This window comes from Colossoma macropomum, unplaced genomic scaffold (genome assembly GCF_904425465.1).
Source record: "Colossoma macropomum unplaced genomic scaffold, Colossoma_macropomum, whole genome shotgun sequence".
Taxonomy (NCBI): Eukaryota; Metazoa; Chordata; class Actinopteri; order Characiformes; family Serrasalmidae; genus Colossoma; species Colossoma macropomum.
Genome location: NW_023494785.1, coordinates 38,093,269 through 38,233,574, shown reverse-complemented (window position 1 = coordinate 38,233,574; position 140,306 = coordinate 38,093,269). Strand labels below are relative to the sequence as shown.

General features: G+C 38.7%; 5 protein-coding genes across 9 annotated transcripts in view; 2 read left to right on the top strand and 3 right to left on the bottom strand.

The window, feature by feature from the left end:
* LOC118823703 (NF-kappa-B inhibitor delta) overlaps positions 1 to 21,506 on the top strand; it is a 24,192-nt gene extending 2,686 nt beyond the window's left edge. The window contains exons 2-12 of the mRNA XM_036593461.1: positions 4,081 to 4,217; positions 6,193 to 6,217; positions 8,800 to 9,044; positions 10,412 to 10,638; positions 12,026 to 12,131; positions 12,469 to 12,615; positions 12,700 to 12,751; positions 13,808 to 13,980; positions 14,958 to 15,074; positions 16,801 to 16,965; positions 18,140 to 21,506. Coding sequence (XP_036449354.1) covers positions 4,081 to 4,217; positions 6,193 to 6,217; positions 8,800 to 9,044; positions 10,412 to 10,638; positions 12,026 to 12,131; positions 12,469 to 12,615; positions 12,700 to 12,751; positions 13,808 to 13,980; positions 14,958 to 15,074; positions 16,801 to 16,965; positions 18,140 to 18,211 — 1,466 coding nt within the window. The 3' untranslated portion in view covers positions 18,212 to 21,506. The remainder of the gene's footprint in view (positions 1 to 4,080; positions 4,218 to 6,192; positions 6,218 to 8,799; positions 9,045 to 10,411; positions 10,639 to 12,025; positions 12,132 to 12,468; positions 12,616 to 12,699; positions 12,752 to 13,807; positions 13,981 to 14,957; positions 15,075 to 16,800; positions 16,966 to 18,139) is intronic.
* A 3,200-nt stretch (positions 21,507 to 24,706) lies between these two features.
* fxyd7 (FXYD domain containing ion transport regulator 7) lies at positions 24,707 to 41,625 on the bottom strand. Its single transcript, XM_036593449.1, has 6 exons — positions 41,426 to 41,625; positions 38,267 to 38,302; positions 34,606 to 34,680; positions 31,040 to 31,070; positions 28,604 to 28,644; positions 24,707 to 26,253 (listed from the first exon to the last, which is right to left on the bottom strand). The coding sequence occupies exons 1-6, from the start codon at positions 41,439 to 41,441 to the stop codon at positions 26,234 to 26,236; spliced, it is 219 nt and encodes a 72-aa protein (XP_036449342.1). The 5' UTR covers positions 41,442 to 41,625; the 3' UTR covers positions 24,707 to 26,233.
* A 6,776-nt stretch (positions 41,626 to 48,401) lies between these two features.
* fxyd6l (FXYD domain containing ion transport regulator 6 like) lies at positions 48,402 to 80,374 on the bottom strand. Of its 4 annotated transcripts, XM_036593411.1 has the most exons (11): positions 80,236 to 80,370; positions 80,011 to 80,060; positions 75,292 to 75,354; positions 72,597 to 72,623; positions 61,896 to 61,919; positions 58,377 to 58,400; positions 55,314 to 55,388; positions 52,255 to 52,291; positions 52,045 to 52,088; positions 51,298 to 51,337; positions 48,402 to 48,855 (listed from the first exon to the last, which is right to left on the bottom strand). In XM_036593411.1, exons 3-10 carry the CDS (start codon positions 75,347 to 75,349, stop codon positions 51,327 to 51,329), a joined length of 300 nt encoding a protein of 99 aa, XP_036449304.1. In that variant the 5' UTR covers positions 75,350 to 75,354; positions 80,011 to 80,060; positions 80,236 to 80,370; the 3' UTR covers positions 48,402 to 48,855; positions 51,298 to 51,326. The 4 variants fall into 4 exon arrangements, with proteins under 4 accessions (XP_036449304.1, XP_036449312.1, XP_036449321.1 ...); XM_036593419.1 differs by lacking the exon at positions 58,377 to 58,400 and having other exon boundaries at positions 80,236 to 80,372; XM_036593428.1 differs by lacking the exon at positions 72,597 to 72,623.
* Positions 80,375 to 94,453: 14,079 nt separating this feature from the next.
* On the top strand, positions 94,454 to 118,399 carry si:dkey-56f14.7 (engulfment and cell motility protein 1). Of its 2 annotated transcripts, none has more exons than XM_036579798.1 (7): positions 94,454 to 94,650; positions 103,781 to 103,907; positions 105,466 to 105,578; positions 109,073 to 109,180; positions 111,231 to 111,310; positions 115,454 to 115,531; positions 118,130 to 118,399. In XM_036579798.1, the coding sequence occupies exons 2-7, from the start codon at positions 103,870 to 103,872 to the stop codon at positions 118,349 to 118,351; spliced, it is 639 nt and encodes a 212-aa protein (XP_036435691.1). In that variant the 5' UTR covers positions 94,454 to 94,650; positions 103,781 to 103,869; the 3' UTR covers positions 118,352 to 118,399. The 2 variants fall into 2 exon arrangements, with proteins under 2 accessions (XP_036435691.1, XP_036435689.1); XM_036579796.1 differs by having other exon boundaries at positions 111,228 to 111,310.
* A 4,913-nt stretch (positions 118,400 to 123,312) lies between these two features.
* Positions 123,313 to 139,912, bottom strand: LOC118823663 (serum paraoxonase/arylesterase 2-like). Its single transcript, XM_036593398.1, has 9 exons — positions 139,795 to 139,912; positions 138,290 to 138,360; positions 135,439 to 135,494; positions 134,712 to 134,874; positions 134,494 to 134,620; positions 132,621 to 132,821; positions 130,991 to 131,072; positions 130,754 to 130,882; positions 123,313 to 127,699 (listed from the first exon to the last, which is right to left on the bottom strand). The coding sequence occupies exons 1-9, from the start codon at positions 139,869 to 139,871 to the stop codon at positions 127,538 to 127,540; spliced, it is 1,068 nt and encodes a 355-aa protein (XP_036449291.1). The 5' UTR covers positions 139,872 to 139,912; the 3' UTR covers positions 123,313 to 127,537.
* Between the last annotated feature and the right edge of the window lie 394 nt (positions 139,913 to 140,306).

The window sequence follows — 140,306 nt, the reverse complement described above, 5'->3', positions numbered from 1 at the left end:
TGCCACAGTTGGCTTGGTCTCTCTCAGTACTAGCTAAGGATGGTAAACCCCTTACAAAGCCTGATTACGACTCAAGAATTACGGGATGTGACGTAGCAGATGAATATTTTTATGACTGAGTGAATTCAAGGAAAACAGAAGACACTGAAAATGTATTGCTTTGAATTGACTGGATTGAAATGTATACTCTGGTTAAACAAGGATAAAATGGGTAAGATTGCATCAACACAGTTGCTGTTCCCTCAAATCTCATGTATAATAGGGAGAAAGTAGTGTGCTGATGTGGTATATTACTGTGCAGAAGTCAGAGCCCACCCTTCATTGATTTCATTTCCAGCCAGAATGGCTGTTATGAACAAGTCGTTGGTTTTGGGATCACCAAAAATGTCCCCGTTGGATGAACAGAATCAAGCTCCACTCTTGCTTCAGATCCAAAACAATCCACGGATGTTTCTGTCCATCCTTCCACTGCGAGAGAACAACGCTATGGGTCTGAAAGGAAGTGTAGCTGTCAAGAAGCCTCACTGAGAAAAAGAAATTGATAAAAATAGAAGTAAAATTGTTTCTCAGAGCACATGAACATCAATGTGAATGTGTTTGGGATTATTAGGATCTCAAGAAGCAAAAACTTCAACCAACTTCAACAACTGAACTTTGGAGGTGGAAAAACATCCCTTGCAGATTTCTTTGAAAAAAGAAAGCTTCCAAAAAAACAAAAGCTGTAATAAAAGTAAAGGGTGACAAGAATATTAGATGGTTAGTTGATGCTTCTGTGTAACTTTCTGTTACATATATATATTTTCCTGATGCTAAAAAAGAAATGTTTTATCCTTTTTCAGCCATCTGTGTAGATCGTCAAACTACCAGAATACTAGTGCCCTCCTTTGCCTGTACATTTACGTTGGGGCTGAGTAGGCGTCTGATTGCACTTCGCTGCCTCGAGAGGTAGTGGGGGTGAGGCGCGTGAAAGGCGGGTTTTAGGAAGGTAGGAGTAAAATGAAACCAAAGCGAACGGAGAACAAACACAAGGGCTGATAGGAAAGGGAATTCTCCAAGCCAGGCACAATGGAGTTTCCATGCCGGTTGAACTTGCGCTGTCTTCCTCTTTTGAATCCTCGGCCATGAGGGTTTGTTCACTTCAGTGGTTTTCGCAGAAACTGCCGTTTTTTTTCCCCACACTTTGTGAGTGCATATGGAAAGCGAAAAGGCAACATTCATCTCTTACCTAATTCTCTGCTGGCACGGGTAAGTACATTTAAATGACATCACTGAAGGAATGTACTGTGCAGGCACAATGAAAGAGTTCTTTGGAACAGTGCTATTGAAGAACCACGTTTGGTTTCCTGAAGAAGAGTGAGTGAGGGACCTTTTTTAAGGTCTGAAAAACATCTGTATATTAGAACTACATGTCCAAACTAAGAACTGTGTGGGCATAGAGTAAAAGGTCAATACCAGCGGTTACGATGAGACAATGAAATTTGGCTACGTCTAAAATGTCAGGTTGAGATGGATATGCTTATCCATCACTGAGTCATCTCTTTTGTTCTAAATGCCCTTTGACTGACTTCTGCTTAACCTATGCAGGTCTAGGCTTATTATCCAGTAGCTACTATGAAATATATGAATTATTATGAAACTAATATGTATGTAGTCTTGAAACTGAAGCGTGGGCCCACACACAGGTTTAAAGGGTTAAGACTCAGACATCTAGGAGCTTTAAATGGTCAGCTGTTGGCAGCGTGGCGCTAAGTCTTACTGTAAGAGACTTTGCTTAGGCTTGCTTTTGAATACGTCACAGAGACAGGAGGATGTGGTTGGCCGCGGGAGCGTAACGGAGCAAAGGAAACAGAACAAACACTCTCATACTTTACAAGCCGAACTCGTTTCTGTCAAAAAGCAGGTAGACGTGACCTCACCGCCTCTCTTCCAAATGGAATACCTTCCTCAGCGTTTGACGTGATGAGCGCGACGCTCCTCCAGCGGAAACTTCAGCCTTATCTCACGTTTGGGGTTGAGGCTTTGAAGAAAGAGAGAAAGAAAGAAAGAAAAAACTTTCCTCCGTCTGCTCCAGAAAACATGTCACTGACGATGACCACTGGAAACCGTCTGATGTTTGCATTATATGTCAGCTCTTCTGCTTTTTTTTTTCCTCTGGTGACTAACAAAAGGAAAGGACAATGCTGAACACGCGACAAAAAACGGCTAGCACAACAGATGGCACGAGGGAAAGCACAGAGCTGGGAGAAAACCAATGTTCAAAAAAACAATAACAGTAGCTGCACATGGAACACTTTAGTGTTGCGATGTCTAGACATATGAAATTACTAATGAAGAGTGATGACTACGATTTAATCATAGAGCTGTTTTGGTCTTTATTCAGAGATGGTATATTTGTTGTTCACTCATGTTCACTGTTCATGGTTTTGTGGGCATATGTCCAAAGGCGGTCTTCCAGCTGAGGTCTGACAGATGTGTTGTTTAGCCGGTATAAAAAAAGTTGATATTTCTATAAGAACAGATATTTGTAGCAAATATGCAAGAGAGAGTTGTAAGAGAGTTGCTCATTTCTAAGAACTTAAATGGTCTTTAAATAGTCTCATGCTTTTAGTCATTGCAGAGAGATTGTTTATCAAACAGGTACCAGTTGCTTATATTTTTTTTTTTAATACCAATGGCTGAACTGGTAAACCTGAAGATGAAACAGTATCATGGTTAAAGTCAGAAAAACACATAAAATGCATCTAAACCTACCTTTAGCATGAGTTTAACATGGTAACCCAACATAAAAACAGCTGTTTCTGTCGTTTAATCTACTGTTTCCATTAATAATGTTGTTCCTTAGTTCTGCTGTTGCATTTACTTTGATAGGTAAAGGACAACATCTAACTATGGTGAAAATTTGGATGTATTTTTTTTTTTTCACAAACCTTTTTGAGCACATGAATAGGAATGCAAACTATACATCAGATGCTCGCTCTGATTAAACAAGCTAAAAATGAGCACTTACTGATCCGAACTGTGTTTACTCTTTCATTCAGAAAGAGTAACAATAGAGGAAACCTTGTACATCATGTATACAGTGATGGAAAACACTGTATCGCACAAGAAGCTCTGATTCTATGCGCTTATTCATTTTGCTGTGGCCAGTGTGGACATTGTAAACTACTTTAGCAGTAGAGTTGAACTAGTAGAAGAGAAAGTCACCAAAGTCTCTGAATATATCGCTTGGTAGATGTTTGGTTTCTTGGGGTTTAAATACAAAAATCGGTATGTTGAAGAGAACTTGTAAAAAATAGGAAAAATAAGAAGTACGTAACAGAAACCAACAAAAACCCTAAGAATTCTGATGAGCTCCCAACACTACAGTACTCATATTATTTAAGGCTTTGCTGCTTGTTTGGGTTTAAGAAATGTGATAATTAAGAACTCGCAGTCCTATTTAACACTTCACAGTCTATGTAGGACAATACATATCAGGTTTGGAATCATTTTGCTCACCACATGGTGTGATAGCAGTGATTTTCAACAATCCCATTCATTTTTTCCATAGAGAAATCCAGCTTAGATCTGGAGTTCCTAATATAGGCATGGCGCCGACTACAAAATGATGTAGGACTTGATTGGAATGATGACTGACAATTATATTAGTCAGTAAAGCACTGTTTAACTAAAACTATTAGTTTATTAGTTTGACCATAGAAAATTATATAGAACTATATCACCTGTTATTGAAATATTTAGCTCCTTAAATCAGAATCAGGCAGATTCTACTCCAGAAAACTTCTCTACACTACTTCTACTCCTCTGCTGAATTTGATGGTCTATAATCTGAAAACCTGATACTGCAATGTTATTGTCCAGTATGCTTAAACATGGTGACCAAAAGTTGCAAGAGCAGTACAAACATACATAAATACTTAGAAGTAAAACTGGACTGGAACTTCCTTATTACTCTTAGTTTTCTACTAATGACGTCCACTGTCACATTTAAAAATTCACAGGTAAATGTTTTACTAGAAGTTACTTTCAATTCCTGTATCCTCTGAGAGTCTCTGGACATTTTTATTTTTGTGTTCACAGCGCCAAAGGAGAAGTCGTGTTACACTCTGCCCACAGTGAAGAAACTCCTGGAGCAGAAGAGAAAGAGAGAGACTTCTTCAGCACCTCCGGCCTGTGCTGCTGCATCCAGTTCCGCTGGTGCCGTCGCACCCGTCCCAGTGAGTATCAACAGACCTTGCAGTATATCATGTGTGGTAACACTCTGCTGAAGGGTAGCATTCGTAAGACTACATGACATCTACGTAAGCCTTTCATGCCATAAACCTACATAAACATGCATAACAGTTTATTTCAACAAGCATCAGGCTGCAGTTTTAATGCCATTTCTGAAAACTGAGGCTTGTTTGAATAAGCCTTTACGAATGTCTATGTCATTTTTATGTAAGTTATCGTGAAAGGAATAGGTAGGTGTTGTGTAGCCTTATGAACGCTGCACTTAATTGAAGTGTTACCTCGGCTGTTGCTCATTATTGTGATATTCTGATATCACAAAAGGCTTTAATATGAGCTCACCCTAATTGCAGTATGTTTTTAACCAATGACAGGCGGAGTGTTTTGTTGATGTTTGGATAAATCAAGGCATTTGTGCAGTCCAACAAATTAAAATAATGTTCAGACTAATGCAGACCAGCCTGTGTCACACTGAGGTTCAAAATATATTGCAAAGAATATCATAATCACAGTATGGTATTTTGACCATATTGTGCAGCTCTGGGGTAGTCAGGGACTGCTGAACGGGGCGGGGCACTCAGGGACACTTTTTGTTTAAATTAGCCCACTAGCCTGCCATTGAATAAAACCCAGATCTGTCCCACACATAGAGTATTGAGTAAAATTCAGAGACCACCTTTTTGTTTATTCAATTTCTACTTAAGTTGGCCACTAAGTGCAAGTTATTTATTTTTGGGAGTTGTTTCTGAAAAGATTAGTTAATCTACTTGTGTAAGGAAGGAGAAAGTAAGAAGAAAACAGTCTCCAAAACTAGAGCTCAAATTACTGAACATGCGAAAAGATAATAACAACCATTCAAAACCTGGTAGACCACCAAGACTATCCCCTTCAGATAAACAGTCTATAAAGCTTTCACCTTTTAGAGAGAGGAGAAAATCAAGCTGCTTCAGATCTGAAAACATCCACAGCTGTTTCTGTCCATCCCTCCACTGTGAGAGGACAACTCAGCGCTATGGGTCTGAAAGGACATGTAGCTGTCAAGAAGCCTTACTGAGAAAAAGAAATAGACAAAAAAGAAGAAACTCTCAAACAAGTCAGTTGTTCTCAGAACAATGCACTGTCCAGACCTCAACATCACTGAATGTGTTTGGGATTGCTTGGATAGTGAGAAGCAAAAAATGCAACCAACTTCTGAGACTGAACTTTGGAGGTATGGAAAAATATCCCTGCAGATTTCTTTAAAAAACTGGAGCAGGTCTTCCGAAAAGAATGGAAAATTTAATAAAGGGAAGAGGTGGATTCACTAAATACTGAAAAAATATGTTTTTTTTTTTGTAATTTTCAGATAAATATATGTTTTCTGCTTTTTTTTACGCTTTGGCTGGATATGAAATAGATGAAAGGGTGCTCTCTGACACACAGTACTGCATATTCTTGGTATGAGCTTATTGTCCTAAGTATTCTGTTGCATGAGAATACTCAGGCCTAACCTATAGGCCTGCTGAAGGTCCACCAGTAAACTGTACTTGCCACGTGTTTATTCATAAGTGACTTAATTTTAATTTATCTCATCAGGCTGCACTCTGCAAGCTGTGTCAGACTATTATAGGATTCTAGGAGCAGATTAAACAAACTATGTGCCTTAAGAGCCAAATAATATATAATGAGCAACCCCTGTGAAACAAAAACATGAATGCTTGGCCCCACCTATACCAAAATACGTTCCGCAGTCCATGAGTCAGTAGTACTTACCATAGGGTTGGTGCTTACAGCGCATTCATGCCAGCTCAGACTTTACAAGAAAGCCACTCTGAATGAGTTTGTTTACATCTTGACCATATAATTATGCATAAATTGTGAAAATTCCCCTTTAATATTAGTGTTTCACATCACTGCCTGATTAATTATGACACATTTTGTCTAAACTGATGACAAATAATGACTAAACTTTTTCTCCAACAGGTGTCACCATCAGCTCCCTCTGCCGGTAAGTGAAACATGATCATATAACCATCTTTAGAGGGAAGCTACATGCACAATGAATTAATGTTGATGTCTGTCTGTCACTTCTGTAGTGAACCTGTAGACTCAGAATGCACTTATAACAAAAGCCAATGAGCAGCTGCTGAATTCTACAGATTAACTGTGAAATATGTAAATACTTTATTTTTCACTTTACCGCAATGGCCTTGTTCAGTCAGCTCTTTTTCAACATATCTGATTTGACCAGGACAGATTTTCTTGAGCACCAAAAAAATGAAATCTGACTTTTGCCAAACGGATTCAAGATGCATTTGTAGGTGGTTTTGAATTTCGGAGTTCTGGGCATGTGACCAGTCAGATCGGGATCCATGCATTTATGTTGTCATTCAGCGGTTTGTACTCACAAATTACAGCTTTAACACAGAGTAGATGATTTTAACAGATGTTTAGATAACATATTGTTTACTTTGTGTGTTGTAGTTTACAATGACTGCTTCTTTAAAAGATTTGAGCTTAAAGCCTGTCTCTGAATATTACTGGTACAGCCTATAGCTTGTTAGCAGTCTGGTGACCAGGTCATCCTATAATAATGTCATGTTCTGTTCATGCTGTAACTCATAAAAAGGGAAACCCTTTTGTAAAACTGGCAAATGATGACAGGTGACTAATGTTTCAACACATTTTACCGTCAGCGTGTATCATCACATAATGAGGGGTGAGGGGAAGGTGAGAGTGATATAGTGAGAAAATCAATACTGCAGTCAATAATCTTTAAAAAAAGGAACCAGCTTTTCATTCCAGAGCAGTTGGGTGTTACCTTGTTCCTCTTTTTAAGAGGCTGAGGTTGGCTTTGTATTCACCAGCTTCTTATTCAACTTTTCCGTTCCACCTTAAATGATGCAGCAGTTACCTTAAAGAATGTAACTTCAGCACCATTTAGCATGGAACGGAAAATTTGAACAAGAAGCTGCCAAATAAGAGGCCAATTTCAGCTTCATTCTCTTTTCCACAACTTTCAGTGAAAAATATTTTTGGTTTTTTTTTGGTTTTCGTTCCTTGTACTGTTTCTGATCATTGTTTATTGGAACCCTAATCATGAAGAACATCTAGAGTGGAGTGCAGGGCGGTGCAGGATATACCGAAAATGCTTTTGCAAGCAGAGTTTGTGCTTACAGTGGCTGTTGAGCAGTGCTGGCATTGTTTAAAGCCTGACAATTAAACAAACTTGTGCTGCTCAAACTTAAGACTCTGTTCCAATTTACCCACACCTTCATCAAAATGTTCCTCCTTCCAAAAAAACCTAGTCGACAGTGTCGGAGTTGACTCCAAGCATTTAGACTCTCAGTCATTGGCCAGACATATTGGAGTCGACGAATCAATTCCTTTACCGTGCGCTCACACCGGCAGCGACTTTTCGCCTCTTGTCGCCCAAATCGTTGGTCGCTCATCGCCTGTGGACTCCAGCAGCACTGCTGTGTCTGATCCACTCGTACCAGCACAACACACAAACACACCACCACGTCAGTGTTACTGCAGTGCTAAGAATGATCCACCACCCAAATAGTACCTGCTCTGTGAGGGTCCATGGGGGTCCTGACCACTGAAGCACAGGGTAATAGGGGGCTAACAAAGTATGCAGAGAAACAGATGGACTACAGTCTGTAACTGTAGAACTACAAAGTGCACCTATGTAGTAAGTGGAGCTGATAAAATGGACAATGAGTGTAGAAACAAGGAGGTGGTCATAATGTTATGCCTGATCGGTGTGTATAATCTTTGCGATAACTGTCTATTTGCGGCGAAAGCACCACTGCCATTATTCAATCTCTAGTAGGAACAATTACCTAGGAACCAAAATAGGAGAGTACAGCTTCACAGTGGCGGAGATAAAGCGTGTACTATGCTGCTCAATGCTCAATTCAGGAGTGGTAGGCAGCCCTAGCCGCAGCACCTGGGGAGGAGTTGGGGGTTAGGTGCCTTGCTCAAGAGCACTTCAGTCACCTACTGTTGGCTCAGGGGTTCGAACCGGCCGCAAGGCTGGTTCCCCAACCTCCAGCCCACGACTGCCCCCTATTCGAGTGTGTTATACAGACTAAATGATATTACTTACACACTGACTGGATGATTTAGGCTATCAAAATATTCTTCCCCCAGTTTTAATGCTGGTATCGTTTTCTGATAGGGTGATTTAGGCTATTAAAATATCCTCCTTACAGTTTTATGAACAGCACTACCTATGAACATATGCTAAGGACATTTTGACAAGGTAGCAGAATTTGTCAGAACTCTGGGGAACTAGTCTCTAAAAGAACAAATATACAGATTTATGTCTTAATTTACAAACACGTCAGACTAAAAAATCCTTTAAGGTGTTCTACAGAAACGTGTTTCACATAAATGTTTGCAAACAGAATTCAGCAGCTGCCCAGTGGCTTCAGTTGTAAGCTTGTTTAGTTCCTTTTTGAGTACAGAGAAAAGTGTTGAAACTATTGTCCATGCTAATTGGCCATACGATACAGATTTGGCAGATTAGACTGAAAAATGGCGAAGAATTCCTTTAAGCTAAAAGTCTTTCTTTCTCTACAGGTACCAGCAGTAGTTACTTCGACATGGCAGCAATGAGTTATGACCGGTGGGATGGATTAGTGCACCAGCATTCTTCAGCCTTGCCGCCGTGTAACCCCTTCTCTGCTGTGGCGCTCAGTTACGCCCCAAGCTTTTCACCGACTGGTGTCTACAGCCACAGCCTGCCCTCTTCTGAGCCACAGGCCTCCAGCTACAGCCCACATCAGCTGCAGGACTGTCCGGACGGACAGATACCACAGCACTTCGTAAGAGCCTAGAAAATCATACTTCATACCCATCCATGTTCTATCAGACTTCACTGTTTTGCTGCAGGGTGTTAAAGTTACATGCACTAACCTGCAATGATTTTGGAACGTTAGATTTGATTATAATCAATCATAAAATATGCTACTTTTTGGCCAAAAATGATTGTGATATTTTTAAAGGTAAAAATAAGAGAAAAAGAAAAAAGGCTTGGTTTCTTGTAGAGACAGTACTTCTTTCTTTCTATCTTGAGTATCTGACAAGTAGAGGAGAACAAAAAATGGCTAACGTTTCTCACATAAAATAGCAAAGAACTTTTGCTTTTCATCGTCTGCGGTACATAATGTCATTAAAAGATTCAGAGAATCTGGAGAAATCTCTGTATGCAAGGGCCAAGACCCAAAACCATTTGCTGGCCATGATCTTCGGGCCCTCAGGTTACACTGCATTAAAAACAGACACGATTCTCTAGTGGAAATCACTTCTGAAAACCACTGTCTGTGAAAACAGTTCGTCGCTGCATCCACAAATGCAAGTTAAAACTCTAAAAGGCAAAGAAGAAATCATATATAAACAGGATCCAGAAATGCCGCCGCCTTTTCTGGGCCCGAGCTCATTTAAAATGGACAGAGGTGAAGTGGAAAGTGTCTCGTGGTTCGACAGATCAACATTTGAATTTTTTTTTAAATCGTGGACACTGTGTCCTCCAGGCTAAAGACCACTCAGCTTGTTATCAGTGCACAGTTCAAAAGCCAGTATTCATGTTGGTGTAGGGGGTGCATCAGTGCACATGGTATGAGTGACGTGCACATCTGTGAAGGCACCATTAATGCTGAACAATGGATACATGTTTTGGCAACATATGCTGCCATCCAGATGACGTCTTTTTCAATACAACAAAGGAGAGTCTGAACTGTCGAGCAGCTGAAATCCTATATCAAACAAGAATGGAAAAACATTTAAATTTCATATATTTTTCAAAAAATAATGAAATTTCTCAGTTTCAACATTTGATATGTTGTCTTTTTAGTATTTTCCTTTAAAAATATGGTTTACTTGATTTGCATATCATTGCATTCTATTTTTATTGACATTTTGCACAGCAAAACATTTTCGGAAATGGAGTTATAAAAGGTCACAACTGATTGGGCAGATTTTATAATGTACAATAACTGTGATAATGTTCACTGAACTTTATGAACATCAGAAACTCCTTTTTTTTCATGTACCAACAAAGTTCTGCAGAGAGGAGATGATGTTTACTGTTTTAAAGAGGCCGTAATCGTACTTGGTTTCTGAAGTTATTAAAATTTGAAATGATGTGATTATCATCGTGTTTCCTTTCCTGTGCATTCTTTTTTCCACGTAGCCTGGAGCAGAGTGTCCAGTGACGGCAGCTTTGAGTGGTGCCAGTGCTGTGACTGTTCAGAGCTCATGTTACTCTTGGTCTTCGGGATCCAGGGCCCAGGCCCCTGCAGGACCCTGCAGCCTCCCGTTCAGGACCCAGATGGACATGGCCAAGCTGGAGGAGGCTCGAGTGTTCCTCCAGGGCATGGACTATAACAGAACCACCTGGCAAGACGATGACGGAGACACGTGAGTGAAAGAGTTATTTTCTTCCAGTTTAGTTTAGCTGCAGCAGGGTCATCCAGTGTGTTGTTGTAGATAGGCCAGCTGATCTGTCTCAAGTGTGACCTTTCACTCGAATACGAAATGATATTTGAAATGACACTTAAAATGTATGTAATTTGACAAAAGAGTTATTCTCTACAGTTTTTTTTTAGGTTAAGTGGGACCTTAACCTTCTGTAATGCTTGTCCAATATCCATGGCAGAGCATGGATAGGTCAATTGTAGTTTAATCCGAAGTTATGTAAATCTTAAGGACCATTTGAACCAGAAAGGAAGGTATTCTTATTTGAAGCTTGAGCAACATTTTCCTCCCTGACTGTTAAACACCACAATTAACATCTCTGACTCTGTTCCCAGTGCGAACGCTCAGGGCCTTTTAAGGCCTAATGAATTCAGAGAACCAAAAAATGTAGTATATAGACTAAAAATGTCTGTAATTGCTACTTTGTTTTTATTAATTGGACCATCATGCCTGTTTAGGCTCTGCAAGTATTGTAGCACAGCTTTTATTTTAAAATTTCAAGTTTTGGTTGGAAACAAAAGGGTTACAATTTTGAAACACCCAGTGCAAAACTGTCCAGTCAGATTTTTCTTATTTTCTCAAAGCATTGACATAGTATGTTGAAATAATGATGTATTTTCTGAAAATTTTTACTTAATATGTCGAAATAATGACTTATAATAATAATAATGACTTATATTCTAAAAATATTGACCAGTCATGTTTCGATATACAATGGGTTGGACCCGTTTTGTGACCAAAAAACATGAATCTAAAGTTTCTAGAAGTTCTAGATACTTCACTGACTCGTAACACAAGTCGTAATCTTACCAGGTTTCAGTCAGTTGTTAGAATTGGAAAACAGTGGCAACCCTGTGCCAGAACTCTACTGAAAACTCTGTAAAACTGCTACAAACAAGGAAAATATATGTTAATGTCTCTCACAAGCTTCAAATGAAATACAGAATGTCTTTTACAAGCATCCAAGGTCCATGTAAAATCTGACAGCTAAAAAATGTTCATGTGAATTGCTGTCAGCTCTCAGCTCAAACTTACTACTAGAATCCCATAGGGATGTTAGCATTACTGAGGTGTTTTTGTCATTTTTACATGTATGGCCTGAACTGAAGTTCTAGCTTTAATAGTCATGGTTTACCACTGGTGATATGAAGTTGATTTCCAGTAATAAAACCTATTATTATCTAGTGACTAAACTTTGTCATGAGCACTGCTGAACAGAACACTGAGTAACAGTAGATGCACATAGCCAATGTAGAGACCCAGCATGATGGAAAAGCCTTGCTTTCTGTGAAATAAGCATTTTTGTATGTTTTTTTTTTGTCTTTGCCAGGATTCTGCACATCTACACTGCTAAGGGCCAGAGGGAATATGCTTTTGCTGCAGCAGAGAAGCTGCAGGAACTTGGCAGGTTGGACTCAAAGGAGCACAAGGGCAAGGTGATCTACTAAAAATGAAAATATATTTGCAAAGAAATGCCCTGGCATTTATATTGCCAGGCATTTCATTCAGATTGTGCTGGTTTTTAGCCCTCTGTATTATGGGTACGATCAGTACCCAAAGACACCTTTAGACTAGAGCCTGTAAACAACAACCAGTATAAACTCCATAGTAACACGTGTATATACTCCATAGTAACATTTAGCTCATTGGATATCATCCCATTATGATATTATCTTATTTTATTCATTTATTTTTACCAATTATTTGATTGTTGGTGGTTTACATTGCTTCATGTGCTCAGTGTATTCATTCTTATGCCGTCCTGTATCCCAGACTGCTCTGCTGGTGGCTGTGACGGCCAATCAGCCGGAGATAGTCCAGGACCTGCTTTCTCTAGGAGCAGATATCAGCATCTGTGACAACAAGGGTCAGACAGCGCTGCACCTGGCGGCTACATATGGCTTCCCTCAGGTCATGCAGGTAAGAGAGAGTCCATCAACATGTCTGTCCACATTTTAGCAACATGGAAAAAAAACCTACATGTTCAAATCCCTCCATTCGCAGATGTTGCTGTCGATGGACCATGGACTGGACATGGAGGCCCGCAATTTTGAAGGTAAAAGATTGCACATTGTCTAATGTCACAAATGAAAAAGTTCTGGGGCCACATCTTAGCAAACCAACTTTTCCTTGCTTCTGAAAAAAATTCAATTCGTAAGCGACAGGCGTAAAAATTGTGTTGTATAAACATTCTGCTTAATTTGCCATTCTACTTAATTCTTCCTAATTTCTAGTGTAAAACAAGCTTCGGTTTGCCTAATCTGTTGGTATTTTATGTTCACTGATATGTGTCGCAACCAAACATTGCTGTGTCGAAAATTTCTCCCAAATGAAATCTTTACGTTTTTATTTGCATGTCAGCCTTCATGCTTTCTGTTGATAAACAGTTGGGCCTTGAGGTACAAAAGGTTGAGAACCTCTTGTCTATAAGCTGCCAGAACAGCCTGTTTTGAGAGTAATCATGAGCCACGAGCACATTTACATATGACCACCCGTTCAGCCCACAGCAGTTTGCTCTGCCCATTTACATTGCAGGGATGAGGAGTGTTGTTACTGCAAGCTGTCTGTAGCAATTATTGGCATGGAAGATGTGTAGAAATACAATGTTAGTCCAGATGAAGTTTTTTCCAGCCCAAACTGCTTTTTGAACCAGGCATGATACAGGACAGCCAATGACATCAGAGATAATTTACCTCTTAAATGCACAGTAACAAAAATTGCCTGCTTAATTTGAAAGAATATGATCATTAACAGAGAAAGTTTTAGTACATAAACTTACTCAAACAGATTTCAAGTAAACCAGGCCTTGTTATTGCATGTGCCTGATCGCATTTAAGACAATCAAATTCTAGTTTTCCTATAATCTTTGAACAGAGTGTAATGACTTTTACCCAACACTTCACCAATCATCAAGAGAATGCACCCAGCTAGCTCAGAGACCCTCCCCGATACTGTGTTTTACTCTGAAATACGTCACGGTACAGAATAAAAATGCCCTATGATTTCCAAGTTGCATTGACTTAAAAAAAAAAAAAAACATAAAGTAAAAGAAAATTGTACAATGTGGTACCTTTGCAATACACTGAGCTCTCTCTCTCTCTCTCTCTCTCAGGACTCACCCCACTCCACTGTGCAGTGATTTCCCACAGCACCACGATAAAGGCCCTTACTGCCTCCTCCTCATCCTCCACCTGGCTACCTGATAGTGGTCTGCAGTCTCAGGCCGAGAATAAGCTATATTGTCTGCAGCTGCTGCTTGATGCTGGGGCTTCCCCTCTCAGCCAGGTGTTTATTTCTACTAATCTATTGCATCAGCCGCAATGCTCTGTTCCTACATTGAGCTTTGTTCTCCACTATCTGCCCCAATCCAAATGATTTTTTGTGTAAATATATTAATTTTATTAAACTAAATCTGAATATTATTTTTTATCAGAACTTCATTCTGGATATCAAGTTTATTAGAACTTTGTTATCCATATTCACTATCAGTATTCATTTAATAAGAACTTTAAAAAAAGTACCTCTACAGGGGGTCACACTTAAATTACATTTTACTGTGTATTTTAATGTGCAATTTTGTTATTTCCTGAGTTTAACATATTAAGGTAACGGTTCATAATCGTGCATTACAATATACAGACATACAATAAACTACACAGTAGATCTAAATATTATAAACTAGATATTCTAAATTGAATGTTTTAATATTTTTAGTATTTTCTGTAGTTTCAGTTATTTATAAAATTGTAAATTATTTACCGTAATTACCTGTGGTCATTTTCAGTTACATCATCTGCCTCGAGATTTGGTCTCCACTTTTGAACTATGGGGCATTCTGAATATTAACTTAATTAGAACTTCATTCTCAGTGTTAATTTATTAGAACTTCATTCTCAGTTTTATTAGAACTTCATTCTGAATATAAATTTTTGGACACATCTGCCATTTCTTAATTTTTTACAGCTTCATATTAATTAGAAACCTGTTAAGTTGTAAAGTTGTTTAATACATTTATCTGCAGCTATGCTGGTTTTAGATTACTGGAAAAAAACATTGATTAGAATACTTCTGAAAGGTAGCATGCTTATGTAACGTTTTAAGATCACGCTGCATTTCCTGATGACATACAGAAAGTGAAACCCCCTTTTATACCTCTGCAGTTTCTGTACAATACTGAATACTACATGGAAAGGCTGCAGGTCTATGTTCTCACGCTCGCTTCAGTTTCACTTTGTGAAATCACATGTCCCTCTCTTTCTTAGGAAATCAAAAGCAACAAGACTGTTCTCCACTTGGCTGTTAAAGAGGGGAATATCCAGCTGGTGCATTTTTTCCTGAAATTCCAGCTGCCTGACATGCAGGCCTTTATCAACATGAAGGTATCACATGCTGATAGGAAAACAGACCTTTACAGTAATATACAGTGGCATCCAAACGTCTGAGATCACATTGAAAATCTGGGAAATGTTTTTATTATTCAAACATGGAAATAAACAACAGAAAGTTTTAGAATTTTGAAAAATCTAAACCAAGAAAAGTTTTGAGAAGTAAAATGAAGAGATTATGTGCTACTTCTACAAACCCAATTCCAAAAAAGTACAGCAGGTAAAATGCACATAAAAACAGAAAGTAAACTGCCTTTTACAGGTGTTTTATTGAAAATAACACCAAAAATAGATATTTAATATTTCAAATTTATTGATTTTTGTACTCTAATTTCAAAATTGATGCCTACAACATTTTCCAAAAAAGTTGGGGCAGGGCCAATATAAGACTGGGAAGTTTGTGGAACAATCAAAAACATCTGTTTTAGAACATTCCACAGGTAAACAGGTTTTCACAAAAGGCTCAGTTTGTGAAAAACTTTGTGAGCAAATAGTCCAACATTTTAGGAACATTTCTCAGTGCACAGTCGCAAGGAATTTAGGGATTTCACCATCTACAATCCGTAAAATTATTGAAAGATTCAGAGAATCTCGAGAAATCTCTGTGCATGTGGAGCAAGGCTAAAAACCACTATTGAATGCCTGTGGCCTTCGATCCATCAGATGGCACTGCATTAAAAACAGTTCTGCTTCTGTAATGAATATATTAGATGGGCTCAGAAATACTTCAGAAAACCCTGCGTCCCCGCCGTAAACAGTTTTGTCACTACATCTACAAATGCAAGTTAAGTTCTACGTAAAGCAGAACCAATATACCAACAGGATCCAGCAACGCCGCCTACTTCTCTGGGCTAAGCAAAGTAGAGGTGCGTGCTGTGGACTGAGGAGTCCACTTTTCAGATTATTTTTTGGAAATAATGAACGCCGTGTTTTTTGGGTCTTAGAGAAAAAGAATGATCCTGATTGTTAACAGCATAAAGTTCAAAAGCCTGTTTGTCATGGTATGAGGGTGTGCACTTCTTTTTTTTTTCTTATCTCTTCCATTGAAGGTAGTGTTCAGATGACTCCGCTTGTGTTCATATGAGGGGGATTTGATCTGCTCATCAGAGGCTTGGGGAAGTGTGGGGGGGACATACCAAATACTAAGAAATTCCAAAATTCAATATTTCAGAGATCTGTTCTCAGACTTTTGGACCCCACTGTTTTATGTTTTGAATTATGCAGTTGTGGTGTAAATTTATGTTAGATATTACTATAAAAGTTAGGTTATTATTGTTCTTTCACAAGACAGTCAATTTACACATTATATGTATTAATTGCATTGTCACATAATTAATTGAGATTTATATTCGATTTACATGTTGTATCAACAGCTCCTGACTTTCCATTTGTTTCAGTGTCATAGTAACAAAAACATGGGAAAAATGTAAAGGCTTTTTTGTCACTGTACACACAACTACAAATTATAATACAGCATCTCCTACTTACAAACACAAATCCTTTATTGTTTGAAACTAGAATCTATGCTTTTGACAGACTGTCTCAATGAAATATAAGTGAGAAATAACTAAACAAAATGTAAAAAAAGACCTTTTAAGGTGTAACTCCATTAGGGGACTTAGGAGGCTTACATTGTAGCTGTTAGGATGTTATCGTCATGACGCTGTTGTATTGATCTAAAGTGGTAGAGGTTCTTACATGTTGATTTGTGTTGCCTCAGGCCCACGGGCACACGGCCTTACACATGGCGGCAGGGCTGCACGGAAACCCACATCAGGAGGAGCTGATCCGGCTGCTGCTAGGCAGAGGTGCAGACCCCAGCATTCGCAACCTGGAGAATGACCAGCCTGCCCATCTGCTGCAGAGTGGTCAGCAAGGAGAGAAGGTGAGGAGACCCGCTTGCTGTTTTGATAGCTGTAAACTCTCTCTATGAGCCTATTACACTAACATCCAAAAACTGCACATCACCATATTTAAAACTAGAAAATCAACAAACCAATGACTTTGACCAGAGGCACCCAAACGTTTGCATACTCCAATGTGTGTGTGTGTGTGTGTGTGTGTGTGTGTGTGTGTATATATATATATATATATATATATATATATATATATATATATATATATATATACACACACACACCGATCAGGCATAACATTATGACCACCTCCTTGTTTCTACACTCATTGTCCATTTTATCAGCTCCACTTACTATATAGGTGCACTTTGTAGTTCTACAATTACAGACTGTAGTCCATCTGTTCCCTGCATACTTCGTTAGCCCCCTTTTAACCTGTTCTTCAGTGGTCAGGACCCCCATGGACCACCACAGAGCAGGTACTATTTGGGTGGTGGAGGTGTGTTAGAGTGTGTTGTGCTGATCTAGGTGGATCAGACACTATGGGAGGCAAATCCAGCCAAAAAAGAAATAAAAATTAAAACCATAAAATGTAAATGCAAACCTCTTTTTGCCATTTCTTTTTCCGAACATCTGCGCAAATATCCTGCCAAAATTGAAAATGAAATGAAATACCTACATTTGCGATTTCATTTTTCACATGAGCACGAGCCATTTGTGAAAACAATAAAAATAGATGTAAAACAGCTGTTTGTCATTTCATTTTAGTCGTTATTCTGGTTTTTCATGGCCAAATCTAAAATGAAAAAGCTAATAGAGAAAAGTCGTTTAGCTTGAGGAATGATGTCGTTCTGACTCGGAGGTCTAAGGATGTCCTAAAATGTACCTCGTAGCCCCGCCCCGTGCTAATTAACATATATTTGCATGTTGGTCAGTGTGAAAACGAAAACGAAAAGTGGAAAATGTAAAGTAAATGTCCAGCAGGTGGCGCCGACATTCGTTTGCATTTGCTTTTTCATTCTGACACCTAAAGCGCATCCGCGCCGAAAACTGAATCACAAACTGTCACTTTCGTTGATTTATCGGTTTGCATTTTCATTTTCATTTTGTCAGATATGCAGCCGATTGCTATGAAAAAGAAATAAGAACGTGAACACTGCATTTTGAGTTTAGTTTTGACACGTATTCTGCATTCATTTTCAGCTCAAGCTCATCTTGAAGAAGAGAAATGCCTCCTCTAGGCGGCGTATCGCATCCTTACAGGACCAAGAATGACCAGGACTGCTTCCAGTCCCACCATATCTCCCTTTACTTCTCATAGGGACATCAGAAGGTCTGCATTCATTCAAGGGGACACCGTAAAAGCACAGGCACTGTTTCAGATATTGAAGGAAATACAATCAGAGCAGAAAAGTGACAGATCATTTCTTATTTGAAATAAGAATAAAATCACTAGGGGTGGATAATGTGATAATCATTACCATGATAATTTGTCATTGAGAAATGAGCTGCTTAAGATTTCTAGGTGAGATTGTGAATTTGAATCCATAAATTCTCAGTGCCACGTGTAGAGGTGTCAGAAATATCTGTACTTTGGTGCAAAATCGATACCAAAGTTGAAAAAAATTAATAGAAAGATTTAAATAGAAATAGTTTAGTTCTTTCTATAAATCACACACTTAGCAGACAAACCCAAACCTACCCAATGTTGAGTAACTGGCTTACCAGTTACATCTCTAGACATTGTATAGACAACTTACTATGTTAGTAATTGTTTTAGAATGTGTGCTCTGGCCTGGATGGCTAGTTGTAATATAATATAGAAGAATGTTTCACCCAAAACCCTAATTTCCTACTTACATCAGATGTCGTCGATCACTAAGACACGTTCAGTGTCCAAATTTTACCTCTTTAGTTTAGCACTGGAGCTATGAGGCCAACATTGCTAACAAACACGATCAAACACTAGAAGTCAATAGTCACCCAAACCTTTCTGTAAACATATCTGCAAATTCTCTCTCTGTCTCTGCATCCAGGTCTTCATTGCAGACTCACTGTTTGGGGTTCAGGACACAGTATGAGCTATAAAAATGAACAGAACTTCACAGTGTAGCTGAATTGGGATGCCATTTTAGACAACAGGTGTTGTGGCAAATTCTAACTGTTGTCCTGTTGTCTGAAGTGGCTGAGCGCAGTATTCAGCTACACAGTGAAGTTTTGTTCAGTTTAATAGTTCACAGTAAGTCATACTATGCTCTAAAGCACATTGACAGATCTGTGCAAGTTTAAACTTTTTGGGGATGTATTTACAGAAAAGTTTTGGGTGTGACTTCGTGTTTCACAGCCTCATAGTTCTAGCGCTAAACTTAAGAAGCAAGATTTAGACTCCAAACATGTCTTTGCTGATCAACAGCATCTGAGGAAAGTGAAAAATTGTGGAAATTAGATTTTTGGATAAAGCGTTCTTCTTTGGCCATTCATGCTTTTGCTGTGATATCAAGAATTGACAAATTTCACTGGTATTCATATCGACTCCCAAACACCTGTGACTTTAGCCTTAATAGCATTCCAGTATGGCACAACTGTTGCAACTTATCCAACAACAGAAAATGAAACATCATGATAAATATGAAAATATCATGATATCATCATATTTGCCATATTGCCCACCCCTAGACCCCATGTGGAAGAGTATGGGAATTAGAAAAAGTGCCACCAAATCTAATTTAATGTCCCTTGAATGAATTCAGATCTTCACATAGGACGGATTTTTATCTACAGTATCCTCTTATGAGGGTTTTCACCAGTTGCTTCTCTAAATTGTTGTAGAGGGTCATCTAATGTTTCATGTGTACTTTCACAAGCTTTTTCTCATAAGTAACCGCTCTCATATAGCTCATTCATAAAATGAGTAGGCTCACATCACGAGCATGTGTGAGAGAAGAAGAGGCCTCTGCGGCTCCTTTTCTGAAGAAACGATTTCTGTAAAATCATCTAGAAGCACGGTTGGGTTCGCTAGTCGAATTTCCTGCATTTTTATAAACCACATTGGTTTGGAGAAGGGAGGAGCTGTCTTCGCTCTTTCCTCTGTACACTGCATCAGTGTTATAACCACATTTATTTATTTTTTTTCCAGTGTTACACTTATAATGCAAGTGTAATGTGGCTTTTTTTATATGTATGTGTATCCACTGTCCTAACAAAACCTCGTATCTCCATAATAGCGACTTAACATGAATGTATGTTTATGATTTTAAAGGAGAATTCCACTGATTTGTCAACATTTCTGTGTAATTAAATTAAGTAGTTCACAGTGGTGGTGATGGGAACCAGACGTCTGAATATGTTAGTGACTCTTAAACCTCCCTCACAGAAAGTCATTCCATGAAATGGTTCTGAGTGATGTCTGAGATGTTGTTTTATGATCATTTTGAGACGGTTTTGGCCTAAAATGTGTTTTTAGAAGTACATGCAGGGCATCATAAGGCAAAGAGAATGTATATGTTCTGATTTTGCACTTTTTTTTACCATTATGAAAATTATATATAGAACTTTGAAAACACATGTAGGTTCACTGGTGGTTTCAGATAGGAAATGAAAGGGCTTTGAGTCATAGACATCACGAGTGCTGGTTCCCATCACCATCACTGTAAAGAAATCCAAGTCAGAAAGTTTCTCTACAATGAACCACTTCACAGCAAACAACTCTGAATGACTGTTTACATCTCAGCCATTGAATTATGCAGAAATGTTGAGAAAGTTGTGGAATTCCCCTTAAATCCAAGTAATTCTGGACCATTTCTACTGGTTCAGTTTGCAACGTTCACAAAAACGGGTACTAGCTGTCAACACATATAATGTATGATGGTGTTTAACTCAGGCAAATAAACTATTTATATGCTGTACAACATGTACCAAGACAGTTCTCTGTATAACCTATAACCTATAAAACTGGGGAATCTGTAGCAATGTGTCATCGCTGAGTATGAGCACATTCTCATGAGTCATGTGAGTGAAAATGTCAAACGTCCATAGCAATGTTCTCTTATACACAATAAGCAATGTCATTCATATTGACTAAGATTTGAACCTAGAATGTCAAATGTGGTAAAGAGTTTGATTGTATGTTGTAGTATTTTTTAATGATTTCATTCGACTGTGATTTTTTTTGAGTCAGAATAGGCAAAATGAAGGAAGGGCCAAGGGATTTATCACCTGTGAATCACCACTGTGCCTCAAATACACTGGTAATTCAAATGAGTGGGGGAAAAAACATTATACAGTCACTTCCCTTGAAGGTGCAGTGAAATGATTATTGATTTAAAAGAATTGAAGCACTTCATGTAATCAAAAAGCAACAGTGTTTACTACTTTTCTCAGTTTTAAAATGGATTAACGCTGCAAACTACACAAACCGTTCCTGTAATGAATGTAATCCACTGACCAACTGAATTGTCTCAGGCTTCAGCAATGGCATTAAAATTTGCTGTTAAAGCAGCGTCTCCTCTGGGTATTGTGTTTTTAATACTGTGTCCAGTTATTTTATGTTTGAACAAGTGATTGTACTTCATTGCTCTATGTAGAAATTGGGAACTTTTTGTAGTGCAAAATGCATCACTTATAAAAATGTCCTGTTTTGTTTCATGATGCATGTTATTAGTGGTGGACTTTACACGTACAAGTAATATCAGTGCTATAATTACTAGAATTTACTAATACCACCTTGTCAGAGAGATAAAAATGTTTTATTTGCTAAAAAATTAATCCAAAAATTAGACAAATGGATATACATCATTGAAGAATGAAACTCTTCACTTACTAAAATTGAGGACTTGTACTTTTCACTTGTACGTTTTCTCATTTTTTGTTTACTGTAACTGCTGAATATTTATATTTTATTGCAAAAATAAAATCTAAATATAAGTTATGACATTTTATTTTATGTCTAATTTCTTTGTCATGTAAAATAGCAAATATATTAATAATTATGCTCAATAGAATTGGCTAATTTTTAAAAGAAATACAAGCTACATTTGCTGAAAAATGCCTTATTTTCAGCATGTTAACTTTTTTTCACTTAGAAAATTGTAACATACATTAACTGGGGTGTTCAAACTTTTATACGTGTTTATGGGCTTTTCTAGTCTAAAGAAAGGTCAATGTATGCAGACTGCAAAATGGAATCAAATGCTAAAGCTAAACAGAGACCACAACTGCACATCGGTAATTCAGAATCGTTTATTATTTTAATTTATTAACAGCTGTTCATATTTGTTATTGATATACATCGTTCAAAAGTTTAGAATCACATATTAATAACTACTGATTTTATTCAGTAGTAATGTATACACTATAGTCAGAAGTACTAAAAGACATATAGAACAGATTTTAAGATGTCTACTTACAGTATATCATTGACAGGCTATCTGCCTTAAGATTTGACTGCCATTGACTACCACAGAAAATTATCTGAGTCGTCGATATCTCCGCTCCTCATCAGGACACATCTTTTGTTACAGCTTTCCGTTTAATGTAATCTTTGAATTTAGGCATTTAAATAAAATCTTTTTCAACAAACTGGTTTAATAAAAAAGTCATTCTAAACTTTTGAACAGTAGTGCTGTCGTTTCACCTGACGTATAATATTGTAGTCATCAACACTAGGTTTAAAAACTAGGGCTGGTTCTGTAGACATGGATTAAGCCCAAGTCTTGGACTAAAATGCAATGCCATTTCATTTAGTCTTATCTGGAGAGGGGGAACGCTAATATTACTTCTGGCTAAGCATCTCACTGTTGCTAAGCAACAATAGCACTGTAACGGTCAATAAGCTGTGCAAGCTAGCTATCGTCGCAGAAACGCTATCACACCCTTTTAGAAAGTGATCTACTGGCAAGTGTGGCGCTGCTAACAAAAACAAGCTAAACTAAGGCTACGTTCAGACTGCCGGTAAGAGTAAAATCCTGTTTACCGCCCAAATGTGGTCGTTCATGTGGCCTATATCTGATATCAGTCTGAACATTTGCATGCCTCATATGCTAACTCATCCAATAAACACGTCTGTCTTTCCTTAAAATTAATTTCGGACGAACAGGAGACACTAAAACATCCGCACTGAAGTCTAACATTGATATTCTGATTGTAGCTATGCTACGCAACAATTTGCCTAAAACCCAGATTAAGCGGGTTTCTCAGCCCAGCACAGGCAAATGGAGCACACCCCTTGTACGATGTGTCGTCTTCAGGATTGTGCGCATAACCATAGTTGCTGGAAACGCTAATTAATCTGCATTTTCTTCTACCAACTTTTAGAAAATTCACTTAAAATTGGTGCTTGAATGGAACCCAGCTAGTGACTTCAGCACTAAGCCCTCCTCCATTACAACAGTCGCTGAAGACCTGCTTTAACCTTTGATCTGATTGGTCAGCTTCAGTGCATAAAACTACACAAACTACACCTCTCCTGTTGGAAACCATTAGAAATGAGCACTCTGGTCAGCCAAAATGTGCAGTATGATCCCCTGTCCCCCCCTTGGACTTAATCTGGGTCTGCGAAACCAGCCCTAAAGATAGACGACATTTCTCTGCATAAACTTTCCTGTTTGCGACAGTTTTACATGCTTGTACAAGCCTATGACGGAAGCATCGTGGCCTAAGAGGTTGTGCGTTCGCCGTTTGCGTAGTCATACATTCGTTGTTCATATAGTTTTCCAAGTGAGGCTGTTAGAATGACAAAATTATAGACTTTAAAATTACACTACAGTAAGCAATGATGACATATTCATGCTGCTGAAGAGGTAATGAAACAAATGAGAGTGGAAACGTCGAATAGACGTGTGAGGCTTCATTTACTCACCACTAGTGAGCTGAAACGCTGCTCAGACAGCGGACAGTGATTTTTGGCAACATTCAGTATATTTGAGTTGCATATGTGCAGCTATATATGCTCGTGGCCACTTTATCAGAAACCCTTTCCTTGTACCTCCACCTTGCTTGTCTACAGTCAGAACCTGTTTACACTTGGTCACTTGAATCTTGAGTATCAGGATTATATCCGGATATAGATTATCCACATAAAAACGCAGGTGTAAATGCACCCAAGACGAATTTAAAACAGATATAAATCCAAAAAGAAAACAGCATCATGTCTGTATTAGGAACTCCAGGTCAAAGCAGGTTTTATCTATGACAAAAACAAATGGTTTTTCCAAAGAAAATCACTGCTGTTGCGATCGTGGTAAACTAAAATGCCCCACAATCAATATGTTCTGTCCTGTGTACATTTTTTCCCCATGTATCGCTGAATCCTATGGATTACGGGGTCATTTAGCAGTCAAAATATGATTAATGCTACATGCTACCGCTAAGCTCCTGCATATTAAAGTAAGTCAACCTTCCACACTCTTATACAGCAACACCACCTACTCAAACTGCAGCCTAAAAGTGCCAGAGCAACTACCACATTTGACAAAGCTTGCTGGTTTGTGTGGCGTATTTTGGTAAGGTTGCCACAAACTAAGTGTCTCTGTTGGTTGTAATGCGTTTTGGCTTTTTTGATGGGTTGATATCACAATCTAAAGGTTTCTAATGGTTTAACAGGTGATCAGTGGCTGTTTCTAAATGCATTAGATGGTTTCCTAAACAAAACTAAAGGTGTTCTGCAGTAAACTAGAGGTCTCTATTGAAGCCATTTCCCATTTTGTAGGTTCAGACTGTGCCTTCAACATGGTGGTGGTAGTATGAGAGAAGACTGACTGAGGAAGTGACTCGGGATGGAGTTCTGGGCAGCTTCTGCCTGTAGCAGGACTGATGTAGGACTGAGGAACAGGGGGGGAGATGGGGTGGTGGTGGGGATTGCGAACCCTTCATCACAGGAACGAAAGGTGAGGATGTGAATTTATAGGGCATTAGATTGGAAGAAGGAGGGGTTTTAAGGCATGTTCCTCCCCCCAAAACTTTCATTATAACAGAACTACATAAAAAAGCAAACCCAGGTTTTAATCCTAATGCTCCTTTTTCAGCAGGGCAGTCTTAGGATGTCAGCTCAGTGCACAGCAGTGTTAGCTTGCATACATGAATGACCCCGCAATTCAGCGAATCCTGCAACGTCCAGAGGAATAATGTCTATACGGCAAAACGTATCAGCATTGGAACATTTCCGTTTACCATTTGACAGTGGCAATTTTCCAAAACGCCATTCGTTTCTGTCACCGAGAAAACCAGTTTAGGCCTAATATGGAATATAGAATGACTACATGATTTCAGAGGCCTATTTGACACCTGACACTGTAAAGATGCCTCCCCCCAGTTGCTACTTAGCTATAATAAAGTGCCAGTTTGGTTCTTCTTTCTTGGCCTTGTTGTTACTCACAGTTCAAAAACACCATGCACTGTGATTTTCAACCACATTTTGAATAGAACTGGAAAAAAATTAGGAACAACACAGGCGACTGGTTGATGCATATGAGCAGAATAGTACATTACTTGGCATATAATGATCGAATTTCAGTCTGGCTAACCGACACATTTGAGTAAAAATCATAAATGTGGTTAAAATCGTGAAAGCTTGCAATCCAGATACTAATTGCATGAAACAACCAGGTGTAAACAGGGTCTTAGAGGCTTAAGCCCATTTGTCAAAGCATAGTCTGTGTTAGCCAACTTTAGCCAGGGGTGTCCAGTCCTGGTCCTGGAGATCTACCACCCTGCAGAGTTTAGAGCAGGGCACCCCTACTCCAGCCCTTCATAACTGGTCAGTTTCTGGCTGTAGAGCCACTCCAGGCTGGATATTTTTGAGTGGCAGACCTCTCTCAACCTAGCAGTGACACTGGGGTGTGTCAAAACCCCAGCAACACGGCTGTGCTGAAAATGGTCCACCACCCAAGTAACATCTGATCAACAGTGGTCCTGTGATCAGAAACTATCAAATTGTAATTGTACGTCTATGTAGTGAAGCTGAAGTTGGCGGAGCTCATAAAGTGGCCGGTGAGTAGAACCATGATGTAAGGTCCTAATGAAGTGAATGGTGAGTGTACAGTCTCGGGTAAAATGACCCAAATAAATAACCCAAGGCCAACAATGACAGACCTGCAGAAAAGGTCTGAAAGCATAAAGACCCACCCGAACTGGACTTACAGGATGAGACCTACAAAGAAAACTGAAGGATGAAAATCTCAGAGTCCAGTGTAGAAAAAAGTGGACGTTCACATGCAGCTCTTCCACGTTCTTATAAGCAGTCGTGGGTATATCAGCTTCTTTTCTGTCTGCACTGGCTCCCTCCCTGGTAGGTGGATGCCTCTATACTGTCTGAGAAGGTACTGGAAGGAGAAAAAGGTTCATCAAGGTCCAATTAGAGGTCGATAAATATCAGAAACCACCCTTTATTCATGAAATTTCCAGTCAGAAAGACCATTAACCCCTTACATGGCCAGGACCCGCCAGCCAGCCCAAAGTTCTATAACCTAAGAATAGCTCAACCAGTTTTCACTGAAGTACCTGCAGTTACTAATTAATAAGCCTTAGTATGCAATAAGCCTGGGATTTTAAGTGGTTATGTAAAAAAAAAAACATATTTAACAGGAATCACCCAGAAGCCTCAACAAGTAAATATAATATCTTTTGTCATTTTGTATTTGTGTGTCCACTCTTGGCCTTTACAGCTTCCACTTTTTTCGACTTATTTTTCAGAATGTTGATATTTTTCCACACCTCCAAAGTTCAGTCTTAGAGGTTGATTGCAATTTCTGCTTCTCATGATCCAAGTAATCCTAAAGACACCCAGTGATGTTGAAGTCTGGACTGGGCAGTCCAGGGGTCGGCAACCCAAACGTTAAGAAGAGCCATTTTGTCATTTCAATAAAATTCAAACCACCTTGAGAGCCACAACATTTATGTCCATTTGACCCTCTTGGCTATAAATATGTCTCAGAATGTGCTGATGTACTACTATAAGATAAAAATAATGCAGACTACTTTAAGCTTTAGCTCAGGTATGGCTGCTTTTCTCACATCTCCAGCAGGAAACTTTTCCACAGAAGCAGAACAGTTTCTTGTAAAATGTCTCTCAATGTTCGATTTTTTTTATACGGCTGAAGTCGCTTCTTTTTTGAGTTTTGAGTTTTGAGTTTTTTCATTCCACCTTAAATGGTGCCTTAGGCGCCAGAATGAAAATGCTGGGGCATTTAAGGCGGAACGGGACAATTCGAATGAGAATCTGACTTCAGCTTTGTGACTTTTTCATGTTTGACAGTTTCTCGTTGCAGATTAAACGTATAAGGAAACCAGCTGGAGTGATTATAAATGCAAATAAGTCCATTCGTCTCCAAATTATCGATGTTCATCTTAAATCTCTCTCTTTGACCTTTCGTTAGCTACTTGCTAGGCGGGATGGTTGTCTGTATTGCTTTGGTGACTGGCAGTCTGCACGCCAACCTTCAGAGTTAAGGGTCAGTAAATTAGCAGTTGTAGGCTACAGGAACTTCAGTGTTTAAGACCATGTATTGTTAAAACTGTGTTTGAAAGATCAGCAGAGCTTTATTTTACTGCAAAGGAGGATCATTTTATTTTTACCTAAATATCTAATTCTGCTGTGGAGCCGCAACAGGGCAGTAAAAGAGTTGCTGGGTCAATCCATTGTTCACTAGCAGCTTCTTTTGTTTGATTTTCACTTTTTTTTTGCAAGTGGACTATGTTTCATCGAATATTCTCAGAGATACATCTTGAAAAATGGATAATTCGTGCTTCATAGTCGTTCTGACTGGAAATTAAATGAAGAACAGACAGTACAGTGCTGTATGACGATGTGATATGTGTTACCACATTTTTAAAATAAATTTAAAAGTATCTGAGCAAGATCAATCATTTTTGTATATAATCGACCCTCGTTTCCAGCACATACAGTGTGTGAGCAATTCGGACGAAAGTGGCAGGAATGCGAATGTTAAAACTGTAACAAACTGAGGGGCACTGGAAACTGGAACAGTCACTAAAAAGCCTGGTATATTAACCAAAAACACAATTACTTCAGCATAGAATTATTTTTATATTGTTTGACCCAAACAAGCTTTCTAGACTAAATACATAAAAACATATTCATCAAAATAAATATGACTAGTGAAAGCAGACGTGTGTCAATGATGAGTGTCAAACGTAGCAAAATTACTTTAGACCACAGAGTAGACAGCGCTAATATCAGCACAATAAAACTGAAATGTGTTGTATTTACAGAACAGCTGTAGTATGAATTTAAATTTATATATTGTCAACATTTACAGATGACAAACTTAGCGCTGCTGTCGGAACAAGACCTCATATCTCCAAAATGGTAACTTTACAGGAGAAGGAAAAAACACACTCTACTTCTAATGTAAGTCAATGGAACCAGACTTTTTTCTAAGTCATTTTGGTTCATTTCTATTGGTCCATTCATCACAAAATGTACATACAATGTCAAGAACAACGGATACTTTCAAATTATGTCAAAAACTGAAAAATGATACAAGGTTTTGTTCCGACAGCAGCGTTATGTTACAATGTACACTGCTCTCCCCTATAAAGGGTGTACAGTCCTATTATTAGCCGATCACAGAAATCCGGCGATGCCAGCAAGTACAAGAACGTGCCAAAAAGTTCTGAGTATGGTGGTAATATGTTTTTCCTGAGCTTTACCTTCTGTCTTTGGTGGCTGAGGACCTTCCACTGGACTTGAGCTGCAGAGAAGAGACCCAAGAAGTAGAGTTATCATGTTCTGACAGAGTAACAGAAGAACAAACTAAAACATTCCCAGAAACTTCATTCAGTCAGCAGGCATGCAGAACCACAATCATCTTCAAACATTTTGCACAGCAGGAACTTTCAAATACGGCAAATCGACTTGTAGATTATCACCACCATTCGCGCCACCACTACTTATATTTTTGTTTTTTTTTAAATCCATTTTCTCCCCAAATTTAGTCCAGTTCCTCCCACTCCCCCCATCACACGATGCCACCAAGCTGGGAGGGTGAAGGCTAACACATGCTTCCCTGAGACATATGAAGCACCACCGCATCTTCTCAAACTGCCACTAATGTAATGTAATTGGACAGCTCAATTTGGAGAACGCTAACTGCAAATTCTGTGACGTCGGCTAACAGATGCCCACATGAGCTAGCATCGTGCTGAGTGATGGGGGAGAGGGAGGGCCATCTTACCCACCCATAGAATTATGCTATCTTGGACTCCCAGCCACAGATGGCTACGGCATCACCGGAGATCAAACTCACGATCTCCTGATGGTAGGGTCAACGCTGAGACAGCTGAGCCTCTCAGGAGCCCCATCACGGCATGTTTCAGCCAACAATTTCCCCACTTTCCCCCCGTACCCCAAATGCAGTCAATCAGCCAAGACACATTTGTGTCTGAAGTTTATACTGGAGCTACAAGTCATGGAAACTTCTGTTAGCATAGTGCAAACACTTGCCTCAACCCTTGTCAATAGACTCACGTGGTCTCTGACATCATTTCACACACTGTTATCTGGTCGGATGCTAGCAGGTTGCTTTGAGGGGTAGAAACGGGCCAGAATGGACCAGAACACTGTTCAATCCTGGCTTTCACTCCCAGAGCGGTGTTCAGTGCGTTCCAGCCCATTTCAACCCTTGTAGCATCCTAACCCATCACATGTAAACCATGTTGAGTCAGATTTTGAAATCTATGCAACTGTTTACAGGGAAAACTGTATTGTATATGTTTGTTTTACGCTGTTTTTATAGCATGCGCACAAACTGAAGTGGTATTTGAATGCATCCCAAGGACGGCCTACAACCCACTCAAACAACTGAATTGTGTCTGTGGAATGTACAGCAAAACCAGCTAAGAAATTCCACAATGGATATTAGTAGTAGCTCTATGGCATCAAACCTAATTAGAAATTTGCGAGTGAGCAAAACCACTCTCGCGCGCGAAAATCACACCCGTGCGCGTGAAGACAACCACCCGTGCAAGAAAACTTACCCTGACACAGAACTGTTCTTTCTGCTCGCTATTAAGCTTCTGTTTGCGCAAGAGTTTAATTCATTTTTGACAGCTGTGGGCGGGTCCTGACATATGATTGGTTACTGCTGATTTCTGGAGCTGGAGTTGTGATTGGCTGGCTGTCAGTTGCTGCACATAAAAACCGGGAACAGGACTTTCACTCAGGTCAGACCACCTTCATAGTCCGCCAGTACAATGGCGTTAGCCTAAAAGCTGCCTGTAATTACTGAATTCTATCTTTATGAATGTTCAGTAATCATGATTAATCACTCTCAGCCAGCCTGAAACCAAATCATTATTTCAGGAACTCCTCTTCTATCAGATCCCTGTGAGTTTGACCGGCTCACATGGTCTAACCATATTATAACTATATTATTTTTAAAGCAGGAAATGCAGTAGATTCACATATCTATTGGTTAATGGAAAAATCATAAGGTATATGTCAATAAGGCAATTGGCTGGTAGCTTCCATTATTTGTTAGCTACATTAGCCTCTTAGCACCAAGACAAAACCCAGGTAGGTTTCTAAGCTTCAGGCACCAAATATGTCTTGGCTGGTCCACCACATTTGAGGTAAGAGGTAACAGTTTTAGTCCAGAGAGAACTGTGAGCAGCAGCTGTCGGCCACTTTGTCTGCCGAGGGAATAACATGCTCTGCATTTCCGCAATACAGATCCACACTGTCTATCCATATAAAGACATCTTAAGCTGTCCGAGCTGTTGATGCTACTTTCCGAAAAAGGATTTCTGGAAAACCAGAAGTTCCTGCTGGTAAACAGCTCACATTCAAAACAACAGCTTGGATAAACACATTTCTCTCCAAAACATGGTGTGTCTCCTTGTTTTTTTCTCTGTAACTTCTCATTTCAATGCAGTGCTCTCGGTTTAGATGGACAGACAGTGTTTGTGTGCAAAACCAAGCTGTTAGATGGTCTGGCAAGCCTTAAACCCCTGGGCTGCATTTGAACAGGTGGTATTTTTGCAGTGAGGTGAGTCTTCTGGGAGAAGGTCCTTTCGTTCCGTATGTCTCCTCATCTTTTCATTCCACATGCATAAGAGCAGGCTGCACACTCGTGCGCGTGGTCTTACTTGGACGATTTTGAGCATTTGAACTTTTTACCTGTACAAGGCAAGAAAACATGACAGGAAGAGAACAGATTAAAGAGAGTATGAGGTGTGAATATCAGGTTCAAGTGACACTGAGGGTTAAAAGCTCTGCATAGTTCAGTCGTCGTGATGTAAATAAAGTCATTCAGAGAGGTCTGATGCGAAATGGTACATTGTAGAGACTCCGATTTCGTTACAGTGGTGCTGATAGGAACCAGGGGTTTCGAAGTACAATGCAAATGTATTTTATTTACTATCCAAAACCACCTACATGTCTTCAGAGTTTTTATATGTAATGCTGACGATGGTAAACCAGTGGTGAACTCCAAAAAATAGGTTCTCTCCAGGTACTAATTTGATTACATGTAGAGCCACAGAACACTCTGCATGTAAAGTCCATGCAATTTTCCAAAATCTTCTCTCAAAACTATCCTAAAACAATGTCTCAGGCATCAGGCAGCAAAGTCATAACCATTTCATGTCATAACTTTGTCACACTTGGGTTCATTAGTAAAGAAAATGGTTCTATATCGAACCATGAACACTCAGAGAGCCCTTTGCATGATTAAAAGGTTCTTTGCATCATGAAATGGTTCTATACACCACCAAAAATGGTTCTGCTATTGTTACAAACTTGACATTGTAGCAATTAGGGGTGCGGGAAAAAACGGATTCTTAGATGCATCGCGATGCGGACGTGCACGATTCTGAATCGATTCATTCAACGTCAAAAATCGATTTTCTAAATATTTAATTTATAACGTAATGTTGACGGAACGCAAAGGGCGGAACTTGGAAGTGGGTAAGTGCAGCACCCGGACAGTCTGTGGCGGCACATAACAAAAACACTACTGGATGAGTGAGAAATCCGCCCGGCTCCCTCTGCATTAAAGCCAGGTTAGATCAGGAGTCACAACACAAATGATAAGAAGAGCCATTTTGTCCTTTCAACAAAAATCAAACCACCTTGGGAGCCACAACATTTAATGTCCAGTATGTCTCAGTATGTGTTAATGTCCTAGTATAGACTAAACAATATAAACGAAAACGCGGACTTACTCTACTCTGCTTTAAGCTTCAGCTACAGCCGCTTTTCTTCCATCTCCGCCAGAAAACTTTTCTTCAAAAGTTGAATAGTTTCTGGTAAAATGTCTTTCAGCTTTTTGCTGTTTTACGAGGCTGAAGTCGCTTCTCATTCGCCAGCTTCTTGCTGAACTTTCCCATTCCACCTTAAATTCTGACTGAGGCGCCGAAGATAAATGCGGCACCATTTAAGGTGGAACGGGAAAATTAGAAAGAGAAGCGACTTCATCTTTGCAACTTTATAGTGTTTGACAGTCTCTCGTTGCAGATTTAACGTATCAGGAAACCAACTGCGCTGCTTATGAATGCGAATAAGTCCGTTCATCTCCAAATGTTCGTCTGTCTTTCTCTTTTCCTTTTCGTTCGCTACTAGCCAGGCGAAACCTCGTTGCTAGGTGACCTGCAGTCTGCACGCCAATTCTCAGTCATTGAGAAACAGGGCTTGCGCACTATGTTACCCTTAACTGACCTGCAACACAACTTGGACATGTGCTTAACTGACTCGTGACTTGACTCGGGTACATGCTTAACTGTCTTGCAACTTGGATGGGCACTTCACTGACTTATGACACGGACTTGCATTTAACTGACTCATGACTCGACTCTCACTCCGGCTTAACTGTCTCAGGACTTGACTTGGACTCTGGCTTAACTGACTTGCGATTTAGACTTGTGCTTAACTGACTCGTGACTCGACTCAGACTTACACTTAACTCTCTCGTGATTTACCATGGACACGTACTTGACTAACTCGCAGTTCCTTTTGGACTTGAGCTTAACTGACTCGCGATTCAACTCAGACTCGTGCTTAACTGACTCACGACTCCACTTGCACTAGTCCTTAACTGACTCATGACAAGACTTAGATTCATGCTTAACTGACTTGCGACTCCACTCAGCCTCATGCTTAACTGTCTTGCGACTTCACTCAGCCTCATGCTTAACTTGTCTCGCGATTTCACTCTGACTCATATGCTTAAATGATTCACGACTCGACTCGGACTTGTGCTTACATGACTCATGATTCATCTCTGACTTGCTCCATTCAGACTGATTCTTGACTGATGCAAGACTACTCAGACTCATGTTTAACCGACTTACAACACCTTTCAGACTCGTGCTTAGCTTGTCTCGCGATTCCACTGGAACTCATCCTTAACTGACTTGCGACTTGACTCTGACTTGCAATTCAACTCAGACTTGTGGTTCCACTCGGACTTGTGCTTATTTGGCTCGCGATTCAACTCGGACTCACGCTTAACTGACACGCGACTGGACTCAGACTCGTGCTTAACTGATTTGTGTCTTAACTCAAGACTTAAAACTGGAGAGTCGCCAAATGTCAGCGGGAGGAAAAGAACATGATCAAAACTAACTGAATCAGAACCACTGATTGTGATTTTGACTTTCAGTTTTAATATAGTCATGCAGTAATGGGGGCTGATGGCACTGAATTATGGGTATTGTAGTGAATTTATATTGCTATTTGTTGAACCTGACAGGTGCAGCAAACAATGCGACTGAAATTCTCTACTAAAGACTTGAGACTCAACTTGGACTTGGATGGTGCCACAAATGGTTCCTTATGCCATAAACCCACTTTTGGTGAATGGTCAGGTGAATGAATCACGTGCATCATCAGCACAAACTAACGAGCAGAACGAGCTTCGCTGAGAGGATAATTAACTCTGATCAGCTCTCAGCTTCATTATTAGAGTGAGACGAAGGTGAAAAAGCTTAGATGTGTTGCTTTTCCACCGTTTACAGGCTTTAACTTCTGTTCAGCGCTGCTGCCATGGTAACGCTGAATGATGGCACAGCGCAGTGGGAAAAAAGCACATGAATTCCGATCTAAACGTCTCATGGGCACGAACTGGATATGTATCCAATCTAGGACCACATATGAAAGTGACTCAGGACAGATTTGAAAAGATCAGATTTGCGTGTCCACACAGCCCTGAAAACATCAGATCTGAGTCACATTAGGGCAAAAAATCGGATTTGTCCCACTTTAACCTGGTAATGTGAACGTAGCGAAAAAGAACCCTTTTTGGCACCTTGTGTTTTTTTAAGAGTGTACAGTGGTGCTGTGTGGAGTCTCCAGAGAAAGATTGGAGGAACTTCTGGCTTTGCAGGTTGGCTATTTGAATTTCTTTCCTTCTACTAGCTGGAAAAAGCAGAAAGAAGCCGGATTTCACTTCTGTACTTATTAGGCTCCACATCAGCAGCTAGGATAGCAGTCAGGACGTTTGTCATCATGTGCGGGATTCTCGGTTGTATGACACATTTGCATAATGCATGTCAGGTACCGTAGTGAAAGAACATTGATTGACCACAAAAATGACAGAAAATCAGGATTTCTGTCAAACTGATGAAGCTAAGGAACACAGTGCTACATAATCCTACATAACATGACACGTAACAAATGTTAAGGCTAGTTTTAGGCTGCAGGTCAATCAACTTACTCAGGGCTATGAGGATCCCGGCTACAAACATCACCACTGCCAGAATGACCCCCGTGGTTCGCAACGTCTCATAGTCTAGAGAAAAATCATTTACAAACACAGTGTGATCACTGGTCAACCATCAACTGAAGCTGGTGGAACTTGGCAGTGTTTTGATATGTACAGTCCTGCTCATCATTATTGGCACCCATGAAGTTTAAGTGCATATTGTGGAATATCCCCTGAAAAAATTAATCAACTGAAACAGTTTTTTGTATAGAGCACTCATATTTAAAACAAAAGAGCAAACTATAAACAACAATTTAAAACAAAAAACAATGTGAGGGAAAAACAGAAAAAACCTAAAGCTTGCTGTGACACTGGTATTGGCACCCTTTACATTAAATTAGTATGGAAACACATTTTCACTCACCTGTGGTAAATCGCAAATGATAATCACCTGTGACAAATTCAGTGCCCATGTGACATGAATTAGCCAATGAATGATGACTTCAGGGTTTTAAAAAGCCATACGTTGGGCCATGTTCATTTGTTACAATGGTGAAGACAAAGGAGCTGTCTGAGGACATCAGAAGTGCTATTATTAGCAAACACAAGACTTCCAAAGGGTATAAGGCCATCTCCAAAGACCTTGGTATCCCAGTTTCAACAGTGCGCAATGTTATTAAGAAGTTTGCCAAGCATGGAACTGTCAAGAACCTCCCTGGACGTGGGGGAAAGAGGAAAATTGACAAGAGAAGTCTTCGAAGGTTGGTGCGAATGGTGGAAAAAACACCAAGGCAAACATCCAAAGAACTGAAGGCCAACCTGGAACAGTCTGGGGTCATGGTTTCAACAAGTACCATACGCCGCACACTAAACCATGCAGAGCTTTATGGGCGAAGGCCAAGGAAGAAACCATTGCTAAAGAAAAGACATAAAAAGGAACGACTGATCTTTGCCAAAGAGTACCTTGACAAACCACAATCATTCTGGGACAATGTTTTGTGGACAGATGAAACAAAAATAGAGCTTTTTGGCAATGCAAAGCAACAGTTTGTTTACAGACGGCGCAATGGAGCTTATAAGGAAAAGAACACCCTACCAGCAGTTAAGCATGGTGGAGGATCCATAATGCTGTGGGGTTGCTTTGCTGCGTCTGGTACTGGAGGCCTTGACCGTATCACAGGAATCATGAAATCAGAGAATTATCAAGAGATTTTAGAGCGAAAATGTCCTACCCAGTGTAAGAAAACTTTGTTTGAGCCGAAGATCATGGGTATTCCATCAAGACAATGACCCAAAGCACACATCCAAAAGTACACGGGAATGGTTTAAAAGGAAAAAATAGACTGTTGTAAAATGGCCAGCAATGAGTCCTGACCTCAATCCCATTGAAAATCTTTGGGGTGAGTTGAAATCTGCCATTGGGAAAAAGAATCCTGCAAACATTCAAGAGCTTGAACAAACTGCAAAGGAAGAGTGGGAAAAAATACCAGCTGAGAAGTGAAAGAAGCTTATAGATGGCTACAAGAAACGTTTGGGGGCTGTCATCACAGCCAAAGGGTGTGCAACCAAATATTAACAAGGGGTGCCTTTATTGCTGCACATGCTGTTTATTCTGTTTCTTCTTTAAAATTGCAACATGCAAGTTGAAAAACAATGTTTTTTTTTGTTATATTACTTTGGACCTACAATTAAAAAATCCTGAAGATATAACTTTGGTACATTTACATTTATTTCTGAAGATATTGTACAGGTTATGCAAAAAAGGAAGGGGTGCCAATAATGGTGAGCAGGACTGTAACTAATGTACACAATTCAGTTACTACAGTACCTTATCTTATCATATTCATTGTGATTACTGTGTAATTCATAGCAGAACTCAATGTGTCTGTTAGGTCCCCTATGGCAGGAAACATCTAACACTTTAAAAATGAGACCAACCTTCATTTTTAACTTCCAGTCAAAACAATCAAATCAATCAGAAAGTCAACAGTTGAATGCAAGCTGTTTGTTTTTCAGCATCAGGAAAAGCAGAAAACATACATACACACCAATCAGGCATAACATTATGACCACCGCCTTGTTTCTACGCTTATTGTCCATTTTATCAGCTCCACTTACTATATAGGTGCACTTTGTAGTTCTACAGTTACAGACTGTAGTCCATCTGTTTCTCTGCATACTTTGTTACCCTGTTCTTCAGTGGTCAGAACCCCTATGGACCCTCACAGAGCAGGTACTATCTGGGTGGTGGATCATTCTCAGCACTGCAGTAACACTGACATGGTGGTGGTGTGCTAGTCTGTGTTGTGCTGGTACGAGTGGATCAGACATAGCAGTGCTGCTGGAGTTCTTAAACATTGTGTCCACTCGCTGTCCACTCTATTAGACACGACTACCTTGACGGTCCACCTTGTAGATGTAAAGTCAGAGATGATAGCTCATTTGTTGCTGCATAGTTTGTGTTGGTCATCCTCTAGTCCTTCATCAGTGGTCACAGGACGCTGCCCACAGGACGCTGTTGGCTGGATATTTTTGTTTGGTGGACTATTCTCAGTCCAGCAGTGACACTGAGGTGTTTAAAAACTCCAGCAGCACTGCTGTGTCTGATCCACTCGTACCAGCACAGCACACATTAACACACCACCACCACGTCAGTGTTACTGCAGTGCTGAGAATGATCCACCACCCAAATAGTACCTGCTCTGTGAGGGTCCATGGGGGTCCTGACCACTGAAGAACAGGTTAAAAGGGGGCTAACAAAGTATGCAGTGAAACAGATGGACTACAGTCTGTAATTGTAGAACTACAAAGTGCACCTATATAGTAAGTGGAGCTGATAAAATGGACAATGAGCGTAGAAACAAGGCGGTGGTCATAATGTTATGCCTGATTGGTGTATGTACATACATAGACGCCTCAACAGCTAAATATAATAACGTGCACAGTTCAAAAGCCAATATTCATGATGGTGTAGGGGGCATTAGTGCTTGGGGCATGGATGACGTGCACATCTGTGAAGGCACCATTAATGCTGTACGATATAAACATGTTTTGGCAACATGTGCTGCCATCCAGAAGACGTCTTTTTCAGAGAAGGCCTTGATTATTTCAGAAAGACAATGTCAAACCACATTCTGCATGTATTACAACAGCAAATTTCTCAGTTTCATCATCTGATATGTTGTCTTTGTAGTATTTTCCTTTAAAAATATGGTTTTCATGATTTGCAGATCATTGCACTCTATTTTTATTTACATTCTGGACAGCGCCCCAACTTTTTTGGAAATGGGGTTGTACTGAATGGCTGGTTTGACTGGAAATTAAATGAATCGTGGTCACACTTTTGCCAACATTGCAGCTCAAAAAAGGGAAAAATTCTCAACTTTCAACCCATACCACATTTGCTTTTGTCATGGCTTTGATTTTTCTTGACATCTAAACAAGCTGAAAATGTTAAGAGTTGTAGACAGAAAATGAAAATCAATTGTAAGTGTAATCTATTATGAAACTATATGATTAACTATGAATATATATCTACACATATATACCTGTTTCGCATAAATCAAATGTGTAGCAGAATAATAACATTAACTCTCAAAGACTTTTAGCATTAATTTTCTGAAGAATAAGCTTGAGGTTTAAGGTGTTTTTGCTTCTGTGCTTTGGTACTTACCATATTCAAAGGCACTCTGATCCACCCACAGTGACTCTGTGAAGACAGTATATTTATCAGCTTCTTTGTAGCACTAAAGACACTTTACAGCTTTCAGTGTTTCTTTGCCCCTTTTTCTGACACTGCTGCTCTCAGGGACACTCATTAGGGATCTGCAATGCTGCTTTGGGACAATGTCAGCACCACAGATAGACACTCTGGACTGTAATACATTACAGAGGACTTTTATTATGTAAATGTAATAAAAGACCTCTTTTATGAACGGTAGGGTGTAAATCGCTAGCCATGCAAAAGTTAGATTTAGCTATGAACTATTTTAAGCAACATACAATCTCAAATCTCCGTATATCCACCATCAGAACTGACCATGGAGCAATGGAAGGAGGTCAACTGGTCCAACAAGTCTTTCTTTTACATCATGTGGACGGCGGCTATCCTGGAGAAATGATGGCACACGGGATGCACTGTGTGAAAAAGACAAGCCGGTGGAGGGAGTGTGATGCTCTGCACAATGTCCTGCTGGGAAACCCGGGATCCAGGCATTCATGCGGACGTCAATTTGGCATGTGCCACCTACTTTAACATTGTTGTGGACCAGGTACACCGTAGCACAGTGGCCTCTTTCAGCAGGACAACGGGCCCTATCACACTGCACACTTTGTTCGGGAATGGTTTGAGGACCATGAAGAACAGTTCAAGGTGTTGCCCAGGCCTCCAAATTCCCCAGATCTCAATCCGAGGCAGCATCTGTGGGACGTGCTGGAACAAGGAGTCCGAGCTGCAGTGGCTCCACCTCGCAACTTAGAGGACTTAAAGGATCGGCTACTAACATCTTGCTGCGAGTTACCAGGGGGCACCTTCAGAGGTCTTGTACAGTCCATGTCTCCGCAGGTCAGAGCTGTTTTGGTGGCACGCATATTAGGCAGGGGGTCATAATATTTTGGTTCATGCATTTTCCCAAAATATTGTATCTTCAAATACTGACTTATTTACTCAAAAGACTGACTTAGTATATCAAAACAATGACTTAATTTCTAAAAATATTGACTTAGCATCTCAAAATAATTACTGGATTTCTCAAAATATTGACTTAGTATCTTAAAATAATGACTTAATTCCAAAAATTGTTGATGTTGCAACTCAGAATAATCACTCATTTTCTCAAAATATTGATGCAGTATCTCAAAATAATGTCTTAATTTTTTAAAAATATTGACTTAGCATCTCAAAATAATTACTTGATTTCTCAAAATATTGACTTGGTATCTTAAAATAATGACTTAATTCCAAAAATTGTTGATGTTGCAACTCGAAATAATCACTCATTTTCTCAAAATATTGATGTAGTATCTCAAAATAATGTCTTAATTTTTAAAAATATTGACTGTGTTTTGAAATACTGACTTATTTACTCAAAACTCTGACTTAGTATCTCAAAACAATGACTTAATTCCTAAAATTGTTGACCTAGCATCTCGAAATAATTACTTTTCTCAAAATATTGACATAGTACCTCCAAATAATGACTTAATTTTTACAAATATTGACTGTATTTTTCAATACTGACTTATTTACTCAAAGCACTGACTTAGTATCTCAAAACACTGACTTAAGTTCTAAAAAAATATTGACTTAGCATCTTAAAATAACGACTTATTTTCTCAAAATACTTACTAAATATCTGAAAACGACTTGATTCCTAAAACTGTTGACTTAGCATCTCGAAATAATTACTTATTTTCTCAAATTATTGACACAGTATCTCAAAATAATTACTTAATTTTTAAAAATATTGACAGCCATTTTGAAATACTGACTTATTTACTCAAAACACTGACTTAGTATCTCAAAACAATGACTTAATTTCTATAAATAGTGGTTTGTATCTCGAAAAGTTACTAATTTTCTCAAAATTCTGACTTATTATCTCAAAATAATGATTCTCTAGATACTGACTTACTGTAACAAAATAATTGCTTTCTCAAACTACTGGATTAATTGATAAATAATGACTTAATTTCTTAAAATGTAAACCCCACTATTTCCACTATATAGTTTCTCAAAGTCTGGAGAAAGTAAGTTATCCAATATTTCTTCTTTAAAACTACTAAGCTTTAAAATGGGCTCTTTTTAACTGAAGCACTTCACTGAGGGTGTGTTTACACACACATCTTGAATCTGATTTTTAGACTTGAGATTTCAAGATTCAAGTGATCCAATTTGACTGTTTCAGGACTGGATCGAAATGATGGTCCGACATCTGATCCAGGGTTTTCTGATCCCCATCCATACTCATATTTCATGTCAAGTTATTAGTGCACTACACTTTCCACTAAGCATATCAATAGTATATAATGTGGTGGGTGGAGGGTTAATCCATGTAGTAATTACTCTGGTAATAAACTGTAACTCAAATCAGCATAATGTCCTCAATGTACAGCCCTTTTTTCAGCAGTCTGGCAGATCGATGGGCTGCAGGGTCCAGGGGGACTTGCAAGCTCAGCGAAAAAGGATGCAGTGCTCTCTGCAGTGGCTTCACACAACAGCAAGGCAGAACACTCCAGCCTGTGAGGGTCCACTGATCAGCTGTACGTCTGATTAGTCAATGAGTTCATCGCCAGTGGTCGAGCAGAGGCTGAGAAACGGGTCAGTTTATGTAAGATGTGTAAGAAGTGCCCAAAATGGAGAGAACAGCTTCCCACTCGGCTGTTTCTTGCTGAACTTCGCATTTTAGTGAGCTCGGTTTGCTGCAGCCCAGCCCAGTTTCACCGCCCCCCCCCAAAATTGAGCTATTAGTAACTCAGTTAAACGATTTCAGCAGTAAGTGTTCGGTTTTGAACAGAACTAAGAAGATTTTACAAAGTAAAGGAAGAAATTTACAGCACACCTGCAGTGATTGCTGTTAACGTAGCTACAGTTTCGAATTTTTCCGTTCCACCTTAAATGGTGCAGCAGTTAGACAGGCGCCTCAATGTAACTGTGCACTGTTTAAGGTGGAACGGAAAGTTCCATATATATATATATATATATATATATATATATATATATATATATATATATATATATTAGTTCACATGGTTTAAATGCCTTTGCATGCGAATACAGGGATATTTTATAATAACACCAGTAACAAATACAGAGTCTTTAGCGTGTACAAACCTTCTGAAGTCGCCATGACCGCAGTGCTGTGTCTGGGACGGGCTTTTCCTCAGTTTCTCTCTCTTCTGTGTGACTCGGTGCTTTTCTGAGGAGTGGAGTGAAGGAGAAGCGCATCTGCTCTTCATATGCCATCAAAGCCCAGTCTTAACCTGCGCCCTCTAGCGGCAAAGTGTCAGAAGCGCCAGAAAACTGAAGAAACCTCCCCGTCCCAAGAGAAAAAAAACTGCAACTGCTACAAATAAGTGTTCAACTGCTAAACAAACATCTAAACAAACAAAAATATCTGAATTTGAAACGAATTTGAACGTAATAAAGACCTATATCTGCTTATTCTAGAGTGGAGCTTGTGTTTTTGTGTTTATACTATATTTTAAAAACTTGCAGTGGCAGCACTGTTTATATAAACAGTGTATTTTTTATCAGCGGTGGACGAAGTACACAAACCATGTACTTGAGTTAAAGTAGAGATACCCAAGGTAAAAAATTACTCCAGTAAAAGTAGAAGTTCCTCCCTTTAGACCTCCACTTGAGTAAAAGTATTTGCCTTCAAATGTACTTAAGTATCGGAAGTAAAAGTACTAAAAGATTAATTATGACTTTAATGTCCTATTACTGTTTTTGTAACAAGACTCACTGATGTCTATTAAAATTATCATAAGCACAAAACACTGAAGGTAAACAGTTTCCATTAGGTAGAACTGAGTGGCTCTGAAATAACCTTTTGCAAACAAGCAAAGTGTCAGTTTAAGATTTATTTGCAACTTAGTTACAAGTTTAAGTTTAATAAAAACTTGCTTTAAACTCAGATTCACAAATGAGTTTTACTTCACTAAACTGCATCTGTAGGTCTCTGTTCATAAACATAAACTAGCCAAAACTAATCTACAACAAATGAAATAATCTTTGTATAAATTCAGAAAAAAAGAAATGTCAGTCACAACTGCATATGTGTACATATTTCTATATTGTGGTCTATTTACACAAAGTTAGGTCAGTTCATAATTTAAGCTGGAATAGACTCTCCCATTGAACCGTGTGCTGCACTGGGTAGGTGTGTCCAACAGGTCAAAACAAGCTCAAAACTAAGTGCGCGCTGTGCCCTGATTGGTGTTTTTGCTTTACTCTTCTTTCGTTTTGACATGTTACGTTTTTATACACACATAAACCAAAAGGAACGACAGATTTCTCATAATGTAGTGGAGTAAAAAGTGAGCTATTTTGAAATGTAGTGGAGTGAAAGTAAAAAGTCGCCCAAAATGTAAATACTTCAGTAAAGTACAGATACACGAAAAAACTACTTAAGCCGATTTTGATTAAATCGAGCCGAATCGCTTTCCTCGCCCCCTGCTGGCCGCTTTGGGGCGCGTCAATAAAGCACACGCAGGTTGAGGTGCAAAGAGGGAGTGTGTGTGCAGAGCTGCTGGACATTTCTGAGCCCAAAAGCTTTTTCTTTAATTTAAGAAATGAACGTTAAATTCATTATTTTTATATCAGCCGTTATATCGACCTCTCGCTGGGTGTGCGTTACAGTGAGTGACTGTAGGAGTGACACCATTGGTTACCGCGCCTCACATCGACAATCTGATTGGACGTCACTCGACTCATTTGCATAAAATTCATACAGTAGAGAAAGAGTATGCACTTAATGGTTTCTATGTTTTTTTTCCAGTAGGGCTGTCGTCTCTCGCCATGTTATAGCACCTCATGACACGATCTGTTTAATGTAAATCATCAAAAAAATAAAAATAAAAAAGGCGTATTATTTTGCATGACGTCACCAGTCACGTCACGCATATACTGCTAAAATTTTCAGCACCTCTCAGCTTAAAAACACCTCGCCGCCTCCATGCCGTGGCCTGTGGAACGCAAACGAGCACTGCCCAACCTTTTTCCTCAAGAATTATATTTTTCACGTTTTTAAAATGATTAATTAAAAATAAATTTGGCGGATTTGTTTGCGAAACGTTGAAACTGAAGACATTACGATGTAAATAACTTTCTTTTCATAGGTCATAGAAGACGAAATCAAAGCTGCTTTTAAGAACTTTCACATGTGGAAGCACATGTTTTCACTTAGTATCTCGAAATAACGACTTGTTTTCTCAAAGTTTTGACTGTCTTACTATTTGAATAATGCCTTATCCCGAAATTATTACCCATTCTCTTGAAATGTAATAACATTGCAATGACGTATTTCTCGAGAAAAGTCATTATTTCGAGACAATACGTAATACAAATACATAGCCATTTTTTCTCCTCTACCAGAAATGCACTTCCATACATACTACTATGGTGTACAGTGGTGTAATCATCTCCAACAGCTCTGCCTTCACTCTTAGATTAAGACATGAGAAGGAACAGAAAACCTGTAATAATGTCATTTGTCTGGGACTATTTTACTGCGCCTCTTTGAATGTTGTGATAGTGATTCGGTTCTGTGTGCCACCCTTTTCCCGCCCTCTCAGGCGGAGGAACACAGGAACACGATAAACTAGAGCCGTTTCCTTTTTTTCAGAGTTATTTGTCGGATTTATTAGTCAAATGTGTGATTTTGAAGTGAGATATGACTAATTATATAATATTCTTTAAAAACTCACCACTAATGTTCTCAAACAGCGGCTACTATTTCCAGCTTACAGTGTGGAAGAAAGAGAATACATGTAATATTGTATTTAACCAGGGACTATTTTACTGCTTTGAATGTCGTGTGGCTGCATGTTTTTCTCAATATCGGCGGAGGAACATGAAATAATCTAAGTAAGTATGACCAGATTAGTAGCTATTAAAACATCAATACGAATAAAAAAAGTGCTCATTCGTAATTCGCACGATAATCTGAGTATGTGGTGCTGTTGAGTTGTGTTTATTCTGGTGGTTGTAAAAGCCCATATTCTGAAGCTGAAACTGAAGTTCTACACTCTGTGGATGTTTCTCTGCTAATATCTTATTTTGGAAGCCTGCATTTCACAACAAAGCACCAAAACTGTTTTTAAAAACGCTAAAACAAAAATGTTGGATTATTCTGGAGAGATAGTTGTACCCTGATAGCAAGAGCATAGCGGACCACTGTCGGCCCACTGATGGCAAAGCTGGCGGTCCGATGGCGTTTTGCTCATCGTTTTCTGGGCGGTCCACCGGTGGTTAATCATCACTCACTTTCCATTCAGAGTCCAAATTACTGATTTACTTTCTTTTCTTTAGTTATAGTTTATAAATTAGTAGTTTCGTGAGTAATTTTAATCCAGCACAGTGTCAACTACATTTTCTGTAAAATCATTTTATATCAGGCCAAGTCATTATTTTTTCTCTCTCAGTTGTGTGTAATATTTGTCTAAGTTTATTCTCTAAAATAAAAGTCTGTGCATTTAAAATCTGTTTGGGGAGATAAAAAAAGTTAGAGCTTGTATGCTGGACAGTAATCTGGGTGGTCAGAGGGTGGACCAGCAGTGTCGGGGTGCCGACCTTATCAAGCCATATATGCGGACCAATATATGCTATCTGGGTAGCCGTGCTCTAAATTGGAAAAAACAAAAACTTTGTCTAAATCCTATGATCTTTGGTGTCAAGGGAAAATTTTAAATCAGAAAAAATTGAGGGGAAAAAAAACTCTCCAAACCAAGACACTTAAATCAAAACGTCTTTAATGTACTGACATGTTCTAGCTGGACAAAAGAAGGCATGAGCCGTTACTCGTGGCCATTTTTTAACAGTCCAGCTATGACACGTCAGTACATTAAAGACGTTTTAATTTAAGGGATGCCTCGGTTTATTTTCTCTTTTTTCATATCTGATTACTCCTTTAACATTGACTGCGTATACATGCACTCAATAATCCGATCAAAATCAGATTTCTGCAGTTATCAGATTATTCAAATGGTAGTAATCAGTAATCAGATTTCTCAGTGCATGTGAACTCCGATTTCTATCGGATTTCTCAGTCTGCGCATGCGCGAGAACAGACGGTGGATGCGGATGGCAGCAAAATACTTTTGGAGCAGCGCTGAAACCAAACACGAAATAAAGGACTTAAATATTCTTCATCTTCTAGATGATGTTTGTTCATGTTTTCAGGTAAAGTGGTCTGAAGTTCGAGTTTTACGTTACGTTTACGTCACGTCTTCTTCTGTGAGTTTATTGGCTGGTTGCAAAACAGAAATCTGAGTACTGTCTGACTCATGTACACCCGGAGTTTCCCCATTATCTGATTACTCAAGTGCATGTAAACGTGTTGATCGTATAACTGACAAAATCTGATTTTCTGCATTTATCGGATTATTGAGTGCATGTAAACACACTCACTGATGTGTTTGAGGCAGGGACGGTTATTAATCCCCTTCAGCTATGGGCAGTGCTGGACTGTGCGGTTAGAGGGCGCTGTTGTGTAACAACGCACTTCAGGCGGGCTGCTTATGAGCGTAAACAACTAACAAATCACAGCGCAGGAGGCGGGATATGATCAGCCAATGAACGTTCAGGAAGCGGGGCTTTGACGGAATACGGTGGGAATACAAACAACGCAGCTGAATGCGGTGGTGCTGCCTGTGCTGAAAGCGCCCCTGGAAGGAAGCGGGGGAAACCCCACAGCTCAGTCTGCTGGAGATGTTGTGGATGGTTAGCTTATTATTAACTTAAACTACATATCTATTAACATGCCTTATAAACAAAAACTGGAGTAATTAAATAAGAAACTGTAAGATTTCTATTCCTGTATTAGTCTTTTATTACATTCTCCAATACCTGTGTAGTACACTATAGTAAACTAGAGTAATTGTCCTTGTTTAGTACAAGAGTCCTACAGGAATGTTACAGAAATTCTGGGGATCACCTTAAAGGGGAATTCAACCGATTTTTAGAAAAAAAAAATCTGTATAATTCTGTCATTGGGTCATTCATAGTGGTTTGATGTGAAATGATTTACTGTAGAAAAACTTGGCAACTTAGAATTCTTTACAGTGGTGATAGGAACCAGGGGTCTCACTGTCTACAGTGCAAAAACGCCCTTTTATTTACAAAATGGCCAGTGAACTATGTAATTTTGCTGGTGGTAAAATCGTGGTAACCCTCCACGATTAACACGGTAACGCTCCACCATGAATGGCTTATTGAAAATATAAGTTTTAGGCCAAACCTTTATCTCAAACCCTAGGTAAAGCAATGTCTCAGACATCAGGCATTGGCAACCATATAAATGTCCGTGAGGGAGCTTTTACAGGTGGACGTCTGGTTCCTATCACCACCACTGTAAACAATTCGGACTTGGTAAGTTTCTCTAGAACGGAGCATTTCACACTGAACCTTTCTGAATGACTTTGTTGACATCTTAACCATTTAATTATGCACATATTTTGAAAAACGTCAGTTGAATTCCCCTTTTAGTCTCACCTAAACTTAGTCCCACCAATCTCTAACCTTAAAAAGGGAACTTTACCCTTTTTAGGGTTAATTCTGTACCAACAACTTGTTAAGATGTAAACAAAGTCGTTCAGAGTGGTTTGATGTGAAATGGAGACATTCACTCCCACTGGCTCTTACAATGCTGATAGGATCCAGGGGTCGCAAAGTCTACAACGCACATATAGCCGTGTTATTTGCCAACCAATATGACCAAACTGTGTGTCTCTTTGTATTTAATGCTGATAATGCCAGTGGTGAACAGTTTTGCCTTATAATGCCTGCATGTACGTTTCCACCATAAATGTGGTTTATAAAATATGTTTTAGGCCAAAATCTTCCCTCAAACCCATCATAAAACAATGTTTTAGGAATCAAGTAAAATATTTATAACAATTTCATGTAATAACCTTCTGTTACGTAGTTTCAGAGGCATTAAATGCTTCAGATTATCACCACCACTGTGAACAATTCTGGCTGGGTTTCTCTAAAAGCATTTCACATCAAACCACTCTGAGTGACTGAGTGTACATCTAAAGCATTTAATTATGTTGAAAAAGTTTTCAAGCTATTCAAAATCGAGTTCAGAATCTGTCCTGGCATACAGTAGATTTTCACTAGTCTAGGCAGCTGAGACAAGTGAGGCCTTTTCTCTTTCCCTTAGTTTTCTTTAGTAATGCCACTGGGCCAAATTACTCAAAGCTAGACAAAGAATACACTATGTGCCACCCTTTTGGGCCTCATGTTGAATGTAGATTTGGTTAACACTTTGTAAATAGTGCAGTGTACATGGCTAATCACCTGATGGCCTGCAGTTGACCGCAGAAATCCCAAAACCTCTAGTGTTGGCGAGTATACATTCAAATATATTTAGTATACAGTACAAAAGTCAAAATCCACCATTCATGTATTAAATATTCAGCCATCAAGTGCAAGTTATTCATTTTTCAGGAGATATTTCTGAGGAAATTAGATATAAGATGATCTACTTATATATGTCAAATAAAAATAAGGGGAAAAACCAGGAGTTTCCAAAAAGACTTTTAAAAGATAAATAGAAAGTAAGTTCAGGGACTTTTAACTACCATGCAAAAGACCCGGTAGACCAACCAAAACTGTCCCCATCAGATAAACAGCACTTAAAGCTTTCATCTTTGAGAGAGAGGAGAAAATCAAGCTGCTTCAGATCTGAAAACATACACAGTTACTGTTACAGATAAGAAAAAAAAAAAAAAATGACATATCACGTAGCAAAAATTGTAACCAACTTCTGAGACTGAACTTTAGAGGCGGGGAAAAATATCCCTGCAGATTTCTTTGAAAAACTAAAAGCAAGTCTCCTGAAAAGAATGAAAGCTGTAAAACAAGAAAATAGTGGACGCACTAAATACTGGACAAGTTATCTTTCGTTGTCAAGGCTTCCAAGTGCTGTTTTTCCCTGACACTGAAAATAGCAACAAATCATTTCTGACTGGAAATTAAATAAATTACTTTTTGCAGTCCTTATTTTCAGTACCATAGACTAGACCATTTCTCATGCATAGGATTTGCACCACAATAAACCACTGCATATTCCTACTAAAGAAAATTTATTTGACAGGACAGCTGGTGTTCTCTACACTTAATGATTTAGCTCAACAGTGAATCATTGCAACAATGAAAAGACTTTACAAAATGTATAAAATGCTACAATTTAAAAGTGAATGCTGCCTGAACATTCTACATGCTACAGAAGTCTAAATAAGACGTTGTAGGTTTTAACAAAGACGTTTTGCCTCAATCTCTACTAAATCATAATCTCAACTAAACATAGCTAAAGATCACCTGCACATCTGTTCAGGATAACGTGTCTAGCAAATGCAGAGGTGAAGACAAGGCAGTGTCCGACAGTGAGGAAAAACAGGCAGTGTGGGAAAAGTGGGAAACACACAAGAAAAGAAGAAGAAGCAGATTGTTTATAGCCTTCAGTCATCCTGCTGCTGCTGCTGCTGATCACAAGGGTGCCAGTGTTGTAAGTCTCCCTCTGGTGGCAAGGTGTGCTATCACAAAAAGCCATAAATAAATTAGATTAATTAATAAAATGAAATGTTTCACAGCAAATAGATCAGGTATGTCAAACTGGGGACCTTTAGAGCCAAAGTGCTGCAGTGATTAGTGTTTACCCTCATCTAACGCTTTATTTATTTAGTTCATGAAGGCCTCGCTAATTAGCTGATGAGCTGAATGAGGCATCGTGCTGAAGTGTGCAGTGTTTTGGCCTGTGAGGACTGGAGCCTGACACATGTGAAATAGATCAACACTGTATCAACACAGCTGAAACTCCACTGGAGTGTTGAATGACATCAGTGGTCTCCAGCCCTGGTCCTGGAAAGCTACTGTTCTGCATAGCCTAGTTCCAACCACAATTTGCCACATCTGCTCCACCTATTCAACCTCTTCCCAAGTCCCTGATTAGCTGGAAGAGATGAATTAGACTTAAGTAAGAGGCGATGCAGCTTACTGGGTGCAGGCTGGTACTAAACTCTGCAGGAAGGTAGCTCTCCAAGACCAAGGTTGGAGACCACTAGCCACATTTACATGCAGCCTGATAATCTGTTAATAATCCGATTAATAGCTCAATCGGAATTGAATACATCCATGTATACACCTCAATCAGAACAGATTAGTCTGATGAGGCCATTCAGAATACAGTTTCTATCCGATTGAACGAGGTGGGTAATCCAATCTGTTAAACAGAAGAATAATATCTATTTAAACGCCTGTATCCGATTACATTCCCAATCGGAAAGTTTAAGTACGTTCTGCGCATGTTCGTTTGTGTCATAGTGAAAGTTTACAACATGGCGGGAGAAGAAACTGGTCTGCAGAGGAGACGAAGTTTATGCTCTGATCTTTAAAGGACGGCGGTGGGACGGACGTCCAGCTTATGTGTCTCAGAACACGACGTCTTCCTCTCGGCCTTCTTTAATAAGGACATGTGAAGGACGTTTTCCTGGGTGTGACATCATTTTAAAGTAATTAAAAACACAAGCACTGCTCACTGCTGCTCATCTCACTCTGACTGGACTCACATGATGCTCGTTGTCATGGTAACGTCTACACTAAGTGGTTCTCAACGCATGTGCGTAATTTTGGATCTGATTACTTGTAGTGAGCATGTAAGCAGAGGTTTTCCGTCATCTTGTTGAGTGGAGGGAGCAAATAAAGACCTCAGTCTTAATCTATAATCAAAATGCATTTAATAGGATTGGCAGGATTGGCTCCAGTTCTTGCAGGCCGAAACACTTCAGATTTCAGCATACTGCCTCATTAAACACACCTGATTCAGTTCATCAGCTAATTAGCAAGGCCTTCATGAACTGAATTCAGAGGAATGGAGAAGTGTAAACACTAATCTCTGCAGCACTTTGGCCCCGAAGGTCTCTGGTTTGACATGCCTGGTGTAGACACTAAAAGTTCATTCAGTACTGGGGATTTTGTGGCTAAACATGTAGAGTTAATTTGCCAGAAACTGAATGGTACTCTTCACAATGTGCATGAACTGCAGTTCCAAAAAAATTGGAGCAGTATGTGAAATAGAAATAAAAAACAGAAAGCAGTGATTTGTAGGTCAAATTTGAGCTGCATTTAAACAAAAACAGTATAAATACACTTACAGACAATGTTTTAAAGATATTTAATGTCTAACATCTTATTGTTTGTAAATGCACTCATTTTGAAATTGACGCCTGGAACACGTTCCAAAAAAGTTGCGACAGGGACAGTTTAAGACTAGGAACATTGTAAAATGTTCAAAAAACATCTTAAGCAGGTAATGCAATTGTGCTTGGGTATTAAAGGAGCATCCAGGAAAGTGCTTTATGAGCAAGGATGGTTGAGGCTTGCCAGTTTACAAAAAATGCGTCATCGAATAATCCAACGTTTAACCGTGTTCCTCAATCAAGCATTAAAAACCAGAATGCTGTGAGGAATTTCACCACATAAGCTTGTGAATTCTTTGACAAACCATTAGCAATACACACCATGCGTCGCTGCATGAACAAATGCAAGTTAAGACAGCAGAAGGCTTGTCAAGAACATCCAGAAACGCCACCTACTTCTCTGGGCTCAAACTCTTCTGAAATGGACTGATGCAGAGTGGGAATGTGTACTGTGGTCTGACGTGTCAACCTTTTAGATTGTTTACGGAAATACTGAACGTGTTCTCCAGGCCAAACAAGTAAAGGACCGTCCAGACTGTTATCAGCATAAAATGAAAGCACTTTTAACACTGATGTGTTGATATTTTGGAGCAACATATGCTGCCTTCTGGACAACATCTTTTTCAGGGACATCCAAGCTTATTTGAAAATAAAACGCTGAGCCATATTCTGCACGTGTTACAACAGCGTGGTTACATCACAAACTTTTTGGAAATGAGGTTTGTATTTAACATGCTGTTAAAGAGAATATATAATGTAAAATTAGTGGTAAATACTTACCTGCTCATCTGTTTTCTGCATGTTCAAGCTTAATTTCTACCTGCAATGAAGGAGTCATAACTTCACATTTATTGTCAGCAAATGGTTTGATGTGAAACGCTCTAGAGAATGTTCTAGAGAATCAGAATCAGTCAGAGTAGTAGTGATAGAAATCAGACATCTGAAGGGTTTAACGCTTCCAAAACCTCCACCACAGGAAGCTATTATGCAAAACGGTTACAGATATGTTGCCTGATATGTTTTTCTATGATAGTTTAGAGACAACTTTTAGGCCTAAAGCCTCTTGTGGCAAAGTGACGCATGCAAGATGCTGTAATGCAAAATCTTCCCCGAAGAATTTTTTTTTCAGATTTACCACATTTTACTATCATCAACATTACAAATTAGTACTCAAAAGACGTGTAGTTTCACTGGTGGTTTAGGATAGTAAATAAAATGGCTATTGTTGGTTCCTGATTCCTGTCACCACTGCTGTAAGGAAACCTAGTAAAATTCTCTAGAATGCACCACTCCACATCAAAACAGAAGATAAAAACAAAATAAATATCATGGGAATTCCCCTATAAGAAGTTTTCTTTCTTTTCGTATAAAGTTTCCATTTGGGAAATACAAAGTTACGTTACATCAATGATGAAAGCTATCAAATGTGCTTTGGTAATGTACACCGTCACGCATTTCTTCCCATCATGCTGATAGTGAATGAGTATGAGGTGTACACTCAATGACAACACAATGAAGACCTCTCACCCCTAGCTGCTTCTGGGTCAGAAACCCCCACTGGTCCCACTGGCCTTAAAAGGGGAAAAAGAAACAAGACAGTGCTAAGCTTTAGAATAATACACAGATACTGTTCATAAAATTATGACAAGCCATGCACTTCACACCGCCGTGTAGCACGTGAACAGAAGAAAAATGCTATCAGTTATGAAATAAGCTGCTTTTTCCTCCTCGACTCACTTTGACGACTGGCTTCCTCTGCAGCGGCACTTTCGGCCTACAGGAAACGCAAGAGAGTGAGAATGAGCAGGAACACAAGACAATAAAACCTGACACGGGATATACAAGTTTGAGAAGAGCAGAAATACAGCACTGCAAAAAACAGAAAACACCGTTCGGTAGCAATTAAGTTATAAGAAGATGTTTCTGAGGAGATTAGATATGACAATCCACTTGCATAAGGAAGGGAGAGGTCAGAGGAAAATAAGGGAAATGAAAAACAGAACTAGAGTTTGAAAATGATTAAAACGATACAGAGAAAATGAGGCTCCTAACAACCACCTGGAAGACGTGGTAGACCACTAGTCTGTCACCATCAGCTAAACAGTAAAGCTTTCATTTTTAAAAGAGAGGAGAAAATCAAGCTGCTGCAGATCTGAATCAAATCCACAGTCCATCCTTCCACTGTGAGAAGACAACTCTGTGCTATGGGTCTGAAAGGACATGTAGCTGTGAAGAGAAAAGGAAATAGACAAGAAAGCAAATCAAACAAAGAAGTTGCTGGTGTTCTCAGAACAATGGACTGACCACCCCTGAGTTCAGACCTCAACATCACTGAATGTGTTTGGGATTACTTGGATGGTGAGAAGCAGAAAATGCAACCAAACTCGAAGACTGAACTTTGGAGGTGTGGAAAAACATCCCTGCAGATTTCTTTGAAAAACTGAAAGCAAGCCTCCCGAAAAGAATGGAAGGTGTAATTGTATGTTTTCTGCTTTTTCCCTTATGCTGAAAAATGAATAACTAGCCATTTTGGCTGGAAATTAAATAAATGAAGGGTGTTGTCTGACTTGTGCACAGTACTGTATTTGTTTAATTTCAAAACACATACGCATTATTCGAATACCAGATTAAATAAACAAATACAAAGAAGAACCTAGATATTCGTATATTAAAAAAAGAAGAACCCATTGATCTTTCTAAAGCATTTGCCGAGATTAACCTCAGGCCGTTTGGGTTATTGGATCTCTTTATTGGCACTGCTTGCTGAGCCCATTCATCAGGAGCATGACTAATTTATGGGCTGGTGTGGGTTTCAGGACTGGGCTGTCTGCCTGGCCCCTGGTTACGGGCCTTGAGTGGGCCAAGGGTCTCTTAAGGTGGGGTATGGTATTAAGTATCTCATAAGGTGGTGAGAAGCTGTCTTGCAGTCCAGCTATTTCAAAGCATGTGCCTCATCTTGTTTTTCTCGACTCGATGCATGGGCGGCCAAGCCCTGCATAAGGATAAACCTCATTAGGAAGCCTTTCTATAGCGCTGGGCTACAGTGTATAGCGCCTATATATAATTTTTATTTTTTTTTTAATGAAATCACTTCACTTAAGAAAAGCATCTAAAACTAAGCTTTCAACTTCTCAAACCTTCTACTCACCCCACAGAAAGATCCACACAGCTAACACCACATATCACAGTGCGAGGGCAATTTCGATACAGATTTGTTACAGGACTGGATCAAATTTTTTCCCTACTATATCCAACCCAGTCTCTGCTGATATTGGCCGTTTGCTTTAATAAAGTTAATAAACTGAATAATGTTACCTCCATTCTAAAAGTATTACAAACCATATGTAGCTTGTACTGATTGAACAGACTTGTTCCATTTTCTCCTAAAATCACACGAGGATTTATAGTACACTAGTTTTTTTTAGTATTTTGAACTGTCCTTTCAACAATGACGTACAGAAGTCAGAGACCACCCTTCTTTTACTTAATTCGCAAACAGCCATTTAGTAGAAGTTTTTAATTTCACAGATAAACTTACCCAGAATCTCTTTTGTTCAGAAGACTTGCTTTCAGGTTTTCAAAGAAATCTGCAGGGATATTTTTCCACACCTCCAAAGTTCAGTCTTAGAAGTTGGGTGCATTTTCTGCTCCTCACAAGCAAAGTAATTAAATGCATTCAGTGATGCTGAGGTCTGGACTCTGGGGCAGTCAGTCCAACACCAGCAGCTTTTTTGTTTGATTTGCAAACGTTCTTCCTTTTTTTCTATTTCCTTCTATTTCCCTTTCTCAGTAACGTCTTCTTGACAGTGGACACAGTGGAAGGATGGACAGAAACAGCTGTGGATTTTTTCAGATATGAAGCAAGAGTGGAACTTCTCTGGTCTCTCAAAATGGAAGCTTTAAAACTGTTTTTCTTATGGGGACAGTTTTGGTGGTCTACCAAGTCTTGCAGGTGGTTATTAGGAATCCCATGTCCTTTATATCTTTTAAGAATTTTTTTTAACTCCAATTTTGGAAACCTTTTTCAGTTTTTTCCTTTAACTTTACCCTTCCTTATGCAACTGGAGTATCTTATGGTTTCAGACATTTCTACAGTACTGTACATTACAGTTAACTATGATTTTGTTCTCCATCAATACCTCTAAAACTAAAAATCAATAATGTTGTGTGACACCAATAACACTACACCGATGTACCAAGGCACTACGTGTGGTTTCAAAATAGTGTCACAAATGTACTTATAATAAGTAATTGGCCGTGTATTTATAACACCCTTCACTTTAGAATCTAAATCTAGAGCTATAATTACCTTGTGAGGCACACACCCTGTCCAACCAACAAGACTTGCATTTTGTCAGCTGGAAAATCGTTAAGATGCTCCAGGGAGAAACTTTAGCAGGTATATTTATGGAAAACACAATTGAGACTTATTTTATGCCTGAAAGTGTACCACTGTGCTAACCTCTCAAACTCTAAAGGCCAATATATGGATCTACATTTAAGTTCCTCACTGTAAATGATTTATAATGATTGAATAAATTGCCTTAAGATTAGTAACTTTCATGATGATTGTTTCAGATCATTATAAAAATCATTAGTTTCGGAAAAGAAAGGGTTTGAGAAATGGGAAAAACAGAATTTTGGCATACTCTAGGCAGAGGGATCCAAAAAACTGACCTAGACCTTCAGGCATCAGCCATTCAAGTGTATTGGGGCAGAATGTTTTGGCTACACATAGATCATCTATTCATATTTTTCAGAAAAGAAACCCTTCCAGTCATCCAACAAACACTCACTGATGACAATAAAGATCCCCATGAGGAAGAGCACGGCAGCGAAGATCAAACCCCCAATCCGCACAGATTCATAGTCTGAAAGGAGCAGACAGAGGAGTATTTTAACGTTACCACAGGAAAATGCATATGAAAAGTTAAGGACGTGGAAATTGTGCCATGTCTTTTTCAATGTTTGTTGCTCGAGAAAGCATGAAGGAAAGGAAAAGTGGAACTGGAGGTGATGCACATTACAGACAACAACATAACATGACATGTTATGCAAATATTCAGTTATATTTGCATATGTTGCAAATGATAAACTGACTTTAAAAGACTGAAATACAGTCTGTAATCAGTGTTTTCACAAAATGGACTACACTGTGTTTAAACATGGATAGTGAAAGAACACTCGCCAACTGTATGTTGCATTACAAAGAGAACATAATTAGTCTTGTTTAACTAGGTACCCAATTCCGAAAAAGTCTGAACATAAATAAAAACAGACAACTCATTTGCAAATCCTTTAGAATCTGCATTCAACAAAAAAATAGTACAAAAACAAGATATTTAGTGTTTAATACAATTTAATTTTACTGTTTTTGTGTATAGATGCTTATTCTAAATTTGATGCCTGCAACATGTTCTAAAAAAGTTGGGACAGGAGCTTGTTTACCACTGGATTACAGCACCTTTGAACATTGTTAAAAGCAGTAACCATTTGAGAACTGAGGACACCAACTGTTATAGTTTTGAAAGTGGAATTTCTCTCCCATTCTTTCTAAATATAACATTTCAGCTGCTCAACAGTCTGGGGTCTCTGTTGTTGTTTACTGTATTTCATGACGTGCCACACCTTTCCAAAAGTAGACAGGTCTGGGCTGCAAGCAGGCCAGTCCAGCACCTGCACTCTCTTACTATGAAGCCATGCTGTTGTAACATGTGCAGAATGTGTTTTGGCAGTGTTTTGCAGGGGAGTCCCTGAAAAAGACGTCATCTAGATGGCAGCATATGTTACTCCAAAACGCATATGTACCCCTCTGCATTAATGGTTCCTTCACAGATGTGCAAGTTACTCACTAACCCACCCTCATACCATGACAGATATTGGCTTTTGAACTTTGCGCTGGTAACAATCAGGATGGTTTCTTCATCTCATATGAGATGTCGATGGCATTCTGGGCTCATCAGCAGTGTCCAGAAACACAGCTGACTTCTCTACACGGCAAACACAACGTCTATTCTTTAAAAAAACAATTTGAAACGTGGACTCGTCAGACCACAGCACACATTTCCACCTTGCGTCAGTCCACTGCAGGTGAGCTTTAGCCCAGAGAAGTCGGCGGCGTTTCTGGATGCTGTTAATATGTGACTTCTATTTTGCATAATAGAGTCTTAACTTGCATTTGTAGATGCAGCTGCAAAAGGTTCACTGACAAAGGTTTTCTGAAGTATTCCCGAGCCCTGTGGTAATATTCATTACAGAAGCATGTAGGTTTTTGATGCATTGCCATCTGAAGGGTCGAAGATCACAAGCATTCAATACTGGTTTTCGGCCCAGAGATTTTTTGGATTCTTTGAATCTTTCAATAATGTTATGGTGTTGAATGCTCCATTTTTAACCAGTGACAGCATCACCTGTTACCTATTCACCTGTATCATCCCTAATAACTACCCCATGCCCCAAGTAACTCGCACATCTGTGAAGCCACCATTAACGTGGGAAGATATATATACACATATTGCAGGAAAATTGTAGACACTATCTTTTTCATTGATGGCCATGCTTATTTCAACATGACAACACCAAACCACATGTTGCAGGTGTTATAACAGTATGGTTATAGCACACATACATACATACATACATATATGTGTGTGTGTATTACATATACATATATATATATATATATATATATATATATATATATATATATATATATATATATATTCCCCCACATATGGCTGAAGTGTTATATCAAGCAAGAGTGGGGAAAAAAATTCTACAACAGCTGATGTCCTCCCTTCCTCAACACTCCTGTCCCAACTTGGTCTGGAACGTGTTGCAGGCATCAAATTTGGAATAAGCATATTAACATCAAAATATATTTTAGAACTGTTTTCAATTTAAATTTTACACGTCAAACAGAATTTAACAATCACTGCTTTCTGTTTTTATTAGCATTGTGTTCTAACCTTTTTAGGAACTGAGGTTCGTACATACATGTACACATGTACACATTTAAACAGCATGAGGAATAACGACCGGTTTCCTCCATTTTCACCTTTTCTCCACTCAAAGAATATGTTTACATGCACTTAATAATCCGATTAATCATATTTTGGAAGTTATCTGATTATTCAAGTGGTCATGTAAACAGCATACTCCACTTTCTTCGATCGGATTAGGCCATTATCGGATTTCTAGAAATCCAATTAAGAGAGCTGGATTTTAGTTCAGTAATTGGGATCTTCCAACTGGAAGACCACTTAAGGATGTATAATAAATCAATAATATATGAATTTAAATATAATTAATTGCAAACATTCTAGTGAATCTTACATACCACTCATACAAAAGTCAATATTTATATTTGTATGCAACATTTATGTGCATATGTGACACGGTTAAAGATGCTAAACTGAGGCCGCTGATGATGGAGTTTGGATTTCTTTAACAGGCTGTACGGAAGCATGGCCCTGGGGTGAGTGTTTTCCATCCACTTCAGAAAAACAGATGGAAAACACAAACCCTCACTGACCTCCCCAGATGTTTCCTGAGAGGGGTCCTTCATCGCAACCTCCACATGAGCACAACACCTCCCAATACAACAAACATGGTGTCCAAACAGAGTATTTGGTTTCCCCAAATCATACCCATCCATCAAGTTCATGAGTCATGCATACAACCAGCAAGTGACATTCACAGGAAGTACTTATGCATCAAAAATAGCAGGTGGAGAAAACTGTACTGAAACTGTGTGGTGCGAAGCCTCTGTCACCACACCCTGTCCATCAAAACACTGAATCTCCTCTTTCCGCTATACCTGAAGATTTTCTAAATAGATGTAATTTATCCCCACTTACCATAATGAAATGGGATGTCGTGCTCTGGTGGGAAAGAGAAACGAATAAAAAAAGACTTGAGTCTAAACGCTGAGACCCTGCACCATATTCACATGGCTACTAAAAGCAAGATGAGGTTCTACATACACACAGTATATCTCAAGTATTAGAAAGATACAGACTTCATGACTTCCAGACCTACACAAACGTGCAAAGACAATGTCAGAGATATAAAATTCACTTTTGGCTTTACATCGAGGCCTGATTTTCCAAAAGCGTCATGGCTATTAGACTTTAACTTGAACAAAAGTGTCCAGAGTGAACGTCATTCTGACATCTTAAAGGAATAATTCTGTAAAATAGTTTTGTTCACCTGTATTCCTAATTTTGCTTCTTTAGTTTTGCACTGGAGCTGTGAGGCTCATGTATTGAACTGTGCAAAAGTCAGAGACCCTGCTCCTCATTTGTTTAATTTCCAGTCAAAATGGCCATTGAAGATGTTATTCATTTTGCAGTGTCAGAGTAAAATCAATGAATCAACCATTATTTACACTCAGAGTACATTGAGGGTGACCCTCATTTACAATGTAGACGAGCCAATACAGAAATCTACATTAGATTGTAAAAACTTAGCTAAAGCTAAAAAAAAATAGCAGTAATAATAACTGTAATAGAAAATGTAAAAGTAAACAATCAAATGAGATCAAATAATCCATTAAAATTGCAAAAATAAACTAATAAATAACAGATTAAACAGGGATAATAAAAGCATTAAATAAAATAAAGAACAGAAAGTGTTAAACAATAACTCAGTAGTAACTAAAAAGTTAAAAGTTGATGAAATAATTAAAAAGAATAACAAATGTAAAACAATAACAAACATTCCAAAATCCAATTGAAAGTAAACTAAAAACATTTGCAGGCTGAGTCGAGATGGTTAGATACTAAAAGTTTTACGTTTTCATGTCATATGACACCAGAAAAAAAACAAAAAAACAAAACATATATAGCAGAAAATGTATATTTAGCAGAAAATTACAGATGCCTCAACAACGATATGTAATATCAAACTATTTATTATTTGGCCTGTCATATGTTTGCCTTTATTGCAGCGTCCATTATTTTTTTTAGAAAATTTGCCTTCTGTTTTTCAAAGAAATCTCGAGAATATTTTTCTACACTTCCAAAGTTCAGTCTATTTTCACAATCAAGGTAATCCCAAACACAGACAGTAATCTGGACTCTGGGTTGGTCAGATTATTTTTATGAGAACACCAGCAGCTTCTTTGTTCTCTTTGTTTTCTTGTCTATTTCCTTTTCTCAGTAACGACTTCTTGACAGCTACTCATCCTTTCAGACCCAAAGTGTTAAGTTGTCTTCTCACAGTGGAAGGACGGACAGAAACACCTGTGGAGTTTTTCAGTTCTGAAGTAAGCCTGACCTTCTTCTGACCCTCAAAGATCAAAGTTTTAAGGGCTGCTTATCTGATGGGTACAGTTTTGGTGGTCTCCGACTTTTGCACAGCACTGCGGCTAACGAGTCGTCCCTATGTTGCCAGGGACCTTTATTTGCTCTTTGAAATGTCTAGCAAACAGCCCTTTGTTCCCCCGGCCCCGTGTTCCCTCTTTGTAATTTTGGGAGCAGCCGTATGTTCCCATGGACTCCTGTTTCAGTCCCATGTGGCCTCAAATGTGCTCCCTCAACGTTAAAATAAGACTGACGTTGATATATTTTATGTATTTACAAATATTTCACTCACAATTGTATTTCACACATTACCAAAGTTGTCATTCGTGCTCTGAATACCTCCTCAATGACCCCATTTCATGTCAAATTGTCCTCAACATTTAGTTAGCAAAAGTGTAGACTTCAGGAACAGAACTTGCCCAGGTAGGTATCACTCATTCCATGACCATGGGGTTCCTGAATGTACTATATTGCGGTATTACATTGGAGGTATGGTATAAAGAGCTGAGGGCCCAGGAAACGTAGGTACATTTCCCTAGAAGCTTATAATCGCTATGTTAGCATCGTGCAAACTGCATGCATAAGTCATCCTGTAGCTCCAGTGCACACACTTGCCTAACACCATGTTCAGTTGTTAAGTAATTGCAAATAGACTTTAGGTTTTCAAAGACAGCAGCAGTGAGCTGTGACCGTTAGCGCTAGGCCTTCAATTTGGGCTATAAATGTCAAAAATTATAAAAGTCTCAAACAAGGGAAAATAATACTTCTACAATAATGCTAATTTCTGCTAGCGCCATAGGATTCTACTATGTTAGTGGCTGAGCTCTGTGTGGCATAGCTAAGCTGTTTTGCCTTTTTCAGATTAAACATAAATATTTGACGCATTCCATTTGTTTTATTTGAAGCTTATAAGTGACATTAACAAATTTTTTGCCTTGTATGTTGCAGTTTTACACTGAATGTGTTTACATGTACTCAATAATCCGATCATAATCAGATTTATCTAATAATTCAAACAGTCATGTAAACAGCATACCCTGACTTCTTAAATTAGAATAAGGTCCAGAAATCCGATAGAGAGCTGGATTTTAGCCCAGTAATCAGATTTCTCAGTGCATGTGTACTCTTACTCTGATTTCTTTCGTATTTTGGAGCAATGGTAAAACCAACTACGTGCTTGATGAAATTAAAGATTTAAATATCTTTCATCTTCTAGATGATGTATGTTCATAGTTTCAGATAAAGCTGGCATAATGTTTATTTAAAAAAAGCTGCAGCATGAAGTTTGAGCTGTACATTATGTTTACGTCACGTCTTATTCTGAGTATATTGGCCGTTTGCAAAGCAGAAATCCGATTACTGCCTGATTCATGTAGACCTAGAGAGTTTTCCCATTATCTGATTACTCAAGTGCATGTAAACGTGATGCTCGAGTTACTGACAAAATCTGATCTTCTGCAGTTATCAGATTATTAAGTGCTTGTAAACTCTTTTCTACCTAGATAAATAATCGCTCAATAATTGAATGTTTTGGTCTAAACTTAACAATGAATTAGGACAATAACTACAATGATGATTTAAGCATACAGTTTGCAAAATGCTGATGGATGGTGCTGTCTCTTACATTAGCTACATTAGCCCTGTAGCTCCAGTGCAAAACTAAAGCCACTTTAGTCACTAATCATGCTACATTTTGGATAATGAGGAAACTTGCATGCATGTTTTTTTCTACCAAACTATTCATTTGTGACGATTTGGCTACAACGCTTTCAGTAAAGCAGGCCTTAAGAACGCCTACCATCTAAGGAGTTTTCACATATTCTGCAGTGCCCCTGACAGTGCTGGGCCTAATGGAATGTACTTTAAGAGGATAACACCTCACTACAAAAGTGACCAACATTTTCCTTCACCTGCTGTGGCTCAAGCCCTGCCGTCTCAAACACTGACACATTCTGGTTCACATCAAACAGAGCTAGCGCTGGCCTGGCCTCGCAGGAACACACTTTCAATTGCTTCCGAAACCAGTGCTGAATTAGGTCAATGTAAATATATGTGATGTTAAAAGATTCTTACCATGGACGTCATCCATTGTGGAGGCTAGAAAGAGAGAGAGAGAGAGAGAGAGAGAAAACAGAGATCGTTATAGAAAAGCTGAAAGATTTTCACTGCAGTACAATAATCTAATGCTAAAGTTACACTATTCATAAACCTTTATGCTGGCAAAGCTAAATCTTTGCTGTGAATAGATGCGTCAGACCTGCATATCTGAGAATTACACAACAAAATGACATTTTCATGCACAAAATATGCACACACACATATATACATACATATGCACACATTTTTGCATTGCTATCATGTTTATGTATTGCGGTCAAGCGGTTCCAGGCATATTTTAAAGGGAAATTCCAAAATATCTGATTCAATGTTCAAGATAAGTCGTTCAGAGTAATTTGATGCAAAATGAGGTACAGTGGTGGTGATTGGAATCAGACGTCATATGAGTTTTATGGCTCTAAGAACTACATCACAGAAAAGTTGTTACATGAAATGGTAACAAATTTGCAGTATGATGCTCAAGACATTGTTTTACAAGACGGTTTTGGCCTAAATTGTGTTTTTCAAATCCATTCATGGTGGAGGAGTACATGCAGGCCATTCTAAGGCCAAAAAAACATGCATTTGTTCAGATTTACCAGTATTTTACCACTGTCAACACACAAGACGTATGTGGGGTCAGTTATTACTCGGGATAGCAAATTCAATGACTATATTTGTGTGGTAGACGTCGCAACCCCTGATTCCCATCACCACCATTGTTTAGAACTAAATTCTGAGTTGATAAGAGCCTCTACAAGGCACCATTTCACATCATATCACTGTGAAGGACTTTGTTTAATGGCTTGCTCAACCATTTAATTATGCAGAAATTCTGAAAACGTTTAGACTGGATATTTTAAAAAGTAGCCCAGCGTTTTGATTGTGCTTGATCTGGCCACAATTCATGTAAACTAGGGCATGTGGCTGGAAGCCCAGTGGTAAGAGAAGTGCGCCAGCAAACGGAAGGTGACACTGTACAGCTCCCAGACTGAGCACAATTAAAAAGCTAAATGATACAATTTTCTTGTATGATCAATGAAGTGCATAATATAATGTAAAATAAGAGCGCCGTTTACAGAAACATTCATTTCAATTCACTCTACACAAAACCAATTCCAAAAAAGTTGAAGGTAAAAAAGGACAGTAGGTTAAATGCAAATAAAACAAAAAGCAATGATTGGTAACCATTTTCTTAAAGGTATTTAATTGAAAACAGCATAAAGAGGAGATATTTAATATTCTACCCAATTGACTTTATTGATTTTTGTAAATATACGCTAAATTGGATGCCTGCAATGCGTTACAAAAAAGTCAGGACAGGGGCAATGCACAACCGGGGTGATCAAAAACACCTTTTTTGGAACTTTCTACAGGTAAACAAGTGAACAAGTAACAGGTGATGCTATCATGACTGGGTATAAAAGCATTCACAAAAGGCTCAGTTGCCACTTTGTGAAAAACTGCATGAGCAAATAGTCCAACAAAGAACAATGTTTCTCAAAACAGAACTGTAGGGATTTTAGGGATTCACTGTTGTAAAGGACAAGGACGAAAAACAATACTGAATGCCCATGACATTCAACTCCCTTGTACAGCACTACATCAAAAACGGACATGAGTGAACATTTCTAATTGTTTTTGGAAATACTGGACGTTGTGTTCTCCGGGCAAAACAGAAAAAAAGACCACCCAGATTGTTACCAAACAGCAAGTTCAAAAGCCAGCATCTTGGAAGGCACCATTAATGCTGAGGGGTACAAACGCATTTTGGAGCAGCATATGCTGCCATCTAGATGACGTCTTTTTCAGGGACATGGCTGCTTGTTTCTGCAAGACAATGTCAAAGCACATTTTGCACGTGTTACAACAGTGGGCTTTGTAGTAAGAGAGTACAGGTGCTAGACTGACCTGCTTGCTGTCCAGACTAGTCTCCCATTGAAAACGTGATATGAAATGCAATATACGACAACTGAGATCCTAGACTGTTGGGTAGCTGTGTTATATCAAGCAAGAACGGTAAAAAAAATTCCAGTTTCACAACTACAACAGTTGGCGTCCTCAGTTCATGAGCAATTATCGAACGCTGTTAAAAAGAAAGGTGATAAGGCTCCCGAGTGGCACAACCATCTAAGCGTTAGCCCCATCACCAGGAGGTTGCGAGTTCGATCCCTGGTGATGCTACAGCCATCCTTGGCTGGGAGTCCAAGAGAGCACAATTGGCCAAGCTCTCTGGGTGGGTAGGATGGCCCCACCTCTCTCCCCATCACTCAGTGTGATGCCAGTCAGCACCGGCGTCTGTTAGCTGACGTAACAGATCTGGCGGTTGGCACTTTCCTCCGAGCACGTTCGGCTGTCCAGTGACGTTGTGTGAGCGGCAGTTCAAAAAGATGCGGCGGTGCTTCACAGGTCTCAGATGAAGCCTGTGCTAGCCTTCGACCTCCTAGCGCTGGTAGTCCTAACTAGTGGGTGTCCTAACTAGGGGAGTCCTAACTAGTGGGTGGAACTGGAAATGACTACATTGGGGAGAAAATGGGGCCAAAAAAAAAATAATAATAATGTAATACAGTGGTAAACATGCTCTTGTCCCAACTTTTTTGGAATATGTTGCAGGTACCTATTACAAACACTAAGGCTAATTAGTTGAGGTATTAAATATCTTGTCTTTGTACTGTTTTCAGTTGAACATATGTCAGAAAGGACTTGCAAATCACTGCTGCTTTCACATTTTTTTCAACTCTTTCAACTTTTTAGGATTGGGTTTGTACGTAAGGGGGCAATATAACAGAACAGACTGAATGATGGTGGTGACTAAGTGAGGTAAACTCAAGAAAGCAACATCCACAAAAGTCACAACATGGTGCATTACACAATATACAACAGTGCAGGCAGCATTTCACAGCAGCATAACAACAACGCACAAATAAAACAAAACAAAAGCTCCTGAGTTCAACACATTTCCTGCACATGCTGGCAGTGAGTCAGCATTTGTAACCAACTAGCCTTAGTGGCTAATGTCAGCACGGTGAAGATAACATTAGATTACATGTTGGAAAACAGAACGTCTCTTGGAAGTGGAGAACATTTCAGTGAAGTCAAATACGGTGTAGTAAAATGAACGTCATACAAAGCGTGCAATTCTATTATGAAATGGCCCCAGCCGAACAGCGTCCAGTCATCTCAGGAAGGACAAAAATAGTGCATGGATTGATGTTAAATCTGTTTTCTGATGTTGTCGGGATAATGTAGTTGTAAAATATGTTGTAAAAGTCTGTAAAATATGCTGTCATAAAATCACAAATGAACCAGTTGTTCATGCCACCCATAAACACAGTGTTTAATGTGGAAACCTTCAGCTAGTGACGTATGAAATGGGTCACCCAGGTAAATATTCCCCACTCGGAATCATATAAACACTAACAAAAATGGGAAACAGATAAATGATTAGATTCTAGAATTGAGAAAACAGGTAAGGTGATAGGTAGATGGATAGTTATTTCATGGAACTCTTCCGAACAGCTTCTGGTTATAGTGAACCGCCACTTTGGCTCTCCAAAGAAATTCTCAATGCATGGCATGGAAATTTGAAGAACTGTCCATATAACCATCAATCCAAGTAAACGTTCTGTATCAATTATAGGGGTAGCAAGGCGTTGGTGTTATACCCATAACAAGATATAGGCTACTATATTTAAAAATTATGACAGTATTTCAAAATTTTGAAATACTATTTTACATCTGAACAGCCAAATAAAGACATTCCACCCATTTACATATTAGAGGGTCTTACTGATGGGGCTGTGGGAGCTCACTGATAAGAAGTAAACCTCAGAAAAACAAAGCATGACAGCAACTCAGCCACGGCTAAGAGCTACACTCACCACAGAACACGTTCAGTTTCGGCTTTCGGTCAATCTTACATCAGTCCCTCGACTTTGCGCTCTCAGTTTTCCTCTAAAAGGGTGTTGTTTTAGTATCAGTTAACTGGAACCAAGCCTTGAAACCAACCAACCAACCATGTGCTGTGCGGCGCGTCTGGCCTGCTACATAAGCTATCATTAGCTTAGCCAAAATCCCACGGTCCCGTTTGATTTCGGCTTTCCATCACTCCAACACTGGTCACTCGATTTTTTCCTCTCTCAGATTTATCATCTAAACTTGTGTCAGCAGAGCAGCAGTTAGTCAAAATTAAACTGTACTGTGGTGTGTGGCTCTGTTTGGGTGCGTAGCCTGCTTACTAAGCTAACATTGAGTTAGCTAATCAGGCTACAGATCCAACCTCACAGAACAGGTTCGATTTCGGCTTTCTGTCACTCCAACACTGGTCACTCAACTTCTTGCTCTCTCAGACATGAGTTTATCATCTAAACTTGTGTCAGCAGAGCAGCAGTCAGTCAGAATCAAACCTGTACTGTGGTGTCACCCTGCAGGCTGCTCGCTAAGCTAATGTTAAGTTAGCTAGTCAGGATACAGATACGTACTTGGTGACTGTGTAAGCAAACCACTCTTTTTTTTTTTTTGCTTTTTTTAAATGACGCAGGGCGAGATGGAACAAATGCATCATAAATACTAGTGCTACGTCCCTGCCAATCTAACTGTGTCGCTCCGTTGCTTGATCCATTCTGTCATCACAGCCGTTGATTCGTTTATTGAATAATTTCATGTAAACAAAAATCCGATTTACTGTGTAGCCCTCAAGTCAGATCAAACTCTGTGCTTGTTGGAGCCCTAAAATAAGTATGTCGCAAAGGTCAAGTTGTTCTCAGAAATCCACTGAGACAGCAACATACTGTCACAAGGCTACTTGTGTGAGGCAGAAAAGATTCTTTTGTCCACTGTTCAGAAAGGTTTCTTAAATTTCCTATAATCTCTGTCATTTCATTTATCGCTGTTGTCAAAAGAAAACCTTGTATCTCCAAAATTACAAAAGACCTACTTTAATTTCAATGTAAGTCAATGGAACTAGACTTTTTCAAGTCATTTTGGGTCGTTTCTTTTGGTCCATCCATCATGAAATTTGCATACAATGTAAAGGGCAACAGGCATTTTCAAATAATATCAAAAACTGAAAAACGACAAAAATGAAGATACAAGGTTTTCTTCCAACATCAGCGATATGTTAGCACTTCTAACACCTTTGTTGGCTTTGGTCAGGGGTTTATTAATTGGAAGAGCCATATCATTTTAAAACCTTTTCTACAGAGAACTTAATATACTCAAGACTGCACACAACTTGAGCTGATTCGGCGGAGAGACAGAGAGAGCGACAAAGAGAGAGAGAGAAAATGTGTCTAGTGTCCAAAGGCGTCTGATGAGCTATTCAGAAAGGCATTATCATAGGAAATGTAAATATGAGCTCATTTGTATAAACACATACTGTACAATTACGCCATTATTTCTTATCATTTCTCTCTGATTTAAGTGAAATATAAATAATTGGAAAATGAAAGAGTGGAGTCTCATACTTCATTAGCAGCTCACTCACAGGACTTGTCTTTTAAGACTTGCGTTGAAAAAGTACTCATTTCTTTCTTTTCAAAAGCCTACTTTTGTTCATCTTAGCACAAACTCAAAATGCTCCATGTCTACCAGCATGGTAAGACTTTTAGTACTTAAGTGCATGGAAAAAAAACAAATATTGCACCATTGTGCAATGTGGAAAACATGCATATTGAAGAGCTAGACTGCAGAGGCAGGGTGGCATATAATAATACCTTTTTAAGTGGTATACTTTACCCTCAGTGACTATCATTCAGTAGCACTTTATATACAAATGTGGGTGTTTTGTACAATTTTTAAAATAACACTTTGAAAATGCAGAATAATAACTAGCTATTTAATCTAAAACCATAGAAAATGTACAAACCCAATTCCAAAAAAAGTTGGGAAAGTATGTGAAATGCAAATAAATACAGAAAGCAGTGATCTTCAAATCCACTTGGACCTGTATGTAAATGAAAGCAAGACATATTCAACATTTTATCTTATCAACTTCATTGTTTTTTGTAAATATATGCTCATTCTAAAATTTGATGCTGGCAACACTTACAAAAACAAGTCGAGATGGGGAAATTTATGGGTTGAGGCTCTACACTTGCTGCAAAGGTCAGCAAATAGTCCAACCTTTTAATAAAAAATAATGTTCTGTAACAAGAATTTGCAAGGATTTTAGGTATTTTAGATGCAGGGAATCAGTAAAGGAATCTCTGCAAGGCCAAAAACCACGACTGAATGCCTGTGATCTTTGATCCCTCGCACAGCACTGCATTAAAAACTTGCATGCTTTTATGATGGTTATCACTACATAGACTTGGGAATATTTTGATAAACAGTTGTCAATAGACAGTGTTTGCTACTGCATCCACAAATGCAAGTTAAAACTGCACAGTTAAGACTGTACTATGCACAGTGGAAGCCATATGTCAACAACCAGAAACGCTGCCGACTTCTCTGGGCTCAAGCTCATCTGAAATGGACTGATGCTTTGTGGTCTGATGAGTCAACCTTTCAGACTGCTTATGGAAATAATGGACATTGTGTTCACAAAGTTAAGGAGTGTGAAGTACCATCCAGACTGTTATCAGCGTAAAGTTCAAAAGTCAACATCTGTCATGGTATGGAGGGGTGCATTAGTGGGCAACTTGCACATCTATGAAAGAAACATTAACACTGAAAGATACATATATACACTATGGGGCAAAATATCCTGCCTTTTAGACAACGTCTTTTTCAGGGATATCCATGTTTATTTCAACATGACAACACCAAACCACATTCTGCATGTGTGACAAACAGCATGGCTGTGTAATCAAAGAATACGGGTACTAGACTGGCCTGCATGTCTCCTATTAAAAACATGTGGTGAATTATGAAGGGTAAACAGCTGAAGACCTGTGTGAAAAATTCTGCTTCCAAACAGGATCAGTTTGTGTCTTCAGACCTCAAGCATTTATTAAGTGCTGTTAAAAATAAAAGATGTAACACAGCAAACATGCTCTTTTTGCAACGTGTTGTAGGCATCGTATTGGGAATGAGCATATATTTACAAAAAAAACTAAGTTCATACAGTAAAACATCAAATAATATATGTTTTGTATTGTTTTCATTTATTATAGGTCAATCAGAAATTACTAATCACTGCTTTTTTGGTTGTAAATGAAGCATAACTCGCTGGAAAATGAAAGAGCAGGGTCTCATACTTCATAAGCTTTTTAACAACAAGAAGTACAGTTTGCAGCTCGTTTACATTATTCTTTTTGCATGAATGTAAGAGACTTCCTAAGTTAAAAAAAAGCCCAAACATTTCTTTTTATTTAAATGACTGAGTTTGGTCTAAGATGAACAAAAGCAAATCCTCTATTTCTACCAGCATGAGAAGACAGTTAGCACTTAAGTGTGTGAGGAAAAAAACAAATATTGCACCATTGTGCAATTTGGAAAACATGCATATTCAGAGGCAGGGTGGGATATAATGATACCTTTTTAAGGGCCATGTTTTGCTCTCACTGACAATCACTAAGTAGCATTTTATATACAAATGTGGGTGCTTTGCCCAATGTTTAAAATAACATTAAAATAACAAAATTCAGAGTAATAACTAGCAATTTAATATCAAACCATAGAAAATGTACCAAGTAACAGGTCAATAAAATCTATGCCCTTTTTTACTGAGGAAAAAAAAAGCCAAGTGAATATCGTGCAACAGTGACTAATATTATTACATTTAGAAGTTTATTCATGTTGATCTATTACTTCTAAAAACAAATTATTTTGTTTTTATTTATTTAAATTTGTTTTACCATTCCACCAATACTTAAAAAAACTGAGATGTTCAGACTTAGTTAATATGAAATTGTGGCCCCATACAAAGGGTTCTATGTAGTACCAAAATAATATAACCAAAATAATTTTAACAACAGTCAAAGCCATTTTGTTGCTACACAGAACCATTTAAACATGTTTCTATATCATCGCTGTTGGAACAAGACCTCCATAACAGTAATTTTACAACAGAAGGAAAAAAAAACAACAAAAAAACAATTCTTAATGTGCAACAAATTTCAATACAATGCAAATGGAAACGGGAGTTTTAAATAAGGCAGATTTTTGCACACCACCCACAATATATAAACACTGCCTTTATTAAAGAATCTACGTAGAACTCCTTTTCTCCAAGGGTGTAGAGAAACTTACAGACTCAGTTTTCTTAACAGTAGTAGGAACCAGGGGTGTTTCTACATATCATTCATAAGTTTTACATACAACTTAGGTTGAAGTCATTAAAACTCATATTTATCCCCTCCACAAATTCCATGTCAGCAAACTATAGTTTTAGCAAGTTGTTTAGGAAATCTACTTTGTACATGACACAAACAGTTCTTCCAACAAATGTTTACAAACAGATTATTTCACTTATATATATCACTATATCAAAACTCTAGTGGGTCAGAAATTTACATACGCCAAGTTGATGGTGCCTTTAAATAGCTTGGAAAATTCCAGAAAACAATATGATGGCTTTAGTAGCTTCTGATAGGCTAATTGACATCATTTTAGTTAATTGGAGGCGTACTTGTGGCAGAATTTGAAAGCCTACTTTCAAGGCCTTCTTGACTCTTTGACATCCTGTGAAAACTGAAAGAAATCAGCCAAGACATCAGAAAAAGAACTGTGGAACAGCACAAGTCTGGTACATCCTTGGGAGTAATTTCCAAACGCCTGAAGGTACCTTAAACAATAATATACGAGTTTAAACACCATGGGGCCACGCAATCATCATAAAGTTCAGGAAGGGGACGAGTTCTGTCTCCTAGAGATGAGCGTACTTTGGTGCGAAAAATATAAATCAATTCAAGAACAACAGTAAACGACCATGTGAAGATACTGAAAGAAACGTACAAAAGTATCTGTATGAAACAAAAATGGAACTGTGTGGTCATAATGACCACCGTTATGTAACGATGAAAAAGGGAAGGCACCATCCCACCCATGAAGTATGGAGGTGGCAGGATCATGTTGTGCGGGTGCTTTGCTGAACTTAAAACAGATGGCATTATGAGGAAGTAAAATTATGTGGAGATATTGAAGCAACATCAAGACATCAGCCAGCAAATTAAAGCTTGGGTGCAAATGAGTCCTCTAAATGGACAATGACCTCAAACATACTTCCAAAGTTGTGGCGAAATGGCTTAAGAGCAACAAAATGAAAGTAATGGAGTCTCAATCCCACAGAAAATTTATGGGCAGAACTGAAAAAGCGTGTGCGAGCGAGGAGGCCTACAAACCTGACTCAGTCACACCAGTTCTGTCAGGAGGAATGGGTCAAAATTCCAGCAACTTATTGTGAGAAGCTTGCGGAAGGCTACTATGACCCAAGTTAAACAATTTACAAGCAAGTCTACCAAATACCACCATGTGTATGCAAACTTCTGAGCCACTGGGAATATGATGAAAGACATAAAAGCTGAAATAAATCATATATATACATACATACACACACCAATCAGGCATAACAGCCTTGTTTCTATGCTCATTGTCCATTTTATCAGCTCCACTTACTACATAGATGCACTTTGTAGTTCTACAGTTACAGACTGTAGTCCATCTGTTTCTCTGCATACTTTGTTAGCCCCCTTTTACCCTGTTCTTCAGTGGTCAGGAGCCCCATGGACCCTCACAGAGCAGGTACTATTTGGGTGGTGGATCATTTTCAGCACTGCAGTAACACTGACGTGGTGGTCTGTTAGTGTGTTGTGCTGGTCCGAGTGGATCAGACACAGCAGTGCTGTAACTGTCTGTAATAGTAAGTAGAGTTGATAAAATGGACAATGAGCGTAGAAACAAGGAGGTGGTCATAATTATGCCTGATCGATGTGCGTATGTATATATATGATTTATTTCAGCTTTTTTATATATATATATATATATATATATATATATATATATATTACACACACCCACATTTTGACCAGGTCATTATCTCAAACCAAACTTTATCTCAAATCTCAAAGCAATGTCTCAGTCATCACTCATAACCCTTTAATGTAATAAGGGGCATTAAACATTTCAGAAAGTTTCTCTGGAATGATACCTTTCACATCAAATCACTCTGAATGACACCCTAATCTAATTATGTGGAAATGGAGAAAGAACTGAATTGCCTTAAGAGGCAATGTTATATATAGTTTAGTTGTAGTGATAATACTGTAGTGTTTTTCCTCCTGACTCTTAATGCTACTTCTTTCGATTTTAATTTTAAAAAACGTACATACAGCAGTTTTAACATACTGGAAAGAAATAAAACAAAAAAAATACAAAGTATGCTGTAACTTTTGCAGAGGCCAGATTTTATGTTTTGTTTTAAATAAACAGCAATTGTGCACTGAAATGTGCAGACGTGTGTTCTCTGTAGAGGATGTTTTAACTTATTTTCACCTAGACAATCGACTGCAGCAGCTTAATGCTCCAATTTGTTTAACTTTACATGGATGTGCACTTAAGAAATGAATCGTGCGGGCTTTCGGCGTAGCCCGAAGGAGAGAACGGAAACTACAGAGCGGATTCCCACAGCAACAACATGAAAACAGCGATGCAGAACAAAGCTTGGCCACAAAACAGCAGAAGAACCTGAAAGCACACAAATGAACATGTGCCACGTCTCAGCTTCAGCACACTTACCTGGCATTTCCCTGCCAAAAGCTGACCCTGCATACATACACACACACACATAGGCCAGGAAAACACTGTTGTTAAGGTTGCTTTCCTACGCAGATTAAGCCTAGCCTTGAAATAAAAACACCAGGGTTCACAATGGAATCACCACTGATAGGGCAATGCATCCCAAGACTAGGCTTACTCTGTTTAAAGGAATAGTTTGGAGAAAAAAAACATTTACAGTTTTCCCTCAGGGGAAATTCCCCATGTAGTCAATCAGCCAAGACGTGTCCAATGTCTGAAGTTTGCTTCTATAGTTTTGCACTGTAAAAAAAAACTGTCAAGTACTGTAAAACTGAATGGTCAATACACGTTTTTTTTAAAAAAGAAGAATAAATGCGTGCAAATAGACTACACGTATACTGTATTTCAATTTGTGTACTTTAATGGTTGTTACTGCGATTAGAAAAGCAAAGTTCATGGAAAAACTAAGATGGCTTAGTTGTGCACAAACTGCATGGTTGTGCTGACTTGATTTCAGTTCTTCTTTTAAATCATGACACACGCTTAGCCACATTCAAAGCTTTGGCAAAATGCTAAGTCTTCAAATTCTTTGTGTTTCCTGGTTGTTCATAATTTTAAAATGTTTGATCATTTTATATCATTTTTAATCAAAATACCTGGGCATGGCATGACTTTTATAGCCTAACACTATTTCCACCGTTAAGTAACTCATTTTTCCAGGTTTTATGGTAAAATGTTTTGTTTAAACAGTGATAAATTAACCGACATCTCTGAAAGTGGTCAGAAATCCACAAGAGTGTTCTGGAATTATGGCAGAGTCTGAAGTATAGGCACCTGAGGAAATGGAGCATGTTCATCCTTCTTTCATCACAGGGGGAGTAAGCAGACCCCCAGTGAAAATAACTGTGTGGGCTCAAGTTTACAAAGTTTAGATTTTTCATGTGACTTTCTGAGCCTCCCATAATACAAAACCGTCACGTGAGAAGATCTGTGAAATGCCTCTGGCTTCATTAAGATATGTAGACAGAAATGCCACAACACCAGAGTTTATTCATTTGGTAGCCCATTTCCACCAACTAGAGAAAAGAGTGTGTATTGTCTGTTGTGTCTCCTCCCTGTTTCTGACAGCAGTTTGATTTTTCATCTGAAAACAATGTCTTTTCAAGATTTTGATTGCTGAAAATCATGCTGAATTAATGGCTTTTTTCATGAGGTTTTGTCTGATTATGTTGAAACAATGGCTTTTTGAGATTGTGTCAGATGATGTTGAAATAATGGCTTATTTTCTTGAGATTTGTCTGATTATGTTGAAATAATGGCTTACTTTCTTGCGATTTTGTCTGATTTTGTGGAAATAATGGCCTTTTTCCTTCAGATTTTGTCTGATTATGTTGAAAGAACGGCGTATTTTCTTGAGATTTCATCTATGCAGAAATAATGGCTTATTTTCTTCAGATTTTGCCTGATCATGTTGAAATAATAGCTTTTTATCCTTGAGAATTTGTCTTATTGTATTGAAATAATGGCTTATTTTCTTAAGATTTCGTCTGATTATGTTGAAATAAAGGCTTATTTTCTGGAGATTTGTCTGATTATGTTGAAATCATGGCTTATTTTCTTGAGATTTTGACTAATTTGTCAAAACTTTCAAGACTGTGTTAAAATAAGGCTTTATTTCCTGAAGAGTTTAAATGATTATGTTGAAATAGTGGCTTAATTTAGGGCTTTGACTGATTGCATTGAAATAATGGCTCATTTTCTCAAGATTTTGACTGATCATGTTGAAATAATGGCTCATTTTCTTGAGTTCCCCCACTTTAACTCAAAACCAGGTGCCCCGTTAAAAAAAAGAAAGAAAAAAAAAAAACCCGAAGCTTCCGAATGCTAAATATAGAAAAGACTACTAGAAACGAATGTCATTTAAATAATGAATTCTGCATTAATGAATTCTAAAATTCTTCTCAATTCACATCTTACAACTGCAGTTGCAATGTTTACCCTGATGCTCAATTTAAACGGATCAAAAAAAGTTGCCTTACTGGTTAAAGACATAATAAACTCCACATGGTCTTCTTAGCGGTGAATTACCAATCAGGTGTTGTTGTTGGGTGTTGTTTTGTTGGCTAACGGTATATGCAAATGAGCGAAAAGGGTGCGGTAGAGCTACAGATCACGCAAACGGTACAACAGGCTGGTAATCCTTCTTTATGAATGAGAAAATGCGTTACCACAGTGTCTTTGCAGGACGGCACAACTGGGAGTACGTTTTATTAAGTTGGCCTTAAATGTCTTGCCTGATTGACTACATTTGGTGTAAGCAGAAAATCATGCAAACTGAATGTTTAACCAAACTATTCCTCGAAGGCGAGGCTGCCCCTGTTTCTAAAAAGAGGGACAAACAGTGCTGCCTACGTGGTTTAAATGTATGAAAACAGGTTAAACTGGGTAGAAAACAAGCTTTAATGGTTTCAAGGCTGTAGAGATTGCAAGGAGTACAAGCCAGCTGTAACTTCAGAACTTCAAAAGAGTTCTGAATGAGATATATAGAACCACATGTCAATAAAGCTTACTGGGATACACTGTATACATATTTTTCAATACAACATGGCCATATTGTATGGGGAGCCTGCAGGAACATCCTCTCTTAAACTTAAACAACTAAAAGACTATGATAAGCAGAATGAAGAACACTCACCCAATGCTGGCGCTAAGAAGGTTGAACAGAGCACTGCTGCTGCTAAGGATAGATCCATCTTGCCTGGAAAAGAGGAGGAAGAGAGAGAGAATGTGAGAAAAACACACTTCTTGGAATTCCTTCAAGGCTGTCTTGGCGTTCTGCTGAATTTCACACCCCCACTTCAGGTTCTTCAGAGTGTATGAACCTCGTAACTTCCTGCAGAGCACTATCAGGGAAAACATCTCACTTAAAGGAACAGTTTGATGATAAAAGTAATTTACACATTTTCCCCCTTAACTCAAATTAAGTCCGTCAGCCAACACATGTTTTTCTTTATTTTTTTCCTGAAGATACAGGGCTAATGTAGCTAGCCAGTAATGGAAGCTTATGTGCCACCAATTAGCACTGTGCAAACTGCATGCCACACTTGCCTCCACCTTGCCTATTTGGTTTCTGAAAATTTTTATATATCGCTGTTGTCAGAAGAAAACCCTCATATCTCCAAAACGGTAACTTTACAGGAGAAGAAAAAAACCTACTTTACTTTTAATGTAAGTCAATGGAACCACTTTTGTCAAAGTCTTTTTGAGCTGTTTCTTTTGGTCCATTCATCATGAAATTTACATACAATGTAAAGGACAATAGGCATTTTCAAATTATTTCAAAAACTAAAAAAAACGGAGATACAAGGTTTTCTTCTGACAGTAGCGATATACAAATCAATTAAAGTATTCCACAAAGCTAAAATTATAAAAGCAGCAATCCTGAATTTATCTTATGATCCTTTATCTTCACTAAGATGACAAGATACCATCATCCAGACACCAAATTTGGAGGGTAGGCACTGTATTCTTCCCTCTACTCAGTACTCAAGTGAAATGACCCCAACTGTCCTGATGGTGGAGCTACAGAGCAACATTTTAATTTTTGGCCCATTTCTATTGATCCATGAGACCAGTCTTAAAAAAAAATTTCCCCAGATTTCTTGGTCCACCTCATTTAGCTCTTTTCACGTTGGCAAAAGCTATGAAACCTACTTTTTAAAACCAGTCTTAGGTTTTTTAAATTATTTACATAATATTGGCCTCAAAATCTTAGCAAGAATCTGAAGGTCAAGAATTATTGAAAAACAATACATTTTAGTCAAAAGTATGGCATCCACTTGCCAAAGAGTCCTTTCGGGGTGAAGTTTAACTCACAAAAATGCCTAAAGATCAAGAATCGTGTAGACAACTTCTCATGAAATGACATGATTTGTTAGAAAAGGGTTTGCCTTAAGATCAGCTGGTTTGAAACTGAAACTCGGGACTCTAGCTAATGCCAAAGTGGAGCATGTTTGCAAAAGCTCTGTTTAACACAGATGTTCTTCAGAGACCCCTCATGAAGAAAGATAACAATTGGAGGGCTTCAGAATCTTCAGAATGGCCCCATACTGGCACACATTGGCCTTATTGTGCTTAGACCACAATGATAGCTGCTTGCGGTTATACTGTTTTTTCGTTCTGTTTTTTTTTGCTACTTGATAAAGGCGTGTTTTACAACAGTAGTTGGGCCACAATACAATTTTAATGCTATTTTCAAGTGTAAAATTGCATTGTCTAAATTTCACCACTGTATTCATAATTACTCAAAATAATTCTATAATTCTGAATAATGCTAAAATAAATACATGCTAAAAATTCAATCAAATCAATTTAAATCATGGTAAAATTTGAGATTTACATTGAATATTTCCCCAATTCCACTTTTCAAAATTTCATATATTATTGAGACAAAGTTGTTTAATGTGAAAATGTTTACTATAGAGAAACTCACTGACTATGATTTCTTTACATTGGTGGTGACAGGAACCAGGGGTCACAACATCTACTAGAAATATAGCCATTTTATTTACTATTTATCTACAATAACCAGTGAACCTACAAGTGCCTAATAAGTTTTTATCTCTAATGTTGATAATGTTAAAGTAACGATAAATCTGGAAAGGTTTTCTTGGAGACCAATGAACTCCTTGGAAGTCTGGTTCCTACCACCACTGCTGTGAACAATTCTGGCTCTTTAGAATAGCACATTTCACATCAAACCACTATAAATATGATTGTTTACATCTTAATGATTTCAGCATATTTTTTTTTTCGTAAATATCAATGGAATTCCCTCTTCCACAGCTCAAGAGAACTGATATTATGATCGATCTCAAGTGCTAGGGCTTCTGATGGATAACACTCCAGACAGTAGGTTAACCCAACTGTAGCACATCACAGTATGAAAGCATAACTGCTGTTTTTAAGCTGACCTCTGAAGCCTTGAGTTTGTGTGCTTATCAGCCAGAGCCAGCCTGCTTTAGGGAGTTCACTTGTACAACCCCCAGCAAGCTCCTGACCCTTTCAGCTAAGAAAGGCGAGAGGTGTCTATTTCAAGCCCGGCACCTCGAGAATGGTGGGGCACCAGGCAGACGGGCTACGGCGTGGAGGGGTGGAGTGTTGGAGAGCCGCACTGACGATATTTGGTCAGTGGGTTACACACGTAACTGAGTGTTTCAACTGTGACTGAAGGCCATAAGGCCAGGAAAGAACACCCAGCACATACCAGACTAGTTACATTTCTCACATTCCCTCGCAGTCAACAACAACAGAGCCTCATTCCCAGCACAGAACTTTAACCTACAGTAGCAGAATGCTGTTTTGCTCACTTGGAGGACCTCTTGAGGAAAGTGTTACAATATGTCAGCTGCAAAAAAAAAATATATATATTATATGTTGTACCTGAATGTGCTACAGATGTCTGTATAATCAGACAACATCAGGTGTATCTGATATCAATAGTCAATAACACGAACACACAGATTTTTTACCTTATTGCACAATGTTGCCTCAGGGCAACAAACCCTTTTTACCCTCACTTTACATTGACATGATACATATATAATGACAATGAAAGGCTTCATAGTGAAGAAAATGGTTTGAATAAACCAATAAAAACTTTGTATTTGGTCACACTCTCTTGCTAGGCATTTGTAAACCGCTTTCTGGCACAGTGCCACTTATGCAGGCACACCTGCACTCGAAGATTGAAGAAAAGCAGGTTTGTTATCGAATATCATCTTTCAAAAACATGTCTCACATTTGCACAAGAGTTAATAAATACAGTACTGTGCTAAAGTTAGAGACCACCCCTTATTTTTTAGCATCTAGAAAAAAGAATATATCCTTAACAGAAAACTGCACGGACGCTTTAGGAACTAAATATAATATAAATTTTTTGCCTTTATTGCAGCTTTGATTCTTTTTGAGAGACTTTTTTAAACCTGCAGGAATACTTTTCCACATCTAAGGTTTCATGATCCAAGTAATCCAAAAGACATTCAGTGACACTGAGGCCTGGACTCCGAGGTGTACAGTCCATTGTTCTGAGAACACCATTGGTTTATTTGTTTAATCTGCAAATGTTCTTTTTTTTGTCCTTTCAGACACAGTGTTGAGTTTTCTTCTCACAGTGGAAGGATGGAAAGAAACAAATTTCTCAACTCCATTTTTTAACTCTATTCCTGTTTTGTCACTTGTTTTCCTTTGACTTTCTCCTTCCTTATATACCTTATATCTAACCTACACAAGAATATCTCCTGGAAGAAAAAGTAATAACTTGCACTTAATGGTCATTTTGACAAGACATTTCATAAATAAAGGCCATTTTTGCACAATACAGCATATATGTTGCCTACAAGCAACACTGGGCAACAATGGAATGGATAGAACCAGTCACTTCTGCAAGCACTTGAGAGAATATTGTAGTTATTGTTTTAATTTTTACTTAGAATATTATTTACAACTGTTTTGTTTATTAACAATTTCTAACCAAGATCATTCGTGTGCATGCAATATTACAAGCATGTCCTCATCAATCTGGTCACGTAGCAGTTAGCAAGCAGTACGTTTACGCTACGGCCATCAATGTGTCATTTAGGTAACATGGTTTCATAGAAAAATAAATATAAATAGAATCTATTTTTGCATATTTGTAATTAAAAAGGTAAAAGATTGTAGTATTAGTTCTAAAAATTTCAGGCAAAAAGCCTGTTATTTATATCTCTTTCTACTTTAGCACAACGTTGCCTTTAGGCAACAAACTGAAAAAAACGACCCTTGCTCGTATTATTTTAATAATCAGTTTCATTCTATGCAAGAAAAGTGATGTTTTCAACACATTTCTAAACGGTTTAACCTTTATTTATTCATTTTTACTTCATTCTTTTCTAATCATGCTGGATTTATGGCACTCCAGATGCTCAGGCTATAGGTTTGCAAAACAAGCTTGGGAAACGTAATTTGATATAGTTGGTCACACGCTGCGAAGTACAGCTCCTAAAAAGTGTATTTGTTTAGAAAAACTACTATATTTATTTCCAAAAAAGGTCCCAACTGTGTCCTAAAGGCGTACTGAGGGTAATTCTTCGTGAAGCTACAGCAGAAAACGCACACGCTGCTGTGTAGACGACGCTTAATTTCGATTTTTCCGTTCCACCTTAAATGGTGCAGCAGCTCGTTCAATCTGCACGTTCGACAGAGTGTAACTGCTGCGCCGTTTTAAGGTGGGACGGCGAATTCGAATAGACACTCCAGTTCTGTGGTAAATCAAGTTTTTTTGTTGTTAAACAAGAAACCCGTCCGAACCAGACGACAGGGAGGCAGACGAAACAACTGGTTTGGAAAAAAAAACAAAAGTCGAAGGAAAACTTACCAGTTAGTGCAGCACCAAACGCTCAGTCGGGTCTGGTAAGAAGTCTGAATCTGGTGGAGGAGGAAAAAAAAGGAGGCAAATCACAACGTTTAGCTGAGTTACCTCAACTTTGCTCGCGCTCGATATTAACTCTTCAAGCTCTTGTTGGTGCTGAGCGTTAAGTGCTCTCTGCAAAACCCAGGAGCGAATGAATTAGCCCAGATTAGCTCAGTTATTCCTCAGTACCTCAAGGCTTAACTGCTAACGACGCTGCAGCTCCTTCGGATCTAGTCCAAAGCAGTGCCCCCCGACCACAGAGAGAGGGAGAGTAAAGGGGGGAGAACCAGTGCAGCCAGTATGCGGAAGTCTGCTGAGCCCGTTTTACCTTATGTGTGCCTAACGAGACTGAAATGTATGGAAGCTCATTTCCGCCACTGGAGGAAAACATGTAGCTCTTTACTAAGTTAGAATAATGAGAATTTTCCACAACTGTAACTTAGTATCTCCTAGTTATGGCGTAGCATATCATTATAGTAACTTGCTAACTCACAATAGTGAATCTATCTCATAATTATGCCTTGGTGTTCAATAATAATGAGAAAGTTTCTCAACTATGACGTAATATCTCATAATAATTACTATCTCAAAATAATGAGAAAATTATTCACAGCAAGAAGGTCTGTGTTTGATTCCCTGGCCGGGTAACCAGGGTCTTTTCTGTATGGAGTTTGTGTGTTTCCTCCCACAGTCCAAATGCATGCAGTCAGGTGAATTGGAGATGCTAAATTGGCCATGAGAATGTGTATGTCTGTGTGTCTGCTGGACTGGTGACCTGTCCAGGGTGTCTCCTTCGGCCCAGTGAGTGCTGGAATAGGCTCCTGCACTACAACCCAGAAGGATGTGGTTCAGAAAATGTATGTATGTGCTTGTAGTGTCAGATTTAATACCATGTTCCTTGAACATCTGTAAACATCCTCTTATAAAAAAAAGCCCTGTAAGTGTAACAAACTATGCAATTTTTATGTCGTTGTCCACTACTTCAATCATCTCTAATACTTTTGCATCATAAAATATTCCCCTAATCCTGTCTTATACTAATCTGTATTACTCATGTACTGTCATGCCATAAAAAAGAAAGGTTGAGCTTCATAATATCAGTCTAATAAGAATCCAATTGAAATTCTTGTAAAAAGAAACTTCAATCACTGTACAGATTTAAACATAAGTAACAAATATGTTTAAGACATCTAATAATAAATAGATGTGGAAAATGTGTGAACAAACTTTGAACAAACTCACTTGACATAGTCAAAAGGGGAATGCAATCAACAAAAAAAGACAAAAGCCCCCACCCCCCTTGTTAAATCCCCATTCCCCTGGTTAAATCCCCATCCCCGTTTACATTCCATTTGTAGGTGATCTCATCTAAGATGTGACTTACTGGCATTTTGCCTGCTCTGAAAAGGCTTCTATAGGCTAAATAAATAAGTATAGGTATTTATAACCCCCGCCTCCCCATCCCAGTCTGATGAACCCACCATCCCCCTTGAAAATGTTTTACAATCCAGCCACTGTTACCAACTGTGCAATGCATTCCATGCCTAAATGCATGTCTATTTCTGTCCACTTGGGGGCACTCTGAGACCACCTTGGATTGTACAGTCAAATGCAGAAGTATGAAATTACATATTTTGTTGATTTTCTAAGTGATAAATAAGTAGACATCCTCTATAGAGAACACACTTAAATATAGCATTTTCTGCAAATTTTAGTCTCAAATGTGCCATGACATTTGCACAGGCCACATTTTATGCTTTATTTTGTTTCCTGATATGTTAAATTCTGCAAAAAACAGTAGTTGTGCATTAAAATGTGCAGAGGCGTGTTCTCCGCAGAGGTGCTAACTTATTTTCACTTAGAAAATCAACAAATCATGTAATTTGACTGGGGTGCGCAAACTTTTGCATACAATTGTAAATTTATTTTTTAAGCTAGAACCACAAAACTTTGCAGGCTCATAGAGCCTATACAGGAACAGTGTGCTTGTGCTCTTTGGACCATATGCACATATGGTTTTGTACAGCGTTTGTCCAAACACAATTTTTTATCCCATAGGAAATCAATGGTGAAATGTTGAGAACTACCGCAAATTATGTTGTAAGGCACATCTCTCATACTGGCCCTCATAGACATTACATACAGACTCACGTACATACTAGCACACATATAGACACACACACACATACTAGCAACCACCTGAGATACCATACCAATGGCCTAGCAACACTTTCAATATCTTAGCAACCACCTGGGATACCATACCAATGGCCTAGCAATACCTTAGCAACCTCATAGGATAACATTGCTGTGGCCTAGCAACACGTTCAACATGTTAGCAACCACCTTGGATTCCATGGCAAAGGCCTAGCAACATATTAGTAATCACCTGGGACAACCCAGCAACACCTTAGCATCCACTTGGGATACGACAGCAATGGCCTAGTTATTATGCCATTGCTATGGTATCCCAAGTGGCTGCTGATGTGTTGCGAGGACCTATCACCTGGGATTTTATAGTAACAAGTTCCTTTGGGGACTATTAAAATACATTTTAAGATAAAACTATCATAAAAGAATGCGTCAGACACCAGGCTTCACAAATCTAACCATTTCATGTAGTAACCTTCTGTGAGGGAGCTTTTAGAGGCATTAAACTCATCAGACGTCTGGTTCCTATCACCACCACTGTGATAATTCTGACTTGGCAAGTTTATTTAGAATGGAGCATTTCACACCAAACCACTCTGAATGACTTTGTTTACATCTCCACCTTTTAATTATGCAGAGTTTTTGAAAAATCAGTGGAGTCTGAATTCTGCTTTTAGCTGCTACAAACTCTAATTAAAGTGTAAACAGGACGAGTACACAATGTCAAAAGATGCCTTTTGCAAATACATTTTTGAGAACTGAATATGAAAACAAACATGCTGTATGTTATTTGTAAATCAAACAAACCATTTATTTATCTTTTACAGTATGTAGGAATATGGCTATGGCTATGACTGGGTCAACATCAAGTTAAGCTTAGAGTAAAATCTTTAAAATTTTCAGTTACTAAAGAGACTTTAATGCAAACCAGTTGAGCTATTTTTATGTATAAAGGTGTGTTATAAACGTTTGGGCCCTCTGGCAGGCCCTGGCCATTTAAGGGGTTAAAGCAGTATTTCCATAGTTAATGAAGACATAAAGTATCCTGAACAGTGGCATAAAGTGGCTCTCCACTCTTCTTTCAAACAAATCCCCTATAAATAAAAAAGAAAGCAGTGATTAGTAAATTCAGTTTGACCTGTATTCTTTTTAAAGCAGTACAAAAAGACAATATTTGATGTTTATCCTTATGAACTTTTATTTAACCATTATTGTAAATATACGCTCATTCCAAATGTGAAGCCTGCAACACCTTCCAAAAAAGTCAGGACAGATGTGTGTTTAGCACTGGACTACATAACCATTTAACAACACTTATGTGATTGTTTGGTACGACGGCGTTTTAGGGCCACTGTTAATAAAAATAAAAATATTAGACTTCGGGAATGAAGTCGTAATTTTTCAAGAAAAAAGTCGTACTATTTTGAGGATTTGGAGGATAAAGTGGGCTTATCTGTAGCGGGGCTGCCATAACGCGTTGGGGTCTTGGTTGCTGTACTGGCACGCTGGAGTTCCACTCACTCCTGTCTCTTTGTGGATCGATCATTTTGATTATCATTCTCACTGTCTGTGAAACTTCATGCCCTCTTTGAATGGTACAGAGATGTAGCCACTGATAGCCATGTAGACGACCCTGCCTGCGATTCTCCTTCAACAATACAGACAGACAGTTTCCTCCGAGTCTGTTTGGCTCTTCATTCTAAATGAACACAGTTTCCTGCACAGCCATTTCAGCCGTTTCTTACACTAATAACAGGCGTAATAATATGACTTCTTTCACGGAATAGTACGGCATCTTTTCTCAAAATATTGCGACTTTTTTTGTCTAAATATTCAGACTTTTTTCTCTAAATATTTCGACTTTTTTCTCGAGGCACTATGACTTTTTTCTCGAAATATTATGACAAGTCTACTATTTTTTTTAACAGTGGCCCTAAAACACCGTCATAGTTTAAAGACTCCAAAATTGATCAAGTTTTGAGAGCAGATTTGTTTTGGAATTGTTCTGTTAGTCAGCTGCATAACCATATAGATTACAGATGTAACCTATGCGACAGGCAGTAAGTGCACCCCCATACCATGACAGACCCCGGATTTTGAACTTTATACTGGTAACAATGTGGATCATCCTTTTCTTCTGCTAATGAATCTAAGCTCTGTGTAAAATTAGGGGACATCAAGAGAGGAGAAAATGAATGTAGCTACGTTTATCACGATAACAGCAGGCTATAAAGAAGAATGAACGGTGCCACAAGCAGCTGATTAAACTGCTCTTGGCATTAGCTGGCTATTTAATGCAGCTGGTTACAGAAACATTAGCTTTGGGAACCTCATGTTTTGGGGGGGTGGGGTTGGAGGTCTCCTTTCCAACTGCACAATAAGCAATTGTTTTTTTGTCCAATGATCCGGTGAACTCATCTCAAAGAATATCATATGTCATGCATTATTGTATTGGCTGTTTAATAAAAGTGGTTCCACAAAGTTCTTGCGACTGGGTTTTGGAAAGTTGCAAGCAACTTTTGTTGCTTGGAACCTACATCAAGTTTCACTTGAGTTGCGGTCTGCTTGACATTATGCAACTCAAGTGCAATTTAGTTTTATGTAGGTTCCACCAAGTTTCACCTTGTAAAGCCAGCCTAAGAGAAATAGAAGTGCTGGTTTACACCCCAGATTTAGACTTTGTTTCCAAGTTGGAGGAGAAGGTCAGTGTGGACAGTGAGCTGCTCCAGAAATAGGCTGTAATCACAGGGTGAGGTGAGCAGGTGTGCTTGTCAGATGCTGGAGCGAGGTACAGACGAGTGTGTGTGTGTTTGAGAGCACTGGTCCAGTATAATACTAGTACCTACCGGGCTCTTGGTTGAGTTCTCTCTGTAAAGTGTTAAATAGAGCATTCTTTTGACCTTTTACTCTTACATGAAATGTTCATACAAGAAAATAAATGTAAATCCACTTGGATATTTTAAATAAATATAATCAAATGAATTATTTTCCTTGTTACCAGGACTGGCATCAGGGGGTCATGTGACCCACTAACTAATCTTCATGCTCCACCAAACCAATTACTTTTTATATGCTTTTACAGCAGCACACAGCAAAAAACAAAGTGAAAGTAAACAAAAAAAAAAATTAAACATTGATTAACACTGGAGGATTCGCTTGCATCACTTTCGTTTAGCTGCATTTTACAGATGCACTACATGGTTGCGGAAGATACAGCTGCAGATACATTTCATAAATGGGCAGATTTTTGGTGATTTGCTGGAAATGTGGCTCTCCTGACCACTCAGAACAGATCTACGGTGCATTTATCATCCCTTAGTTTCCTGTTTTTTGTGCAGGCCATCCATGCTCCAATGCCCCACCCCTCTTTTGTATTGGGCCTCCCAGTAACTCTGTCATCAGCTCACACTGTTGGCTCTCTATATGTGAAATGTTAAGCTATGCTGAGCTGCTAGTGAGCAATGAGGGGTGAAAGTGGGAGAGAAACTGCAGCTTTCTTGATATAAAAAAGCATAAAAAGAGCATTTAGACACAAGAAAAAGGCTTGTAGCAATGTTGAGTTGCTTGCTAATCTGTGAAGATGAGAATCTGGTTCACTTCTTATGTTGTAAATCATAAAAATCTCCACTGAAATATATTCCATCATTGCTAATCAGAAAGTAAAGTATGCTATTGTGCCTTCTCTATCAAGAAAACATTGCAAACATAATAAATCTGGCCTATTAATATAGTGGTACAAAATCTATTCTAAGTCAGGATTATGCTACTTACCACAGATCTACAATGAAAATCTGCCTTAAAGCCATTGTCACATTGACAGACAGGCAGGGGGTCTTCATGCCAGTCCCTTCTGACATTAACCGAGTATAGAACAGCAGCACTCGGAAGATATTTTGACATTATATACTATTTATTCAACTTAAAACAGTTGCCTGCATAAAGATGCCTTAACAAGATTTCTCTGCCTGGGATGCAGAGGGACTAGTTTGAGATGCATGTGGACGCAGTGACCAGAAGTAACAGAACTTATGTAACTCAGAGCTGGGATGTGGAAGAGACACATGCTTTAGTCACTCGATGGGCAAAGAATTCCCTCAAGACCGCCTTCATTTTCTGACCTACAGCAAAATATGAAAAGGAAGCCTTCGGAAAGGTCCGAACACTGTTGATGGATATTTTGCATCAACACAGTTTTGTGTTGTTATTGATTACTCTATGACATATATTTCTGTTTGAGGTGATTTGGAATAAAAAAAAAAAGACCTCCTATTTTTTTGCCTGACCATACAATGTAAAAAAAACACTCTTTATTTTTTTAATATCCAGTCAAAAAGGCCATTACGTAGAGTTGGGTGGTATAATGGTAATAAAATATACTGCAGTATTTGAAAATAACAGCAGTAAGTAATTATGCTATTTTAAAGTATGACCTGTGAAATTTGTATCCTACGTCTTAACAGCCAAATAAACATGTCCCTGCTAGAAAAACCAGCATAGCCCAGCATGGTTGATCACCAAAATCAGCATATGTTGTGTTTAGATGTTGGTATACTGGTCAACCAGCATGACCATGCTAGGGTGACTAGCTAAACCAGAACTAGAGCAACATTAGACCAGCATAAATCAGCATAGACCAGTTTAGACCAGCTTAGACCAGCATGAAATGCTTGCTGGTCTGTTCTGTTTATTTCAGCAAGGATTCCACCCATTTATATTTTAGAAATGCTCACTGATCGATGGTGTAGGACCTCCTTGATAAATAGAAGGGAAAATCAGAGCTACGCCCACCAGAGAACACATTCCATTTCAGTTTTCTGTCACTTTAATACCACTAACTTGACTTTGCACTCTCAGTTATCCTCTAAACAAGTGTCATTTTGGCATTCCAACATTAGCTAGAACCAAGCCCATGCTATGGGCTGTGTGTGGCACTTTTAACTAAGTTCTCATTAGCTTAGCCAAAACACTTCAGGCCAAAACATCACAGAACAGGTTAGATTTTAGCTTTCTGTCACTCCAACACAAGTCATTCGACTTTTTCTTTCTCAGAAATGGGTTTTTAGCATCTACATGCTAAAAGTCAGTCAGAATCAAACCTGTACTGTGGTGTGTGGCTCTGTTTGGGTCTGTAGCCTGCTAGCTAAGCTAATGTTAAGTTAGCTAATCAGGCTACAGATCCAAACACCACAGAACAGGTTTATTTTCATCTTTCTGTCCCTTCAGCGTCAGCTGCTCGACTTCACTCCCTCAGAATTGAATCATTATCAAACTTGTGTGGGTGCTTTAAATGTTCTGTGGTGAGCAGAGCTGTTAACCTACTAGCTAAGCTAAAGCTATCTAGCTTTGCTGTCCTAGTTGGCAGCATAGATATACATACCTAGATGCCACATTGTCTGTTGTTCTCTATCTGAGGCTGCAGTAGTCACTTTCTGGTGCCTAAATCTGCACCATTTAAGGTGGAACGGGAAAATTCAAACAAGAAGCTGGCTAATAAGAAGCTAACTTCAGGTTCGTGTAAGAAGGTTCTAACGTTAATTTATTATGAATATCTACATGGATTGAGGAATGCTGTAACTTACCTACAAAGCATTAACCCTCATTGTAAATAAATAACTACTACATAAGGTTAAGATCCCCTGAATAGACTATTAAATGAAATAAGTTTAATATAAAACCAGAGGAAAAACAATCACATCAACAGGTTCTCTGTGCCTCATTAACCACACGGCCATATCTGCACATAAACATCACACAAACAATACGCATCACACAAACATGAGCGTGGATCACTGCGTCCCCTCCATTATATAATCACATCCCGCTTTCTGAGAACAATATTCTTGAAATAGTATAAATTTGGACAGTAGCATTCTTAAACTGCTGCTCTGTAATGGTACTGAATGCAGTCCAGCAGCAATGTTGACCGGCCCAAAATGGCGGTGCTGTTGACGTGCCTGGCTGGACCCAACGCAGCATCTATGTATGTATATCTATAGTTAGCAGCTCTATTTAACCTTTAGTAATTGTTAGGTAGATGGTTTGGCTTTTATTGAATAATGCCTTGAAATTGTTGCACTATGTTCACTTTTTTGGTGACCTTGCAAACAAACTCCTCACGCAGAATGAGGTGTCAAAAAAAAGCATCATAAATGCTCTTACGTCACTTATGATACTTATGATATGACATGAAAACAATTCACGTGTCTCCACAAAGAAGTTTCATTCATATCAAATAATATTGTACCTCCACAGTAAAAAATTACATTTAAACACAATAAAAAACACTTACAAAGATGGAAATCCAGTTCGCTTCCAGGTTTGCACATCATACACATTTCCATCATGTAAATACATACCATCAACATGAAAAAAAAACAGATCAGAACAGTCTAGATCTCAGGATTACTGAATATGTTTGATTGCTTGGATCATGAGAAGCAGAAAATGCAACCAACATCTAGGACTGAACTTTCAAAATATGGAAAAATATCCCTGCAATTTTTTTTGAAAAACCGAAAGCAAGTCTCACAGAAACGAAAGGAATAATAAAGGCAAAGAGACTCAATAAATGCTAAATAATTCTGATATTATATTTAGTTGATGAGGCTTCTGTGTACTGTTCTTTTAAATTCCGCTTTCTGCTTGACAATAGCGATGGTCAGTGCATTTTCCATAGTGCTATATATGTATGGAAATGTGTGTGAAATATAATAGTACATTTTTAGGTCTTGTAAGTAAAATGAAAAGAGTGCAAAAAATAACCGATGAGCTAGTTTTTGAAATAGTACAAGGACACAGTGGTGGATCTGGCATTGCACTCCAGTCCTTGAAGTATTCCTTGTATTCCTTGCCAGCTCCTTGTAAAATTACTGAATAATTGAACAAAAATCCACAAAACCTTAACAAGACATGAGACATCCAGGCCCCGAGGGAGCTGAAGAGTCAAAGCATGAAATGAATATTTCACCGAGCTCTGAGATCAGTAAGAATTAACACCATCACCGCAGAGAGATTGGTGAGATGGGAAATTCGGGATCACAGACACATTGAGAAAAGAATCATTTCTTTGAAGCATTTCCATTTGTCTCTTTGGGTAGTAGGGCTTCTTGCTATCATACAGGGCTGCTTTGCTATAGTTAACAAATCAGGAACATCTACTGTGCAGATAAAGAACTCCTTAAAATGAAAAGGCCTTAAAATTACAAACACAGTCTTCTTAATCACAAGGAATGTAATACTTACTACTGCCTAGATTGTTCTTCAGGTGTTCTTTAGTAATGGTTTTATTTAGAACCATGAGTTCTATATAGAACCATTTTATGCTTACATGGTTCTTTGGATGGTAAAATCCAGTGGTAAAATCCAGTCCCTCAGATTGATGGAGAATGTGTTTTAAGTTGCTCTATATAGAACCTTTTTGAAAATGGTTCTATATAGCACCAAAAATCTTTTATTTTTACGATGTCAAGATTGTAGCAACAATAGAAGAACCCTTTTTGGTGCAATATAGAACCATATACAGCAGATCCTCCATCAATCAGTTATTCAGATGATTACTGCATGCAATCAAATCCTCACAGCAATGTTCCAGCATCTAGTGTAAGCCTCCCCAGACAAGTAGGGGCTGTAATTGCAGCAAATGAGGAGAAACTCTCTGTAAGTACCCTTGGTTTTCGAAGAAATGGTAGATGAGCTTAGATGATACACACTGTATGGCCAAAAATATGTGGACACCCCTCCTAATGCATGAATGCTGATAGTGGCGTGAAGAAGAAAAAGCTTAATGACACAAGCACTGGTAGACCTTAAAATCTTTTTAAATGTCGAAAAGGATTTGGTCAGTCAGGTCAGCTGTCAGTTACTGGGCCAAAGGGACTGAAGCTGCGAGTCCACTCTGATGTCCACTCTTCTCTTGATGCTCTCTTCGTGAAGAGATAGGACATTTCTGGCCATCAGCCTCTTTCTGTACTGCTGATGTCAACACTGTTGCATAATGCATACTCAGTATTATCTTCAGTGATGCACACATGAGCACTGATGCTGTGGTGCTGACTGTTCATGATTTAGTGCATTTTTGAGTCGGACATTTTTACACACTGCATTGTCTGGCTTTTGTGGATTCAGTGTACATTTGCGTCTGTAGAGCTCCATTATTAAGTTGTTCAGACGAAGCAGTTTTCGAGCTAGAACTACAAAACTTTGCAGGATCGTAGAGCCTATAAGGGAATAGCGTGCTTACACTTTTGGGACTGATTTTATGGCTTTTGCACAGCATTTGTTTAAACACATTACATAGCAGATAGCAGGCAGTTTGGGGCCAATTCTGGCTTTCCTATGTGAGTGTTGGTTGACCACTGGGTAAATGCTAGGCATGCGGGCCAGAATAGGTCCAGATCCTGGACAGCTTCATATGGTTTTGCCACGTGTCTACATTCATGGGACAACTTTGGCGTGAATGTTGTGGACCAACAATGTAGCTGGCCCAGACTGGGGCCAAATTTGGGCCATGTCCTTTAGTTCTACTCATTTTACAGTATGCGGGCTAGATCTGGGCCGATGACCCAACCGTATGTTGGGCCAGAACAAACCAAGGAGGTGACAAATTTTGCTAACTGGGAAATGAATGCCGAAATGTTAAGAAAGTTAAATCTAACTGCCACAGATGATGACACAAAGGACATCTCACACTGCCCCTCATAGACATTACAAAAAGACTCACATACATACCACCATACATATAGACCCACACACACATACCATAGCAATAGCCTAGCAACATCTTAGCAACCACCTGAGATACCATAGCAACGGGCTGGCAAAAAAAAAACTTAGTACACTTCCCTAGCAACCTAGCAACACCTTAGCAACCACCTATAATAGCAATGGTTTAGTAAAACTTTAGCAACCACCTTGGATAACATAGTTATCCAAGCTATTATTCAGCTATTTTTAGGTCATACGAAGGGTATTAAGACCTTTGCACTTTACTGTATATGTAAAAATCTCCAGGATCAATTAGCTTTTTATGTAATGTTGCTCAGGCCCTTAAATGGTCAGGTTTATTACACACTTATCACTGCTGTCAGAAGAAAACCTTGTATCTCCAAAATGTAACTTTACAGGAGAAGGAAAAAACCTACTTTACTTTTAATGTAAGTCAATGGAACCAGACTTTTTTCAAAGTCATTTTGGGTCATTTCTTTTAATCCATTCATCATGAAATTTACATACAATGTAAAAGGCAAAAGGCATTTTCAAATTACGTCAAAAACTGAAAAACGTCAAAAATGGAGATACAAGTTTTTCTTCTAAAAACAGCTTTGGATAACCTAAAAATAGCTCAACTAGTTTGCATTGAAGCTTCAGTATGTCATAAGCCTGGGATTTGAAGGGGTTAAAAGGGTGTCAGGAGGGTGTGACAGAACTTTATTTCTAGTGAACAAAAGATAATGTTTCATGCCAATATGCACCTGGATGACCCATTAATATCTGAGTTCCATTTTCCATGGTAAGTCTTATATATCATACAGCTTTGTGCCAAAGCCAGTGAGCTGGCCGTATCTCCTGAGGGTGTCCTTAATCCCATTTCACTCAGGGCTCATGCTAAAAGACAGCGTAGGTGTGGAGAGACATGGTGCCCAGTATGAAGCCAAGCAAGCTGGATTCATCACAGGGATTACCAGGAGGTGCAAAACACGCTGCCAGCGCTAAAGCTGAAGTTGCCTGCACATACGTTGAACACATATATGGCCAAATTAATTCATTATTGAGTTCAGGTGTTTGAGCCACATCCATTGCTAACAGGTGTATAAAATCAAGCACATTGCCAAGCAGTGCATAGACAAACACTGGCATACTGAAGAGCTCAGTAATAGAAGCAGAATAACTGAAAGAGTCTCTCCAGAAGGTGTTTTCAGAAGGCGAGTACCTGCAGCTCTAAGATCACGTGCTGGAACACAAACAGACAGACACTCTGTGATGTAAGTAGAGCTTTAAGATCAAATAGAGCCTTAAAAACTAGTAGCAGAACTTTGAAATCTATCTAAAAAGATACAGGTAGCCAGTGCAGTTCTTTCTAAATGGGAGTGATGTGATCTCTCTGTTTTGTTTTTGTTAGGATCTGTGCTGCTGCATTCTGTATGAGTTGTAGAGGATGGATAGTTTTATTAGCAAGCCCAGCAAGAAGAGCATTACAGTGATCAACTGTACTTGTAACAAAATGCATAAACAAATTTCTCTGTGTTGCTCTGGGATAGAAAATGCTGAACTTTAGCCACTTTGAATAAGAAGCTGACATCAGCCTTGATAGATTACCATATCAAATTTGGTGCAACAGTGTGACTCTGGTGTTGGCTGACACAACAGGCAGCGCTAAACTGCCTAATTATTACTTTTTTTGCAATGCCAATGTAATTTTCATGGCATCGAGAAGACAAGAATGAAAATACGATATATACAAGTTTTGGCTCTGTATTAAAAGAGTCCGAGTGCTAAACTGACCTGCCTGCAGTCCAGATCTGTCACCCACTGATAACATTTGCTGCACTATAAAATGAAAAATATGACAGAGGAGACCCCGAACTGTTGTTCCTCAGTTCCCAAACACTTACAGAGTGTTGTTGAAAGAAGGGGTAATGAAACACAGTCATAAACATGCCCCCCGTCCCAACCTTTTTGGAATGTGTTGTTGGCATCAAATTCAAAATGGGCAAATATTTTTTCAAAAAACATTAAAAATTCTTAGTTTGAACATTTGATTTGTTGTATTTGTCGTATTTTCCTTTAAAATTTGGTTTACATGATTTGCATATCATTGCACTCTATTTTTATTTACATTCTGCACAGCATCCCGACTTTTTTGGAAATGGGGTTGTACATAAAAACAGAAAAAAGCAGCAAACTAAAAAAACCCAAACTGTAAAAAATCTTAGCCGGTAGTGAACATCTACTTAGCACTGATTGAAGGACAAAATGGCGTTTAGGACAGATATGGAGAGCGTCAGGATTATGATTGGCCGCAACACAATGACAAATCAATTAATTTTTCTGCTGTGCTGCTAGTAAAGTTCTCATTGCGAGTCAAAATAACTGTTTAGATTTTCCCATAATTGCTCACGGGGGCTACCTAATGGCTCAGGCCCCTGGGCATGTGCTCATAAAACCCATTGGACGATCCAGGCCTGCTTACCTAGCAAGCATAAGTGAGCTATCTCACCAGTCTGCCTGTCGTCTGTCTTTTGGTTGGCTGTTTAAATGTTTATCCATCCGTTTGATCATTCATTCAACCACCTATGCTGGCACTCCATGGGTGCATGTCCAGCAGTAAAATGAATAAGAACCTTATACTCTGTCACCATTCAAAAGTTGGAGAATAGTTTGGACACGGTAGGATCTACAACATCACCTGTATATGTAGAGCTAGTTTTCCCTTATGCTGTTGTGTTCAGTGCTACTTCAGTGCCTTAGCAGGCTGGCACAGAGGGAATCATGGGTACCATTAGGACCACGCCCAGACAGTTCTCAGCTGTTTTTTTAAGCTGTGTTACTATATTTGTCTCGTTTTTTTACTGGATGTTTAATTTAGTACTTCTAGTATCATATAAACATTTTAAAGGTGGTCCACCCTTTTGCTGCAGAATGCTCTTGTTGCACACTCACCAGGTTTGTTGCACACTCACCAGGTTTGACCTCCCGTGAGGCTTTGTCACATCGTGTAAAGGAGCGTAGGGGGGAAGAGGGAAAGGGATGGGGTCACACTGAGCAGGGAGACAGGGTGGGCAGCTCGCGGTGTGTCAGACTGTGGTAGACTCTGAGTCCCGCCACCAAGCCGGCAGGCTGCTCTGAACCGGTTGCCACGGCAACGGAATTCTAATGACGGCACCCCTGGCCCTCGCCTTGACGAATAGGGAATGATGCTGCGGACTCCGGCTGCTGCCTCTGCTGCTTATTTGTGTACTTTCATATGTGCTTCGTGCAGATCTGGGTGAAAAAAATACAATGACAATAATAGAAACGGTGTTTTCCAGCATTGTGAAGGCAGCTACCATTGAAGTCGTACCTTTCGTTCCTCTTCTTCTCGCCCCATCCCTTCCCCCATCCCTCCATCCGTCCTGCTTGTGCTCCCCCCCTTTGTGGACTAGCCATGTGACCACCGCAAGCTGCTCATTGGCTGGTGGCACAAAGATAACTGCCCTATCAGCAGCATCCTACCGTTCATATAAACATTAGCAAAGCTGCATGCTTATGAATCAGAACTGTGTCTGGATGCCAATGAAGAGCCACTCTCTCCTCACTCTCTCCTTCCCTCTATCTGACCGCACTTCTGTTGCCAGCTGGCTCCCACTTCTTCTGCTCTCACTGACCAACGGTCAGGCCATTCTACCCTCCTCATCCTCTGGACGCATGTGATCGAAGCGCCGGAGGGGGAATAGGACATGGCTCTGACACTGGCCCGTAAGTACAAGCCCCATCAGCAGACATACGACTGGTGTTGGGGTCTTTATTGGTCACCATATCTTCTAATGCTCTATTGACCAATGTACAATTAGAAAATACTAATTTCTTCCTCACTGGAGCGCTGGACCTGAGTGAATTTCATTCATAGTCTTCATTTTTGTCCTCATTCAATATGACATGTTAACACTGAGTATATCGTTGCCAGGGCCATTACTGGCTATAAGAGTAATATACAGCCACTTAGGACACCCATGCCACAAGGAGCTCCTTAATTGGTTGTATCTATCAAGATATTGGCATAAGAATATATTTAAAGCCTTTCCCTGCATTCCTATTGCATATATTTTTATTCCAAGCCTTTTCGTAGAATTTTCATGGGTCTCAGTTGTTGAGCTAGAACCACAACACTATAGGATCGTACAGCATATTCAGAAGTACTGCACTTGTGCTTTTGGGACCAATTGTACATACGGTTTTCGTACAGGCTTCGTTCAAACGCGTTTTGTTTTCGGTGGAAATGAATGCCAGAACGTTCAAATCTGACTGCGACAAATGAAGTCACAAAGGATCTCTCACACTGCCGATCATAGACATTACATACCATCTCACATACATACTGGGACATATATACACATATATTAACAACCACCTGGGATACCATAGCAATTACCAAGCAACATCTTAGCAACCCCCTGAGATGACATAGCTATGGCCAAGCAACACCTTAGCAACCACCTGGGATACCTAGAGGGTTTGGCCTAGCAACACTTTTTGAGACCAACTGGGACATGCTCTAGTTTTAATTTGTATTTGTTTTATCTTAGTTACATAGCCAAATTAGCAATTTATGGGTCGGTTTACCGGATAGGGATTAGGCCATTCTGAATGGGGATTCTCCACTGAAAGGAAATTATAGCCCAAGACTCTGGGCCCAAGACAGGGACTCAATCCCTGTCCAGTAAACCGAGCCTAAAGATTCTATTTGCCTTCAATATAGTTCATTATTGCTTTATTATGTTTGCTTCAGTAATCGTTACACTTTTGTTATAACAAATTGAGTATTAGTCCCTTTTAGATGCGAAGCATCTCACAGACCTGGCTTGTAACTACCAAACTAACTGACTGACTGACTTTCGCATTCACATTTAGCAGCCTGAAGATTCTCCCCAAGAGGGTGCTACTAGCACTCAGATAGCTTTTGGTGCTTTGCTTTAGTGATACTTTGTCTGCTTGTTCAATTTTTATGCAACATAATATGATTGGAGTGGCCCAAGTTCAATGTCACTAGGAACCAAATATTTAGGAACGTCTGTCGCTTCTATCTCTGAAATTGCGATGTATAGAGGAGGGAAAAAAATTCTTAAAGTCAACGTGAAATAATTTTTTTTTACCTTGTTTTGTCATGTCTCTGTCATATTATACCATTTTAAACACAAAATACCCCTAATCTTTACTAGAAGTGTAATGACTTTTTCCCGGCCTTGTTTGCATCACTGTGCACCAGTGGGTGGGGAAAAAGAATTTCAACCAATAATATCATAGTAAGAAAAAAGAACTACTAATCAACTAATAATATCAAATATCACCACCTATCATTGAGAGAAAACCCTCAGCTAGCTCAAAGACCCTCCCTGATGTGTTTCATGTGTTAAATGCTCTTAACAACAAATCATCAAACATATAGATAAAGTAACTCAGTATGGGATTATGGGTTTAGTGATAGCAAAGCAATGTACAACACTACTGTTATCTGATGGTATATTATTCATCTTGGTTCACATTTTTGATATTTAACTCGTCCACTTATCGACACCAGCTCAAGAATGTTCAGTCTGATCTGGAATGATGGGGTACAAAAGTTTGAGCACCCATTTTATGTCATGTTGAAGTCCATTAGTAGCACCCTATTAACCATATGGGGAACCATAACAACCACCTGAGATACCATTAACAACCACCTAGCAACACCCTAGCGATCACCTGGGTTACCATGGCAACCACCTAAAATACAGAGGTAACCATTCAGCAACACTTTAGCAGTTACTAACCATTCGGCAACACCCCAGCAACCACCTGGGAACTGCTGAAGCTGTGCAATCACTCTGCATTTTCTTCAGGATATTGGTGGCTTCAAACAGTTGAAAAACACTGCCAAGCTAATTTGTGTTTAATGTGAGACCCAATATTTTCTACAGGCTTTAAAGGTGGACAATGACCAGCCCAAAAAAATATTGTGTTTTGGGTTTGGCCTATTTTTTTTGCACAGGAATGTACATAACAGTACATAATGTAATTTTCAATAATCTCTGACACATTAGAAATATAATTTATAGTGGACAGTTGAATCTGGGTGCAGTGGTTACACATTTGACACCTTTGTACAAACGAAAACAATGTTTTTAAGCAAAATAGCATCTTTTTTTGCTCAGTGTGGTGTTCACTGACCATTTTAGCTAATTTTCAGCATAACTCAAAAACACTGGCCAGTACATGACTAGCAAACCCAGCTTTGAACAGTTGTACACACAAAAAAATCATTAAAAAACTTTACTTAATTGCAGAAAATGTATGTTTTGGTGGTGACACTTCAGTTTGAGACAGTCACCTCCCAATAGAACGTACCCTGGAAATAATGATTTTGTATATATTTAGCTTATTACTATCTCTATTCATGCTTTCGGTTTAAATAGATCGCAAAATAATCCTTGTAAATGTCCAAAAGGTCTGAGGGGGGGATTATTTTTCAGAATTGTCCTTGTTGACAGCAGGGAGGGAAAAAAAAAACCTCTTTAAATCTGCACAATTAACAAAAATGACATGGTCATCATTTTAAACAAGTCAGTAAATTTGGCCAAAAGGTGACAAGTTTGCATATCAGCGTGTTTGGAGGTGGTGAGTGACAGCAAAGGGGCCCTTAAGAGGCCAATTAGATTTTAGCTGGGGCCAGCGTCAGTGCAGTGGCCTCACCCCTGGGTCCACCCCAGTTCTACAGGTAGTAGAGTGCACTGTGTGGATGCTTCTTTAGCTTCCTTTTGTGCTAAAGTGAGATATTCATAGTTCGCCTTCTGAATTTCCTCTGTTTTCTTTGCACTTACATAATTCTCTTTTGTTCAAGAGGAAGGTAGTGTTGTTTGGCACTTGCACTGCTAAGGAGCTCAAGGGTTGCTAAGGGTCTGGTGCTCTTAAGATATGTCACTTTCTATTGCCTAATTGACTATGAAACATAAATGAACCATTCTGCCAAATTAGTTCAAACTGCATTCCCACACAAAAAAAAAAATTAAAGAAATGAAACCCAAGGCATTAATTAAGGTAAAAAATAAGCTAAATATAGACAAAATCATTTATAGGGTACTTTGTATTGAGAAGTGTCTGTCCCAAACCCTAACCCCTAGGGTTTTGCATGGCATCACACTGTACAGTCGCTGCCATTTTGAGGACCGCTAGTGTGATGCCTTCAATTTGCTGTGCTTAGTGAATGATTCACCTGCAATTCGTGACAGAAGCCCAGAATGATGAGAGACTACACAACGTTTAATTCAGTGTTTTCAAACTCCAGGCTTGCAGCCCCTGCACTGTATAGTTTAGTGTGTCTCTCTGTTGTTCACACCTCGTTCAGCTCAGAAAGGGATTAATTAGCTAATTATATCAGGTATTTTAACCAGGGAAACCACAGTTATGCAGTGCAGGGGTTTCAGGACTGGAGCTGACCTCTGCACTAATTGCACTAGCAAACTTACAAAATCACGTCTGTCGAAACACGACGTCGTTTTCCGACCCACGACATTCAGTCTGATATTTAACTCTTATGTTTCTCCATTCAAACGTCATTTAAATCTCCAGAAACAGAGAAGTAAAGTTATACCGGCTGTTTGCAGCTCCGTTTCTCTCTCGGCTGTTAACATTAGTGAAAGTTATCTAAAGGCTAGCATTGTTCACATCTGTGTTAATTAGCTGATGTCGTTACCCTCCTATAATAACAAAGAGTTTTTCTCCTCTTTATGCAACACTATGGGATCCTTTACCCACCCTGACGTGAAGAGCCGGTGGGCTTCTGTGAAGGCAGTTAGTGAGTCAGATAGTTAGTCAGTGAGTCAGAGAGTCAGTCAGGTAGTCAGTAAGGCACTCTGTGAGTCGTCAGTCAGGTAGTCTGAAAGGGAGTTAGTCAGTCAGACAGTCAGTCAGTGAGTCAGCCAAGTAGTCAGAAAGGCAGTTAGTGAGTCAGACAGTCAGTCTGGTCATCAGGAAGGCAGTTAATGAGTCAGACTGTCAGTCAGTGAGTCAGTCAGGTAGTCAGAAAGGCAGTAGGTGAGTCAGACAGTCAGTCAGTGAGCCAGTCAGGAAGGCAGTTAGTGAGTCAGTCAGGTAGTCAGAAAGGCAGTAGGTGAGTCAGACAGTCAGTCAGTGAACCAGTCAGGAAGGCAGTTAATGAGTCATTCAGGTAGTCAGGAAGGCAGTTAGTGAGTCAGTCAGGTAGTCAGGAAGGCAGTTAGGGAGAGGGGTTGTGTATGAGATTAATATAGATGTCAGGAAAACACAAATTTGGTAGCTTTCCGCCGGTTTAAGTGGGACCAGGAGTTCAAGGGAAACTGTAAGGATCACAGTTTATTTTATCGACTTTGTCGAGGCAACGTTTTTTCTCCTAAGTAAGGTGAGTAATTTTAGCCGTCTTTCACCTCTAGTTATGTTCATGCGGAGTGCCAGATATGGAGGCCACAACAGAAAAATCACGTGACTGAAATAGTAGGATAATATGAATATGAAGTGGAGAGTTTGATTTATCATGGGTTTAATTTTAAAAAAAAAATGCTGTCCTACATTTCTATGTCATTACCGAAACACAAAGAGTTCTAGTCCATACGGAGCTTTATTTTAACCACACCCCTGCATTTTAGAGCAGGAAGTGAGGCTGCATCCCTGTTAGATCCCAGTTAGATCCCATTGTTTTGAAGTAAATGTGTCCCAGAGTCTGAAAATCAGTGCGTAACATTAAGAACACATATTTTCTGCGATTAGGTAAACTTTTTTGCTTTTTAAGAAAAATATTATGATTTTATGTGTGTACACCTGTTCAAAGCTGGGTTTGCTAGTCATGTACTGACTAATGTTTTTGAGTTTTGCTCAAAATTCCAGTGGGATTCTGTCTGGATGCGTCACTATGAATCGATTGATCAGCAAGAGCTCATTAGTCTGAGAATGGTTTAGCCAGCAGTTTCCCTCTGAGTGAGAAAACAAACCCTTAAAAACACACTATGGTGTAACCAGGTGACATACAGTGCTGTACAAATTCATTTTTGTTCAAAACTGCCATTAATTTCATGTTCTTCACTTTTCAGCGTCAGGAAAAAAGCAGAAAACATTTAACAGAAAATGACAAAGAACAACAACTAAATATATTATGAAACGTTTCAGCATTTCCTGTGTCCACGCTTTGCTTTTATTAGGGATGTTTTTCCACACCTTCAAAGTTCAGTCTTAGAATTTGGTTGAATTTTCTGCTTCTCACAATCCAAATAATCCCAAACACATTCAGTGATGTTGAGGTCTGGACTCTGGGGTGGTCAGTCCATTGTTCTGAGAACACCAGTAGACAGTCAGTCAGTGAGTCAGCCAGGTAGTCTGAAAGGTAGTGAGTGAGTCAATCAGAAAAGCAGTTAGTGAGTCAGTCAGTCAGGTAGTCAGAAAGGCAGTATGTGAGTCAGAAAGTCAGTCAGTATGTCAGTCAGGTAGTCAGAAAGGCAGTATGTGAGTCAGACAGTCAGTCAGTGAGTCAGTCAGGTAGTCAGAAAGGCAGTTATTGTGTCAGACAGTGAGTGAGTCAGTCAGGTAGTCAGGAAGGCAGTTAGTGAGTCAGACAGTCAGTCAGGTAGTCAGTAAGGCACTCTGAGTCGTCAGTCAGGTAGTCAGGAAGGCAGTTAGTGAGTCAGACAGTCAGTCAGGTAGTCAGTAAGGCACTCTGAGTCGTCAGTCAGGTAGTCTGAAAGCGAGTTACTGAGTCAGACAGTCAGTCAGTCAGTGAGTCAGTCAGGTAGTCAGAAAGGCAGTTAGTGAGTCAGACAGTCAGTCAGCTCATCAGGAAGGCAGTTAATGAGTCAGACTGTCAGTCAGTGAGTCAGTCAGGTAGTCAGATAAGCAGTAGGTGAGTCAGACAGTTAGTCAGTGAGTTAGCCAGGTAGTCAAAAAGGTAGTAGGTGAGTCAGACAGTCAGTCAGTCAGCCAATCAGGTAGGCAGGAAGGCTGTTAGTGAGTCAGTCAGGTAGTCAGAGTCAGTGAGTCAGTCAATCAGTCAGTCAGTCAGTCAGAGAGTCAGACAGGTAGTCAGAAAGGCAGTAGGTGAGTCAGACAGTCAGTCAATGAGTCAGCCAGGTAGTCAAAAAGGTAATAGTTGAGTCAGATAGTCAGTCAGTGAGCCAGTCAGGTAGTCAGGAAGGCAGTCAGTGAGTCAGTCAGTCAGTCAGTCAGTCAGAGAGTCAGTGAGTCAGTCAGTCAGAAGCCAGGTCCATGAGGTGCTCTAAAACCTGTCTGCCGCATAAATGTTTCCTGACTGAATTCTATTATGAGTGAGTTTTGAAACAATGGGTCTGGTTCATTTCTAATCACAGGAAAACGGGTAGAAATTATAGTCTGTGGTAATTAATAATGCAATACAGTGAGAGAGAGCAGAGGGAAATACGGTTAAAAATGCTGGAGTATTTCTTTAACTAGAAAAAAGGGAAGCACAGTTGTGCCACAGTGCATTAAAATCTGAAGGCAATTTCCCCAGAGCCTGGAGAATTGCAGGCTATGAGAGCTATGAATGATTAATAATGTTTCAAAGGCACATGCATGTTTTTCTTGAGGAGCAGTCCAGCACAGCAGTCCAGCACAGCAGTCCTTAAGACAAGCACATTTCACAAAAGAAAGAAAGATTTTAAATAGATTCCTGTGCATTCATGCACAAGCTTAGCAGCATAGAGGTTCAAAAACTCTGTATGCAAGCAAATAAATTAATTTTATAAAATGCTAAAATCTGATTGGCTGAGTCACGATTGAAGCTGCTGTAAAATGGAGCAGTAAGCCACAAGAGGCTGTGCATTACAGTGATTTTACCACTGGGTAAGGCAGGCAGAGCAGACATACACACATACAGTACTGTGCAAAAGTCAGAGACCACCATTTATTTATTTGCCAATTAAAATGACCATTAAATACAAGTTATTTATTTTTCAGAGGATTGTTCTAAGGAGATCCACTTGCGTAAAGAAAGGAGGAAGTCAAAGTGAAAAGTTCTTAAAACTGGGACTTCAAAAAATGATGAAAAGATACAGGTAAAATGGGACCCCTAACAACCGTGCAAGACCTTGTAGACGACCAAAACTGATCTTTAAATTTCCATTCCACCTTAAATGCAGCAGTTACATGCTAGCACCCGTACTCAGTTACAGTCAGCAAACCAGGGCTGCACCACTTGAGGTGAGGGCTGCTGGTTTAACCCCTACTTCTTATATGTGTGACTTTATACATCAGGTCATAGTAACCAGCAACACAATCAGCCTACTGGGAATTCTCCCGACTCTCCCAATTACCCACTCTAGCACTGCTTGTGACTACTTTGTGTAATAACACAAAAGGTAGCTTATAGAAGCTTTTAGATGGATGAATCTGGATTTGGCAGACGCCAGAAGAACCCTACCTACTGGGATGCATAGTGCCCACAGTGAAGTTTGGTGGAGGAGGGATAATGGTTTCTGGTTCTCTACCACTGTGAATAATTCTGATTTGGTAAGTTTCTCTAGAACGGAGCATTTCACATCAAACCAATCCGAATGCCTTTGTTTACATCTTAACAGTTTAATTACCCAGAAATGTTGAAAAATTAGCCCAATTCACCTATAAAATCACTGTAATGAATGGCCTCCCATGGCTTATAGCTTCAATGTAAGGCAAGGCAAGTTTATTTATATAGCACCCTTTAAACACTGCTGTCATTCAAAGTGCCTTACAAATTTAGAGTCAGAGTTGCATAAAAAAGTAAGGTAAGCGCAAAAAGAAAAACATAAAAAAAAAACATTAAAAACATAATTAAAACATGGAACGTTACATTTAAGAGAGAAAATCATAAAATTAAAAATCAAAATGGAAATTAATTTAGCATAGAAAATATATATTTTTTTTAAAAATTGCCATTACAGAGGAAAAGAGGCCTAGAAATGCTAACAGTGTTTAAACTGAGCTGAAAGCTGCTCAAACAGGAAGGTTTTGGCAGGACTAACTGACCAGTTCCTAATGATCTGAGAGTTCTGCTCAGCTCATATCTCTGCAACATATGAATATGTTGGTCCTGCACCATTGAGCGATTTTCAGACCAGTAATAATATACATACATGCAAACATCATCTAAACCGCTTATCCTTCTGGGTCGCGGTGGGGTGCTGGAGCCTATCCCAGCTGTCATTGGGCAGAAGGCAGGATACACCCTGGACAGGTCGCCAGTCCATCGCATAATTTTACCCGCACTATCACAAAAAAGGCCAGTTATGCAACTGGAACCAATCTGGACTACTTTTTTGCGACTATATTTTCAAAAAAATCATTTCTTTTTAGGCCTAGTCATCCATTGTTTTTCTCAATTGTCTGTAATATTTGTCTTAGATACACCCTTTCTGAGGGTGGACCAACAGTGGCATGCAGTCATCAAGCCAGCGGACCGATATATGCTTGCTATCTGGATAGTGCTAACATTACCTTTAGCTGTTATCATACAGAACTTGATTGTGTTGCCCCAGTGGTACACTTGCACCTTTAGCTAAAATTAATTGCCTAACATCCATGGCTGGAAGTATTGCTATACTAACTTATGGAAAATTATGTGAGATGAGCCCAAAAACAGCCCAACACAGGATCTAAAGTCAGTCAGTTAGCTAGCTAACAAGCTTGCTAACTGACTTAATTCTGTTAGTTAGCTACTGTTTGTGTGGGTGGTGGGGGGTGTAGCAGAAGGGGTGAAGCAGAAGGGGTGAGGCAGAAGGGGTGGGGGTGAGGCGGAAGGGGTGGAGGGTGATTGGCAACTTCACAGTGTCCCCCCAAGTTCCGAAACAAAAACCGTGCCCTTGTGCTCAACCTAAATGCGTTTCATTTCTTTGTGCAGGTGATGATGTAAAGACGGCCGCTCATCCAGACAGTGAAGTCTGAACTTTGGAAATAGTCAGAGTTCCCCTCAACACACTCCTACGGAAGATGATGAGCCAGGATGAGTCAAAATCACGCCCAATGCAGTGAGCACTCTCTCTCACACTCTCTCTCTCTCTCTCTCTCTCTCCATATTCTACATGCTGGTAGCTCACAGTCTGGTATACACCTTCATCTGAGTCTATGAAACATTTGGCATGCCTGCTCTTTCCTGACCAAATTTAAGTTAGGATTGTAAAAATGCTTGCAATCACCAGCTGTTTTGGGTCAAGAACCACAACAGTGCTCATTTTTCCAAGCCCAAATTTCCTGTGTGTATCTGGAATGGCTCACTATCCAAAATACGTCAAGTCAGTGGCAGATTAGCTGTGGAACATGGCTTACTGATGAGATGAAATGTGATCAAGGATTCCTGATTGGGGAAACTGTCTAGGTGTTGGCCCTCTCACTGTGGGAATCCCTGGCAATTATGGCTGGACCAAATAATTCAAATAATCCAGCATTTGTTCTCTAGGTTGGTATTCAATCCTCTGTTTAGTCAGAAACTTGTATTTCCAGACACAAAAAGCAGTAACAACAACACACACCATCAAAGGCCTTTAAAGGAAACAGTTACTCTTAATATGTGGAAAATGTTAAAATTAAATAAATTATAGCTGGTTTACTTGAATGCATCATAAATCCATGCTGGGCACCCACATCACCTTTGCTTTAGAGCGCAACAAACTGCACCACTTTTCAGTGGTCATTGCAGAGCAAAGACGTCTGAGAAATTTTAAATTATAAAAAATCCTAGTAAAAGCAATAGGGTTCCATACACCTGCGGTGCTTGGACCCCTAATTAAGAAAATGCTCAGTGCAGAGTTTACAGTAAAAAGCACAAGAATTTTGATAAACCATCTCAAATATGCAAATATAGTAATCGTTATCCAAGTACCAGTAGTCTCTAGTGGGGAAGGGAATCCCGACACTACTATCTCTTGGGTGAATGGTAAACTAGCCAACTAAAAAAACTTGATAAAATAAATAAAAGCAAATAATTATAATTAAAACTAATATCATGGTGGTGATAAACAACATGATAATTCTAACTCATTACACACTTAGCGTCTACATCATAATTGCCTCACACTCTCTGGGTACGTGGGCCTCTCTTTCCCCACATCATTTAGCGCAGGTGTCTGTTAGCTGACATAACTGAATCAGCGGTTAGTGTTCTCCTCCAAGCGTGTTGAGCCGGACCAATGACATTGTATTAGCGATAGGTTGTACTTCATGTGACTTGGAGGAAGCACCTGCTAGCCTTCACTCTCTAGCTTTGTGTAATGGGGGACTAGCGAACTAGCCTTGGACGTACGGTTCTAGGAAATTGTTTAATTGTTTAACTCTACTTTATGTAGATGTGGAGGTTCTGCAAACTTTGAAAAGATTCTTCACACGTTTATCTCATCTATTTTTAAAAAAGCATCTACTGAAAGTTTGTTAACGAAAAGTAGTTCTTCTTTAGCATTGCTCCAAAGAACCCTTTTCTGGGAACCTTTTTAAGGGTACAATGTTAGTTAGGCATCTCAGATGTTTTCCATTCTCAGTATGTCCTGTCTTCACATCTCTGTAGTCACACAAATATTTATGGCTGTGCTTTAGGGAGCTGCGGGAGAAGCTGCAGCCGGAGGTGGCCGAGCTGATCAAACAGCAGAGACTGAACCGGCTGTGTGAAGGCACCTGCTTCAGAAAGATCAGCACCCGCCGCAGACAAGGTGAACCACCTGCCAGGCTCATCCGTGCATCACAATTACATCACTGATAACCACATTCTGTCCCTTTTTACCACAAGTAAAAATAATGTAGGGATGCGCAAGCTTAGGATGTGGACCAGAGGGCCTTAAAGAATGCAGTTGTGAGCTGATCTGGTCACTGTGCGAAAATATAAAGAGCTAGGCATGATCTAAATGAAATATCTCATTAATACTGAGACATTAATACAAAGACACCACTTATGCAATATGCTATGTTGCTTTTTAGAGATGTTTTCCAACATAAAGTGTTCCATAACAAAGGCTACGTTCACATTACAAGCCTCAAATCCGATCTCTCTGACACAGTGGTTCACACTTGTTTCAGTAAGTGATTCAAATCTGTCATTAATATGAACAAATCGGCGTCCTGAAATGACCCGCATGCGCACATCCTACTCAGCAACGTCACCTGAATGAATCACATGCATCATCAGCAAACAAACTAACGAGCAGAACGAGCTTCGCTGTGAAGATAATTAACTCTGATCAGCTCTCAGCTGTTCATTATTAGAGAGAGATGAAGGAGAAAAAAGGTGGGATGTGTTGCTTTTCCACCATTTACAGGCTTTAATTTCTGTTCGGCGCTGCTGCCAGAGTAACTGAATGATGGCGCACGCTCAGTGGAAAAAAAGCACATGAATTCCGATCTGAGCTTTCATGTTAAGGTCACATGGTCACGAATCAGATACGTATCCGATCAAGGACCACATATGAAAGTGGCTCAGATCGGATTTGAAAAGATCAAATTTGAGTGTCCACACAGCTCTGAAAACATCAGATCTGAGTCACATTAGGGCAAAAAATTGGATTTGTGCCACTTTAATCTGGTAATGTGAACGTAGCCTAAGGTCGCATGGCCACGAATCAGATACGTGTCTGATCTAGGACCACATATGAAAGGCTACGTTCACATTACTAGGTTGAAGTGGCACAAATCCGGCACAAATTTTTTGCCCTAATGCAACTCAGATCTGATGTTTTCAGGGCTTTCAAATCTGACCTGAGCCACCTTTAAATGTGGTCCTAGATCGGATATATATCCGCTTCGTGGCCTTAATGTGAACGCTTAGATCTGAGTTAATTATCTTCAGCGAAGCTCGTTCTGCTCGTTAGTTTGGGCTGATGATGCACATCATTCACAGATTTGTGCCACTTTAACCTGGTAATGTGAACATAGCCCATGTGACCTGTGTATGATTTTTAGAATATGCAAAAGGTTGGCACTTAAGGATCTGAGAGTGTGACGCTACAGTCACTTATGAAATCATGAGCAAATATGAAGCAACAATGTATTTGCACAAAAATAACTAGTACAGAATATATTAACTAGAATGCAAAGTTGGCTTGCTGAAGTTTTTTATAATAGAATTAGAATCAGAATCTTTACCGGAGATGAAAATTAATAGATTTACAATAGCTTTAAAACAGAACATGTCTAGCTTGTCAATTTAAAGAGCTTCATTATTATTGTACTGTCAAAACGAAAAAGAATCTTTTTTCCCTCAAAATTTTAAGAACGCAGTCTTCCTCTATGATTTGGCAGTCGTAGCTCAAAACCTCAGTCCAGCTGGTTTTTACGAGATAGTGGAGGGATGAAAGAAACAGCTGCAGGATTAGACAGATAAGCGCTATCAATATGTGCTTTTGGTCATCAGTTGTGTTGCTCTTCAGAGTTTGCTGGCTCCAGCTTGGAAATGAAGGATCAGCTTGGAAATGAATATCAACGGGTTTCTGAGAGAGGGATGAAAGAAATGCAGTCGTGCTTCAGGTCATTCAGTTTGGCGTTTGTAGCTCAAATATAGCAGTAAAATCAGTGGGTTCCAATCAGAAAACTGAGCAAGAAAAAAGGATAAAATGCTAAACAAATCATATCAATATAATGTGCAGTTTGGGTCAGGAGTCCGCTGATATTATTGGCTATCTAAGCTAACCCATTACCTTACAGTAGAGTGGGTGAGCTAAATTATAACTCATAAAACAGGACACTTCTTAGCTAAATTAGCTAACAAACACTGGGGTGACCATATACATCCTCTTTTTCTGACCTAAAAACCATGTCTGGCATGTTTTACACATATGTGATAACACATAATCACAACTGCATACTTCTGAGCTAAATTAGCAAGCTAACACTCACAACTAGATGCTTCCAAGCTGAGCTAGCTAGCTAACACTTTCTCACAACTGGACACTTCTGAGCTGAATTAGCTAGCTAATACATGCTAGCAACAGAATATTTAAGCAACAACAAAAAATGGTTTGTGTTTGTGTTATTTTAAAATAAAAAAAGAAGAAAAGAAAATGGCAAAAACTACAGTAATTATTTAGTTAGAAAAGATTAGTTAGCCGTAGTTAGCCAACCAGTTTATCAAGTTGGAAGCTGAGATTTTTTTTTCTTTCATTGAAATGAAAACAGTCTAAACATTTTTTTTAAAAAAGTCTACAAATGTAATATTTTATAAGAAATCAACTCACTTTTATTTAATTATACCTAAAAAGTACTGTTAAATTGAAGCAACTTGATTCCTATGAGATGAAAAGTAATGAATGAAAAAGAGTAAATAAAAATAGTGTGAAAAACAGTTTTTTTATTTATTGTGAAAATGGTAGAACTGCTGGTTGTGACTTTGAAACTGTATAAAATAGTTTTACAGGAAAAACAGCAGGTTAACTTTCATGGTACCAAATACACACACTACACGCTTAATTGCAGTACTGTACGTATCCTGGATGACAGGCAGTATAGGGCCAATTCTGGCTTTTATATGTGAGTGTTGACCATCGTGCAAATGTTAGGCATACTGGCCGGAATAGGACCAGATCCTGGAAAACTTCATACAATTTTGCCTCAGGTCGATATTTGTGGACCAATTCTGGCATGAATGTTGCGGACCAACAGTGTAGTTGGGCCAGATTTGGGCCACATCTATTAGTTCTACTTACTTTACAGTGTGTGGGCCAGATCTGGGCCGAGGACCCAGCCGTATACCTGACCAGAACAAACACAAGGATGTGGCCCACTAGTGGGCCAGACAAATTTTGCTAACTGGGTATAGATTGATCATCCATAACATTAAAACCACCTCCTTGTTTCTACACTCATTGTCCATTTTATCATCTCCACTTACCATATAGGAGCACTTTGTAGTACAATTACAGACTGTAGTCCATCTGTCAGTGTCACTGCAGTGCTGAGAATGATCCACCACCCAAATAATACTTGCTCGTTGGTGGTCCTGTTGGGACCTGACCATTGAAGAACAGGGTAAAAGGGGGCTACAAAAGTATGCAGAGAAACAGATGGACTACAGTCTGTAATTGCAGAAGTACAAAGTGCTCCTATATGGTAAGTGGAGCTGATAAAATGGACAATGAGCGTAGAAACAAGGAGGTGGTTTTAATGCTATGGCTGGTCAGTGTATGTCAGTATGTTGTATCTTTCTCTTTCACTTTAGATAAATTTTGGTATTGTCGTCTGTCGCCAAACCACAAAGTACTGCACTACGGGGATGTGGAGGAGTTCTTACAAGGGCAGATACCCCATGACTCTCTACCGGAGAAATGTGAGTCCCTTAGGTCTTGTTTGAGTAATTACAGATACATTGTGTGTATTTAAATAAAGCCATCGTTCAGCAAAAAAATCAAATTTACATAATGTCTTCCTTATCCAAGTGAAATTGATCTGGCTTCTGACACAGTATGACACAGGATAAAAGCACTATTGCATAGCTAAAAACATTTACTTATATCAAGGACTGAATTTTGTCCATATTTTTGTCCAATTCTACGGTAAACAATATTTCATACAGTGTCAGAAACCACATAAGCAAGTCTGTTTGAGGTTACTTAACAACTCAACGCAATTTAAGGCAAGTAATGATTTAGACATGCAGTTTGCTTGACGTTAATTACTTGTTAGCTACATTAGCCTTATAGCTCCAAATATGTCTTAACTGATTGGCTACTTTTTGTGCAAGGATAAAATTGTGTCAATCAGATTTTTGGCTGAACAATCGCTTTAAACAGCTTAACACAAGATATATTGTGGGGACCTGAAGCTTTTCTCATTAGATTTTTTTAGATGCTGTACTTGCAGTGTAGGATTCAAAGAGCACATCTGTATAGAATGTATAGTATGTGGCCAAAAGTATGTGGACATATCTCCTAATGAAGGTGTTTCAGCTACAGCTATTGTTCACAGGTGTATAAAATAGACGCATAGCCATGCAATTTTTGCCTCAAGTCAGTTTGGGAAATTTCTGCCCTGCTAGATCTGCCCCAGTCAACTGTAAGCACATTTTTTGTGAAATAAAAGCATCTAGGAGCAACAACAGCCACACAGCGGTAGACCCCGCAAACTCATAGAGCGATGCTGCCAAAAGCTGAAGTGCGTAGCGCACAAAAATTCTCTGTTGCGTCACTCACTACAGTCTTCCAAACTGCTTCTTGAAGCAGCATCAGTAAAAGAATTATGCATTGGAAGCTTCATGAAATAGGTTTCCATGGTCGAGCAGCTGCACACAAGCCTAAAATCACTATGTGCAATGCCAAGTGTTGGCTGGAGTCATGTAAAGCACGCTACCACTGGACTCTGAAGCACTGGAAATTTTTCACTAGGCTTATGAATCAGGCTTCACTATCTGTCATTCTGATAAATGAATCTGGGTTTGGTGGTTGCCAGGAGAACACCACCTCCCGGAATACAAAGCTCCAACATGAAGGTTGGCGGCGGAGGGATAAACCATAAGACATGGTTTGACAAGGAGAGGAACTGGAGAGACTCCAGTGGCCTGCACAGAGCCCTGACCTCAACCCCACTGAACACCTTTGGGATGAATTGGAACTTTGACTGTGAGCCAGGCCTTCTTGTCCAACATCAGTGCCTGACCTCACAAATGCTCTTTGACTGAATGGGCACAAATTCTCACAGACAGACTCCAAAATAATGTGGAAAGCCTTCCCTGAAGAATGGAGGCTATTACAGCTGCAATGGGGGAAGGGCGACAACTCCATATTAATGTCCATAGTTTTAGAATGCAAACTGCATCAAGGTCATGTAGGTGTGATGGTGAAGTGTCCACATACTTTTGGCTAAATAGTGTATGTCAGTCTTAAATGCTCAATAACAAAAACAGTTGAAGCAAACACTATAAACGAACCTCAGGGACAAAAATAAAACAGAATAAGAATATAGGATATTGGCCTTTTAACACAACAGACATCATGAGAGCTCATAGCATTCCTCATTAGTTTTTCACATCCTGTCCCCGCAATGTGTGATTCAAAGAGCACATCGTCACTGTCCAAAGGAAAACAAGTGTCTCCAAAATAGTAACTTTACAGGAGAAAGCAAAAACACTCTTAACTTTCAATGTAAGTTAATGTAAAGAGATTTTATTTCCGAGTGATTTTAGAGCATTTCTATTGGTCCATTCATCATGAAATTTTCACACAACATAAAGGACAGCTGGTGTGTTAAAATGATGTAGAAAAATAAAAATCGACAAAAATGGAGATACATGGTTTTCAGTGGACAGCGACGACATGTATGTAGAATGTTAATAGCACTATGCATGCTAACAGGATCCATCTCCTCATGTGTCTCTTCAGTAGCAGTAGCAGATATCAAGGCGCTGATAACTGGGAAAGACTGCCCTCATATAAAGGAGAAAGGAGCGCTAAAGCAGAATAAGGTATATTTGCACAACACTGGAATCTAAAAAACAGTTCGGTTCAGAATTTTGAGGGTTGAAGATGTGCATAATAAAAAAACATTTTGGAATCATGGTTAAAAATGTATTTGCTACAAAACCAAGTACACATATACAATTGATTCTATGATGCTGGAACTCTACAGCTTCAAAGCTTTCAAATAACTAGTAGCCAGCTGTAAAACATTTTGAAGAGTCAATAATTAAGAACAGAGCTGTAGATTTTCTAAAATGGCAGAGAAGGCACTGACAATAATAATAGCAACAAAAAAAGGAATATCCAGAATCTCTGATATTTGAAAAAGGTAGTGATTAAATTGAAACCTTACACTGGTAACAATCTGAATGGTCTTTTTCTTCTTCGGCATGGAAAATACAACATCCAACATTTCTATAAACAACTGATTCATCAGACCACAATCCACATTCCCACTGTGCATCAATCCATTTCAGATGCGTTTGAGCCCAGAGAACTCGGCAGTGTTTCTGGATGTAGTTGACATAAGGCTTCCACTGTGCATAGTAGAGTCTTAATGTGCATTTGTGGAGTGCAGATATGAGCCGTGTTTATACATAATGGTTTATCAATATATTCCTGAGCTCATGTGGTGATTTCACAGCAGTCATTACATGCAATTTCCACCTGATTTAGAGTCCCTCAGTTTTTGTGCTTTGCATTTTTTTCTTCAACAATGTTGGTGGAATATATTTGGAAACATATGGTCACATGGAAACGTGTATGATTGATGATGAAACATGTATGATTTACAAAACTGGAAATGAGCTGGATTTTGATCTTTGTAGGTAAACAAGCACATCAACATTTGAAGACATTTTGTTGCATTCAAATGCTTTTTATTATGGCATTTATTCATCGTTTTCTAATATAAAGAAAGGTGTAGTCGTGCTGTCCATTTTATCTTGACACGGCTGTCTTAGTGGAGAGATGTGAATTGTTTTCACAGCAGGGGGTTCTCGCCCCTCCTCTTTCACCCTCCGTTGCTCGCTAGCAGCTCAACATAGTCAAATTTCACACACAGAGAGCCAACAGTGTCCTAATTAATCTGATAAAAGAGTTACAAGGAATATATTCAAAAATATTTTATTTGATCATATTAATTCAAAATGTCTACCTGGATTGTGGGGTTAACACAATGCCTTCTGAAGGATTGAGGGCCACAGGCATCCAGTTGTGGTTCTCGGCTTTGGCCTTTACACCTTTACACCTTGCCCTTTACATCCAGAGTTTTCTCTGGATTTCCTGAATCATTTGTTGATATTATACACCACAGAGGGGAAAATACCTGAATTCCTCGCAAACCCTCATTGAGGAACACTGGGCCTCGTTCACCAGCCATTCTGAAAAAGAAATTTCTTATTAAACCCCACTTATGCAGCTTTCACAAAGACATTTACCAGTGTTTTCTTATTTGGTATTTTTTCTTAGGTATGAACAGAATCTACACACCCTCAAGTTGCAAACAGTTCTGCGGTTTGAGAACACGTCAGGAATCTGATGTAGAGTTTTTCGTAAGACCTTTCTCACGAACAAATTTAAGAAAAAACTTGAGGGTCAATGTTCCTAACTTGCTGGATTATTTGTTGATGCATATTTGGCAACGTGGTGAGCGTCGACCCATTCTTTCTCATAAAAGACTAGGCCTTTGCTGGATGCTCCTATATATTCAAGCATGTTTGCATCACCTGTTTGAGATGTTTTATGAACATTCCTAGTCTTAAAGTGCACCTGATGGCACAGGGAACAAAGCTTTTGCTAAAGCAAGCCCTTCTGTACCTTAATGTCCGATGAAGTGAAGTGACATTACAGAGCGTTGTCTTGGTCCGTTATAATTGTGCATGCTTTCCATGTCAAGTTCCAGCAGGTTTGGACTGGGGAGGTGATTGATTTTGGCACCTGTATGTGAAATTTTGATGAAACAGTCATGATTTTTATCATTCTGCATGTTAAACAGTATTGGTTCAATGATACTGTGATATAAATTTGTGAATGCCATTGTTGACAGCGTTTGTGAGCGTTTAAGATGTGTTGCTTGAAGCTTATGTTATTGTTCCAAGTACATGAAAACCTCAACCATCCTGTTAATAGGTAACAGTTTGTGATACAGTGTCAGGAACATAAGCAAAGTTATTTGAGATTACTTAACAAATCAACACAGTTTGAGGCAAATGTGCGATGATTTAGGAATGTTTTTAGCGCAATGCTAACTGGTGAGTTTAAGCTTCTGTTAGCTAGGTTAGCCTTGTAGCTCCAATGCAAAAGTGTCGAAGTAAACTTTGGAAACAGGCCATGGCTGATGGACAATGCTGGAGTAGTTACTGAAGAAAAGTATTCCATTACAGATGACTTATTACTTCTCCCAAAGGATTTACCAGGCTTTACTGAAAAATCCCACTACTCTTTACTTTACTTCTACATTACTCTCTAAAACCTTGGGCTGTTCGATTCCAAGTGCCAGGAACTGATGAAGTCGATTCCACACAATAATCTCAATTCCAAAAACCAAAAAATAGAGAAGGACATCTGGCAAACATTAAGAGGACAATATTAGTTTATATTTACCATAGCTAATACTAGCTAATTTATCTTATCTGAATAACGGAGGTTGGCTAAATTTGACCTGATTCTCTTGTTCAACACAGTTTTAACACTAAATGGTCTTAAATGTTGGAGTTAATATAGCCTTTATCTGCTAATTCACCGACCTTTGACGCTGAAGGTTGGCATGCAGACTGCTAGTCACCGTAGCAATGCAGACAACAATCTCGCCTAGCTAGTAGCTAACGAAAAGGCAAAGAAAAAGATTTAAGATGAACATGAATAATTTGGAGACAAATGGACTTACTTGCGTTTATAATCACTCCAGCTGGTTTCCTGATACGTTTAATCTGCAAGGAGCAACTGTCAAACACTAAAAAGTCACAAAGCTGAAGTCTGATTCTTGTTCTAAATTTCTCGTTTTAAAAATCAAGCTGACTTCAACTTCGCAAAAAAATCGAAAGTTAAAAAGACATTTTACAAAAACTGTTCCAATTTTGGAACAGTTGCCTGCCGGAGATGCAAGAAAAGCGGCTATAGCTGAGCTAAAGCTTAAAGCAGAGCAAAGTAAGTCTGCATTTTTCCATTTATGTTATATTGTTTAGCCTATACTAGTACATTAACACATACTGAGACAAATTTACTGCCAAGATGGTAAAATGGACATAAAATATTGTGGCTCACAAGGTGGTTTGACTTTTGCTGAAAGAACAAAATGCCTCTTCTTAACATTTAGGTTGCGACCCCAGAGCTAGACTATCTATGCGTGAGTCATGGAAGACTACATTTTCATGCAGACTGTCTAGACCAGAGTTTCTTAACCTTTTTGACCTGAGGAACCAAATGAAAGAAACTGGCACCCAAGCAGAAAACTATTACTCCACCAAGTTTTAAGAAGTGGCTCTACATTAACAGCACAGCTCAAGCTCTGGTTTCAGCAGTGGAGAAATATTGGTTATTTGCTGGTTTTTAATGCTCAGAGCTTTGAGGTGAAGCCTCATCAGTGTTACTGCTGTACAAATCAATTTTTTCACTCTGAGATGAATTCATTGAGCAGTAACGCCGACGAAGTTTAATCTCAGAACTCCAAGCATTCAAAATGAGCAAATAAATTACAAGAGTAAACAGGAGAGCATAGCTCTAATTGCTCAGTCTGCTTATTAATGCATCCACACAAATCTAACTGGGGGCGTTTAAAGTTTTACACAGCCTTGAATATGAGACTGTATGAATATGCATGTGTACATTTTTAAAAAAACATTTTCTGCACTTTGTTTGTCTGTAAAAAGAAATCAGACTCTGTGTGAAAAGGCCTTAAGCTCACCACACATTTTGTGCTTCTAGCTCAAAAGCTGCTACAGTATAACTTCTCACCTGACCTTGTTGAAACCTTCCCAACTCATTCGGCTCTCCCAGGGAGTGACTTGGGAGGTCACATACAATGGTGACAGGTCTGCCATCTGGTTTGGCACCTCACCTGCAGAAAAAGTGCTAATGGGGACAGTAGGAAGGCTGAGGTCACACTAAGAGGCCTATCGTGAATTCATTACTGCTCTGCTTCTTTCTAGGAGATGCCAGAGCTGGCTTTCTCTGTCCTATATGAATCAGACGAATATTTGAATTTCATCGCTCCTGACAAGCATGAGGTAACTTTTATACACGTCTGTGTTACTCATTTACAATATTCAACTGACGAGTACCAACCTAAACTGCTTAGAGGAAATGCAGTTTCAAGAACTACTTCAGTGCTTTTCAACCTAATCTCTATCTGCTGCTTCTGCAGGGCACAGTGGTTTTCCATAGAGGACAATTTTGACGTACCTTAAAAAGAACAGGACACACATTGACAAAAGGAAAATTTTAATAGAAGCCAAAGGGCAGTTGCTGAATTCCATGAATATCATGAATATAATCGCATGAAAGCATTTGTGACGCTTCATCCTGCCTTATTTTAAATTAAAAAAAAAAAAAGAGTAGTTTGCTTATATGGTCAGTAAATAAGTGAACATGATTTACAAGCAATCATTCAATAAATGTCAAACTAGATATCTTACAACTGCTAAATGCTAAACAGTACTGCTAACTAGGAGAGAGGAGATGGTTAGTATTAGCTTAACTAGCATGATAACAGCTCTGCTCACCACAGAACATGTTCAATTCTGGCTAGCTAAAGCATAAACACACGTTTAGATGATCATGATTCAAATCTGAGGGAGTGAATTGAAGCAACTGGCACTGAAGGAACAGAAATGTGAAATTAGACCTGTTCTGTGGTGTCAGGATCTGTAGCCAATCAGCTAACTTAATGTTAGCTTAGCTACAGGCTACAGACCCAAACAGTGCCACCCACCACAGTACATGTTCCATTCTGACTAACTACTGCTTTACTACAAGTTTAGATGATAAATGATTATGTCTGAGAGAGAAAAAGTCGAGTGACCGGTGTCGGACTGACAGAAGACCAAACTCAAACCTGTTCTGTGGTGATTTGGGCTGTAGTGTTTTGGCTAAGCTAACAAGAGCTTAGTTAGCAGCCCAGTTTGGCCACACAGCATAGGCTTTTTCCAGCTAACTTATACTAAAGTGTCACCCATTTAGAGGATATCTTCGAGCGCAAAGTTGAGTGACTGGTAAGTAAAAGCTGAAAGTGTTCTCTGGTGTGTGTAGCTTTTAGCCTGAGGGTTTTTTCTGGATTTCTGATTTTTTACCTCTTTCTACTAGTGCAACCTTTCCCACACACCAGTCAGTGACCCCTCCATTAAAATAAATGGGTAGAATGTGTTTGTTTAGCCGTTCAGACATGGAATAGAAATTTGAAATGTCATTATTTTTAAATACAATCATAATTTTTTGAATTATATACTCACATTTCAAAGGCTTTACATTCACATCATTTTCAACTTCTCATTGGCTTCTGTTAGAAGTCATTTTTGAGGCAAAGGATTTTCTGTTTAATGAAATGATGGTCTGTTGCAAATTATGGTCTGTTGGAATTTTGGGCCCTCTGCCTCACTTCATTTGCCTTAGCATAAATGCCAAAATGTGCCAAATTTTCATAATAACCCATTTTGTTGTAGCTCAGTTCTTTCTTTCACAGTGTTGTCACTTCTCAATATAAGCAATATTACTGTGTATGATTATACTGTATACACTCCTGTGCAAAAAAATGGGCCAAGTCCAAAATACTATGGCTTAAACTGATGGTTTTGGCCTGGTCAGAGTCCAGATTCAAACCCTATAGAGAACATTTGATCTTATATTAAACATGAATTAGCTTGGAATTGTTTTCCAACTGTTTGAAGCCATTAATGCTGGGTGGAATAATGCTAACTTTCTCTCTCCCATATTAACTTTATCTATTTGTTTAATTCTTGCTAATTTACTGACCAATGATTTATTGTTAAGACCATTGAAAGGTTAATGTTTTGTCAGTTTGGGCTTGGCCCATTGTTTTTGCACAGGATTGCACTACTGGCTGAAACTAATAACAGACCCAAACTCAAACGCTTCAATAGCTTTTTTGACTAGTATTGGATAGATACGTTATTCAAACCCATTAAAATCTCCACAAACAACCTGGATCAAGAATTTTAGTCGTGTAATAATGGAGATATTCTGGTTTAAATTCATACTTTATCCAGGCCAAAAGGAGAACAAGGGGAGGCTAGAGAGTCAACTACAGTTACTTACTTTTTTAGTGGCATCTTCATTTCCATTAAAAAAGGAAATTGGCCGTGACTGGGCTAAACCACTGGACGTTTACTAAGAGGAGCCCACTGGTTGTGAGAAATTGCTATTGGCACTGTATCTAAAACTCGTCTTTAATTATTATATAAGGATTGAAGCGTTTCAGAAAAGAATCTTTCAGTAAGCCAAAAATCGCATGAAAGTTTCAAACTTTGTGGGCTCCTGTCTAACTGGGAATTTTTATAAGGGAATTTTTATGTATTGCATAAAAATGGTTATTACATAACCATTTTTATGCAATACATTTCTGTGGTGTAGCTTTTAGAGGCATTAAACTCTGCAGACGTCTGGTTCCCATCACCACCACTAACAAATCTGACTGTAGAACAGAGCATTTTGCACCAACCCACTCTGAATGACTTTACATCTGATACAGATAAATATTAGGTTGAAAACACTCCAACTGAGAAGTTAATCCACTGTTGCTTCATACTGCTTCATTTCTCTAATCATATTCTGCTTTTTTCCACTTTTGCCATGCTCAACCTCATCACAAGTACTGCGTCTGGACTGACGGCTTGAACGCGCTATTGGGGAAAGAGATGACGAGCGATCTCACCAAGTCAGACATGGACACTCTGGTTACGATGGAGATAAAGCTCCGCCTACTGGACCTTGAGAACATTCAGGTTCCTGAAGTCCCTCCTCCCATCCCCAAAGAGCCAAGTAATTATGACTTTGTTTACGACTACACCCAGCACACCCAGCAGCAGACTTGAGAGTGGGCTAAAGGGTTTCTGTAGCATTTCTCTTTATTCTCTATGAAACTCTGGTCTGGGGACAGCAAGACGACAAGCTATAGTGTCTCCGTTTCATGGCATATCTAAAGGATTTGGCCTGAATGCCATGACTGACTTCCGAACCTTCTCACAGATTGTGATTAGAATGTGTTGGTTTAGTTTGTTTTCTTGAAAGAAGCTCCCCTATTATATGGGTCATTCTCCATTTGGAGTGGGAATTCAGGTGGATACATTTTTTAAAAATCTGTTTCTTTCATCCCAGAACTAAATCTTGATATGTCCATTAACATCACCTATTATCATATGTGCAAAAAGGAGCTTAATTCCAAACAAATCTTACAGTCACTGGTGTTATATGAATGTGGTGTAACACCAGTGACTGTGACTCCAGGATTTTGTAAATTGGCTGACTCATTGGTGGTCAGGTGACCTTGTGCAACTATTTAAAATCAGTAATAAAATGATAATATGGCATTATTTTGACAAACTTTTAATTACCCAGCCATTAAAGCACACAACACAGGTCACACATAGAAGTTCTGTGCTGCCTGATACACAAAATTATTAATAAATTAATGAAATATAGTGAGCAAGTGTGGACTTGCCCTCTCATGCCTTGAGATGCTTCCTCTCTGATGAGCCTCGACCCACAGAAGCTGTTTAATAGAGCTGAAAATACTAAAATAAGTCCTGATGACATCAGTCAGCAAAATCTCTGCGACAAACGAATTTTTCAGATAAAATACAAATTTTTAAAATGTAGTATAACATTAATGATATAAGAAGTAGAGATGGATCTGTTTTATACAAATTCCTAAGATAAACCTCTTAAAAATATTGTTTTATATTAAAAATCGTTTCGCAAATGCAGAAAATTGGGCTTAGGTCAGCTGTGTAAATGTACATACCCTTTTTTGGAGCTGTGCCTAATATTTTAAGCAACCTTTGTGACATGGTTTCCCGTTCCAAATGGAGGACGACCCATATGTTCTGTGAAGGTAAAGATCTCAATAAGAGGATCACTCAAGTTGGAGAAGCTGCCACATTTATTTGCACAGCTAATAAAAAACACTCCAAAAGACATGTGGTGCGACTCTTTTTAGTGTTCATGTTGTAATTAAAATTGTTAATATATAACCCAATCAGCATGTTTCTGTCTTCACTCTCCTCTTTAAAGAAACGGTGGATGTATGGCTCCCCCTACTGTCATATACTCAAAATCAAAATCCACATTTCAAATGCTTCCATTTTACTGTCATTTATCTTTTGTCATAGCTTATTGAAATGAAATCACAATGAGAAATTATAAGGCAATTTCATTTTAAAATACACTTTGTGGCCAAAAGTCTGTGGACACCTGATCATCACACCTATATGAGCTTGTTGGACATCCCGTTCCAAAACCATGGGCATTGATATGGAGTTGCCCCCCATTTGCAGCTACAACAGCGTCCACTCTTCTGGAAAGGCTTTTCACAAGATTTTGGAATATTTTTTTGGGAATTTGTGCTCATTTAGTCAAAAGAGCATTCGTGGGGTCAGGCGCTGATGTTGGACCAGAAGGTCTGGCCCACAATCAACGTTACAATTCATCCCAAAGGTGTTCGTGGGGCTGAGAGATGTTAAGTGGGTGCTAGGCCTGGGCTAACAATGAGTTATTGCCATCCCCAAACTACTTGATAGGTAATTAAAATGACGTGCAACACAATTAATGAGGAAATGGAAGCAGTGCTCTAAGGTAGATGCAGGTACATAAGAGACATGGGCTCAATCCCTTTTCACCCCTTGCCCCTACCACTTAGCCCTTACCCCTCTGTTTTGCGTGTTCACAATTAGGGGTAGGTTGTCCCGATTTTTGTTGAGATAGTGGGATAGGGCGAAGTGTTAGGGCTACATGGCCCTCAAATGGAGGTTTTGCAGAGGCTCACTCCAAAGAGAGTGTTATGAGAAAAAAGAAAAACCAGCAAGATGGCTGAACAAGCAACAAAAGAAACCCACAAATGTAAGAATTTTCTCTGTTAAAAAAAAAATTACAGTGACCATTGGATTATCTTGCCATTTCAATGTATTATGGTCCTTTTCTTCATAACAAGCATAAAAAATTGCTACTAGTATGTTGATGTCTCAGTAGCTAGCTAGCTAAATTTCCCGTTCCACCATAAATAGTAGTTACATTCAGGTGCCTCAGGCATCAGAACATCTGCACCATTTAAGGTGAAACGGGAAAATTAGAACAAGAAGCTGGCGAACAGCTGACTTCAGCTTCATATCACTGAAGAATTAGTGGTGGAAATAATAAATAATTGTGTTATAGCCCCTCTTTGAAGGCATATGATTCCCTAACTGTAACTAAAGCCCAGCAGTGAGGTTGTTGAACTTTACCCTCCTCTGCTATCACTGCAGACTTGCAGGGTCGCCTACAGAGCAGCGCTAGCAGGCTGTTAATAAAGTAATGTTCTTTTTTTATTTGAGGGTCCCATTTTGTAGGGAAAGATTTCAACCACTACAGCTTGTAGCTCAGTTCCAAGGGGCAAGCAGACACTCGAAAACAAGGAGTAAATGTAAAAATAAGAAATGGGATTGGGCCATGGTGTCTGCACTAAGAAGCCACTGTATTAGGTAACTATGTTACAATTCATATCTAAAAGTATATAGTTTACAGGCAGGTAAAGCCATGCAAATGTGTACAACATTTGCATGACAACAAATGAGTACAAGGCACATCCAGATTGAGTGAGATTCTGGTTAGAACAAAAAAAAGCAAAACATTTTCACTGCAAAGTGCATAAAAGAAAAAAATGTGAACCTGATGAAAACACTGTTTTTTAATTTCGTACACTTTGTGTACAATGCAGTGACAATTTACCATCTAGAGCTTATCCTTGAAGCAGTAGGATTTTGATATGTGGTCCATCGCGCATATTCTGTGTATATTCTATGACGTTGTGTTCAGTATTTTCCATGGATGAGGAGAAAGTCTAGTTTTATTTATTTGATCTTCATTAAAGTCTAACCAACATCTCCCTTACTCCGTATGTGCCTAGTGATTTCTCATTTCAACCCTGCCACAGTTTAACACAATACTTGATGACATATTGAGTAACGCAGGGTAAACATACAATTTTGTCAACTGCGGCCTCTTATTTGGTTGCAATTTCATCCCACAGGGACTTCACAAACTGTAAAGGCCGTCGAAGATGTGAAACCGGATCTTCAAGGCACCACTCACATGCTTTACATCATAACAACAGAAGAACTCTTATTAGTGCTATATGGAACCTATTACTAATAGGTTCTATATAGAACCATCTACAGCATATTTTCATTTGATATGCAGAACCATTACACCATTCAAAAACCCTTTAATCCCTTGCAAAAGGTTCTTTGACTGTTCATGGTTCTACATAGAACTATTTTCTTTACTAACGAACACTTGAAGAGCCATCCTTTTCAAGTGTGCATGAGAAAAAGTCAATAAGTCTTCTCTCATACCCTCCGAACTCACAAATGCACATTATGACTACACTGTGTAGTACAATGTATACAGACCAGCCACTTCATTAAGTACACCACCTTGTATCTACACTCAGTCCAGTTTATCAGCTCCACTTACCATATAGGTACACTTTGGCCCAATCCCATTTCTTAGCTTTACCCCTACCCCTTGTTTTTGAGTGTTGTTTTTGCCCCTTGGAACTGGGTTAAAAGTTGTAGTCGTTGAAATTTTCCCATACGAGATGGGACAACCCTCAAATTACAAAAGGACATTACTTCACTAACAGGCTGCTAGTGGTGCTCTGTAGGCGACCCTGCCAGTCTGCAATCTCACTAATGCTAAATTGAGGGCATTATATATCTTCAAACAGGGGAAATGCAACAATTATTTATTATCGCCCACCCCTATTTCTTCAGTGATATGAAGCTGAAGTCAGCTATTCGCCAGCTTCTTGTTCTAATTTTCCCGTTCCACCTTAAATGGTGCAGCAGTTCTGGTGCCTGAGGTGCCAGAATGTAACTCCTGCACCATTTAAGGTGGAACGGGAAATTAAACTAGCTAGCTACCGAGACATCAGCAAGTGATTTTTTATGCTTGTTATCAAAAAAGGAACATAATACATTGAAACAACATTAAACTAAGATAATACAATGGTTATCTTAATGTTTTAATGGAGAAAATACTCACATCTCTAGGTTTCTTTGGTCACTTGCACGGCCATCTTGCTGATTTTTCTTTTTTCCTTAAAACACTTGGAGTGTGTCTCTGAAAAACCTCTGTTTAAAGGGCCATGTAGCCCAAACACTTCACCCTACCCCTCTATCTCAATAAGAATCAGGACACCCTACCTCTAGACATGAATGCGCAAAACGGAGGGGTAAAGGCTAAGTGGTAGGGGCAAGGGGTGAAAAGGGATTGGGCCATTGTAGTTCTACAATTATTTGTTACACTGCAGTCATGTTTGTTTACATTTGTTATAGGCAAAATCACACAGCCGAATGGCTTTAAACTTAGGCTTTGGCATGTAAGAGTTTTGCACTGTACTGTATTTTGCTAGCCATGTATATTAGTGCTGATGTTGAAGACTTCAAGTTAAGTGACCCGTATCTCCCACAACGGTGAAATTTCACCTCCATTTTAACCCATCCATGCAGAGAAACACCACATACATGAACACTAGTGAACACACACACTAGGGGCAGTGAGCACACCTGCCTGGAACAGTGGCCAGCCCTATCCACAGCGCCTGGGAAGCAGTTGGGGTCAGGTGCCTTGCTCAAGGGCACTTCAGTCACGTACTGTCGGCTCAGGGGATCGAATCAGCGACCTTCCCTAACCTCCAGCCCATGTCTACCACCATTTCAAGTTCCAACAATGGATCTGAGAGTAGTTTCCCAGACAGTGTTGTGCTACTGTAAAAAGAGATCATCATGAATACCATGACTAAAGAAAGATCATTTATTTGAATATTGCATATCAATGTAATATCAAGGTTACATGACACTCAATAATCCATCTTATATAGCTTTGCTTACTTCATGCTCAAAAATCAAGAAAATACATTCTCATAAGGCACACTGTTGGTAGTAGTAATGGCGGCATCCCTGGCTTTTAAAATCAACAATATCTGACATCTGATATTAGCCGATATGTTCTAAGTACAATTTAGTATTTATACCTGAAATGTGTTACACAGGTATCAAAGTTCCAGTACATTCGTATTTCTGTACTGCATACAACATAGCAACACACACAAAATTACACAATCAGTTTAACATCAGGAAATGTCCAGTCAAGGTCACAAAATAAATCTGAAAGAGATCTTCTAAGCACACTTAAAGTGAGTCAGTTTTGATTCTTTTATATGCATAGATCAAATCAGAATGTTTGTAGTCCTAAAGGTTGGCTATATATCTGGGTGGATAAGACAACAATAAATACAATTAAAACAGACAAAACATTGGCAATAACGGTAAAATCTTTTCGGGTTTGAGGCTGTAAACCAAGTACGTATTTTCCAAAAGCAGGTAGAGCTTCTATAAGTGGTATAAATCCAAGCTAATGACAATTTAGCAAATTCTATACACTTCAAGATGAAGTTGCCCAGCACTGTTGTACGACCAGTAAATACACCAGAATGTAAAGCAGGACAGTAAGTTGATGCATTCAAAGCTATTTTTATAATTATAACTCAGTAGAGAGCTCAACATGAGGCGACATAAGCTAGTTAAGAAGCTAATGCTATTAGCATTTATGCTAGCAGCCACAGAACAAGTGTTTTTGCTCATATTTTTACACAGAAAAATTGAAAATTTGTTAGGATTCTACACGATTCGGTGTAAATGTAACATTAGACATTTGGGTGACAGCACAGAACAGTGCAGTGCATCGTTTCATATTAGCCAACGAGGTAAGCCAACTAGCATGCAAGGTGGCTAACTTGACTAGCCAAATTAGACGCTTGAGAGTGACATGAAACGACCAGAAAGGCCATGAAATTGTTCATCTTGGTTATTATCACTGTTTCAGGTTTCTGTCAAGCATGTGGAAAATGTACTAGAAGTGTAAGTTCAGTTGGTTCTTGTTTCTGAATGTGCAGTGGGAAAACACCTTCATGAAACAAATGCCTTCTTTAATGAGTCTTGCAGTGAAATTTGTGGCTAATATCACAATTATATGATATATAATTAACCAGACAAAGTGGTGAAGTTATTGACCTTGGAGGATCAGTTTAAAAAGCTTTCTGTTTTTTCCAATATCTTGGTTAAATGAGTCTCAAGAGTAGTGCAAAAGTTCTTTGCTGTCATGGCTTAAGATTGATTTGTCCTATCCACCTCATAAGCAGACATTGAGTGCGTTTACATGCACTTAATAATCCGATAACTGCAGAAAATCAGATTTCGTCAGTAATCCGATCAACATGTTTACATGCACTTGAGTAATCAGATAATGGGGAAACTGTGGGTCTACATGAGTCAGACAGTAATCAGATTTCTGATTTACAACAGTAAATTCACAGAAGAAGACGCAGCGTAAATGTGACATAAAACTCGAACTTCATGCCGCAGCTTCTTTTTTTAAAAACATTGTGCCACTTTATCTGAAAATATGAACATACATCATCTAGAACATGAAGAATATCTAAAACCTTAATTTTGCGTTTGGTTTCAGTGTCGCTCTAAAAGTGTTTTGCTGCCATCTCGCGGCAACGCTGGTACCGCCATCTGTTTCGCACATGCGCAGACTGAGAAGTCTGAAAGAAATCAGAGTAAGAGTTCGCATGCACTGAAAAATCTGATTACTGAGCTGAAATCCAGCTCTTAATATGATTTCTACATCGGAGTATGGTGTTTACATGACAATTTGAATAATCTGATAACTGCGGAAATCTGATTATGATCAGATTATTGAGTCCATGTAAACGCACTCAATGTTATGTTAAATGCTTACAACATCCTAACATGATAGACATGTGGGAATAAGTAAAAATATTAAAAAGGGATGCTTGAGTGCTCGTGTGCCAATATTTGTAATTGATCTGTCATCAGAAAGCTGAACCTGCATAAGAGAAACACTTTAATCAGTGGATCCTATTTATAGCCCACACAAATTATCCACACTGATGAACTAATTTCATTTTAAATTCACAATTGTGTTTGCACTGGGAGTCGGACACAGGCAGGAAACCATAAAGCATAAAGTATTAGTTTAATTTAGAAAATTGTTTTTTAAAACCAGTGCTAAGATAATGCTCCATGTATGTTCAACATTGTATGTTAGCATCAAGCTAGTGGTGATAGCCCAGTGCTATATTGGATTTTTGTGTCGGCTCTGGTTTAACTAAAGATATCTTTAGCTCCTAACAGGCACGCAAGTGACATTCTTTACTTTGTGTGGCTCAGTTTTAAGTAACTCCTTGTTTAAAGGCTTAAACGTGAAGTCTGTCTTTTGTTATTGTGGCATCAGCCTGTTAGCTGGTTAGCTTTCTGTTGACCTGCTTAGTCTACTCTTATGAGGACAGAACATAGCCGGTTATAAAGAGAATATAAATTGTAAACCAGCTAAAGCAGCAACCTGTGATGTTCAACTAGCAGTCCATTATCTGGTTGCATTTTATGGGCACAGATTTCAGTGCTAATACCTGGGCTTTTTTCCAGAAGTCATTACAAAGCCCGTTCAAAATATGACAAAAGGAAAATATGACGAAATGATTTGTGTTGTAGACATCACAACCCCTGGTTCTTGTTACCACTGCTGTAAAGAAGCCAATAAGTTTCTACAGGATGGAGCATTTCTGATCAAACTCTGATTGACTCTTTATATATTTACAAAAACTGAATTATGTAACAATTTGGAAAATTTGCCCTTGACAGTCTTAAGCAAAGAAGCACTTAAAACAGGAATTGCAAACAAGCTTTAGGCTTTTATCACAGTACCATTTTTCTATTATTACTGGTAAGTGGGCTCCCTCTAGTGGTCTTCCTATTAATTATTCATATCTCTAAAAAAGTATAATTCATTTTAAAACTAAAAAGCATAAGAAACCCCCTTACACAGCTGTCTGGCTTAATGTCACTAATACTACACCTCCCAACATACCACTGCGCTCTGATAGTTAACCTGTATGACTGAAATGGCAAGTTATTTTAAAAGAATCACTCATTTAATAACTTTGATTATTCACATTTAATAACTTTTTTCAATACTGAAAAAATCCAAAATGTACCACATAGTTCTAAAATTGTATATCCCTTCCCACACTTATCCCTTTGCTTTCTCCATTTTACAATAATACATTTCCAAAAATATTTCAATGACACTTTTTTCCATCACTAATGCTCTTTTATTGCTAGTTGCATGCTGTGAGTTGCCTGCATCTTAATTTCTGTGCAACTTGACAGCTGCATGAAGTAATTCACAATCAATCAAAGTTGCAGGCAACCAGTTGCATTGAGTTACTTCACCAGTTAGCTAAATTAGCTGCCATAATTTTGATACACCATATCGTTCTCGCTACATAAAGTCATCCATGAGGTGTAATTTACATATTTGCAGCATTTTTATCATTTTCGTGTTTTTAGTTGTCATTGTTGTTGTTTTTTCCCTTTTCTAATAGTGTTCATCATTTAGATCCCAAATGAATCTGAGCTCTGCGCAAAATTAAGGGGAGGAAATGAGGCTCAAGAAAGGAAATCAATGAATCTAGTTACGCAGATCATGATTACTAGACAAAGAAGAATAAACGCTGGAACAAGCAGCCATTTAAACAGCTTTTAGTGCTAGCTGGCTAGGTGACGCAGTTGGGTCTCTTTCTTATGCACTAATCGGGTAAAATCAATGGTTTGAAAGTACTTTGTTCAATGTGATCACATGATCTGCTATTGCAAATTGGATTGGCTGTTTCACAAAACTTGTTCCATGAAGTTGTGATGCTTGCAACTTTTGCGGCATGAAAGTGTCATCATGTAAAGCCAATGCTGTTCACATTTTTTAGGAAATATCTGCTGACATGAGTATGATTTGTTATCACAGTGCATCCGTAATAACACTTATTAATAATAAAAATTCTCTAAAATGTCAATTTTAAATTTATTTTGTATTATTTACATTTCATGTAAATAATGTAAATTCAATGGCACTGTCCAGTCAAAGCTGTTTAAGTGGACATTCTAGTTAAGATCACAGTACAGGGTTTTGTGGTAAACCGTTCCTATGAGAAGTTTTCCTTTGTAGGGCGCAGCCACTGAAGATCCTATGAGCACGCTACCATCATCTGCATACACCTGTGTGACCACTGGCTCTTCAGAATGGATATTCTGGATGCGAATGACCTACAAGAAAAAAGATAAATGCCATATCAGAGTCAGTGGAGTCTGGCAAAGTCCAGACTCATATTTGGTTAACAATGAATTGTAGGTAATACATATTACAGGTTGTATAATACAACATGCCATGTTGTCCCCATATTCAGTTACACTATATGGCCAAAAGTATGTGGACACCCCTCATAATTACTAAGTTCAGGTGTTTAAGTCATACCCAGTTCTAACGTGTGTATACAATGAAACACCTAACCATGTAATCCACATAGACAAACATTGAGTGCGGTTACATGTACTCAATAATCCGAACATAATTGGACTTCTGCAGTTATCTGATTATTCAAATGGTCATGTAAACAGCATACTCTGATTTCTTAGATCGGTGTAAGGTCAAGAAAGCAGGATTTAGTTCAGTAATCAGATTTTTCAGTGCATGTGTACACTTACTCTGATTTCTTTTGTTTTTCTCAGTAAGTAAGCAGCGTTGCTGCAAAATGGCAGCAAAACACTTTTGGAGTGACGCTGAAACCCACTACAAGCTTGACGAAATGAAGGTTTTAAATATTCTTTATTTTCCAGATGATGTGTGTTCATATTTAAAGTGACGCAATGCTTTTAAAAAAAGACAGCATAAAATTTGAGTTTTATATTACATTTATGTCACGCCTTCTTCTGCAAGTTCATTGGCAAAGCAGAAATCGGATTACTGTCTGACTCATGTAGACCCACAGTTTCCCCATTATCTGATTACTCAAGTGCATGTAAACGCATTGATCTGATTACTGACAAAATCGGACTTTCTGCGGTTATCGGATTATTAAGTGCATGTAAACGCACTCACTGGCATTAGATGGGAGTAGAATGAGCACTCTGAATGACTTTGTTTACATCTTCACACTTTATTTATGCAGAAATTTTGAGAATTCTGCCTCACGTGAAATTTTAATCTGTTTCTCTAGTGGCTATTCAAACTGTTTTGAATGTAACTAGCAGATGGCGTAAGTTGGCACTTTCCTTACAATTCCTCCCATTATATACACAAAAAAAACAAAACTTGGAAACTCTGGAGGTAAACGGAGTGAATGGAGGTAAAAGTGTAAAAATGTTATGTTTTTTCTAGTCTTTTATGCAGGAGATATCTTTAATCCTGGAAAGTACAAGAATCAAATACATTAAAAAAAATACGAGAAAACCTTCTGTTTTTCTACAGCAAACAGTTTTGGGCAGTAGGATGCAAACATAACTGCGATGGATACCCCCAGTCAAATTATGTGTTGTTTTCTAAGTCAAAAAAGGTGCCACATTTTACGTTTTATTTCTTTCCAATATGTCAAATTCAGCAAAAAAAAAAGTAAAATACATTTATACTGGATAGGACCATGTTTACATCTCAACCACTGAATTATGTACAAATGCAACAGTCTAAAGCAAAGAAGGACCTTTAAAACAGGCTGCAAATATAAATACATGATTTTTAAAAGATAAACTAACTAAGTCCTCATCTAAATGTAATATGAAGACCACTCAAGGGAGCCCACCTCCAGTAATAACAGAATGATGGTGCTGTGATAGAACTTGTGCCTTTTGCTTGTTTGTAGTTAATATAAATTAAAGAGGTCTCAAAAAACTGTCCTCGCTTTGCTGTGATAATGACATAAATATCACAAGATCTTAAGATAACAAACTAAAATAAGTTATTATCACAGAAATGTCACTGTCACGACAAAACAAGTGTTGTATTCTTGAGATCCTGAGTTATTTATATCATCATCAGGACATAATGAACGTTGTTTTATCAGGATAACATTTATTTTGTCGTGAAAATTATATAAATATCACAAGCTCTCGAGAAAACAAAAGAAAATAACTTATCACAGAAAAAAAAACAGAGTACAAAAACATGTAAAACCATATGGTATGATTGTATACAAATGACATTCATGGTAAACAGAGTAGAATTTTTAAGGTTCTACTCAATGTAATAAAAAAAGTTAAAGATAATTTCAGACCATTTTTGGGAGCATTAATGCTAAATCTAGCTCAGCAAACTAAAAACAACCAATAGTATGAATTGAATTCAGACGACAAACAACAGAAACCAAAACGACTGCACTGAAAAAAGTTCACAGAAAAGACAGCAAAGTGATGCCCTTTTTGAATATTCAGTTCCACCTTAAATGGCGCAGCAGTTAGGTGCCAGAATGTAACTACTGCACCATTTAAGGTAGACTGGATATTGAATACGCTGCCAAATAATAAGTCAACTGCAGCTTTGTGGTGAATGTTGCAATAGTTTTGACTGCAGAAGCCATAAAAACCACTCAAATAGAAAGCGCTCAGTTCTGTTTAACTACCGTGAGGAAAATAAGGTGGCCTGGTAAGTTTCTCCTGGGGTTAAAGTGCTGAGTGAAGGCTTGTTGGTGCTAATGGTGCTTCACTTGTTTCTAGCTTGTGGAGTCTAACTTGAATGATCAGAGTATTCCCATGACTAGTAATGTAACATGATGAGCTTTAGTAATGTTTGTGAGGGAAACGTAAGCTCATTCTGACAGATCACTTACAGTGTGATCTGTGCATCCTCAGGAAGTAGTTTGTCAGAACACCAGCACATAGAGTTTACTGACCGTTCTGCTGCTTCAGAATCCACATCAGCATGTTTTCATTTCCGGTGGTGTGAGATAACGTGCTTCCACTGAAACCTAAGTCACACTTGCACATGTTGTTTGTGACAGCTTTATCCTGCACTTTAAGAAATCAATGCTCCAAGATTTACTTCTTTTTTAATTGCCCTTTTTCTTTTGCTATCTGCTCACATAGACTCGACACTATGAGCAAATTGCTGCCCTCTTCAGGTTAAATCATTAAATCTCTCTAGGTTGTCACTTTGAACCACGGAAATATCGGTCAGCGATTCTTTGTCGGCATTATCAAAAATATCAAATAATTGTTTCAGCCCCGCCCTAAACTCTCGGAAATTCAGTCTTTTGGTCGACCAAGAAAATCCTTAGTCGGGGACATCCATAAATACCACAAATTATTTTTTTCTAGCCTATACATACAAACCTCAGAGCCCGGCGGATCGTTCATATCACCGGTAAGGAATTTCATTCCATTTGGGTGGCAGCCAGACCACAAATCACCAGTTTCCATGTCTACTTCAATGTTATCACAGAGAGAGCCCACTGCAACGTCCTGGGCGAAAGGAAATAAAAGTATGCTATCATCATGTAGATGCTTACAAGTTGTACATGTTTAAAGTAGGAGATACTAAAAAGAACACTGATTCTACTTTATGCATACCTTTACATGGGACAGTGTGTTGTCCTTCTGGATCTCCATCACAGCAATTCTGTGATTCATAATATCGGACACATACAAATACCTGATCCGAAGAAAAAAAAAAATCATTTGTTGACATTTTATTTCTGTTCAAAAATCTAATTAAAAATATTTATTTGCAACATTTCCAGTGACATTTTCACTGCGATTCTTAGGTTAAAGCCAGAATTCAGTGAAAAATCAAACTGAATTTTCCCCCATGTTGTCAGTCGGCCAGAGACATGTTTGATGTCTAAAGTAGGGCATGGCTTATTTGAAAAAATCGAGGCTAATGCATAACCAATTTTAAGGGACTAAAAATTTAGACAACCAGTGTTTCCCATACACAGGTTACTTTTAGAGATGACTTGTACTTGTATGAGGGATCCACCGAAATTCAGCCACCAAAATTTTCGGCTACATGCTCGGTGCATGCCCTTATGCAAGTTTAAGTTATTTGAAAAAACTATACTGTGTTTTGATTTATTGGCAAAAAAATCTGTTGCCTAGAATACCAAGGTCAAGAAGTTAATGCGTACAAAATTTGGCAACATCATCTTTTGAGACCCCATATCAAAAATGATTAAAAATAGAGACCAGTTTCTAAAAACCTTTACAATCGTGTTCTACTGGCTCCTCAAGGTGCCTGGACCCCGAGAATTGCCACTTTTGATGCGTGTAGACAGTCACTTAATTCTCATAGTGGTTAGAACAATCCACAGAAATCAATGTAACAAATAAAGTACATGAATTTCAGAAAAAAGTGACAGCTGACTGTCTTGGGTGCAAACAATTTACATATATAAACCTTTTTGCACCCACCGTTCCAAAGCTATAGAAAGTTTGAATGTGTGAAAATGAAACCAACTTCAGTCACAAATGTGGCTCTCTTCATGTTTCAGTAGCTTTATCTTCATTCTGATTGGCCAATTAAAATAAAGTGTGAGCCAGGCCTTCTTGTCCAACATCAGTACCTTACCTCACAATTGGTCTTTTGACTGAATGGGCATAAATTCCCACAGACACACTTCAAAATCTTTTGGAAACCCTTCTCAGAAGAGTGAGGGCTGTTATAGCCACAGAGAGGGGGGAAATGTCATATTAATACCCATGGTTTTGGAATGGGATATCCAGCAAGCTCATATAAGTGTAATGGTCACATATTTTTGGCCATATAGCATATTTCTAAAAATTTGTAGACATCTACTCAATGTTTTGTCTGAAATCAAAGGGTATTAATACAAAGTTTGTCCCCACTTTGCTGCAGGAACAGCCTCTACTCTTCTGCCACCACAGGGCCTGCAAAAAGAGTTCTGGAATGGGACGTCCAGCAGGCTCATGTAGGCGTGATGGTCAGGTGTCAACATACAACTGGGGCTGAAAGCAGCCCACCGTTAATATTGGTAGGCCTTTAGTCCAAAGAAATGCAGTTTGCATGATGAAAACTAAAACGTAAACTTCAGATATCAAACGTGTCTTAACTAATCAACTACATCTGAGTTGAGAGGAAAACTGTCCAAGTTTGATTTTGTAGTGAATTTTCACATTAAAAAAGTACATCAATCTTTTAATTAAACAATAATGCGAAGCTCGACTTTTCTTTGAGACTTGCCTTCTGTTGGGGGAGATATTAATGCCATTGGTGGAAGGAAATCCCCCAGCCACAGACTTAACTTCCTCGGGGCTGTAGTACACGACATCGCACCAGGTTAAGGAAAACAGGGGCTCCAATAACTTCAGCAAATCAAAGGTGAAGTAGTGGTCATTCGTGGCATAGAAACTGTCCACTCCAACAGCTACGATGTCATTCACGCTGTGAAAATGCAATTCACACAAGAGAAAAGAACATATGAGAGAATTCCAACAATTCACTCAAGCACTTGTGTCAAAAATATGTATGGAGCAGTGGTCCGCAAGCGTTTAGGGCTATTCATTAATAAGCCAGAATAAATAAATAAATAAATAAATAAATATATACATTCATTATTTAAAAGTAATCATTACTATGTTGTTATTATTTCTTTATTTTTAAATCATTTATTCAATTACAATATTTATATTAAGATTATATGGTCGTTTGCAAAAGTTTTGGCACCCTTGGTCGAATTACATTAAAAAAAATAAAAAGAATATAAAATGTGTCCTATGCAAAAGTTATGGTATTCAGCTCATTTTAAGTAAAAATAAATAACATCAAAAAGGAATTATTCACTCATGGATTATGGTGTATGGTGCAATGGGCCACACGTATGTGCACACGGGCATTCTGGGCAGTTTACTTATTTACAACCCCATTTCCAAAAAGTTGGGATGCTGTGCAGAATGTAAATAAAAATAGAATGCAAATGATATACAATATTTTTTAGGGAAATACTACAAAGACTACGTTGAATTAAACGTTGAAACTGAGAAATTTTATTGTTTTTTTTTTTTAATATATGCCCATTTTGAATTTGATGCCAGCAGCACATGGCAAAAAAGTTGGGACAGGGGCATGTTTACCACTTTGTTTCATCACCTCTTCTTTTAACAACACTCTGTAAGCTTTTGGGAACTGAAAAGACCAATTACTGCAGTTTTGAAAGTGAAATGTTTCCCATTCTTGTTTGATGCAGGATATCAGCTGCTCAACAGTTTGGGGTCTCCTTTGTCGTATTTTTGATTTTATAATGCGTCAAATGTTTTTAGTGGTGACAGGTTTGGGCTGCACGCAGGACAGTTTAGCACCAGGACTCTTTCAATACGGAGCAATGTGGTTTGACATTGTCTCACTCAAATAAACAAGGCCTTCCCTGAAAAAGACGTTGTCTGGATGGCAGCATATGTTGCCAAAACATGTATATATCGTTTAGCATTAATGGTGCCTTCACAGATGTGCACGTCACCCATGCCATGTGCACTAATGCACCATCGTGAGTGCTGGCTTTTGAACTGTGCACTGATAACAAGCTGAGTGGTCTTTAGCCCGGAGAACACTGTCCATGATTTCCAAAGAGAATTTCAAATATTAATTAGTCGGACATACAGGACACTTTTCACTTTCCCTCAGTCCATTTTAAATGAGGTCAGACCCAGAGAAGGTGGCGGCATTTCTTGGTCTTGTTTATATACATTTCTTCTTTGCATAGCAAACATGAGTGAGTGAGTAAGTTACAAGTCAGATCTATAAGGTGCTTTGCATCTAAAATTATCATGCGGACCACTAGTATAGTGCTGCTGTCGGAACAAAACCTTGTATGTCTATTTTCATCATTTTTTCAGTTTTTTACACCATTTAAAAATGTCTCGTCCTTTACATTGTGTGTATATTTCGTGATACCAAATAAACGGGCCAAAATTAATTCTAAAAATGTCTGGTTCCATTGAGTTACATTAAAAGCAGAGTATGTTTTTTCCTTCTCCTCTAAAGTTACCACTTAGAAGACACAAGGTTTTGGTCCGACAACATCAGTAGTGTACATAAGGGTGCATTTTAAGAGACATACTTATGCAGCAATTCATGCTTTATGGTCTTCAGGTGCAGCAGAGTGTTTTTCTCTTCAAAAAATTTAAAAATCTCAACTTGGCAATTACTATGGGGGTGACTCACAACAAATAAATATCTGGAGCCATCTGCAAAAAGATACAAGAACAGTTTTTTTTAAAAGAAATATACACAGTTGAGACTGGATGATGTTCTTGATTTTGGCAACGTTTGCAATACCTTTTTCATCTGTATACACGCTGATTCCATGCGGGTTGAAAGAACTTGCATCAAAATCCCCTTCGATTTTCAGCTCTATGGGATTCTCTCCGGAGCGCATGTTTAGTGCAACAATCTTTCCAACGGCATCTGGACTACATGGCAAGCCTGGATACTTCAGACCCTATGTTTGATAAATTTAAACATAATGAAACACTTGATATCAAGAATTGAATTTCTACATGTGAAAATTAAATTTTCAATAGTAAAAATGTAATTCTTACTAGTAAAAATGCTTCCCCCATTAAAAAGAATGGAGAAACTCATGACTTATCACTAGTAAAAAATTTATTTTCGCATGTAGAAATTACATTTTTGATATCAAGAATTCAATTTTTACTAGTAAAAATTAAAATGTTATCAAAAATTACATTTTTACTAGTAAGAACTAAATTCTCCATATCAAAAATTACATTTCTACTAGTAAAAATGTAATTTTATATGTAAAAAATTAAATTCTTGATATCAAGAATTAAATTTTACTAGTACTAGTGAAAATCAAGAAAAAATGATTAAAAGCAAAAATGGCTTGCCATAAATATCACAGTAATTTCTAACCCTGAACTATCTAAGCATACCACATACTCTAAAATGGAAATCTATGTTTACTATGAGTCTATAAGTAAATCTATGAGTAAAATTCCTGAACATAAAAAAAACAATACACTCATAGTTAAGAGTAACATACTGTGCTTATAAGGGCCAGTCCATCTTCAAGTATGGTGAGATCTTCAGATCCATATTCTGTTTAAGCACATGAGAAAGATAGCATGCATTTTTATATTTTTATTTATTAGCTTAGACAGCATGATAACAGCTCTGTTAGTGTTAACCACAGAACATGTTTGACTAAAGCAACTGGCACTGAAGGGACAGAAAGGTAAAATTAAACTTGTTCTGTGGTGTTTGGATCTGTAGCCTGATCAGATAGCTTAACAGTAGCTTAGCGAGCAGGCTACATGCCCAAACAGAGCCACACACCACACTACAGGGTTGATTCTGACTAACTGCTGCTCTGCTGACACAAGTTTAGATGATGAAACTAATGACTGAGTGAATAAAAGTGGACTGACTAGTGTTGGAGGGACAAAAAGCCAAAATCCAACCTGTTCTGTGTTGATTTTGTAGTGTTTCAGCTAAGCTAACAAGAGCTTACTTAGCAGGCCAAACGTGCCACACCTCACAGCACAGGCTTGGTCCCAGCTAACTAATCCTAAAATGACACCTGTTTAGAGGATATCTTAAAAAGCAACTGGCATTCGAGTGAAAGCTGAAATTGAACGTGTTCTGTGGAGAGTGTAGCTCTTAGCCATCACTGAGCTGCTATCATGCTAAGTTTTTTTAGTTTTTTCCTGCCTCACTTTTTTCCCCTACTTCATATCAACACCACCCACCAGCAAGGCCCTCTAAAATCCTAATATGCGGAATGTGTTTGTTTAGCTGTTCAGGTGTGGCACAGAAACATCATAATTTTACAGTATATTCACAGTATACCTTGTTATCTACTAAAACTGGACAGAAAAAAATTGATATCTGTAAAATATTACCAATATTAGTTGCTTCCATCACTTACATCATAATTTTTTCCCTTCAGACGGAAACCTGCCTAATGACGAAGGTTATTAGCCATGTTCAGCTTTCGGCTGTTCATTATTAGTGCGAGACGAAGGCGAAAAAGGTGAGATGTGTTGCTTTTCCACTGTTTACAGGCTTTAACTTCTGTTCAGCGCTGCTGCCAGAGTAACTGAATGATGGCACACGCACAGTGGAAAAAAGCACATGAATTCCGATCTGATTACATTAAAGTCACATGGCCACAAATTGAACACGTATCCAATCTAGGACCACATATGAAAGTGGTTCAGGTCGGATTTGTGTCCACACAGCCCTGAAAACATCAGATCTGAGTCACATTAGTTCCAAAAATCGGATTTGTGCCACTTCAACATGGTAATGTGAACGTAACCTTTATTAAGGTTAGAGGTAAAGACATGCTCATGACTGCAACATGATAACTAACCTTAGGTAAACCAACCGTAGGTTATCTCAAGGGGAAATATATTTCTGCATTGGAAACTACAAACCATTTCATTAATCATTAAATGAGACGGCCATGCCAAATATCCCATCATGACCTTTGGCTCAATAAAAGAATGCAATAACAACAACTGATAGCAAGTCCAGTTTGTTTTCTCATTTTCCTTTTATTACCTGTCACAAAACACGCTCTCTGCATGTTTTTATAAGCAGCCATTCTTTATTTCCAGGACCATATGCAATGTGTCCTAAGGAATCAACTCACAATATAAATCTCATGGTTTACTATTATTAGCAAGTGAACTGGCACATCCAAGTATATGACAGCAGCGTATCCGAAATATGTGAAGGGAAACAAGTATTCAGACACGTTTGCTTGTTATTTATACTTCCAGTGTATATATCCACATCAAATTTACACATATGAACTAAAAAAAGTATGCATTTCTCAGCATAGAAAAGTATTCAGACACTATATGAAATGCATACATTTGTAAACGTTATATAAAATTATTTCTACAAAGAAATGATGCCAACTTATAAAAGATGTTGCCATTTGTTGGGAAGACAACAAGGCGCAATCATGGTGAAGGTGAAGGAGCTTCTCCAGGACCACACTAATAAACAACACTCGAATGGAAGCAAAGACGTTCAACTTTTGATAATATATAAGTGGAAAGTTCATGGTACCACAACTAATTGCCCCCCAGACATGCAAGACTTCACAACGTGCTCTCGGACTATTCATAAAGAAGGTAGGAGAGAAGCCGGCAGTCACTTGAAAAGAGCTGCAGGCCGACCTGAAACCAGCAGAAACAACAGTTACACAAGCAAAAAACTGCACTGCAACCATCTCTGCTCCCCACACAAAGCTCCTCTGTTTAAAAAGAAGCACAGAGATGTGCTTTAGACAAATCAGAACTCATCTGGAATAACATACTCTGGTCAGACAAAACAAAAATAGAACTCTTCGGCAAAGACAACTCGTCATGTTTGCAGAAAGAGGGATTACATGTATGATCCCAAGAACACCATTCTCTCAGTGAAGTATGAGGGTGGGAGCATCATGATATTGGGCTGCTTCTCCTTCTCCATTACACATCCTTGGAAGAAACATGAATGGAGTGATGTACCAGGACATATTAGAGGAGAATTTAATCTCATCAGCCAAATAACTAAATATGGAGAGAATATGACGTGTTGAAACGTGTCAAACGTATTTAAGTGCACAAACCTGAGGTGGGTATATGCACTGGCAGCATATTACATAATGAAAACTTGTTTCTCCTCACTGGATATGTGGTGGTTTGCTGGTAATTCAAAGTCTGCACAACCTTACTGGACCTGGATGTGGTTTGAGCAGGCTGAGAGAAGTTTTGTGGTGTATTTATGAAAAAGTTTTGGGTGATTATGGACGTAAATGTAAACATTCCCTTTAAATGCCATTAAATCCTTCAGAAGACTTTTTGTGAATCTGAACCGTGTTTGATATCTTGACTCACCTATTCCTTTAACCAGCTGACAGTTGGGAAGGTGATTTTGAGTGAGTTCTCTGAAGGCCAGGGATAGATTCCTATGACAAAAACAAATAATTAAATTCATTAAGAGCCCACATCATGGAAAACCACTTATTCCTGGCTACAGCAGTTAAGCTCCACCCATTCACGCTGAAGTTACAAGGAGTGTTTCAGCCCAGACTACTTTTTGAATGAGGTACGATACAGGGCAGCCAATCAGAACAGAGCTCATTTACATGTATCAGTTTTAAAAACACATAACAAAACTAGCCTGCAATACAAGGGAGGCTGAAAAATAGTCATGTAGAAATTCATGATGACTGTTTTACGTACATAAACCAATATAAGTCACCCCTAAGGTGATTATTTTTAATAAGTCATGGCCACAAATTAACCCCTTAAATGGCCAGAGTCCACTGGTGGGCCTATAGTTTTATTACACTGTTTTATTGTAACTATAACCTAAAAAAAAAGCTCAGCTGGTTTGCACTGACAACCCTGTAATTGCTGAATAATAAACCTTAGTATGTAATAAGACTGGGATTTTAAGGGGTTACATTTCTCATGGCCACAAATGATTATATTGAGGCCATGAATTAATTATTGGAGCCATGAACTGATACATTGAGGCCACAAATTAGTACATTCTAAAAGTGATGTGTTAAATAACAACACACTTGGCTTGTGTTACCTGTTTCAGCACTTTTTGTGCCATACTGTTTTCTGATTTAACATACCGTGTTGAAAGTAAAGTATTTAGTTTATATATAGGCCACAAATTAATATTGAGGCAACTAGTTAGGTCTCTAGTGGCCACAATATATTAAAAAACTTAACTTGTGGCCTCAGTATATTAATTTGTGGCCACACCTTTTTAAAAAATAATTTCTGTCACCTAATCAGCTGTATTAAGTGAATAAAACACAAGAAAAAAGTGCTATATTGGCCATTTAGAGCCTTTAAATACTGGCTGGCATTTTTAACGGACATCTGTTAGATGTTAGATCCCATATCTGCCTCAATTCAACAAAACTCCCAAAAAAACTCCTGAGTAAGTAAGTAAATAAACAGACAGTGTTGAGTTTGGCTCATTTGAAGGCCTCCTCGAACATCAGTACTGCAAAGCCCAAACACTGCCATGACAGTTGTAGCCTTAAGTTGCCATAACAGTCATGCAGCCTTGAGTGTGTAAACACAACGTTTCACCAGTGAAATAGCCTTACCACACAGCCTTATTTACAACAGGGGTCAAGGTGTACAGAAGGACAGTGTTATGGTGCTTAGCAAGCCTACTGTACTCTACACACCCACCAGTTCATATTTTGGGCTGCCCTCACAGCCTCACTATCAGACCAGCACGACTGCTGTTCCTGGAGTCGAGCTCTTAAACTCAAAACAGCGTTAAAAAGTACGCCTTGTTCTACAGCTGTTCTTGCAAATAAGTCGATAACTGTCAGCCAAAGTGTTCCCAAACTTAAAAAGTGACCAACCTTAGCGCAATGAATCGTTCTCCCACCAGCGCTGCCAGAGCTACCACGAAAACAGACAGCAGCACTAACTTGCCCATGTTGCTGCGATGACTGTTTTCGGTCAGTAACCAACGGACTATTTATCAGTGACGTCACCGCAGAGGCCCCCTCCCATTGGTGGGAACGCGAACATCCAAACTCTCTTATCTGAATTGTGTATAAAGGGCAAGGTAACGGCTGACCCTTTGGTCCAGTTAAAGAGGTTTATGGAGTTTTATTAGAAACAGATAAGAGAATAAATGACATTAAAAGAAAACAACAAACAACAACAAATTGCAAATTGTAGTACTTTTTTTTTTTAAACACATAAACGATATATTGATTGATTTTATATGAGCTACATTTGTAGTTTTTATTTTTAAGTCTAAAACAAAGAATTATTGCGTCACCCTAAAATACTAAAATGTTAAACAAATCATCTAAAAAAAATAACATTGATGTCTAGTTATAATGTAAATCTACATTACAGAAGT

Bases quoted from the DNA above. Each gene is read 5' to 3' on its own strand.
- fxyd7 (XM_036593449.1), bottom strand. The intron at 28,645-31,039 runs GTAAGACCACGC...TCTTCTCTGCAG, and splicing joins AAATGCTCAAAATCGTCCAA to CTCAAGTCCAGTGGAAGGTC. The intron at 26,254-28,603 runs GTAAAGCTCAGG...TTCTCCTTCCAG, and splicing joins TCAGCCACCAAAGACAGAAG to TACCTTCTCAGACAGTATAG.
- fxyd6l (XM_036593411.1), bottom strand. From the start codon at position 75,349: ATGGATCTATCCTTAGCAGCAGCAGTGCTCTGTTCAACCTTCTTAGCG. The intron at 61,920-72,596 runs GTAAGTGTGCTG...CTCTCTTTCTAG, and splicing joins TTTTGGCAGGGAAATGCCAG to CCTCCACAATGGATGACGTC. The intron at 52,292-55,313 runs GTGAGTGTTTGT...CGTTTCCTGTAG, and splicing joins GGGGATCTTTATTGTCATCA to GCCGAAAGTGCCGCTGCAGA.
- si:dkey-56f14.7 (XM_036579796.1), top strand. From the start codon at position 103,870: ATGATGAGCCAGGATGAGTCAAAATCACGCCCAATGCA. The intron at 111,311-115,453 runs GTATATTTGCAC...GCTTCTTTCTAG, and splicing joins GAGCGCTAAAGCAGAATAAG to GAGATGCCAGAGCTGGCTTT. The intron at 115,532-118,129 runs GTAACTTTTATA...CCTCATCACAAG, and splicing joins TCGCTCCTGACAAGCATGAG to TACTGCGTCTGGACTGACGG.
- LOC118823663 (XM_036593398.1), bottom strand. From the start codon at position 139,871: ATGGGCAAGTTAGTGCTGCTGTCTGTTTTCGTGGTAGCTCTGGCAGCG. The intron at 138,361-139,794 runs GTTGGTCACTTT...TTTTTGTCATAG, and splicing joins GAACGATTCATTGCGCTAAG to GAATCTATCCCTGGCCTTCA. The intron at 132,822-134,493 runs GTATGTCTCTTA...GCATTTTCACAG, and splicing joins AAGCATGAATTGCTGCATAA to CGTGAATGACATCGTAGCTG.